This window comes from Onychostruthus taczanowskii, unplaced genomic scaffold (genome assembly GCF_017590055.1).
Source record: "Onychostruthus taczanowskii isolate IOZ18803 unplaced genomic scaffold, ASM1759005v1 scaffold38, whole genome shotgun sequence".
Taxonomy (NCBI): domain Eukaryota; kingdom Metazoa; phylum Chordata; class Aves; order Passeriformes; family Passeridae; genus Onychostruthus; species Onychostruthus taczanowskii.
This window is the reverse complement of record NW_024501237.1, coordinates 14387714-14531892: the sequence shown is the minus strand read 5'-3', so window position 1 is coordinate 14531892 and position 144179 is coordinate 14387714. Positions and strand designations below refer to the sequence as shown.

Sequence of the window (144179 nt, the reverse complement as noted above, 5' to 3'; positions counted from 1 at the left end):
TAATTTGCTATTGAAAACCACCAGTATCAAACTGTCAGAGTCAAGAAATGGCTTTAATTATTTCCTCCCTGGAGCAGTAATAGCCATTACATGAGCACTGCCAAAGCTGGAATGCGTTTGTGTGGGTGATTTCTTAGCACATGGAGTGCAGGCAGCTTTACCTGCACTTGCCAGCCCTTTGCTCTCTCCTTGTGGAAGAAGATTGCTTCAGTCAGGGCCAGATCATCTGGAGACCACCATGAGCTTTGCTCCTTTTCCCTGGCCACCAAAGACTAACATTGTTTTTCCGCTTCATTAAGTCCTGAAAATAGAAGATAAATCAGACAGAAAGCCCTTGGAACTAAGGATAAGAGGAAAAAATCTTCTCTGGGAGGGAATTAAACAAAAATACCAGAAGCTATGGGAAATTTGATGAGAAATTGTACTGAGAAAGAAGGTGAGGTCAGCAGGGCTACTGCAGGATCTCCTCCTCACTCTGCATAAGCACTGCCTGGGCTCTCCCTTCTTGCAGCATTGGGCACAAATAAAACTATAGTCAAAACCACACAGCTTAAAAAAATATATTAAAATTCAGGAGCAGGTCAAAATATTTTTACTGTTTTCCAGCAATTTCAACATTATTCTCTCTCCTTCATCAAATAGATCCAAACCTCAGAAAAATTAAAAACTGCTGTTAATGTGAACATTTCCACAGGAGCCTGCAAGGGGTTTTGGCTTGTGCTTCAAAAGAACTAAAACCCCTCCAAAATAACTTTTGGGCTAGGATGTTTTATTCCTCATTCCCATGCTGTATTGATTTGGGAAGACAGTCTAACCTCCGTACCTCCAAAAGCTGTCTTGTCTCTGAAGTGGGATAAGGTTCTTCTCCCTAAATAATTTGAGGACTTTTTGTGCCTCTGACAGAGAAGTGCTGAAGCTAAGTTTTCCTGAAGTCTGGGGGAGTTTGTCTCCTAGAAGAGCAAGAAACAGCGAGGGTGTTCCTGCAATATCCATGTGCTTGGCCAGCAAGGAGCTGCTGTTCCTTTGAAGTGCTCACTTTTGTGGATATTTGGGCATATGGAGACAGGGTGTGTTTTCCCACATGGAGCAACCTTTCCTTCTGCTGACTGCACAGCCCAGCCCAATGTCACAAGTGTGGCATCGATGCTCTCGAGGTTGTTCCAGCAGAAAGAAGTAAAACATGGCTTATAAAAAAAGAAGGAACACAATAAGGAAAACCAGTCTAATGAAATGTACTAGAAATAATTGCCAGTTTAAAAGCTTTAAAGCCATTAAGAGCTCACCTTTAAGTTGTGAGCATGTTTGCTATTAATTTACCTAATGTTTTTAAGTACTAGCAAGGAAGAGGTCAAGAATGTTTTAACTACATACGGATTTTCCTAGAATTGTTTTTAATTTCCTTCCTTTTTAGGTCAGCAATAAAATTTAAAAATCTGGGGGGAAGAAAAAGAGAAACAGTCCCTACCTTAAAACATGCAGCTCAGAAGGGAGGAAAAATGGGATTTCTTTCCATCCCAGTGAAGTCAAGACTACCAGGGTTTGCTGAGTTTGAGAGTCACTGAGGTATTTTTTCAACCAAACTTGTGCAGTGAATATTTCTGCGAGGTGATCACTTCTAATTGCTGCTGCTGGTATCACAGCACAGCAGAGATAGCCAACACCATCTGTCAGCAGCACAGGCTGACTGACCATCAATGAAAGAGATTCCAATACTGCTCGATAGAGGCTGAAGATCAACAGCTATCAAAGTTCTGCTGTTCTCCCTCCATGACAGCCAAGAGTATAAATAATAATGAGTTCTGAAAAGCTCCCTGGTGTCTGCATGGGCAGGAGCTGTTCTGAGTGCAACAGGCACTTCTTGTGTGTGGCACATCTTAACCACGAAATTGATACCTACAAACAGAGTCTGGTGTCATCAACATCCAGCTCACAGCTGAGACTATTTTGGAGTTTTGTTAAGAATGACAAGATTTGATGAATGGAGATTAATGATTAAAATGCTTCAGCCTTTCTAAGTCCTCACACAATGTGATGGCAAATAAGTCTTCAAAGAGATTTATTTTTGTTCCTAGCAGCTGGATATCTAGAGCCTGCCGTTCCTGAGGGAGTCCCAGAGACCCACTTGATGATGGGAGTGTTTCACAGCTGTAAGAGGCTCGGATTGTTAAACAATGACTCGAGCTGGAACATATTTTAGTGACTAGACTCTGCAAGCCCTGAGGTCTCTAATTGCCTGCAGGCAGCCTGCTATCACTGCAAACCTGGAGCTCCCATCTTGTAACATGAGGCACTGAAAGCCTGTCTTGAACATGGAATTCAATTACAAGGAAATTATTCCAGGAAAAAACCCAACAAGAACACACATTTCTACCCCATTTTTCTGCTGTCAGAGGGGCAGGTGGGCTGGCGGCTCGTTGACATCAGGAAGACGGATCCTTATTTCCACTTCCACAGGAAAGCCGCTGTGAAAATTAATTGTTTTCCTTACCTACAGACAACACATATTTACAAGGCAATTACTCCATTACAAACACTTCAATTTTGAATTTGAATGGAAATTAAACTTGGACAATGCCAGAGGAACATTTGGGAAGTCACAATGACAGAAGCAAAGCTTTTGTAAAGCACATTATAAGCTGCGTTTAAAAATCACTTTGAAACACTCATCAAAGATTTAATTACGGGCTCTGTAGTGATCTGTATTACCAGGCCTTGATTATTTCTGCAAAATATGCTACATTAACTTACACATGATGGAAATGGAGATTTAAATAGCTTTAAAGTATTATAATTAAAATTAAATCACCATAAACAAAATTAATGAACAACATTTTCTGGTTCATAGCCCTAGTTTTAGGGAATTTGTTCACTAGCTGATTAGAATGCCTAAAGTGGTAATTTTCTATCATGGAATCAAAATCTAACTATGCAAAATTCCAGTACAACCTTGAAATTAAAAAAAAGAAAAAAACCAACAACTTACAATCTATTTTACTTTGACATAAAATAAACACATCAATAATGATTTTTAGGAGGCAAAAAAAAAATCCTCACTAAATCTGGCATCCTTCTAAAATTTCTAAAAATTATTTAAGACAGTTTCCTAGATTTCTCTTTTGATGTGGTTTTAATTCTGTAGCAAGATATTCTGGGGGATATTGTTCACCTTAAATGCATTTGCCTTAAAAAACCTAATTTTATTCCTGTTTCAGGTGGTGACAAAAGTACAATTAATCTACAAAAGAAATAGCTAAAATTCCCCTTGAAAATTCATCTTTTTTAGAATGTCACATCTAATTGCCATATGATAAAACCTGGTGTGACACTTTAGGTCAAGGTGAAACAGCATTTTGTATGACAATAATGAAAAATTATTCCCCTGTTTTGACATGTTTTAGTGCTATGCATGTTTTTGGTTAGTTATTTTAACTGAGCATTGTGCTGTCTGGCCTCAGTCCCATACAGCAAGTTGTCACAAAATGATTCAAGTTCTACTTTGACTTTTTTCCTTCCCCAGAAATACAGAATATTTGGGATGTCTGACTGACTGTACAAAGAATAATTTGCTTGTGCAGTGCCAGCAATTTCCAAGCATCCATCTAATTTTCAAGGCAGAACTATTCAATGGTTTTGGATTTTAAAAATGCCAATAGTGACAATTTTGAAGCCATTAGGCCTGTACCATTGTGCTAGAAATCACACTGCTGGCAGTGTGCATGTTCACTGAGGGAATATGGAGAAACTTCAGCTCTGAGGGCAGGTGAAATCAATGTATTAATAATTACCTGAACAAAATAACAGAGAATAAAAAAGTTTTTCCTATGAAAGAGGGAAGATACTTCAAATGAAACCCACTCATTAAAAATGCTACTGCTCATTTCCATGGAATAAGTGGAATACCTCATAGCACTCTGCACTTGAAACATATTTACAATAAAGGGATATGCCAGGAGTGAAAATGACTGATCTCATTTCTTCAGTGATGATGCTGAACCAAGGTTTCTCCCTAAAAATATCTTAAATTGCTCAGAAAAAATATCACACTTACATCTTTTCTGCAGTAATCTGGCACAGTTCTTTCCTGTGTATTTCTTGATAGAAAAGTCAGGGAACCTCTCTTCCTAGCTGGGAGTGAAGCTGTCACCTTCTCAAGGGACCAGCACACAAGGCTGCTCAAAATGATCATCCTTCCTCTGCAAGACCTCAACTTCCATAAGAACAAAAACCAAGAAAAATCTCATCCATCTGGGGATGAAGAAATGGGGGAGCTTTTTTTCCCCCTATTACTGACTTATTACTGCCAGTTCCAGCAATTGCTGGCCTTCAGGTGGCTTTTCCCCTCAAGTGTTTAAGTACAAATAGATGTAGATAATGAAGGATTTAATTACCACCTGAAGCTCTTACAGGATCAGGTCTGGAGGGAAGTAGATTACAGTGTGTCCTCAGCTGCGGAACAAGAGACAGGTGCAGGCTAAAAAAAAAAGGCCTGTTCTAATCACTCCTCTTCAATGCAGCTGGTTTACCAAGAGCACAGAGGTTTTTTGGGACCATGCTTGGAAAATGGGAATTTTCATCTCTTTGCTCTTAACGTACTGTGCAGAAAGGTCACTTGTTCTGGCAGTGGCTAATGTGTGACATCTGAGCAGCTCCTTAGCAGGGTAAATTGCTGCAGTTCAGAGGTATAAATAGCCCCAGCAGCACTCACCAGCCAAGGAGCTGCTCAAAAACGCTTCTGATTAATTTCCTGTTACCGGGTTGGTCTTCCAAAGCCTCTAGAGAACTTCCTGGCAGCGCAGTGAAACCCCATTTGCAGAGTGGCATTTCCACAGTTTTGCTTTTGATTGCCAAGCCAACACTTGATGCCTCCTATTGATCACATTCCCCCACCTCTGCTGGCGGCCTTGGCAGGGAGCCGCCTCAGGAACCTTCCCGGTGCAATCTCGACTGGCCCCATGCACATGAGCTGTGGCTTTCATGCCTCCTGTCCACCATCTGCTCATTTCTCCCCCTGTGTCTGTCCATCCACGGAGTCCTGTTCATGTGTGGAAGGACTTTGTGCCCTTCTTCCTCTGGTACCTAGGGCTGGAGGATATAAATATCCTTCACTTCCGAGTGTACACGTGTGGCTCTTAAAGAATTTCTTATTCAGCAGCATTTGAGTGACCAACAAACACTGATTAAAATCCCCTGTTCAAGTGGAGCATTTTTTGGTAATTTGGCTTCAATACCGTTGTAGCACACATGGCATTTACAGTCACAAGATTCATTCACTAAAAGCAGTTGCAGAAAGAGGTATTTGAGCAGCAGAATGCAAAATTCACATGGCAAACCTCGGAGTAGGGTCTTTTTCTACAAGGTTGTAATATCAAGGTTATGAGCTCCATTCTTCTGACAACAACATGAGTTCTGATGAAGTGTAAGTAAACTCACTGAAGGTCCTGATGGAGAATTCCTGCTGTCCTCAGGACAGGCCAGTGCCAGCAAGCAATGTAGTTCCTGTATCCATGTGTACAGCTGAGACTTTACTTTGAGCTAGGAAAAATGGAAGCAGCTGGAAGGCAGAGGGAAAGAAGATTCTTTTAGGGCTCTTCTCCTGAGTCCCAGTGACCAGGATGGCCAGTGGAGGTAGGCCAGGAGCAGGACCCTGAGTGGGTGGTATAGGCACAGTCCTTGCCACCCCTCTGCTTCCTGGCTGTCAGTTCAGCATCAGTGCCCCAGAAAACCAAGTGGCAGAGACATTGTAAGAGGGCAAAAAGGAAAAGACAGCATTTATGTCTGATTTTGGGCCACAAAGTGATAGTGTGGAGATGGAAAAGCATTCACGTCCCAACCTGTCCATACTCCATCTGTTTGCAACAAGATACTCAGTCCCTGTGTAAAGCAGAGGGAAAAGGGATGGGTTTATTTTTTTATTACACACTCATGTAGATTTTGAAAGGAGGAAACCAAGCAAGCCAAAATTAAATATAATTTTCTCTTTTTCCCCATAGACTCAGTCTGGATGGGTGCCAAACCACATTTTGGAGGGGTGAGAAAGGCCCAACATCTGCTTCTGGTGTAACTGTTTGTATCTTCACTCTAAGAAAATTAGGTTTGAAATAATCTCAAATTGTCTGACACCTGTATCCTATTAGAAGTGACACATGGAAACACCTTCAGTGTACTGAATTTAGCACCATGTCAACAGTTTCAAGTGAACAGGGAAAAAAAAAAGGTAAAACTCATTGCTTCCCACTTTCTGCTGGAGCAGACCTTGTGTCATTGCACAGGATCTTACTGCAAGCTGGATCCATAAACGTAATGGGGTTTGAAGCAGTAATTATAATATGGTTTGTATCCCTGGCTGTAGCTGGAATTAAACTCAGCAAGGCACCTCAAGGTGACTGGAGGATTTTGAGCTCAGTGCAGGGACACCTGTGGGCTGGGTGCCAGCCAGCACATAGGACATGGATACAGAGCAATTCCAGGGACATTTCTTCCTGCAGCTCAGGTTTGGCATCTTGCAGCTTACAAGACTAGCAAGCAGGGATTGATTTTAACTCTCTTCCCAAGCCTACGTAACCTCCTGCTTGCAAATTCCTCTTTCAGGAACAGATCTGGTGACCTTTTCCCAGATAACACACTGACAGTAAGATCCAAGTTATTCTGAGAAGGACATTTGTTAAAATTCATAAAATTTTATGACTGCTATAAAATTTATACTACCTAAAAATACACTATCCATTACAAAGACAAATGTCTTCCCATTTATTTTTAAACATGTTCCTTGGAGAACTTTGAATCTTTTTGTTTTGAGAGACTGTTTTCCATGTTATTCTGGGAGAAAAGGAAACTGTTTACTTTCTAAATAGTATTATTTTTCAGCAAATCTACATCTTCAAGGAGCAATATCTAGAGTCAAGAACACAGGACACACCGCATTTCAACATGAATTATGGCATGCTAATAAAAAATATGTTAAAAATAGAAAAATAGCAATCATGGAAAGACAGACAAATAACACTGAACTATTTTTTTAACTGAGTGTGTGCAAGACTCTGTAACAGGAAAAAGTGTCAAGTACAATTTAGGCTCATTTTTTGCCCCAGGACAAGCCAAATGCACTTTCTGGATGATCTGGAACTAGTGACACTAAACAAAGGATAATATACAATATTTTACACGCACCCAGAGCTGAAAAAGACCAGAGAAAACCTGGGGAGGTTAAATTTATTCTAAGGGCACTTCACAGAAATTTCAAGCCTACTTAGATTTGTTAATAATAGGAGCTGAGTCCCTTCTAATTTATTGGTTTAACATGATATACACTGCTAAGGTCAAAGTCTCCTAAAATGTTTTAAGATCTGTTATTGACCATTTTCTTACCTCATTCATGAAAGCTGCCTTATGGCTTCCTTCATAGATGGCCCCAGTGCATGGAAATACAGACATCAACACTTTCAGATTTATGTAAATGTTATTCAGTTCATCTTCTGAAAAATTCGTTGGCCTGGAAAAATAAAAAGGTAGTTCACTCAATATTTTCAGTGGAAAATGTTTATGACAATATGATTATGGAGAAAAATGCAAGCAGACCAAAGTATAATAATATATAAATGGACATTTTCAATGCTATTGATATGGGTTTTTTTCTTCTAATTTGTTCAGGAAGGCTCAAATGAAGGCAACCAATTCTATTCACTAACTCAGTAAACTTGTGGTGTCGCTCAGAGCAATGTGAGTTTGAATTCCAATTGAGCTGAAATTTCAAGAGTGGTTCCTGGAATTCCTTTGGAGAATAAGCATGTCTGAGTAGGGCTGTGCTCTGCCAGCCAAGCTCGTGCTTGGTTTCCACAGAATAAATTCAGTGTACATTTATCTGGCAGAAGTTACTCAGCCATTTTGAGCAATTTGACCGCAATGTGTTATCACCAGCAGAGATTCTTCTCCACTGAATAAGCAAATGCAACTTTTTTTCTGAGAAAATGTGGTTTTGTTGCTCTCAAACACAATTTGAGGAAGGATCACTCATATGCTGACAATATGGCTAAACATTGATGTTGGTGTAATTTGGATAGCAGTCCCATAACATACTGCATCTATCAAACAATTACCTTGTCACTAGCTCTTTAAAGTCCAGAAATATGGAAGTGCACAAGCATTTGTTGATCCATGTCATTCCCCACACCGATAACTTGCAGCTGGAAACCAACAGCTTAATTTCTACCTTTTTGGGCCACAAGACGTTCTGAGAATTCAGTGTACACAGGAAATTCAGACTTCTGAAAGTGTTTCTTGGCTGATCCCCTGGGCTTCCGGTAGATTTTTATTGCACTCTAACCCAGGGATTGCATCTCTAAACCTATAATGCTGAAGTTATTCTGAATTTGGTTATTGGTTTCTGCTAAAACAGGACTGAACTTCAGCACATATTTTTCCTGACACAGAATGGCTGGTTTTATACTATGATTACCTACAAAGTCTTCATCATTCTCACCACAATAAAGTAATTAAAGAGATGAGAAAGAGAAATCCATTGATGACATGAAACTTATTCCTTCACTTCTTTCCTTTTTAAAATGACAACTGTTTGGAACAAGGATCCCACTCCTCAGTAACCTAAAAGCAGCCAGTGTTAACTTGTCATTCTAGCAGGAACAGTTACAGCCAACATATTAGGAACCTAATGTCATATTAGGAACATAATGTCATTTGCTCTATTATGGTGTGTTTGGACAGGAACCGTGAAGTTGCCATTTTTCACAGCTTTTCAGGATTTATGAAGAAAACCCCCACAATTTTACTGTTTTCATTACCACAACCTTTTTCTAGTGACTTGCCCAGATTTGCTAACAGAAATAACAACACCCCCTGAAGTCTGCCATCTTATTTTTCCAAGAGTGCAAAGGAACACAGACAGGAGGCTGTGTCAGCCCAAACAAGACCAGGCGTTTCAAACATTGCAGTGGTCTCACTAAATTGAATTTAGACATGCTCTCAAACGCCATCAGTTACAAACTGCTCCAGAGCCATCCCTGCCTGCAGCAGCCTATTGGATTATACCTGGAGATAAGGAACGGACATTATCAGTGGCTTGGCCAAGTGCTGCTGGTGCAGTGCTCAAGGTCAATCCCAAGCCCACCTCTGCACGTGCTGGGTGATGAACGGCCGTGCTCAGTCGTGCTGATGGGCCCATCCTTCTCGCAGGCAGTGACCAACGCTGAGCAGCTGGCAGCAAGGCTGCTTCATCTTCCCACTTCTCGGGGGGGGGGAAGAACAGAAAAAGCCCACTATTAGAAAAAGATTTATCAGCAAACGTAGCAGAGCCATACTTGACCTCCATATCTTCACTTGTTTCCCAAAGGCAGCACATGTAAAATATTTCCTGTCTTTCATGTCACTGGCTGGAATGCATCATGAAGTCCAAATTTGCAACCTGCTGTCTGTTTTAGTCATTAGGCATGATTTTCTTTGTCTCTTGATATGAACTGCAGCCAACTGTTCACTGTTGTAATAATGCACAATTTCTTCAGTATTCCCCCTTCTCCTGGACAAATAAACAAAAAATCCCAGCCAGGCTAAAAGCTGCAGTTCAGTCATTGGCCGAGGCTGCTGTGTCTTACAGTACCTTATTCCCACATCAGCACACTCCACTCTGCTCTAGCTCACCAAAACATTAGTCACAGTAGCCTCCACCGTTATTCAGGGGCTAACATTCAAAGGTTAATTAACAACAATTAAAAGTAGCTATTAGGCTTCAAACAAGCTTATCTGAAGACATGAAAGATGGAGTTTACTGGCTGCAGCTTGGTTGTACATTCACTCATCTGTCTGTAACATCCAAGCATTGTGAACTATTATTTTTTAAATGATATCCACTCTGCAGAGACATACCCCAGGTTATGAAACTACTGTATTATCTTTGCCAGCTGTGTATCTTGGAATAATGTCCTCAAAACAGTTACTCGTTATTTCAACCTCTGACCACCTTCAAAATCAACTGAAGACAATTTTTAAGGACATTAAAATATACATTGCCTGTAAAATAAAGGTCTGGTTATGCTTTGATGGCCACAAGTACTGGTACACAAGTACTGGTTATGTCTTTGCTCCACTCATTTTATATACAGATATATTTAGTAAATGTGTTCAAAATGAAAGAAACTCCTGACTGTATCTATACCAAGCCTTCTACAGGAAAGAAAAGAAGAACTACAATAGGTGCACAAGACGAACAGATACCTGATTTGAAAACCAGATGAGAGGGATCTCACACTCACAAAAAGTGACCTGTGAGGCTGCTCTGCCACTCCAACAATAAAAGTTTACTCCATGAGGAGCAAAATCAGTAGAACTTGATTTCCTGCCCATTTGTGTCCCCTAAGTCTCCTTCCAGTGCCCTAAGCCATCTGCTCTCCATGGGAATGAGTGGACACCTGCAGCGGTCAGTGTGGAGCTGGAGCCGTGGGCTGGCCCAGCAGCTGCTGTCACGCCCAAGAGGTAACTGATGGGTTCTGCTGGTGTGTCAGCGTGGGCACCAACAGGAATCCTTTCCTTCCATCCAGCTCCCAGTGCTCCTAGCCATCACAGGCAATTAAGGTGATTAAATCCATCTCAGTTGAAATTGCTGAGCCCTTTCCAAGTTTATGAAGGGAAGATTGCCAGCCAAAGTGAGGTCAGACCACAGCAGGCTGCCCTGGTAGGTTACGAGCAGACCATTCCTCTCATTCAGCACAAATACCCAAACCCTCACAATGAGAAAGAAGTAAAACAGCCTTTGACTGTGTCTCACAAACAGTTCAGCAGCTGCTTTTTAAATTATAAGACATTTTGATTATTTTTTTGGTATAAGAATTCCATATCACTGCAAGCAAGTTGAAAAGATCTGAAGGCCAACTCATACATTCATCTCCAAATGCAATTGAGCTATTTATTCATGTCCCTCCTCTGAATGAAAACTCAGAAACAGGCTTTGTCGTTCTCAATGGTTTGGAATTTCAAGATAGAAAACTGATAGATTCTCTGCCAATTTTCTCCTTGTTCACTTAAAAATGTTGGTCTGAAGGAAGGGAAAACACTGAATTCAGTTCTTTGACAACAGCAGCCTCACTCTTTCCCTTTTAGGAAAAGCTGCAGGATCCCAGACATGAGTCACCTCTTTGGAAGAAAAGGATGGAATATTAGAAATATTTTTGCCAAGGGGCTTCACCAAGAGGTGGGAGACTCGAATGAAAAGTGTCTGCATAGCCATGCCATGCATCTCCCAGGCTCACTATTTCCAGCCTTTGCCTGACCATACCCATTTACTTTGGAAGCTGTGAGCTCAGGTGGAGTAGGGAGGCTCAGGCAATTTGTACCTTTGTGCTCTCAGATGCAGACCACACTGTGCAGTTCAGACCCTCAGCTCTAGATCGTGGACTGAGAGCCTAAACCATTAAGTCAGGAATTACTTTCCTTATAGCTTGAAGTAATTAGTTGACTTTCATTACCTGTTTTAGTTCTGGATTGTCTCATTAAACAGATCCTAAAAAGAGCACTTTGGGGAAGCTTCCATAGTGAGAATTACAAACAGCTTTCAAGCAAGAAGATCCTTGCTAAGGAGGCATTTTCCTTTACTTCAGTCCATTAAATATGTCTGAAAGCAGACAACAGAAGAATAAGATCTGCCTGACTGACAGACAAGGAAGGCCATCTTACTACCAAAAATTATTTACCTACCTAATGGCTCATGGAAACTTGTGCTCCTACCAGTCACAGGAGTTAGTTTTACAGCTTTATGTGTGGTTAATAAAGCCCAAAGAACCCCCATATCTTTAGACTATATGGCAAACCATTATCATAGACAGAGATGCAACTACAAACTATTTATTGTGGAGCCAAAGTAATGCCTATTTTCCATAAATTGAATAACTCATACCAATTACTCAGTGCCCACAGATTACAGCCAATTTGATAAAGGAAAAAGTACTTTCTGTTTTCATCACTGAGAGAAATATAACTGGGCTGAGGGGCAAACTAGACTGGCACATTAAAAATCCCTGTTAGGAAAAGCACTACTGGCCTGATTGCACCTCCCATGGGATTCAGTCAAGTGCCTGTAACCATGAGATTGGCACTGCTTAAATTCACAGCTTTCCAGAAGGATGAAGCTCGCTCCCTATTCATCTTTGCCACCATCTGAAGAATTAAGAGAGTGGATGGTGATGAAGAGCACATCAATCATGTTTATTGTGACAACCATGACTGTTATAAAACAGACACTCCTACAGCACATGCTAACCTCCTCCATCCTTTTTCTTTCTTTATTAAAAACTTGTTGAACATTCAGTTCAGGTCCCCTGGGACAGATGCCTAGAAAAGTGCTGACTGCAGGAACAAACCCATTTCAGGAGTTGCCCACAACACATTATTTGCAGGTATGGGTCTAGGTGTATTGCTGCTCTCACTGCTGCACTCAGGCAGTTGTTTCTCAAATGATGGCTTTGAACAGTCTTCAGGAACAACCAGCTATGTAGAAACACAGCTAACAGAGACACATATATTTGATTTAACTCAATATTTGATTCATCTGAATCTTTATCCTTTATGGTGGAATGGCTGAGCAGAGGGAGCAATTGGGAAATTTCTGAACCAAGGTCAGCTCAAGCACTGTCAATATGAAATTACTGTCAAAGTTTACATTCAAAGTTTTCAAATGGGCTAAGGAAACAACACAGAAGAAATGCCTGTGGGCTGAAAAAATTGAGAAGGCTTCAAACTAGATAGATTGAACGGACACACAAACTCTTGTCCTGAAAACAACTTCTTCCTGGACACTAGAGGTGTTAACAACCTTTGTTCAAGCAGACAACAGTGGAAGAATGGTTGTAGCTGCCCCTTACCTGCCCTAGATAAAAATGTACCCTAGCTTGATTTGTTTCCCATGCTCAAAAGCTGCACTGGGAAAGAACAGGACAATCTTGCTAAAAAATACAAGTGAAAATACAGTTTTCATGAAGTCTTCATGAAAAAAAGTCTTCATGAAACAAGGACTCACCAGTAAACACTTTAGATGTACCTTGCCACTGAGGAAACTGGAGAGGACTGTGTTTGACAGACCGTGGGGAAGAAATGAAGTTTCTAGGCAAAACAACCCAAGAAAAATGAGTCTCTAGACATTACACCCAAGTTATTCTCCCTTGTGTAGAGACAGAGAATCAGAGGCCTAAAGTAAATATTTAAGTCATCTGATCCATATGCTATAGCCACAACTCATTAGATATCTGCTAATTACAGCTTTGAAAGATGCCATGGAGTGACACAAGGCAGACCTAGATGTATTTAGTTAGTTTTACAACTGAGGAGCGTAACAAACCCTTGGATTCTTTCCGACAGTCAACAGCTCCAACAAAGAGCTCTCCATTAATTGCAACCACATCTTGTCTATTTTTATGTATGAGAAACACTACAGTCCTTATAAAAACCATAAAACAGCCATTGTCATTAAGGGATGCTATTAATCAAGGCCTTCCTCTTCTCAGCTCCCTTGACTAGCTCTCAGCCCACTGGTTTTTAACTAAAAGCAGTGTGGCCATGTGCAGCTCTTGCAGAAAGCTCAGGATTTTGATTTCAGTGCAGGAAACACTCAGCTGTGATCCCTCTTGCAAAGGGGAGGTCCTGAAGTGTTTGCAGCCATTCTCAGCAATGTTAATGACAAAAAGAATCAATCTGACCAAAAGGATTGAAAATACCCCCTTGGTTCTGAAAGTACCTTTCATACTTTACTTCCCTCCTCCACTTCTGGAAAATCAGTGCAGCAAGCAGAAGAGAAGCTGAATTCTTTTGGCACTATCCCAAACAGGTTATTTCTGGGATTCTAGAATACTTCAACATACACAAGATTAAGAAAAGCTTTCCAAGGGTTAAGGTTAAGGGTGCCTAATGAAGCTGAAGGGTTGTCATTATGTAAGGACAATTTAGACAAGCCTCTGTTAGGAATATAAGTGTAAAGATTCTTCTTTGGGGCTCAAGCATAGATGAAACGATACCCTAAGATATTCTGGCTGTTTCTGAATGCTCTACAACTCAGAAGCACCCCCCTTCCAAGCTGCCACCCTGTATTTTAACAGCCTTCTATATAATTTTTTAACTCCTTTACAATTCTCCCAGAAGCTCTGCACAGTCATACTTGCAAGCCCTGAAGAAGACTGAAAACTCAGTTACTTAGTTGTAACAAAAGCAAAAAGAAAATAAAAACCCCAAACCCCAAATGGGATTGTTATCTCATCAAGAAGTAAAAAATGAGGCAGAAGACACACATGATAAAAGAAGATACCAGAGCCCCAACAGTAAAAATTACGAGTTACAAGAGCAATATAAATCCAATCCTGTTAGCAGGTTGGCAGAAACCTGACATTTCCAATTCTCCATAAAGCTGTTACACACATCTACTGAACTACAAAATTAAGACTAGTTCTGCCAGTTTGAGTCATGGCCAATCCAGGCAAGTTGCAAAGCCGACCTCTTTTTGAGTCCATGTTAGACACCTCCACTCTGCAGCAACTAATTTAGTGCTGCAACAGATAAGATTTGAAGAATTACTCTGAAACATTTCTCAAGGTGTCTAGAAAACACTTAAGCATTGGAGGATAACTTTGGAGTGCCTTAACTTCTTTTTTCCCCCCTCCTGACAAATAAAATAGAAACTTTTCAGATTCACTGCTTCAGGCTCCTAGTTTGAGATGTGCTTCTGAGCATTGTTATTGGCAGCCCACAGCCAGGTCACCAGTTATCAGACACACAGAGAAGAGAGCCACAAGGGACCCTGGGTAGTCCTTTCCCCTGCCCAAAAGTTCCAGCACACAGGAAGAGAATGGCTGAGTAGGGCAAGCCAGCAATAGCATGGTTCATCCATGTGGTTTTATGGGGCAGTTAACTTTTATTACCTGGTAATTACTGAGGAAGGCTTCAGACAAGCTGACTCTACAGCCCACATGGCAGCAGACTTGTGTGGGCAGTCAGCTCACAAAAATCATGCTGCAAGACTAATGTTTCAGAGGGGAAAGTCAGTCCATTAGGAAAGCCAAGTTCAAGAAGACAAGTTTAGCCATATTTCAATAGTACCAGAAAAGAATTATAAATACCAACTCTTAAGTAAAAAAAAAAAAAGGCAGCTGAAGAATAGGAGGAAGTTACAAGGTACAACAACAAAAAGTATGAAATATCTTAAAAATAAAAAAGGCTGGAGGGCAAGGATCAGATGACAAAAAAGTGTTTGTGAATAGAAAGGCAAAGAGTTTTAAACTTGAAGTGGGCAAGCTAAGCTCCATGCTGCAGAGAAGACACTTGTTTATGGCATCACCCCTGAAGTGGGTACAACAAGGAGGAATGAAGAAGAGTGAAGAGAAGATCTTAGGAGAGGTAAAAAAGAATAAATACTGAACATGCTCATTTTTCAAAGAAGAAGCACCACAATCCAGGGGTACAATGGCTGTTGCTTTAAAGCAGTAGGTATCATTACCAAAGAAGTCACCTGATATTTCCTCCTCCTTGACTGTTCCCTGCTGTGGTACTATTTCTTCACACAGTTAGTACGTGTGAGCAGAGCACATCAATACTTGTAAAATCAGTGCATTCTTCTCTGTAGAGGCACTAAATGTTTGTGAAATGAGCATTTTGGTGAATCTCAGGCTGCTTTCTCTGAGCTAATACCAGTTAACAGGTTTTGATCCTCTGTACCTGTTTTAAACTTTGTTTAAATCTTAAACCCAAAAAGATACCAAACAATCCTGAACCATGTGATAAACATATGCCAGAGTCATATAATTTCCAATCTCTTCTGTTCATTCTTTGCAATAAAAAGCAAAAATTACAGTTGATTTACTGTGCAGTCAAACATTGGGAGAATACAGGAACATGTGGGATCAGTTTAGGTCAGGATCAAAACCCCATAATTTAGCTGAGAGCAGCTTCCAAACTAAGCTCATATTTTTTCAGACTATATTTATAGCGCAGTTACTATGTGCCAGTACATCATTAAATGTCCTAAGAGCTAAACCCACCCTATTCTTTATGGGGAGGGATTTTTCCCCTTAAGTCAGAAATACCCATTCCATTGGAATTCTGAAGGAACCAGCAGCATTCACAGCATTCTGCCCTCATCCATCTCCAGCCCTGATGGCTGCTAAGCTGTCTGCAGCCTTTTCTTGTTGCTGGTAAGAGCTCACAGTCTCCTGTTCTCACTTCCTAACGTGCACTTGGCCTGGTTAGAACCATTGCTCCCCGGGCCAGTTTGAATTGGGAAGTAGAGCTGGCAAAAAAGCAGAAGAGATTTGGGATGAATATGAGTGTCTACCAGCAGCACATCAGCCTCGAGGATGCTGTAGAGAAGAGGGAGGGATAAGTTACAAAGGCAGAAAAAAACCCCAAACCAACAAAAAACCAAAACAACAAAAACAAAAAACCAAAATAACCCCCCCAAAAAACAAAAGACCCAAAAAGTTCAGAAGCTGAGCAATGCAGCCCTCAACATTCATGCTGTTGTCCAGTCCACTGCCCAGAATTCTGGATGAGGGGAGAGAGGACTGACTCCCATTTCCACCACTACATTTGTGATACAGAGCTCTCTGGGGGGCTGCTCTGCCTGCATGGCACAGATAATGATGCAATTGTCAAACATTCTGCTTCCTGCTCTGTGTGCTCAGCCACACCGTCCGGGTTCAAAGCCTGATTATTTCCGACCCTGCTGCATTAAAGCTGCAAACTGAGAGGAACATTGTGCAGGAGACAAATTGGCCATGCATCAGAGATCTCTGTTTAATGCTCTTACTAGAGGAATGGTGTGTTTTGATGAATGTTCAGAGCTGAAAACTTCACCTTATCACACAGAAGTTGCTGTCTGCAGGGAGAGGCATGGGGAGAGTAATGCTGCCTGGAAAAGCAGCCAGCTGACTCTGTATCTCTCCCAAACAACACTGGGACATGCTGAGCTCAGGAAGCAGTGGGAGAAGAGGAAAATCATGTCCCAGACTAAATCAAGAGTCACTCTGCTTTGCAGTCTACAGCTGCTACAACATCCTCAAACACAAAACACCATCTGAAAAATGAACTATTGCAAGTCTTTATTTTCTTTTTTCCCGCCTTTTTTCTTTCTTTCCTTTTCTCACTTGAATGTGTGCAGAAGATACTGTCTGAGTATTAAATGTTGTTCTAAGAAAAAAATGAGAGCGCAAGCAATAAATACTCTGGGATTTATGGAGCCAGTGCCCATACAGTGGCAGGAAACTCTGACAGGTTGCTGTAAGCATTCATGAAATGGTCTCTAACATCTGACTGGAAAGTACTGCAATATTCAGTGGGATGGACTAAAAGGCAGCCAACATGGCAAACATCTTGGGTGTTTCTACGTCAATAATTACCTTTTATCAAACTTTAACTAGTGATGTCAAAATATTTTTAGCTTGTAGTCATGAAATGGGCAACAAACACACAAGTTTGCTCCTTCACACTAACATGTGAGGTTAAGCACTCATCTGTTTCCAAATCGTGTTTAAAATTTAAAAAAAATAATCATAACCCCAAAACCCAAAACAAGACAACACAGCAACACCCCCCCCCCCCCCCCCCCCCAAAAAAAAAACCTCACACAACCTTTTCATCACTGTCCAGGTTGTTGAAACACGTCAGCTTGCACATAAATTATGGTTTTTCAGGACTTCTTATCTCTGATATTTCTCATGACATAGTGCCTCCAACATAGACCTGCAAGGTAAAGCACAGTTTTAAGCATGAATAACAAAACTGAGCCTTCCATCAACACGGACATGTTGACAGGAGGAAGAAGGCTTCAACACACAGATAATACTTGGCTGAAAACAAGTTCAGATTGCTGCAACACAGACAGCAAGGGGACAGCAATATTTTGGCTTCACAGAAACAAAAGAGAAATACGGACTAGATTTTCAGCTTCACTTTCAAACTCTGACTTCAGAACCAATTAAAAAATATGATTAAAATTATTTTGTGAAGACAACCAAACCTGAAGTCAAGCTCAACCCTCTCAGCTGATACTGATTAAAAGGGGCTGTACAGATCTTCTGATAGCACAGAAGTGACATTCTTAGTCTTAGTGACATTCATGATGTCAGCAGGTACTTTTGTGAAAGTGGCTTTTCAACCTGAGCATTGAGAACACCAATAAATTAAATAAACTAAGTCTGCCAGTGATCCTATAGCACCTTCTTTTTCTTTTTATTAAACCAGTCAGAAAGGCAAAAAAAAAAAAAAAAATCAAACCCAGAAATCTACCATTTCGCTACTGAGCTATAATACATTAAAACACAGATATGAGTGAACAACATCAGGCTGCTGGGAAAAATGGAAAACCGTTGTGAGAAGAATAACCAAGTGTCATCTGTAGAACACATGGAGCAACGCTCATGCTTGGCTCATTGGGGGGAAGCAGAGGGCTCAGCTGTGGGCACCACCATCCCCGGAGGATGTGGGCAGAACACAAAAATCCTGGAGAACAGGGACAAGGACAATGAGGGGCCTATCAGAGAAGACTTAAGGTTGCTTGTGTTGAGGAGCAGAACCCTAGCCCCAGTCCCCTTTGTGGCAGTCCTGCAACATGTGAGGAGCAGCTGGGAGGAAGGAAGGGTTTCCTTCACACCCCCAGTCTCTGGACAGCATTAAGCTCTCTGAAGAGTGTTAGAGACAAGATTGAAACAAGCACCCCTGCTGTGACTTTCAGTGTAGAAGGGATTATAAATTTGTGCAAGACAATTTGGCTAATTTCTGAGAAGTTCACAATGATCTTGCTGTGTGTGCTTGCTCTAAGTTTTCTTACCCCACTGCCAGAGTGAGAGTTCTCAGCTCTTCCACCTGGTGTCCACCTGGGCCTTCCTTCCAAACTGCTCCACTTGGCTCTTCCTCCTTTCTGTTTACTGTTACTGGCTCATCAGTGGTTTGCCTTTCTCCTGAGCCTTCCCTTCTGGAAGCTGGAAAATGTGCTGGGTTCTCCTTGCTGACACAGAAACACTTCCCTTGGAGCAGATAAAGAAACGGAAGTAAACCGGCAGTTTCCACAGCCTGACGAGATTGCACAGATGATGTGCTGCAAATTAAACAAACAATTCCGTTAAAATAAGTGGTAGAAACTGAAAGTACTGGAAAGGACAACAGTGCTATTTTAAAATAACTATTTAATTTTTTTAAATAACAATTTTGTACAGCAACAGTGAAATGCAAACTTAAAATGCTTCCAAGAACCACTATTCATTTGAGGCAGCAGCATTCCCATTAGAAATTTTAAGCAGAGGGAGTGGGTATGGAGAGAAAGAGAAAAGTCTTTTTCAGAATCATGTGTTGATAAACCCAAAAATAGAAACATTTTCCAAACAAATTTTCTACGTGCAAGTATCCCAGTTTCCCAGCAACTCTGTTGGTGACTTAATGTTAACTTTGTGGGAAAGCAGCTCTAGACAAGAAGCTAAGAGCTTTTTGGAGTCTACTCATAACCCTACATTTGCATTTGATAAATTGCTTCATTGTAATAGCAACTCCCCTTCAACATGATTAATTCTTCTTGTTTTACACAAAAAAACATTTGTTTAAAATGCTAATCTTTCAGCATTTTCTCTATCATTGCATCCGAAGTTCTGTCAAAATGTTTCAAAACTTCCAGAAAATTATTTAAGGTATTTTCCTCAACTAAAACTTGCATGGGCTAAATTTCTCTACATTTTATATAAACTGGCATTAATTTTTATAGCATGGTTTTAATAGTTTTAAAACAAAATGCATAATTATCTAGATAATTATTTAAAGCTAAAAGAAAGTGAGTTGTAACACTGTGGTAACCGTAACAAGAAATACAAAATTTTGCCTGGTGTTTTCAATTAATATTCCAGATATTTTTGTCAATTCCCCAACTGCATTCACAATTTCTTGAAAGAATGGCATAGGATCCAAGTTTCTTCTAATTTATGCAGTCATAATTTTTTTTTACATAATGGAGTTATTCATACCAACATGAACAGGACCACACTCTGAGCAACTGGATCTTAAAAGTATTTCAACCTAGCTAATGCCAAGGTGGGCGTTTCTTTAGCACTTTTTAACAGAAATTCATCCAGGCAATTCCTCTGCCACAGTTTCAGCAGCAGCAAAGAGCTCCCCCAGCACACTCTGAGCTACCCAGGCAAGCAAGGTGAGCAATCAAGTGCAGATCTGGTTTCTGCCAGCATCCAACAAAGTTTTTACCATGGCATTCCTCGTGATGGCCGCAACAGAGCCAAGCCCCAGGGTATCTAACAAAGAGTGGCCTCCTGTCCCCTCCTGGGCAGACCCACCCAAGCAGCTCCTTGGGAACTGGTACACAGCAAGGACCCTCCACCTGCAGTTTGACAAACACCAAGCATGTGCTTCATCCTCTACATTCATTTCTACTTAAAATTCAGCTTTTTCCCAAATAGTCTGTAAAATTTTTCTCCACTTAACCTCAAATTGCCTTTCTCCCCTGCTCATAACTTAAGCTGAAATGAAAAAAAATAAGCTTGTCTTGTCTTGGAGCGTCAAGAAGTAAAACTAGCTTCAAAACAACTGCAAAACGGCAGAAGTGGGTTGCACTGGGACTTCTAATGTCCTGTGAATTACACTGGTGCTTAATTAAATTACCTTGCTGAGCCTGGGCCTGAATTAATGTAAGACACACTCCTCAGTGTTTATTTGGCTTGGGTAATTAAAGGAAGTAACAAAATGAGGTTTTAGAGCTAATGTAAATGAAAGTTTCAGTAATTAAGTATTTCTTCACTCAAGCACCTGGCATAGCCTGTTTGGTGCGTAGATTGAATACAGGAATAGGTGAACAAAATTCTTCTGCTGCAGTTCTCTGCTACAGAAACCAAATGGGGCAATTCTTAAGAACCAATCCTTCCTCATCCTCATCCATTTGTAAAGTATTTCCTTTCAAGCCACTAAATGACTTTTTGTGTCTCTTTTGTACCCCCTGGTTCTGGGTTCCATTGGAAGCCACCAAGTGGGAGCATGAGTTATTTAGTTATTTACTTTAAGCCTGGAAAAACGAGGTAGACTTTGAAAAGGCTGGTGTCTTCTTGAGAAGTGGATGAAATTTCACACTGGTTCTTACCGAAACCAATTCGCATATCCCAGGCCTTTCCTCTCCCTACCCCATCTCTCCCCCACCAACATAATTTGCCAATTTATGCTTTAGATCTGGTATAATAACTCCAACTCCCTAAAGACCCTGAACCCATTTCCACTCTGTAACACGAGGGCAACTCCCCCCAGGGCTGTGAAATGGCATTAGGGTAGTGGAGAATATGCTTTACAGTATTAACATGAATTAAATTGGAATTGAAAATAAAGACCCCTGAACAGAGTTTCTTTTTGCAGCACTAATAAAATCTGCATTCTTGGCAGCGGCACCCAAAATCTGGCTGGTGCACTGAAAATAGAAACCCTTCCTCTGGCTGGTGTCGCCCCTTTCCTTCCCAGGGCTGCCAAGAACCACAGGTCGCTGCTGGAGGGGAACACCCATCAAGGTCTCTCTTAGTTTGGGGTCCCACCAGAATGAGTATTAGCTCAGGGATACCAATTCATCTGCCAGTGCCCTCAGCTGATGGAAGAAATGGATTTGAACAGGAATGAGTGAATGGGGGGGGAAAAAAAATCTCATAAAGTTTTGAAGTTGTCAAAGGTTTTGTTTTGATGTGGAGTTCAAGGCTCCCATAAACCTTTCTGCAAGTTTAAATGAAACAGAAAATGTGATAAACTAGACTCCGTGCTTTGCTGGAATAACCAAAATCTATAGACCACACTCATTTTTACTGAAGGAGACTGAGACAGTGTAGTAGCTTTCCTACAGTGAGTTCTTATTGATGTTTCTTTGTTGTCACTTGCATTTGTCATCCACTGTATACATGTAATCCTGAAATCCATCTTTTTTCAATGGCATCTCTTATGTTATTCTAGTGAGACACCTGTGAGGATTCCTATAATGACCAGCTACATACAGCAGCTCTCTGTCTCCCAGAGGACACAAAGAGGAATGATAAGCCATTCAAAGGGAGCCTTGAAACTCTGCAGCAGTGAGTCCTGAGAAGGAAAATGTACCTGATGATTTGAAGGGCTTCTCTTAAGTTTCCTGCAACATGGCATCAGCCTTCAGATGATCTGCTGGGAGCTCATCAGGCCCCCATGTGCATCATTACTCACAGTACTACACTGTTATGGTCTTCCTACAGCCAGCACAGGCAATGCCAGTAAATAAACTATGGAAGCCAAATCAGTATTCCTTCAAGATCTAGGAGAAATATTTCCTCAGAGGGATCATTGTCTACTGTACCTCACCATTACAAAAGTTTCATTGGAAAAAACACAGATGTTGAAGAGAAAATTAAAAACAAAAAAAGGAGACTCCAGGGCTATTTCATCTGGATTGCTGTTTCTGGTATTCTGCTGTCAAGTCTCCTGTCACTATCTGGAAACTTTTTAGAATCATTACAGTGATCTAACACCTTTTGCTAAACTTGAACTCTCTTCAGCCTGCAAACAACTCTGTACAGCCAGACCTGCCTTGTTTCTTCCTGTCCCAAGGAAAATTTACTGAATACCTGGCTGTTCAATCTCATGGATATCCCCAGTGTCCAAAGCCCTACCATGCATAATACCTTAGTCTCCCAAACTAGCAAGTGTTGTATTCCATTTTATTTAAATGGTATGCTCTGTCTCACCCCTCCGAAATGTATGGTATATTCTAAGCCTGTGGTCCTGCCCTGAACCCTCCTGTATCTGCAATCCCATTGGCCCAATGTGATTCCGCGCCCACTTCAATTCCCCTCTTAAGCTGTGCTAGGGGATCAGTCTGGCTCTTGGCCCTTCCTCTCTCTCAGCCTCTTCCCCTCCTCTTGCCCCTTCCCTCCCCTAGGCTCCCCCTCCTTCCCGCTTCCCCCCTTTTTCCTCAGTAGCCATGCTGTTCCCGGGGTTGGGACCCCAAATAAACCTTCATCTGCTCAGCACCCTCAGAAGCCGTGTGGAGTCTCCTTGCCTGCCTGCTGCTGCCAGCCAGCTCACAGCCTAGGGGGCCCTCTGGGGACATCCCCGGGGTGCCCCACCCCAAAACGAACCGCAACAAGCAAGTAGATCCAGTCAGGAATAAACCCACCCAGCTGAGCGGTCCATTTTTAACTCCTTTGTTCAGGTAACACAACAAGGTTAGCCACCTGTCACCTTTCTAAATGACAAATATATTGTGCTACAGACAGGAAAAGTGCACCATTTCTTACATCAGTGGATTTTCACCCCAGCCCTCTCCATCTCCCTCTTTAGGACATCAGCCTATTAACTGACAAAGAACACTTCAGAACAACCAGAACAGCCTCATGTCAGAAGAATGTTTTTGTTGCAAATAATGTCAGAGATTTCTGTAAACAAAACATTGCAAAGGACCACCCATAGGTGTGATCAGCTACTTCTTTTTTACCCAGTACTTTATCAGTGTCTGTCCAGATCCCTCCCAAGTGCTCCAGCTATTGCCATTCTCAACTGCACACTGAGAAATGAGTGCAGGAAATGGACTTAGCTGAGGCCACATAACATTTATCTTAATACTAGTCTGCTAGATTACCATGTTTATTTAAAGTGGCATCATAGCCTGCAGTTGGGAAAAAAAACCCAAAAACCCATTGTAGGGATTTCCTGGTGCTTTTGACTTCTCAGTGCTTTCACCCAGTGATTTTGATTTCTCATCAGCAAATAAAAAGATGAAACACTGTTCCATGTGGTACTCTCTTCAGTGCCAAAATGTGTGCAGTGTACTGGAGGGTTAACTCATCACCTACTTCCCTTAGAAAATTAGTAGGCTGACCAATAATCCTTACTATTTGGAGGGTTTAGCAATATATAAATGGCATTATTTGCAAATATCTGTTTAGTTCATGCAGTTGTTGAGATATTTTTATATTTGCTACCCACTTCAAACATGTGAGTTATTCTCATACTTCAATCAGGAAGTAGCTGGTCTGATCAGTATAAAAACTTTCACTCCACATGTACTGGAGAAAACACGTTCTTGTCCAAGAAAATAAGCTGCTTGAGGTCAGGATCACAGGACTGTATCCAGGAATTATTACCTGAACCCAAGAACACTAAACTTGACTACTTGCTATGAGACGCTGAGTTTTACAAATTAACATGGGTCATGATCTGCCAAAGCCTTAATAAACTGCATTTGTATATATTATAAATTTCTTTCAGAGTCTTGTGGAAAAAATTACTTTTCCTGCAAAAAAAAAAAAAAAAAAAATCTCTAAAATACAAACTTTTAGTGAATCATATTTGCCAGCTGCATGAAAGCCCACCAAGGATATTAATCTAACCACAGAAATACACTTTTGAAGATCAATATCCTAACAAATCTCACATCAGAAAAATAAACCAATCCACCTAAAAGTTGTGGATTTTGCTTTGAAATCCATTCCGCTGATCTGCCATGTTCATTTCTCTGAATAAGCTTCAGTGTGCACACAGCTTTTTTGCAAGTCAGAGAAAAATGGCACAGTCATACAGAAAAATGTTCCCCAAAGGCTCCCTTGTTGTGTGTAGGAGCATTAATAATGAATTATCTCTACTGGTGGCATTTCAACATGACACACCCCAGTGTCACTCTTTGGTTTCCTGGGAATTTTTGCTTTGTTTTTATAGCCACATAACCTCTCTGTAGCACCACAATATCAGTTAATCACATGCAGAAAAAAAAAGAAAAATCATCTTTTTCTCCACTGCTACAGCATGCAGCATAGTGGAGGGATAATTAACTCACAACTCTCCCTATTTCCCTTGGAAAATTATTATGCTGGCCAATAAACCTTACAGTTATGAGGCTTTTATGAACTTACAAACCCTGCAGTAATTTCAAGTGCATGTGCGGTTTGTTCAGCTGTTTGAACATTTCTCACCTCAGTCACCCTTTCTCCCCGTGAACTCACACCCCAGAAATGCTTTGCATCAATGAAAAAGAACTGTGTGATTGAAAGTGTATGAGATTCCTGCACATTCACTCCTTCCATGACTAATTAGAGGGTTTGGGGATTTTCTTCCTTTTCTAAGTGGAGCTATGCTGCCAGAAGCTGAGAACGGAGGAGTCTGGTGCTTAACACACTCTGGATTTATTATCTGATCTTCAGGTGAACCACTTAAGTCCCTAGTGGTCTAATTTTACCAACTGTAAAACACAAGTAACAGTCATCACCTACCTTTAGGTGCCTTTGGACATTCCAGGGAAAACACCATCTCAAGGCCATGGGGATGTGCCAAACTTGTTGTACTGTGGGATCAACTTCTTCCTCCAACTTTCCACAGAAGTTCTTGCCATTAGGAAAGCAGAGAATGCAGAACATGCAGAAAACCCTACCTTATTTCATCCCATTAAAAAGGCTTAGAAGAGAAATAAACTACATATAGCATTTTCCAAAACACTGCACCAATTTCAGTAAAGACCATGTAGAACAGTAAAAAATGAATAAGTTTGAATAAATATTTCTAAATAAAGAAAAACTTTATGTTGTTCCATACAACAGCTTGTGCCAATTTATCCCTCTCCACCAGAAAATACCTGAGAAAACTGGAGATCATGGGCATCTGGAGATCATGGGCATCCTCAGAACAAGTGAGAGCTGCAAGGCATCATCCTGTGATTTTTCTGAACGGCATTTCCTTCTTGGGCTGCTGATGGGATCCCCTTGGACACAGAGTCAATATGAATGTCCTGGAAAATGTTTTCATTTCATGAATGATTTCCTTAACCAGTGTGAATGTGATACTTGACTCTTTCAGTACTGTGAATAGCTGAGAAAAATGCATCTTCAACAAAGCAGAAATGACATGAAATTAATTCTCACTGACACGTGGGTATTCCTGAACCTCAGAACACACACCAGTCACCAGTACATTTGGGGACTTGAAAACTTCTGCAATGCCAACTGAAAAAATCCAGCTGCATCACTTACCTGGTATTTAATGCAAAGAAACACACTTGCTAGGTCTTTTCCCTGGCAGTTACTCCAGGCAAGAGATTTTTGTTCTTTATTTTTCATATCAGAATTAAAAAAAAAAAAAAAAGGAACCAAACAAAGAAGAACCTTAAAATACTACCTTCTCCAGTAGATACTTGCCATCATTGTTCCCTTTTGAATAGGGAGATGCACTTCACTTTGGCAAAGCACTTTAAGAGATTCTAAGTCATTGCAAACACCAATCACAGGAAGGAAATTAAGCTCTCTTCAGCTTTGCACACCTATATTCCGGTGCATACAAAAATCACAGAGCACACCTCAATGTATTTTCTGAATACTTGGCAATAATGCATTAAACATAATCATGGCTGCATGTTGGCTCTTTGTTCCTCTACTCAGAGGTGGAAGATTACATCTTTCATCTTCTGAAGTTTGTAGACTTTTTTCCTGTAAGTATACACATTAGGAGGTTTGCAGAGGGTAAAGTCAACAAACTGTGCCCAGCAGCTGGAACCCAGAGCAGAGGAACCAGTTCCTGTTGGGGCTGAGTCTCCAGCTCCAGATTAGTCACCAAGAACACTGAGCCCTCAGACAGAGGCGCTTTGTTCTCATCCCAAAAATCTCAACGCACCCAGGGAAGCTCAGCTCGCAGAGGCCTCATCACAGAGTTCTGCAGTCGTGTTTAGGGCTTTGTTTAAAGCTGGGAAATTCATGATGACCTGAAGTGCTATGTGCCAGCATTCTTCTCTCAGTGCTCAGCTAGGCTGACTCTCAATGCTCAGAGCAGTCCAGCTTGCTGAGATTTAGAGGCCTGGGACACAACTTTATTTACAGTGCACATCAGATAAGCGCTTGTGTTGGTGATCATCCCTATAAAAGCTTTTTATATGCATATAAAATAGATTAACTCCCCACACCATGGGTTGCCTTGAACATTTCCTGATCTCTATTTACATTTCTTTGGCCTGGTGAAGAGCAAGTCAGCACAACATAGAAAGGTCCTTATTTATACACCACAAAATGCATACCTTTGGGAGAAGGGATACTAAAGTTCACATACTTACTCAAGGAAAGCAGTGTTGGGTATTGCTGCTCCCAGGTCTGTTTTTTACCTGGTTTTCCATTAGAACAAGACTTTATCATGTCAGCTTAAAACATTACAGTCTGTGAAAATCATCCCCTTCACTAGAAGAAGACATCCAAATTAATTAAGCAGACAAAAGAAAAATTTTATATGAGACTATTTAGAAATTCACACCATGAGAAGCAGTTTAATTTACTGCTCTCAAATGTGAGAAAAATTGAAGGCTCTGACTTGAAAAAGGTTACGTACTCTTCACGCTCTACAAGCATGGCTGAATTTGCTTTATCTGACACTTACAGAAAGGATGATAACATTCTCTCCTCCACACAGAAAGATGTCATCTTCATAGCAGACTAACTCTGTGTCCTCACACTTGAAGATCTCTAGTCCATGACTGGGACTCTGTCCTGATCAAGCAGTTAACTTAAGCAAACTTGTCACCTTGGAAGGCAGGGCCATAGCACAGTGCAGTCCCTTCCACACAAAATGTCTTTTCTCCAGCTCCTTGCCTCATTTGAAGTCCAACCTGAACACCATATGAAAGTTGAGCTTTCAGAGCCAGGAGGAAGCAATTAAAAGATGTATCCAGCACACGAATGCTTCCAGGAAAAAAAATGAATGCTCTGCAGCAATCCCTCACCTCTTTAAGAACAAGAATGTAGAGTTTACCCAACAATAAAAGTTTAATGGAGGTTGTTTTACATTGTGTCAGAGTGAGCCCCACACTGATCATCTGCTGTACTGAAATTCAAGACATTTAGATGCTCACCACTGACCTGCAAGACAGAGACCAAAGTCATACCTGGAACAACACCTTGATACTGGGTTTTTATGAGGGCTATGCAGCAGAGCAATGCACAGCATGCACACTTTTCAGGGAGGTGGGGAAGCTTTGCAACCCAAAAGCTCCTTATGGCACTAAATGGGATCAGCTTACAACACTAAAGACCTCACAGTCAGCAGGAGCTGAGTGTGCCCTAAAAGAGACCTCAAGGCAGATTTCAGCGCTTGCTACAGATCATCCTGTCTGTTCCAGCACAACACAAACACACCAAAGCAGAGCTGGGTGTCCCCAGAACAGCACCTGGGCAAGATCAGAGGATGCCAATGGATGTTGCCAATGGATGTGCTGCTCCTGCAGTCCCAGCAGAAGGGTGTGCCAGGGACAGACAGTGTGTGCGAAGCAATGTCTGCAGCAAAGGGGCTTCCAACCAGAGCACCTTGGCTGTGCTGCAACAGAGTAATTTGGTACTTTCCCACATGGTCAGCCAGCTCTTCTGGCCAGCAGGACAGAGATGCAGCAGAAATATACTCCTTTCAAAGGATTACTCCTGGCTCTGGAGAGGTTTGTAATTTTTGGCAGCCTCAGGACAGGCTGTGCAAAGGGAAAAGGAACCTCTCTGCTCCCTCTCCCACACTGCAGCCACGCAAGGCCCAGCCATAACGTAGCTCTTAATAAAAAAGCACAGATGTGCCCTGTAGGCACTTAAAAGACTAAGAAAAAAAAAAAAGAAACAAAATGTTCCTGTGTGTTTCATAAATTGGTGTATAAGCATAAGGCAACCTACTATCCTAGATAGAAAATGAAATATCTTAAAAAGTATTGAATCCTTGGTGAATTTTCTCAGTGGATCGGCATGAAGCTATTTAGCCCAGATGTTTCCATAATTCTGATGCATTAGGAGCAGCACAGCACCGTGGCCAAGTGTTAACACAGTGAACTGTAATGTAAAACATGTAAAGATCCTGGCTTCCAGAGTTATTGGAAGTTTTCACTCTAACCACTCTGCTTCCTTAAGCAGCTCTATTTTCTTTACAATATGCACTTTTATTTTAATGCACATGGAAGAAGAACTAAAGCATTCCCCTCTCTCCCATCAAAACCTAATTCTGTGTGTTCTCTGGAAGAACATAGAGAGGCCAACGAGAGATTGACACGGAGTCTTTTAGAAATGGGAATCTCACCTCTGAACAGCAAATCTCACACTCCAGGCAAAAGCAGGGCCAGCAAGGCACAGCTGGGTACCACATGAGCAGGTGAAGAAGTGATGGTGAGATTTCTGATGACAACCTGGTGTCCAAAAGACAGACTGTCTCACTGCGAGGCTCTCGTTTGCATCTGTAATGGATTTAGGGATTTGTAGAGGTAGTTTTAAAGATATCCAAGCAGGTGCAATGTGTATGTTGGAATGGCCTCACTGAGTGTAGGAGCAATAATGGGAATATGAAGCAGCACAAAGAAAGGTAACAGCATGTGCCTAGAAGAATCTGAGATAAAGAGTGCAAGAAATAAACTGGCAGTCTCTACAGAAGAACAATGCAATGGAATACCTTGCATTGACAGTTCATTTGGAAAAAACTTTGTCACTATACTTAATTATTCAGAAGAGTTTAAAATAGTTCAGGGATTCATGATCTACCTGACATGAAGGGAGCTGAGAGTTTTGCAATTCTTCAAGACCTTGTTATCTTAAAAGCATAAAACACAGCCTAAATTAATGAAAATTAGCTCCTGCTATAGCCCCAAACCTGCAGTCTCTGATTTCTTGTGAGTACTTGCTGGAATAGACCTCACACTCAGACAGAAAACCAGGTGTGAGAGGTGGAGTAAACTTCCATTTCTTGGAACAAAAAATGCCAAAACTTCATTTAGGCCTGGAGTTTCTCATGCATTTTTAAGGCAAACAAATGTGACTTGGATTTAGGCTCTACAGAGCACAGTGGAGCAGTCCACCATGGAGTATCACCCTGACCACTCACTCACTGATTTTCCTCCAGAGCTAAGTAGGCCATGAAGGTCTTGTTTCACTTCTACACAGTAAAAGCTTAGTAACCAAATTTTCTGTATGCTACTGTCAACTGTTCTGCCTTTTCTCCCCCACCCTATGGCTACACAGCAACATGTCCTTCAACTGTATTTCCCAGGATAACCAATTCACATTACTGGCTGCTATTTTGATGTAAAAATATTACAGGAAGACAAACCTGTAGTTCAAAAAGAGTTTGTAACGCCATGGCAGGTGAGAGAATTTGTCCTCCCCTGTAACAGAGCTTAATCCCAAACCTTCTCTTATTCCTGTCTGATTTAAACCATTCAGTTCCTTTTTAGTTGGATACAGTCCCTGATAGCTGTTGGACAAAAGCTGATGACATCCATAACTGCCCGATAGCTCTCCTCTCTTTAATAGCCACAGAATTATCATCTAGGCATGGAAAAAGTCAAACATCAGCTTGTACAAGATTCTTCTACATAGTTTCTAAATTAGTGCTCTGCAATTTAACTTGTACAAGATTCTTCTACATAGTTTCTAAATCAGTGCTCTGCAATTTAAAAGCTAATTCTCCTATCATTCTCCTATCAAGCTATTCTCCTATCTCCATTTCATCCTTATCTGTTTGCCAGCTCAGAGGTTAAATGAAGCAAATATCATGTTACATTACTTTAAATTTGGAAAAGGAAAACATATGGAGTGCTGAAAAAAAGAGGTGTAGTCCTTAGATATCAAACTATGAAAGTACTGTAAAATAACCATTGTCATGTTAAAATAAATACTTGAACACAAAACTCCCAGATAACTAATGACCAGAACACTGTAACAATTACTTAATTCTAGAACATTTTTTTTAAAACTGTGATGAAATATTCAGACTAAAGAGAGCACTATTTATTCATTTGCACATTTGCCTTGGGTTTAACTCACTTCCATCTCTATCACTCTTCCTGTCTGAGCTTTAAGAAAGAAAAGCATTTTTTTTCTCCATTTCAAGTACAATCCTGAATAGTGAAGTAACAGCTTAAAAAATTCAATTACTACTCACTGAGATTCTGCAAATGCTGGTGTCTCAATTCTCCTTTTCCATGGGATTACTAACAAGACCATTATCTGTCTCTCTCCAAATAACAGACAGTAAAGGACCCCATAAAATTCATCACTTAGATTATCCAGTTTTTAAACTTCATTTTGTAGAATTACTCCTTTCCTGTATAATTTTCAGTGATGTTTAACTAGCTACCAAATGGCTCACATTGTCCACTTCGCTTAACTACCTTCAATTTTTTCCCAAAATCTAATTGTTCCAGCAAAAATTTCCTGACATATAACCCAAACTTCGCTTTTTCTGTGTGTTTCTGTGTGAAATGGGGGCCCAGAATAAATATTGCATTTCTAAGTAAATACAGTGACAAAAACACAGCAAAACACCTGCAGAGGAGAGACAGGAGGCTCCAACAGCTGAGCTGAGAGAAGCTACTTCACCAATATTTAATAGAATGTGTCACCCAAAAACACCAGGAAAGAAATAATTTATCACAACTCCTATACTCTGTCCATAATCAGGACCAAAACCTTCAATATTCTGTCATAAAAAGGAACAAAAACTTAGCGTGACTCAAACACATCTACATTATCTGGAGGATTTCAAGATCCTGTTTTGTTGATCAGCAAGCCTGTCGACTGGCTAGTCCATAAATTCTCATTATTTTCACTCTTAAACACAGGATATCCCTGGGTTTGGTGCTTTCCGAAAGGAGTTTTCTCTTTACTTGGTTATAAGAGCAGAAATGTTCTACTCAGTTGTTGTCCATTTTTGTCTATGGCATTTCTTGCTTTGCTCACGAAAAACCAAGTAAGAAAAGACAAGAGTAATTTTGTAATGAAGGAAAGACTCCCCAGAGCATGGAATGTCATTTATTACTGTAAAACATGGGACATGGGAATGTCATTTATTACTGTAAAAACTGCAGGTCCCCAGTTTCAGTGCAGAGGTTTAGGTGCAGTTGGTCCTGTCTCAAGTGGGATCAGCTCTGGTTCTAGTTTAATGATTCCATTATACTTCTTCAACAACATTTACCTTTTTTTGACATGAGGGACTGCAGCACTGATATCCAGAGATGAAGACTGGTGCCCATCAGATGTTGCTGGGGATATCTTTCCACAAACCTATCAATCTGTCTTTGCCACTCTGAGGACTTAGAGTATCACTTCCTATTTGGCAAGACAACATTAGCATTCGTTATATCCATTTACACCAGCAACAGCCATTTTTGAGAGACTTCAGGATCAGTTTCTGATGGATTAGCTGTAATATTAGATCAGATGAAGAATGTTTAAAGTTTAAAAGCATTATTCCAATTTGGTCTTGCAATACATTGTTAAGAATACATTGTTGCAATAATTCCTCCCAAATTCCATTAGGGCTGTGGGTTATAAAATAATTGTAATTAGAAGTGGGGCTGTATGCCAGAGGTGCTCTCTCTCTCTCAGACAGAACAGCAGAGAAGGCTGATTTCATACACCGGGCTCTACTCCTGACAAATCCACGCCTGTCACAGAAGTTTTGTACAGTGATGGACGGACTCACACAACAATGCAGCCAAACACCAAGTTATGATTCTTCATATCTGACATGCCTTCATTTCCTCCTCCTTAGCCCTGCACCCTCAGGGATTCTACAGATCCACCAGGAGATTTCTCACCTGGAATAGAAAACCCAGGGCCTCTACCTACAAATACTATTTATTGGCTGAACTTCTGTAAAACTTCTGGGGGTGGTTGCTTGCATTCCACCCCTAATCTCTTCTTCATACCCTTACTCAGTCCTAGCTACTGTGTCACTGCTTTTCCCAGCTTTCCAAAATGCCTTTCTTGCAGTCCCACAAAAACACATGAGATGTAAGAAGAACAAGCTGCTCTCCTTGCTCAGCATTTGATTGTGTCCCTTCCCCATTCAAATCCACCTGCCAGATGCTCATCTGCTACCACATAAAATTTGTCCCACATCAAAACTTCTTTCCCCTACCATTTATCCCAACTGTCAAGATTTGCACTGGACTATCCCTCCCAATCCATCACCCTGTCCATCTGTTTGTCACACTGCTCTACAACCACCCCATGTGTCTTTCCCCACATAGAGCTCATGCCAGACACACAGACAAGTGTTTTTTACAGACACTTTCAAAGTCCTGTGACAAGCAATGACTATAATGGGCTTGTACCCATCCTCTAAGGCTTTTTTTAATTAAAGGACAGAATACACTTTAAGATGTGCAACTGCTCTCCATATGGAAGCCATTCCTTTAGATACCACTCTCCTGGCAGGAAAGCACTGAAGCCCAGACGACTTGCAGCTTTTCCAGGCAAAGAGGCACCTAAGACACCAAAAGGATGCACAAGGCAGAGGGAAAGCTCCAGAACAGACACAAAACAGCTTATTTCCCATTCAATAAATGTCAATATTGTACTTCTTAGATAGGAGCAGCCTCTCACACCTCCTGAAGAAAAATACTAAACCAACCAAAACCCCAAACACTGCATTTCTGATATGAAAATATCTGCTATAAGACACTCCTTTGTTCTTGATTAGGGTTTCCTGAGCTACAAACTGGGCTGCCCCTCCAAAGCCCCTCCTCAAGCTGTTCATGGTGTGCTTGCTGCAGCAGGCTGTCATTCTGGTAGAAAGAAATTCATTCCTGCTGGTAATGCACACAATCACCAGTCTAAAAGGTGACCACACTTAGCTACTCATGCAAAATAAAGCAACGAGACAATTATGACCTCACTTACCCCAGGATATAAAATGTGAAGACTGGAGAATGGTCTTTCTAGCTCTCTGGCCTCCAAGACTAGAAATATTTTGCTCTGTGACCTCTCCAGGTTTTCACCCTTTCAAAGCACATGCTTGAATTTCCTAGAACACAGCAGATCTGAAACAACAATAAAGCATTTTTTCTCCTTGTTGCAAACACGCCTGAAGTAATAACCAGTGGAAGTAAACTATCCCTACTGAACCATTTCTGAATGCACATATCTCAAATGTAGCCTTTAGCACACTGAGAATTACACAACTGAAAATTCTAAGTCAGCTTTTAAAGGAATGAATGATGTGGAGTTAATAACAGTCAGCAAACAAAACAGAAAATGCAGAACAAGCTACTGTACTGAAGCTGTTGCTTTCATAGTACATAAAAGAACTCTTTTTCTAATGTAAACACCACTGGCACAAAACATCTATGTTGTAGTGCCAGAGGAAAACAAAATTCAGTGGCCTGTCTACAAAACCAACCTTGTCATTAAAGTTGTCCTTAACTGTAGGGTCAAACAAAAATGTAGTTCTTCAGTTCATTGTGAGGACTGAGGCAGCAAAGGTGGAAAAAAGAAACCAAGTTCCTTTGTATTATGCAACAAGTGCTGCCTGTGGTTAAGGAGGTGACACTGAGCCAGATGAACAGCTGCTACAGGCTGAGACCAAGACTGCAGATCCCAGAAATCAGTGGAGGTTACAGGTATGCAGCATCCTGACAAAAACTGTGTTTTTCAAGCCATCAAGCACAAGAAAGTTTCCAAAGCATTTCAATAGTTCCAAGCACATGAAAGCAAAATGTGTCATGTGTTTTACTCTGCAGGAAAACTTGTATTTGAAACAATGGACTCTTGGGGATCCCTTGTAAGAGCTGTCTAAGGGCAGATCCAAAGACCTGTCACATGACTAAAACCAACACAATCTGCTGTTCCCAAGGCTGATACAACACTGGTCATCTCTTTTGACTCAAGTGCTCATATCTTTCAAATATATGCAGATTATACTCATATACAACTGTATGGGAAATAGTTGCTAGACACAAACTGTCTTCATAATCAGTTTGCTCAGTCTCTACATAATTTTTGGTTTTGTCCCCAAAATTGCAGAACTGCAGAAAATTTCAAAGCAATTCTGAAAAATAAAAATTTAAAAAGCTTAAGAAATAGCCATAAGCTTTCATCTAGAGGAAGCCCCAACACACAGGGCTTCCTCCTTTTGTGGCATAAAACTTCACTTGCAGCTCCTCTACAGCAATTACACCTGAAAAGCACAACACAGGATGTGGCACAGCTATAATCAAAAGAGTTAATTCCATCTGCAAGTCATTAGGTACTTTGATTTTCAAACAACATTATCTTTATCAAGAAACCAGCCATTCCATTGCAAGAGCCACCAAACACCCATTATTAATTGCAAAGAATTATATTATCAAGGCCTTGTTTAAAGCTGACCCCAGTCAGGCCAGTGCAATGTTCTGCTTTGTTTGCCCACACCATGTCTGCAAATCTGCTCTAAGCCTAATCTCCACAAGCTCCATGAGTCTGTGCCCAAAGCAAACAATAAGTTTTGTATCTATTTATAAAGCATAATAAAGAATCCAGAAAACAATTTGCTACTCACTCCTTAACAAACAACAACCCTTTCTGTCCTCAGTATCCTGACACAACTTTATAAACACCCCTTTCTTTCTGAGGGTGACCAAAACCAATGCCCTGAGGGCCCAGAGATAATGTCAGAGAAGAGGTGAATAACGGGAAGACTTTCTTCTGTACCATTTCTACCACATCATTTATGAGGGTTTTTTTTTAATTAATCAGCTGTGTTTGACTAGAGTAACAAAATATTAACTAAATTAACGGTAAGTCCCTGGCTCAACTCATGTGATGTGTTTCCTTTTGTCCATAAGAAAATTTTAATGTAGCACCATTCAGGTTAATTTCTAAGATGTCTCTCTTCTTCCTTCATTCCATATGTTCTGGCAGTCAAACCCTAGGGACTCTCAACACTAGAAGTTTCACAACATTTCAGGACAGCTGTGGTTGTAAAAATAGATATTTTTCATCATACCATAATAGGTGTAAGAAAGTTCATCTGACATAATCTTTCACCAGAAAACATGACAATAGGTCACATGAACAAGAAAGTGAGATCCTTGCCACATGCTCTGTAAAGCCCAATAAGCACAACATGAGTACAGCCAGCCAGAGAAGCATGGGCAGTGTGAGTGCAGCTATCAATTATTTAAGGAAAATCTGCCTGGAGACAGCCATGCCAAGCACCTGAATCCACTTTAATGGTGGAAGGGAACACATATGCTTGGGGACTTCACATCCTTTCTGAGGAACACTCACTTATGATACAAGAACAGAGAGCAGACTCTGAGCAAGACTGCAGTAAGTGCTGGGATTTGGGGGAGCTCAGCCTGCTGTGGGTTAGCATTGCACAAGCTCTATATTCACTCATATTCTGTATTTATTGATGCACAGATGAAAAGGCAGGAGGTTCAAGTGATCTGGCATAAATGAAGGTTTCCATATCACAGCTGCTTGCTTTGGTAGTACTTACATGAAAAGGCCTAATGAAAAGCTAAGTGAATAATGTTGCACACTGGAAAAAGGATTCCTTTTGACAAAGTGATTAACTAGAGAGCCTCCACCAGCGCTCCCTGGATGCATTCCCAGGAAAGCCTCTTGTGTTCCTGCTATTCTTCATCCTAGATAAATAAATGAACACAAAACATTACTCAAACATGGAGAAAGTTGTATTCAGCAATTGATAGGATGTGTTTTGATAATAGTGTACTCAGTTTTTAAAATACACATATCAGCATTTACAGAGAGAGCACTATTTCTCATGCTGTGTTTACTCTCAGCTTAACAGAGCATTTCAAAGTCATACCGTTGTGAAAAGCAGATTAATATATGATACTGCAGAAAACCTTACTTTTAAAGTACTTTTTTTCCCTCTATCAATATTCCTTCATAATAACTTGTGAAGTTTAGGAAAAACAGTTTAATTACAAGCAACCATAGTTTGAAAATATTCAAATCAACTCACACTTTGGTGCTTTTATAGGATATAAACCTCTTTTTTCCAGGAGGTATTATATGTGTTACCTGGAAGCACAAGTTGTGTCAACATTTGATCCAAAACGCAATCTACATCCATCAGAAGAAAAGGAAACCACAGAGCCCCCCCAAGAAATTGCAATTACAAAAACTTGTAGGCTGTAAAAGCTGCACAAGATGAAAGTGGGGGAGGGATTGAGACAGAGAAAAAGGATTTAATGGGAAATGAAGGAGAAAAGACTACAGAAAAGAAGAAGAAAGGAGTAAACACTTAGATGAAAAGAAAGCTCTGGCGGTTTACAAGCAGAAAAACTTCCAGGAGAGATGCAGAAAATTTGGCACCAGAATTTGAAACAAAAGCCCCAGTGGGACTGAGACTGGGAGGAAAGGCAAAGAGAGAGGGAGAGATGAGCTGTAGTTGGCTGGCCACGAAACAAAGACCTGCCCAGCCACATGTGTTGTCATGGCTAGCAGGCAATGCAGATAAATACAACTCCCAGTTTGCGGCATGAAAGCATCTGCAGTTCTTACAGAAGAACCTAAATTAAGTTAGGAGGTTCTAATTCTGATCATATCTCTAATTTTAGAGCTGGAACAATGGTTTTGGTCCTTTTGATGCTCTTAGTCTGGTGCAATTGTTGTTGTGCTGTCTCACCACCTCTTGCTCCTGTGTGCATCACTGGTATGGCCAGGCAGATGCAGAGTTTCCACTTGTGCCACCAACACATTTGGCATTGGAACTGAACACTGGAAGTGAAGATGCCTGCCTACACTGAGTGAACTAGTGGGTACTTTGTCATGCCAAAATGCTCAACAAGTTAGTACGCAATGGGCTCTCAGAAGTGGCAAGGGAAAAGGTGGACAGAGCTGGGATTTGGGTTCCTTTACCAGAAAATTCAAACATTCAAACCCCAAGAGCTCGTAAAGTACCTAAGAGTGATGAAGCTGAATGGCCAGGGATAAATCTGTGGGATTGTGGTGCCAGCCAGCTTCATATGGTCCTGCACAGGTATGCTGAGCTATCTAAGGTGTGCAGAGCTGCAGGCAGCCAGTCTTCCTAAACACAGGTGCCAGGTTTGTTCCTGTTACCACTCCCTCCTCTTGCTGGCGTTTCTGTTCTGCTGCTGACAGTGTGCTCAAAGCAACATCACTCTAAAATGGGCTTTTCCTGCAGTTTATGGGCAGTGCTGAGGGTGTTTTTGATGAGCATTTTGCTCTGTGGCTTAGACAATGATGCCACGTGTTGTGTGGATGCCTGGGAGGATTTGACTCCCGTGTAGTTCAGCGGCCTTTCCTTCCATGATCTCAGGACATGCTGTTTCTCCCTGCCCCAGCAAAATGGTGGCAATTACATCTCCCTGTTGTGTTTAGGTTGCTGAAGCTCATAAAAACATGGCTGCGTTATAAACAGAACATTCCTGTAACTTCACCAGAAATAATTGTTTTCTTCCTGGCTCCTCTTCAGAGCTCAGTGGTTAACAGGGCCAGGCTGCCTCTTCCGAACACAGGAGATATTACCAGAGCTCCTGGCCAAGCAGCACAAGAACTTCTGCCCAATGTGAATCAAGAAACAGCATCTTTTGCAAAGGAGAGTGAAAGAAACATGATTGTAAAGTCTTACTTGGCTCTTTTCAGTTGAGCTGACAAGCTGTTGTAGGCTGAGTGACTGTAGGCTGAACAAGTTGGCAGGAAAAGAAGAGTGTTTTCCAAGCTGGACTCTGTAGCCAGGGCTGATGGGTAGCATAACAGACTGTATAGCCTCCAGGCAGAATAAAATCCATAAAATGAAAAAACCACAACAAACCACAGCATGCAGTCATCAAATCTATTCATATTTTCAGGACTGGCTGCATAATCAAAGGAAAATTACTTCATTGGGCTCACAGCCCAATAACAAGCTGGAAAGGGTGAGACGCTATTTCTTGGATTTAATTGAAGGCAATCAGGATGACATCTCTAACGCCATAAAACTGATATTCCTCAAACAGTTCATGATGACTTTTTTGTTTACTGTAATCCTGAAAATGTCACAACACAAAGGAAATCTAGAAAACAAATGATGCTGCCGTCACACAGAACCTACATGTTCAAACAGGAATAATTTCCCCAACTTCAAACATAGCCAACACTTTTTATTGGTAAAATTATTTTCCAGTCCACAATGTTTGTCCTGGTTCAACAGGCATCTGTGTTTTAAGCTACATACCCCTTTCATCTCATGACTATTATTAAAGTTTTAATGAATTTGGGTGTTTAGACCACACTTTGACTTCTTGGCTGAGGCAATACCAAATATACTCCTTATGAATGCCTACTGTCTTTCTCCCTGCTTGGCTCACCCTTGGAAGAACAAAGGCACAAAGGCAGAGAGAAGGTGCCAAGTAGTTTCTCCAGTCGGGGAAGTATATCCCACCATTCCTGGGAGATGTCTGTCTGCCTTGTTCTTGAGAAGAAGAATCTTGAGAAGGAAGATGCACCACCACTTTGAACAGCTGGCTGTTTTGGAAGATCAGCTCTTTCTGACATCCAAATGTCTTTTCCTTGCAAACTAGTTCTTGCCCTACCCCTAGGGGACATGGAGAATCAGTCTGTACCATCCTTCTTATATCCAGCTTTATCAAAAGAGAAATGTCAGACTAGCCTTTATAAAACAACTCAAAATCCTCCAGTTTTTCTAAACTCCTTACTGCCCTTTTTCTGAGAACTTCTCTCCATTTGTTTACCTCAAATCTTCCAAAATTGTATCAGGCCTGACTCAGTTGTTGGATACAATCATTAGCTGACTGCTTCAGCTCCTCTTTCAAGTGTTGCACATGTCATCAAACTCTGATGTATGCCTAAATTAGCTACCTATTCTTAAAGCTCTTTTTCAGTATTTAGCTAGAAGTCTAAATTATTGGTTGTCAAAATGAAATTTAAGGATTTAATTATTTGCATGGTGCCAGATCAAATGTATTAAAATTAATGTTCACAACATGTAGAAGTTCTTAACATTCGATGCTGGGACCAACACCAAACTGCTAAACAGCACAAAAAATCTTGTTATTATCTCTTAATGAGAACCACTGATTATTTTTTACATTTCATTTGACAGTCTTCATCTTAATTAATTCTACATGGCAAAGTGAAATTACTCTGGTTAATGAGGATCATTCTGGCTCCGAAATACACTTATTAAATGAAATTAAAGCATGGTGCTAATCAGGAGAATGAGCATGTGTTGCCAACCAAACAGACAAACCCTGACAATGAGATAATGACAGGTACGGTGACAGACACAAAGCACTGCTATTTAAAGAGAGTAAAAGGCTTTGAGCTTCCCTAAGAGAAAGAGCAACTCAGATGTCAATCTCCGCAACCTTCAGGAAGATCTTTTGCTTTTTAAATTGTGTTTGGTTTCAGTCTCAAAAAGAAGGCAAACACCTGTATTGCAAAGGGACTAAAGACTGGTAAAGCAGTGGACTGCCAAGCTGTACCAGAGCACAGGCCTCTGTTAAGGCACAGTGAGAGCAGTTTTCCAGTAATGCCCACTAATGTTTCCCAAGTTTTGGCACATTCATCCAGCAAGTTACTTCAAAACAAGTAAAAAAGTCCAGATTCAACACCATCTTCCAAGTGACTTTCACTAAACTGGGATATATTTGTTAGATCTTGAGTCAAGGCAGTCCTGTGTATGTGTGTTATGGGAATAACCTGGCATAGGTAAGTGGAGCCAGCAAAGCTTGCATGTTGATGTGATGACAATTTCTGAATTAGCTTCAAAAGCTTCAAAAGCTTTGTTTTGCTCAATGACAAGTGAGATGATTAACAGCAGAACTATTTGCTTTCATTTGCATAGAACACATGGTTCCCTGGCTGAAAGGATAATTTTTCCTGGCAAACCTCTGACACAAGAAAGAGCTGAAGACAAGACCTGGCAGTATGAATGTGTATAAGGATGTAGGCTGACAGAGGAACTTTGCTCTGAGCAACAGAGACTTCTGGCCAAGGCAGAGATCTCTTCTGTGGGTCTGAGGAGAGGGAAGATTTATTTCTGTGTTTGCGTGTCCTGGGTGGCTTGGAGCTGAGCCATTGCTGGGGTGATTATGCAGCCTGTCTGCAGTCACTGTCCTCTGCCATTTTGGAAAACACATTTTTAGACAGATACAGGGATGTTCAAGAACTCTAATGGCTTCAATTCATTTCTCACACAGCTTTTCAAAGATGAGACAGGAACACAAGCAAAGTGCCATGACATGCTGTGGATTAAACTCCTGAATATATTATTTACTACTTCTGCATAGCAATTACTCAGAGGTTTTGCAGGGAGAGGAAGAAAACTCTACTTATGTTTCAGAGAAATTAAGTCCTATGCTTCTCCAAATACACAAGAGGAAGATCACCCAAATGTTTTGCTCTCTGAAGTAACCCCCTTCCTGACATTTCTTCTTTTGCTGGGCTGTCCCAGGGCATAATTAAACCCAGATCTCATCTTCCAAGGACAATCACAGGCCATATGATAGAAAATAAAGTAGCTGAGGAACTAAAACAGTTGTTTGCAACATATTATTGTTTAGATCCTTGAAGCTTTACTACTGGTATTTTGAGGAATGCACTGAAATACAGAATAATAAAGTGTATTAATTTGTATTAATCTCTTCCTACTCTGAAGAGATGGGAGTCTAAAATAAGCCACATACATGAAGAAAAAAGGTGCAGGCAGACTCTTCTATTATTTAAATTTGCATTCAGCTCGGGAGTCTCTTTTGCAGAATAATTTACACCTGTATTTTGCACCAGTGTGAGCCAGCACTCTTGGGTCTACAGCTGAAATTCAGAGAGGAAGTGTAAATACAGACACATTAACTACTTGTTTAGGCAGTTCAGATACTTGACTAATTGTGCTGATATCTACACTAGCAGTTCTGCACAGGAATAAATCATGTCTTGTCATTCTATGAGTGCATTTGTATTTGTAGGAGCCACTTGGCTGTAAAAGTATAAGTTTAATTATCTTTTGGGTTTTTTGTAGCATGACAGATAATATAAAAAGAACATATTCCAACACAGGTATAACTTTCAATTAGTTTTTCCAGCTTATTTTATCTCTTAACAATTAGCACTGAATTGCATTTGTCATTTTCCAGAATGGAATCACTTTATACAGACAAGCACTGAAAAACTTGGTATTTTAAATAGATTACTTTTGGTGTAGGACTGTCTGGACTCAGAATATAATGGCGTTTTTATTACTATTGCCACATTTATTTTCAAAACTAAAACTTTAGCATCCAGTTTTTAGAAAGCTTATCTGTTTTCATCTAACAGTGGTGCAGGGGCGTTTTGTCACACTGTAGTGTACATTTCAGGAGCTCACACCCATCCTGTTACCATTCAATGATGAGCATGGCTCACTCTGCCATTTCTGAATACAATTAAGTGCATTTTGAACCGAGGGAGTGCCAACATACCTTAAGAGCGGTCTTCTCTGACTTCTAATCCATATATACGTTGATTTTTATTGCTGTCTTAACCTCCCCTCCTCTCCAGTTTCTAAATTCAACAACTAAGAGAGATGATTGTAACATTCAAGATAAAAAGAGGGTGTAGATATGCAATGTATCATCTTGGTATTTAGTGTAACATGTACTTTACAAGAGCTGCAATTATACCCAACACTGACTTACTCTGCCACTCTGCTAAGCTGTTCAATAAATACAGTGTTCCACACAACCAGCACTCCTTGGAGATGTATTATTGGAGCAGATTCTTTTCCCTCAGCAGTGTCTTCGAAAACTAAATATAGATGCCTAAAATGAAACCTAGTCATGAATTGCAAGTGTAACACAAACCAGCATTAAAGCCAGTGAGAGTTCTGGGCATTCAAGAATGAAGGATACTTATGAAAACCATCACAGACAAGAGTCACATTACTAATTAGCAACTGGCCAAAATAAACAGGTATCAAGGATATTGTGCAGATAAAATAAGAATCCTTACTCAAAATGCCTACCTAACTTTTTCCTGAATTCTTCAAGTCCAGTTGACCAATAATTTCTATGCTCATTCTGATTCTTTCTTGCACAACTAGTAAATGTGAGGTATTTTCCAAGCTTCTAGGTAGATGGATCTACTTCTCCTTTTCAGAAAGAGAAAGAGAACAGCTATAGATCAGCTGGATGAAGCTCTGCAGGGACTTTGCATGGTGGCCTGTCCCAAAACTCCCCTAAGCTGTCCTCCTCTGCCAGCTCTACGTGCAGATGAAAGAGGCAGCTAGACAACCTGCCAGAAGGACTTCAGTTCAACAGCAGGATTAACTCTCACAAGGTCCCAACATTAATTTTTTTATTGCTTTTTTTTCAATGTCATCTCTTCTATGTTCACCTCTGCCTTGTATTCTTAAGAGCAGACGACCCTTGCCTATCATTAAGGGGATTAGGTCTTGCATCCTCCCACACCTCTGTGGGCACAGCAGGCTCTTTGTGGCCTGGAAGGCTGAGAATCCTGTTCTCCAACCAATGCCTGCTCTCAGATAACATTAAAGTAGTATAACTACTTATAATGCAAAGTTAAACCTCTCCTTTCCAATCGTTCACTCTAGGGAAGAAAAGGGAGGTGGAAATTGCAAATCTTAATTCACCTCCATGTTAAACCTAAGTCCTCTCCAACAGTTCACTTCCACCTTTTCACAACACTTTTCACACCATTCCTCTCCACACAAGCCCATACTTCTCTTGACTTCGTTTACCCCTGGGAATCTTTCAGGAGATGGAATGGGTGCCAAAACATTGTAACCCACATCCCTTTCTCTCAGGAGCAGAGAAACAATGATGCTCTGGAGTTAGGGCTAAACATGCAAGGACACAAAGACCTCCTGCGCTGCTGTCACTGGTGGGGCAGCTCTGGCAGCGCAGTTTGGATGAGCTGCTATGCCAAGAAGCCTCTTTTATACCTTTTAAAGGCCATTATGAAACTGCCTAAGGTGCAGGAGACCAGCAAAAGACCCAGAGTACCTTTCACATGCAAATGTAAGAATAGGAAAAGCTACAGCTGGAGGCAAAGAGTCAGACTGAAATGCAAGTGCCAAACCCTGGCAATAGAGCCAAAAGCAGTGTATGCCTGGCTCAAAGCACCCAAACTGAAGCTTTCTTGGCCAAGAGATAATCAGTCCTGGGAAGACAACATGGAACTGTTTTAAAGTCAAAAGAAGAATCCTTTTGCAACACTGCTATCTTGTCAAGAAAACTGCTGTGGTATGGAAGATGGATCATATGAAAGATGGACAACAGCCCAGAGACAGTGTATGGACTTCCAAGATTTTACCATAACACACTGGTCTTTGCTAAATGGAGGAGGAAACATGCCAGCAAAAATAGTTCTTCCTCCCAAGATGAGACCAATCACACTCACTTTGTTCCAGGCCAACAGCTTCTGGTTTCCCCCAGGGCTGGGGAGGTCACTGCCTCTTACAAACACTTTTCCTCACGGTATGCTCATCCAAGTTTCTGGCCAGAAGAGCACTGTGGCAGGTAATTCCAAGTCTGACCCTGAGTGGGTTTTGGCATGCAATCCATCAATCAATCCATCCAGTGTGATGCTTTTGTCCTGGTGGGCAAACCCTATAAAGCTGTGATCCTCACTTCTGGCAGTTTTCATCATCTTTTTGCACCAGTGCCACGGTCAGATTCAGTGTCACAGCCTCGGTTTAAACACCACTTATTTATACATATCCTGCGGTTTCTCCAGGCAAGATTAGGCACATATAATCCTTATTCAAAACAGGAGCTGCACTAAATATTACACTATTTAGAACATAAATGTGAAGTAAGTATGCCTTAGGTTACTGTGGTACAGCATATAGCCCAATTAGACACACATGGAGTACTACATTCTTTTAAACTCCTAATTTTTTTTTAATGTATTTTCAGGATATTGCAGTTACTAAACAAGCTAGCTAAAGAACTGACTTGAGAACTGACTTGAGAACATTTGGATCTGGACATCTACTACACACATTACATTGCACTCTCTTCTAGTTAAGAATATGCAACAGTTGATGTAAATCAACAAAGCTTCCTTGATTTCAGTGCAGCGGTGCCAATTCATAATGTCCAAGGATTTAGCTGTACTCTTCCAGCTAAAAAACAAAATTTTATCCAAATTGTCCAAATACACTTTTGACTCACATTTAAGAAAGAAGAAAAGAGACAGACATGTTTTGATGAGACTAATCAAAAAGAGGTACCTCCTCCTTTCCCACAAATGCACTGACAACCCTCCAAGTCCCACCTTTCTCTTCAAGGACTAACGTGGAATAACCTCATCCTACTTGCAGAGCATTCCTCTCTCTCTTCAGATCACTCCCTCACCTCAAATATTTCCTTTTGATGCCTCAGGACACACAAGAACTTAGGAAAGGGGTCTGTCACCTGTGACCTTTAAAATGAACTTACTCAGAAAGATGGAAAAAAACCCATCAGGCAGCAAAAACCTTGTAGGGAATTCGGTGTAAGAAGGAAAACAGGTACTTACCAGTGCTCAATGTCCTTGCTTCACAGGCAGAGCTGTGTGCAGGTGAACAGGAATTCTGCTTCCAAGTCATATGGGAGGTCTCAGTCTTCCCTGCCTGCTGGGATCCTGTAATAAAAACTTCTGTCACCCTTAAACACATTTCTGACTGCCGACTTCTGTTACTCACAAGATTGTGAGAAGAGATGGACTGCTGAGGATGGAGAAGACAAGATCCTTCTCTGCCATGCCCAAAATACAGTATTTGTGCATTTGACACATACATACTACCTCTATCACTTTGTCAACACAAAAACCAAAAAAGGTGATTAAGAATAAGTCTGTCTTCAGTTGTAATCTCAACACAAGAGTCTTAGTGCTGCGTTGAGCACCTGGTAATGTTTTCTCTGTGCTACCAAGCAGACAAATAACAGATCACATAGCCAAGAGATATTTTCTGGTTTCTTTCTTGAAAAAAAGAAGCATATAACAAAATGAACTTGCAAAAGAACACTTATTTTCTCTTGCTTCACTTTAATTAGATTACCTTATTTGGGGTTTAAATACTTAGCTAAACCATAATATACTGTATCCACCAGCTACAGGTTTTTGCTGTAGACTGTAAATGGCACATTTAAATGTTATTAGCATGCAAACTAAATTACTTTTAGAAAGAACTGGCTCCACAGATGCTGTGTTTTCATTTTTATATATAGATACCAATACAGAGTTTTAATTCCTCTGCTTTCTTGTAGCTAGTAAACAAACAAAAACTTTCTGATGTTTCTTTTCCTTCATCTTGTTGGGGGAAAAACAAAAAAGCACAACAAAAACCATCAAACACTCCAAACTGTTATGTTACTTCCACACTTCAAGCTCAGGCTATTAAATTAACAATAATTTTTTAGCTAATTACCACTTCCATTAATGGGAATCCCATCACTGGTATCAATGAACTATGAATCAGGCAATGAAGCCAGTTTTCACATTTGCTACAAAGTTTGAATTAATTAAAAGTTGATTAATGCTGCATAGAAAGACGCTCAAACCAGATCTTAATACTTACACTGAACACAAACAATGGGAAATATGAGATACGCAATAGTTCCACTTTTAGCTTGCCAACTGAATTCTGTATTAAGAAAAAATATTATTATTCAACATCTAAAACAACTGGAAGTGAGATCAGAGTCAAATCCAGAATTTGCTGGAGAAAATACAGAAAACTTGAGGGAAAAACCCAGAGTCTTCAGACTTGTTTTTCTCTTGAAAACACTGCCAGATGAGAGAGTTTCATCAATCCTGCAACACAGCCTGACACGTTAATTAACAGTTATGAGGATAAGAAGTATTAATTTACTGTCCCTGCACTTTCAGTGGCAAACAGAAAAAATTTATCTATAATATCCCCTAAAAACTGAGAGCCTGCTTTCCCTATTTTTTCCACTCTTGGAACAAGTGCAAAGAAAATTCCCAAAAAAAGCAACTCACCAAATAGAAAAAGCACACTCCATTCAAGTGTCTTGAGCATTTCACTGTCTACAGTCATTTGAAGACCGAATCCTGAGCTGCACTTGAAGGGAGGAAAAAGAAAGATCTTGAAAAGTAATTTGCCTTACCAAACTCCATCTCAAGATCTGCAAACACACAGCTGTCCCTGACTCAAGTCAACACTGTACATAAACCTGACAGTGTTCTCTGCCCCTGAGCCTTAAAAATACGTATTCCTCCGAAGACAAAGATGACTTATTTCTCAAAAAAGTTATTTCAACTGCAAGCAAACTTACCTGCTGAATCATGCCAATCCTTAGTCTGAAGTAAAGAAATATAACCTGATTTCTGTTCTCATTCAGAGGCAAGATTTACAAAACATCATGTTGTTGGCTTATCAGGGTGCTTTTCACTGATTACACTTCTTTTTAGCTAACTTCAAACCACTGTGAGCAAAAGAGAAAACAATGGCTGACAACCAAAGCACAGACAGACTTTTTTAAATCCTAAGCTTAAACTTAAATTTGGAGTTTTGGGCAGATCATTTTGACACAGATTCTATTTTCCATGATATTTTCAGTCAATTTCTCCAGCTTCCCACCACATATACATAAATCAGACACACACTTTCTTAATTATTGCAGGGAGTGGCATTATAAATCTCTGCTTTTCCCAAGATCTACAACCTCATAAAATTAGAATAATGTGCATCATCTCTCTTGCATAGCTTCTGGCATATCATTTTCACCCTCCTTCCAGCATAATTGAATACTCCGTGGGATATTCGTAGTAATAGTCATCAGTCTCTCTAATGAAAGAAGTCTGGAAAAAATATGGCAGTTTAACTATCAGATGCCATTTCATAAAAATAAATGTTAATGTTTTCCAAGTACATATGACGTTCTTAATATTGTTAAACTTGGGATCTGTTGGTGAAAGCATTTGTATATGGAGCCATCAGGACTGGAGCGAAAACTATTTGGAGAGAAAATAGGAGTAATTTACAGTGAATTTTGTGACATTTCCCTATCACCAACATACCAATATAAGGAACAGCATGGACAAGGGCTGCTCTCAGGTGAGTTACCCGTGCCCCTTTTTATTGCCTAATAAACCTACACTGTAACTCTATAAGCATAACCTCTAAATACCAGGCGGTATTTAATTACACAAGCAACCCCACTGATTTTAGTCATATTTAACAGGGGTAAGAGTCTATTCCTCACAGACAAAATTTAGAAATCTGGAAGTTAACTTGCTTTTCTGTTTTAGTTCCTAGTTACCAAACATTTTATTGATTTGTTAATTGCCTTCCCACAACAAGTGCAGGTGCATTCTGTTCAAATTCCTATCTCAGAGCTGCTATCAGCTGAGTTTAAGTTTCTATTTCAGTACAAACTACTCTTTCTACAGAGTTGCTTCTATTACAGAAACCATAGAAAAAAGGCTGCTTACCAAATGTGGTAATAAGCACTGAAGATAAATCTTGGGCGTTGAGATAAACACAGTGTAATATAAGTTTGATTGAAATTGACTGGAGATGCTACCACTCAGAATTACTCTAAATTCAGCAGAGTAATTCAGTCTTGACCAAAAGAACAAAGAAACAAAAGAAACTCTTTGCATAGTAGTTACTGACTTCTGTGAGGTCAGTTCTAACAAATGTGCTCCTGGGAGAGTAAAGCACCACAACATACACAGCTCTAAAATTTCCAAAACCCAGATCGAAGACATGCTTTAGAAATACAATGCCAGCAAAACTGTTCCCTTGAAGAACTCAGCTTTGATTTTCACCAAATTTCTTATTACTCTAGAAGCCTCTCTTCTTACCTGCCTACATTGAGTGTAGCTACCAGCATGTTCACTGCCCAGTGTATTTGATCAGCAGATCGCCAAGCTCAGCAGAGATGCAGTAGAAATTAAGGTAACAGGACACTGATTTTTTCCAAGAGCTTCTCCATGACAAATATGGTATTTAATAAAATTATTCTACTGCCCAACCTGGAATTTTATGCTCCCTCTGAGCATGACATATCTTGCACCTATGAAGTCAATCAAATGCCAATGTTATTTTTGCTTTTATTACCCAGGGCCAGTAGAGCAGTTTCAGTAAAAATAATTTATACCAACTGTTTCCAGTTAATGGAAATTCAAAGTCTTCAGACAGTGTTTTTTATTTCTGGTGCTTGAATTCTCAAAGAAATAGTGAAGTATAATTGATACCATATGCTTTTTATTGTTTTCCACATGAAAGAATCACGATTTCCAGTGGATCATCAAATTCTGCTGTGGCACTGTGCCAAATCATCAAACACCAAGGTCACATGTGATGAAGGTACAGTGCTCAAAGCAGGAATAGCATGTATCATATCTTGGAATTGAAGGTTTATTTCAGTTTGTCTGAGTATACCCAGACAAGAAATGTTCAGGGGTTTTCTGCAGTCTACAAAGCATCTCCTTGTAAATTACGGGCACAAGCCCAAGAAAATGTGCAAATATTCATCACCAAACAACAGGATTACAAAACACTATCAGTTCAAATGGTACATGACAGTAGAGCCAAGCCAGTGTTTCAGACACTTCAGAAATGTTAATAACCATCAAATCTGAAATTAACTGCACCGACTATACTTCAGGAATATTCACTGACGTAGAAAAGTAGTCCCTTTGTCTCACAGCTGTGCCCGCAGAAGCATCATGTTTGCTGATTGTTTTGAGTATTAATTTAATCTGCTTTACTTGTCTGCTTCAAGAAATCACAGCTAAAAGGCTATTTTTAGAAAATCCTGCAAATCTTTCTGCTTTGGAAAAAAAAAAACCCCACTTTTCACTTCGCCTGTGAGTCCACAGCAGCCTGAATAACTGGATCTTTTTATCATTTTCAACAGATGTTGTGATACTACTTCCCACCTTTACTTCTGCTGTATCATTTCAAGATGAGAACTTCTGGAAGGAGAACATCACTTTCATGATATGTATCTTACACAATGGAGAAATTAGACACACATCCAGGAGCTACAATTCCAGCAGCACAGGACAATCAAAAACCAAGGTGTGAGACTACCCAAAAAGCCGTAGCAGTGGCTTTTAGACTGGATAAGGCTTCAAAAAACAGGAGACAGCTTCCTTTCTCTCAAAGTTTGTTCTTCACATCATAAAAGGAACAATATAACACAGGGAATGACCAAGCATCAGGAAAACATGTGGAGTTATAAAGTCTGAACTGCTTACAGGGGTATTGCACCTGCATTTGTCATCAGCACAGCAACTTCACTTTTTTGTGTCATATCAAAGCCACTTCTAAAATAATGCACATATCACCAAAAGAATTCACCAAAGGCTGCAGAACCAAAAGTTCCATGTAACAATTCATGATGCCAGTAATACCAAAAGACGTTGAATTGGCATATTTTATCCAATGGTAGGACTTTTGTAGAGAAACACGAACCCAGGCAGATTTTCTCTCTCTACTTCTCAGGCAGGAAATTTAATTTTTCACCTTCTGGAAAGGTTTCAGTTGCAAAGACTTTTGAAGGAACATAATGACAGTACAACCTAAATTGATGGTTTTAAAGAGAGGAAATACTAAATTTATGGCAGGGACTATGCTATAATCCAATATCTCGGCCTTTGTTAGAGGCAGAACAAACACGGCCCCAGGGCTTGAATGACTCTGGGCACAATCTGAGAATCCGTCACCATGACTCCTCCAGGTCACAGATGAATTGATGGAAAAAGCAACCCTCCCTAAAACATGAGCAGGCAAAGAACTCCAAGAAAGAGTCATCTCAGTTCTTTCTGCAAAAAAATACAAAATGGCAATCTTGCTGCTTTAAAGTTTTCCCTATTTTTTGCCTTTCTGCACTCTCTTTTTCATATATAATTTAGCCATGAAGTTAATTTCTGAAAACATCACAAGGAGTTTCTGGAATCTGCTGGCAGAATAGAGGTAGCTCAGGATAGAACAAGGCCCTCAACATTTTCCACAACAAAATAAAAACCTAAACACCTTAGAAACATTACTGTTTCCTTTCCCATGATTGTCAAGGCAGGAAAGAGAATGCTTCATTTTTTCTTGAGGGAGGAAAAAACCTTCCAGACATTCTCATTCTGATGAAAGAATCAGAGATTTATCCTCCTGTCATCTTTACAGAGCAGTATCTGTTGTAAGATGAAGTGCAAAAATAGCAGTAGTATGCATATGAGATGCAAATCAAATTTTTACCTATAAAATATGTACGAATATAAATTGAGTGCTAATACCTACCTGCTAAGGTTTTACACTCAAGAGGACATTTTATATTTGTCTACTTTTTAAATTAGTTATGAGTGCAGTATTACCCTTGCAGCTATCATATTTTTCTTCCCATTTATTTCCTTTTTTCTTTGTTGTTGTTTTTAAATTACACATTCCTGGGTGTCTGCCTAAGGGAATTTGGACATTCTCAAAGAATGGGGGATGCTTAGGTCTGTCTCAGCAAGGGGAAATAAGATGTGGTTTTGCTGGAAATGCCTTTAGAGAAAAATAAAAGGATTGGGGAGAAATCTGAAGTATTAAAACCCATGTAAGTCCAGCTCTCTGTTGTGAATTGAGCAGCAGTTTACAGGCAGTTTTGGTCTGTGTCTTGCCCTCATTTTCTGAAATAATTTGTATTTATGTTAAACACATACCAACTTCACCCTGTAAAAATGTTTAAACCTCTCACAAATGAGCTTCTGTGTAAATACTGTTGGATAAACAATACTCAAAGAAGTCGAGACACTGTAACAAATAATTTGAGCTGATGGCTACAGCCAATAAATGCTTTTGCCAGAGGCAAATGAATTAATAACCTTGCTGTTGCACTGTACCATCTCTAATGCAAAATGCTCATCTTTACTATTTATTTAGACACATGCAATGAGACATCAAGCCATGGTTTCTGTAAAACCCCTGGAGGAAGCTTATAGAGCCAGCACGTCGGGGTCTGGGGTTTGGCTCTGATGTTGTATTCTTGTACGTGTTTCCAGCTCTACATACGCAAGATATGAAGCAAAACAGCTCAATTCTCCAGCAGAAATTTTGCTACTTGGCTTGAGAGATAGCAAGGCACTCATTAGTTTACTGTTACTCCTGTATCCTGCCTCCTTGAAAAGTTTATTTGAGGAAGGCACTAACAGCCATATGTGCTGATGATGAGTACATTCCACTCCTTCAGGTGTACTCTGATGATTTACTATGCTAAATGTACTTTCAAGCTATAGGTGTTATAGCATTTGTTTCCATATATTGTTAAGTATGTCCCACAGATTGTATTCCCTCTTGTAGCACAGAACCCATCTGGAAATGCTTCCAGTTATATACAGTTCCTATTTCTTTGTTGAATATATTCAACAGAATGGCCAAGACAAATGGGAGGAAGCACAAACTTTTAAAAATAAACAAATGGAGTGCAAGACAGTTCTCAGCTTTGCACCATTTCAACCCCGGCTACACAACTGAATTAACAACCTTTTTGCCAGATATCTGAGGAATCTCTGCCTGTTCACTTACTCCTGTTTACAGTGGACTATTTAACAGGCTATCAGTTCTGTGGAAAGGGCAATGCAATCTTACCTTGTTACGGCTGCATGCCCACCGTGGTCAACTCCTTTCTTTGTGCTCCTTTGCAGCCTGTAACAGCTCTGGACTTCAGGGCCAACAGCACAAATGCAATTATCCCATCTCTCCAGTTACTTCACACTCTCCTGTGAGAATATTCTGAGCCATCTGCTGTCAGCACCATAGGCCTGCAGTCCCTGGAAGCATGTAAATTAGCTCTGGGTCAAAGAACACAAAGATCTCTTTTCCCAAATGCTGGTCACAATGTGGCCTTGCAAGTCACAGCTCTCACTGTCCCATCTCAAACACAGTCCCTGCCCACACCTCATCATAAGAGCCAGGAGCTGCATGGTTCTAAGATATTAGGTATTTTACTTTAACTTCTTTTCACCATGGATCAGCACAGATAATGAGTGAAGGTACTGTCCATTTTTAAAAGGTGTGTTTTTCCCTGCTGAACTCTGCTTTAGTACTTGAACACAATTAAGCACAGGGAAGAGACAGCCCATGTGAGCATGAAGGAATGATTCCCTGAGACTGTCACCACTGTTAACAGACGGAGCAGAACTGTCACCAAAGCAAGTGAGACTTAAATCCCAGCTGGGAACTCAGGAATTCCCCAAACTCCCTCATCCAGGAGACAGATGATGAACTAGTTCCCCACTTGCCAACTTAGCCACACTGTGGGGAAGACAATCCTGTGACAGCTTTTGCATTAAAACAGCTCCAAGCTTCAGACACATACAACCGGCTTACTAAGTGTCATCAAGGACCTAAAGCTGCGACTAGAGGTGGTCAGAGGTGGATTTTGGATTTATTTCATTTTTTTCTGAAAAAGGTAGTATTTCACTGCCATAGAGGCTAACGTAAAAAGACCCAGGTGCCAGAGCATGCTTTGTTGACTTTAGTAAGCAGTGGACCAGTTTGGGACTTTGGAACACTGCCCTGTGACAAGGGTCTTGCATTCTTCTTCAGAAACCCTCTGCTTAGCTTAGGGCAATGTAGATTGTAGACGAAAAATAAATCAAAATGCCACAGTTCTCTCTGGAATAAGACAGGATTAGAAAATTACACTAGAATACCAACAGAGAAGATCAAATTCAATTTTGGCATCCAGAGCCAAACTCTGCAACACTAGCAGAGTTTTTGGCTCTCTTTCAGCTTATTTAGACAGTAGCACTTACTCTGCAATTACATTTTTCAGTATGGCAAAGTAGTTATTATCTCTCCCTCTTTTATTCACATTTGTCACAGCAACTTGCAGTCAAGCACAGAAACATTATACAAGATAGATGTGACTGAGCAAATCTGAAACTCAGTATCACTTTTTCTTCCCTTTCAAGACAGCAGATAAAGACAAAAAATGTTCCTGGAAGATTAACTTGATTAATAAAAACATCTGCAGGCTCAATGCAGAAAAAAAGCAAAACTCTTCCTTTGATCCTTTTACTAGGAACTGTATCACTACAGACCGATAAATACCCCATTTTTCTAACAAAGTAACATGAAGGAAACAGCTGAGATATGCATAGTTATGCATGCAGAGAACCTAGTAAAAACTCAGATAATCCAGAAATGTAATATTCTGTTAATGAGGAACTATGACTGATAAATACTGATGATGCTGGAAAGCTGTAGGAGAAATGTTTCAACACTGGCACTGTCCAAGCCAATTAGAAAACTCATCTGGTTACACTAATCGCCAAAATAGGAAACCGTATCAGGGATTTCCAGCTAACAGCTTTCCTAGCTGAAACTGAAAAGGTAGCAAAAGCTCAGGGCTGTCAGACTGCACCACAGATTTGCATCCATGTACAGGAAGGTCAAAGGGGTTTCTAAGTCGGGTGCTAAAAGCATTGTTCAAGGAATAATGCAGTTAATGTCTGAGCTCTGATCATCTGAATGCTCTTCAGAATCCTCTCACAGGTTTGCACAAAACCACTGAACAGTCCTTAAAACATCTTGTAGCAGTTCTCCAACAAATGATGCCTGGGACTGACAGCATCCATAAAGCTTGAAATACAGTGCCCTGGTAGAAGAGGTGGACATAAATTCTGTCCCTTTCAGCAAAGCCATGAGTGCCTCAAGGATGTCTGCTTCCTCTCCTTTTAACTTCCCCATGGAGACAGGCACTACTTATACATACTATGTCCATATTCTGTTTTATGCTACAGATAAAATACTGCTAATGTGATCTTCAGGTAAGCAGAACAGCTACAACCAATGTCATAGCTAACATGACATGATTGAGAGGAATCATAAATATGTTTTCAGGGTTTTTCTGTACCTTATCTGTTCTAGTTCACTTTGGTGAACTTTCTTCATTCATATATTGTATAAACTACACCAATATTTTTCAATCATGCATGATGCTGATTAAGCATATGGTGGACTAAATCATAGCAAAAGATGCAGGGTTATAATAGGATAATGACAAGAGAGTACTGAAATCAAGAATACTTGTAGACAGGTAACAAACCAGAGTAATTTTCACCTGTTTTTTGCAGATCGGTGTCTGTGTTCTCAACATATATTTTATATTTTACCCTTTTTTTCCCTTTTCCCTCCATTCTTGCAACACCAATTGCCAAGCAATGCTTTTGATCAGCAGACACCAGTAACTACATTTCTCCACGTGGAATTCCTGCACATACATTTCCTTAGCAGTTCCTGACAAGCTGCCTGTGCACCAAGTATTTCATTTCAACCGTTCCACCTGCTGTGTACAAAATTACCAACAACAACAATTTTTAAAAGATATTATTATTACTACCCAACCTCAACCTCCATTACAGCCAGGAGAGTCTCCCTGATGTCTTTCATAGGAACTGGCTCTGGCCAAGAGAGCACTTTTGAAAATCCCCTCCTCAGCAACAGGAGGGAAGCACAAGCCACCATAATCACATTAAGAAAGATCAGAAACACGTAAGCAGTCTGTTAGCCAAGTCTTTTCCAAATTAAGATCCCCATCCAGCAAAAATGATAGAGAGACTGACCTCTGCCCCATGTGGCGATGATCACCACCAGTGAGGGCAGCATCTCTAAATAAATCCTTATGCACCCTCCACAAAGACTGCACAAGGCAGTGCACAGAACAAAAAGGAGCCACAACAGCACTTTAATCCATATTCTTCCAGGAATATATTCTCTTTGGTTTGAAAACATGCACATCTTCTTTACCTTCTCATTACTTGCTCTCAGATCATCGAACAAGACAAAGTTATTAAATCTGCAGATGAACTCTTATAATAAGAATTTAGCATTATGACAGAAAGAAACATTCCTGCTATTGCCTGTTTTTCTGCTAATTGTTCCTGTTTTCATTTTTTTTCTGGCAAAAAAGTAGGATTCACACAAACAGTGGAAACCATTCTCCAAACAGCACAATATTCCATTAGAAAAGCAAGGCTTCCTAAGTGGTGATAATGTACAACAGAGCACGGGAGTCACTGCTGTAAGCTGCTGCTGCGGAATTGCTTGGAAAATGTTTCTTTTCCTCTGGCAGGCTGTGTTCGTGCTGTGAGCTGAACAACCAAGTTTGAATTGGGAATTCTGCCCGCAGCAAAGGCACGTATCACACAAAGGAATACATAAAACCTCAGTTTTTCTGTCCAAAAACAAACCTCATCAGGAAACTTTCTTTCAACCTTTGCACAGAGTGCAAGGGCTCACTGTGGGCAGCACTCAGTTGTGTAAACAGGGGGGTGCAGTGGCATTTTGGCTGCCCCGGGCCATGTCTCCTTGTCTCCATGAGGCTGACAAATGAGCCAGGACCTCGTGCCCTTCTAGGCAAATGCAGGCCCAAGGGAGTTGTCCTGCGGCATCTTCCAGAGCACAGCAGGGATAAATGCTCAGGAAACCAAATCCCACCCACAGTGCACATCTTGCCAGTATCAGGGTCTGTAGTGTCGGGTCTGTTACAAGAAATTCATCTTCTTTGCTGGCTGGTTTTTGTTATGGGATCAATCTGACCAGAGCAGGTACAAAGAGATGAAGGAGAAAAACAGACAGAGAATATGGACTGAAGTGTAGAGTCCTGAAATATCCAGACAGGGATCCTGAGGCAAAAGCAATCCTGCCAGGAAGGCTCTCCTTCCCAGGCAACTGCTCCACCTATTGTAATTCACATTTGCATCTACTTTCTACCTTACCTTGCAGCATGGAGCAGCATCTGAGTGTGACAACAGCTGTACAGTGATAACAGGTGGTGATAACCCCACACATTTCCTTCAAGATACTATGGGAAACGAAGTTTTCACTGCCTGGCCCACACTACTCATGGAAGAATGTGCAAGAGTAAGGAGGACAGCTGGGTGGGGAAGATCTGCTTCTGATTAGAGGGGAGGAATATTGTGCACTTTGCATGAAGGCTCCAAGACCAGAAATCATCCTATGCCAATGCTGGCATATGCCTCTGAATTTTAATCTTACTGACTCCACAGCCACCTAATTCCCGCTGATGTACTTAGGGGCAGCTGATGCTCTGCTCTCCTAACACATGTTCTATTACAGCAACACTCAGCCATTTTGGAGACACTGTGCTCTTCCTGCACTTGGAAAAAAGTCATTCCGTGGACACAAAGAATTTCTCTCTTTGCTCCTTCCAAAGGCAGAGAACAACACTCATGTCTTGAAGATGTCTTGAAGATATCAAAAGACTTAGTTCCTGAGTTAGTTCAGAATGATTTTCTAAGAGCTCACCACAGCTGATAGTCAAAATAAATCAAATTACAAACAATAAATCAAATTGCAAACAATATTGTAACAAAGATCTTCAGTTAAACTGCCACTTGCATCTGAGAAAGCAGGCATTACACATCTATATACCATAAATTCCCAAAAGTTTTCCATTGCTGCTTTGCAGTGGAAGCTCCATTAAACTTAGGAACTTAGACAGAGCCATAAATCCAGCAGTGAGGTGCAATTAAACACCTCCCAGTGTAAGCCATGAGTTTTACACTCATTTTGCAGCAGTATAAAACAGTTATGTCCAGCACAGGCAAGCAATGAATCAGTCGTTCTGTGCTGCACTGGCACTCAGACAACAGGAGCTATCCGAGAGTCAATGGAATCTCATTTCATTTTGGGGAGAGGATAATGTTTTGTCCCCCCTCCAAGGAAATCCCAGAGGGATTTATGTTCTAGATTGGACTCCAAAGCAAACACCCAAAGCGATGATGCACTGAATTACCTTCAAATCTGAAAACCACAGCAGTTTAAACTGCACAGCCTGTTCCCGGTTTAAGGTCTGAGCAGTAGGATTGCTAACTCAGGCCAAGAGCTGGGCTTTGATCCTCCAGGGATCACTGCCAGTTTATCTACACAGTACTGAGTTGCATGTTATGGCTGTTCCAAGCCAGAGCAAACTCAGAGGTCTTTGCAATCCTTTTCCAGTTACTTTTGTCCCAACTTTGAGTGCAGGCCTATAAAGAAACCCAAGCAGGGGTGAATGTCATCAAGCAGCAAGGCTCAATGGGTAGGCAGTCTGCTTTCTTCAAGAGAAGAGATGACAAACTCAGAGCATGCTGATCTCTAGTAGTGTTAACTAATGTAGAATGACTTTGTGCATTTTAATGTAACTGCAAATGGCATCAGAACTCTTGCATGCAACTCCTGATACCATTCAGGAGGAAAACAACAGAAAAATTCTGAATGATATTCCAAACATGGTTTCATTAAATGCCTACCACCACATGCACAAATGCAATAAATCTGATAAAGGAAGTAAACCAGAAAGTAAACTACATCCAGTTATTTATGCAACTGTGCCATTAATACCTAATCTCAAGTCTGGACCCACTTTCAGAGGCTCAAGTTGAGTATGTTGATTCCAAGAGGCTGATGTTTGAGGCTACAGCCAGAAAAAGAGAGACATTACCAGCTCCACATCCTTGTCTGGGCGGAAGGCATGTGAGAGCTTTGATGTGGATGCAGACTACACGCTGCTCAATCTCATGTCAGGGTTCCAGTTTTCTTTGCTTCTGGCTTTACATGCAACACATGTTCAGTTGTTAGAGGTTTTCTGTGTATTACCTCACTGTAACAAGTGACCTCATGAACTTGCACCGCTAATTCAAAAGGATTAGTGACATTTGCTCGACATTTCTTTGAACTTACTTCTCCTAAAGGATGGGCTGTTGAACAGAAGTACATCCTCCTGCAAAAATAATAGAAAATAGGTTTTGGTATCTGTTAAAAACATGTGTATCAGCAGGAAGCCTCCTGTTACAAGAGAGAATTACTTCTGATAACGCACGGAACTTTGATCAAACCCTTTTTCTCTGTTGAAATACATTGACCCCTATTGTCTTATGCAGTTCCAGTGGCTGAGCAGCTTCAGCTTCAATTACTGCAGCGTGGCTTTGACAGATCACAGAATCAAGTAGCCACAGTAAATTATTCAGAGTTCTAGATCATAGCTGTTTCCAAAGTATTCCCACTGAACTTCAGGATTTAGGGTATTTAGCAGTCTACAAACAAGATTTTTTTTTGTATTTTAAAGAAAAATCTACCTTTAATTAGAAGATAAACAAACCATGCTGCCTTTTTTGTTTTAGATTTCTGATATGTTACTTCCCACTGCAGCAATCATCTAATATTTTGCTTTCTTGTCCAGATATGGAAACAGAAAACTAAGAGAATGAACTGAGGAGCAGACAAAAAGCAAACAAAACAGAAAGTGCAGCACAAAACCAATGTCTCTTTTTAACCTGGAGATTGTCCCATCTGATTGTTAAGACAGTCTTTGCTGTAATGTCAGAAACAGAAGTTCATAAAGAAGGGGTCCTTCCTTTGCTCCTTTGGGATTCAGAGGCTTGGGTTATAAAATCAGCTTTTCCACGGATAAACAACCACAAAACACACATTAAAGGAAGTGATGAACCTGCCTCCCTTTTTCTCTCTCCTCAGAGTGGCACATCCCAAACTGTAACCAACTTTTTTATTCCAGGCCATTACTCTGCAAAATAGGACAACCAGAGGGCAAAGCTCAGTCCATATAATGCCTATGCTAGAAAAGCTAAAAAAAAAAAAAAAAAAACAAACCAGAAAATGTACATTCACCAAGCACATGCTGTGCTTTATACAATTGTTCTTGGTTTCCAGCTCTTGTTTCTCTCTTCTTGAACTACAGAGAAGACCACTTGTCTTATTATGTGTGTAGAGCCCTTAGCTCAGCTGCCAAGGACCTCCAGGCTTTACTGAAATGTAGAAGACAAATAAGATAATGGAACACACACACTCAGGGTCAATCTCAGCAAATCTGTAGATCAAGTATCTTCCTTGAAACAATCAGTCCTTTAAAAGAAGCATGCAGCTTTCACCTATTTGCTGAGTTTTGTAACATTTGTTTTATATATAGAAAGATGGGTGGTGGTGGTGTGAAAATTAACTAAGTGTCGTGTCACTCCAAGAATCTGACACAAAACAATACAATACACTGTTATCCTATAAATCTAACCCAGGCTGGAACCTAGCCAGTGCTGCACCAGTTGAAATACAGTTTGCATATTGTCACATATTTTAAATCTAAGGGTAACAATATATATCAAAAGCAGATTGTTCTCATATGGGGAAAATAAAATAAAGGAAAAAAATAATTATAAAAACATCACCAGATCCCAAGTTAAACCAAATCCAAATAATAATCTCTAGGCAACCATTAATTATGTGGTGTCCTCAGTCAATTGAAAAGCCACTGCTGCATCTGTGGCTTGGGGGACAGGGATGGGAGAGATGGGGCAGCTCTATTGATCAAATAAGCCACAATACTTACTGCAAATTTAATACTACATAGTTTACTTGAGCAGATATTAGAGGCTGAGAGTGTTGCTTTAGCCCTGTGGTATACAGCAGTTATACCATTGTCAAGTGCTTTCTCACCACCTACCCTGAGGTCCTGCTGGCACAAAATACCCCAGGGCCAAGCCATGTCTGAAAGGATTCAGATCTTCTGCATCTCTCACTCACCCACTGAAGGGTCACCAAACTAAAGAACATCTCTACTGAAGATGATAGGGTGATTAATTTTAATGATAACACAAGAAACTCTAATGAATGTGTGCCCTGCAATTCTGTTCAGTTCATAAGAAATTTAAAGCTTCCATCTGCACACTATTTACTGAAACAAGACAGCACAGCACCCTCCCTTCCTCTTTAGCTAATAACACGAAACACAAATCATAGTGTGGCTGTTCCATCCATCAATAATTCACATGTAGGGCAATATCAATCTGCTGAGTGATGCTGGGCAATCTTTTTTGGGTCAGCAATGTCTGTGTCCCTTCTGCTGGGCCACAGAAACAGATCTCCTGCTAATAAAAAGTCAACATAAGTCTCTTGAACATAAGTCTCCATGAATATGTTAGTTTGCACACCATCCATAGCAAGGGCTGAGAGTTTCATTTTGTGGTTCAGTTTTCTAAATTCAATTTTTACCTGGATGCAATTTCCTTCAAAAACTTTCTAACAAGATAAACTTCCTCAAGAAATCTCAGTTTAAAAAGAGCAGAGGACTTTTAAAACAGTTAACAAACATTTCACACGTTGATCAAATCACTCACAATCCTCAGGGGAATTTAACACTTGAAAAATGGCAGAACTTACAAGAAATAGCTGCAGAGTTTCCTGACTGGCTGCGTGCTCCTGAAATCTTGCTGAGTTTTGCAACTTTTGCCTTTCTACAGTGAGATAAAACTGAAGAACACCATTGAAGGGAGAGGAGTTTGTCTTGAATGTACTGGCATTGAAACTATAGTTTGATAAAAATATCAAGCAAGTTCTGTAAATGATTATGTTCCCATTTGTTTACCAAAATGAGTTTGCCTACCACAAGATGTGACTTACTGCTTTGATCTTTCCAGATACCAATTGGCAAGCAAATTTCCAACTTACATGCCTGACTGCACAAGGAAGATGGGATTTAGAATCACCCACAAGCCCCAGAGCAGAGCACTCATCCCCTTCTCCACTCCGAAACACAAATGGTGCCACATGACTTATGTGGAACTCAGTGTTTGGATTTTTAACATCAGATTAACACACTGAGAAAGGCAACCACAAATACCAGCCCTAAACAGAATACATTCAGCTTCCCAGATATTCCTTCAGAGGACACAGAAGTCAAATTACTCAAAAAGCTACTCACTGTAGACTTTTCACTGGGATCTAGTTAAAATGTAAACAACCAATGGAAATTTAGTTTGTTTTTCCTCTTCCTGTGTTATGCAACGTCCTCAAGTTACACAAGGCTGTTTTTTCAGCTGGATCACAACATGGTAGCACATTTGCAGACCAGTGCTGATGTTTCATTAATGATCTCCATAACAAGAAGACCATTGTTGTCTTTTATGTAAATGCTGGCCAAGTTACAATCACATTAAAATTTACTACATTCTTTTGGATGGCCCAGTATCAGAGAGCAGGTCGTGGTTCCTACCACTAAGGACACTCCAACAATGTACAGGCTATTTTGGGTGTGTGCCTGGTGATTAAAAAAGCCGCATAGTTAATGAAGTCTGCCAGCAAAAGAGGAAATCTCAGTTGTTCATGTCAAAACAAGAAGAGAACTTGGTTTGTTAGGTGACATTCAAACTACTCTGTATAAAAAAAAACCATTTTGTGCAGCTGAAACTCTTCCCAGTCAAAGAGTCTGATCTAACAGCTGACTCAGAAGAGTTTCAAATTCTAACTTTGCCACAAACTTCAGAGCATGGCCAGGCTAATTCATTATTGCAGTCATCATTTATCAACCACAAACCAGAAATACTATTTACCTTCATTTCTCTTAACTATTTATCTAAACTGTAAGATCACTAGTTAGGAATAACTAACTAGTTACACTAGAAAGTGACACAGCATCCCAGGCTGTGAGAAACAACAAGCACAAGACCATAATGCACACATCAAATAAAATTGTAATTCTTAGAGTAACATTTTCAATCGGCCACTGAGGTTTTATTTCACAAATCTCTCAAAAAATACATTTTCCCAAATGAAAATATTTTAGCATAGTAAAGAACTATTATCATACTAAGAAAAAAAAAAATTCACATTTTATGCAGAATCACAGTTTTAGGTACAAACTAGAAAGAAAATGCTGACAACATAGGTAACACCCAAACACTATTCCAAGCTGAAAACAGGGTTTTCAGACCAATTATTTTATTACAGTTTATGGACTAACTTTACCAAACAGAAAAACGTGCACAAAAATCCACCCAATGACTCCCTCAAATGCAGACTCTGACACCCAGACAAGCACCATTTATGTAAACTGGAGATGCTTTAGGGAAAATTCAGCACAAGACAGAATCAATAAAGTATCAGTAATAAGCAACTAAAAGTAGCAGTAATAAGCAATTAAGTTTGGTCTTGTGTTTTGGGGTTTTTTTTTATTTTGTTTTGGGTTTCTTTGGTGGTATTTTGTTTTTTGGGTTTTTTGTTTGCTTGTTTGTTTTTTGGTTTTTTTTTGAGGAAAACAACTACAAAAAAACCACAACCTTACTAACCTTCAATAAATTTTCCACAGAGATTGCCACACAGCAGGCTCCTCTTGGCTGGGTAAAGTGGGCAGCAGGGAAGCAATTCCAGAGGGATATGACACATTCTCATTCAACACAATGTCTTCTCTCACCAACACTTGTGGGTGTCATTTGGCTCCTTCTTTCAGAAATACTGAAATACTGGATAACTGCAAGTGTAGTAAGGAACCAAGTATCCTGGTATTTGTCTTCCCAGTTCCTGCTTGGATACAAATCACAAGCAGCCAGTCTCAAATGCTCTTCTGAATGAACCTAACTATGCTGGCTGACCTCTATGCAGGCAGCTCTGAAAAGGTTAGAAAAAAGTGACTGAAACTCCCCCTAACTGAGCAGCTCAGTAAAATAGGTATATTTTACTGCAGGTGATAGTAACAGCTACATCACATCAAAGTTAAAAATACATTGCAGGTTGTGTCAAATGCACCAGAACACAGCTTTTCTAGGGATCTTGAACTCTGCATAATTACTTATGTTAGAAAAAAATCCATTCCTGCTTCTACCACTTGCAGATGCATTTTACTAGGTCCCATTTTATCTTAGAAATCCACAGCAGTGCACAGCCACTGCAGGGAGAGCTTGAGCAGGAATCAAGATCTGGCAGGTGCCTATGGAGAAAGGCTGTGGAAACACTGGGACAAGTAGGGGTTCAAACTGTGAAATCAGCAGGGCATACACCACTCATTTTGCACATTTGTTGTTCTGCAAGTGGATGGATGCATCTTTCCAGATTTCTTGGAGAAAGATCTAAACACAGAGAAAGATGAACAGGAAAGGAAAGGTTGAGAAGGTGACCTGGAACAGCAACAATAACATGAAGGGAAAAGGCAAAGAGGGGGAAAAAAAGCTAAGAGGGAAAACAGATTTTGTATCAGACCTAATGTACTCCAAGAATTCTACTAAAATAAAAGATTCAGGGAAATTGAGAACACAATGGTAAATATATTCCAAGGAAACACTTCTGACATTTGCCAGGACTTTTGCAATGGCTAAAACTCCATTTTCCTCTATTTCACATGAAAAAACACATCAGCTTAGATGAAAGTATAGCTCATTCTGCATCTCATTTGCCATCCACCTAGCCTCTGAGATATTCTCTCCTGAGTTTATACACCCTACCCTGCAAAGCCCCACATTTTAACTACTTCTGCCAGAGAACAATAACATTCTTGCAGAATGCTGCTAGCACACTCTCACCAGTTATTCCAGCAACACCACAGCAACAAGAGTGCTGTGAGGAAACAATTCAGCCTCCTCAAACAGGGCAAATTTGTGTTCAGAAAACAAATATGGCTAAATGAAAGTATGAAAAAGATCTGTCATTTGTGGCCACAGAGGAAGTGCAGTTCTTGGCTAGGAAGATATAAATTGCCAGAGCCACTGCGACGGATTCTAGTGAAAGGAAACACATGATCCGTTAGCAGCTCTTCTCTGTTCCCCTCCTCACTTCTACACTTAGTTAGCTATTCTGTTCTGCCACTGAATTACTACAGAGGTTTGGGCACATCAGATGTAACCAGCTTGGCTCACAGAGACCGTAAGTTTCTGCAGCTCGTGTTTCACTCCATGCAAGATGCCAATGCTTGGATTATTAGCAAACAGGGCAGTTAACTGCCTTGTGCTTTAGTTCCCCAGTCCAGAAAGCAGGAGCAATTAACCTCCTCCTTTTCTCAGATGGGGACACCTGTTCTTCTGCAGCAGTGGAGAGGTGAGAAAGCAAGACAAGGAAACAGAGGACTTCTTCAGGAGTAACAGGGATGTGAAACTACCTGAGCCAGCCCGATAATTACAAGGAAATGGCAGCAGATCTAAATCACGACTGGGTGGGAGGTGGCCCTACCCACAATTGTGACAGTCCTACCAGGTTCTGCTTAGCAGCTCTTTTTGCTGTAACAATATTATTGCACCAAAGTGAAATATTTTGGCCTCATTCCAATAATAACCAAGGCAGGCAATTGTTCTGGAAGAAAAGTTTGCTCAATGTGATGGAAGCAGCCACTGCCTACTGGAGAGAAAATTCAGCAGAAATCTCTTTGTTCTGGTATTCTGGACAGAGCCTGGACTTCCCGCCTGGCTGTCAAGAAAAGGCATACTCTGCAAGCAGGACCTTAGCAGCAGACAGTGGTTTGAATATCTGTTGCCTTGGTCTGGCACACTGCCTGTTAAAACAATTACACATTTTCTTACAGCCATAAGACTTTCTGGCTTTCCTCTAAGTCAGATAAATTCACCTAAAACAAAGCACAGAGTGCAAATCAGATTTAGTCAGAGCACACAGATTTTATTACTGGAATCTACTGGGCATCTTAGAAACCCTAACACTCCAGCCTAGGAGTGTAACATAAATAATGAAAACATTTTGACAGTGAGACTGTCAAGCAGAAAACCTATCAGAACACCTCTAAGTACTCAAATACACTTTAGGTGTATGTGCATAAGCCCTTTGGCAGCCAATACAGTGAAAAGAAAACATCAATAGTTGCATAAGCAGAATGCAGACAAGACTTAGCCAGATAATGCTCCAACGAGACTCTGACTTCCTGGCTTGTCACTGACACTGTCACCCTATAAAGCAACACTGGGCAGCAATTAAGGAAGGGCAGTTATTCACCACTAACTCAGGAAAGGAAAAGAAATGAATGAGCTTTCCCAGGCTGCAGTAGTTCCAGATTGTCTCTCAAAGGGCTGCATCAATTACTGTCACTTATTTGTCAGCAGCGTGCAGTGATTAATTGGCGAGCTCCACATTTTTGCGTGCCTTACGTCAGACACGGCTCTGCTGCCCCATCTGTTCTTACTGGTGCTAGAGACCAGAACGTTCCACACCACGGACCTTGTCAAGGCTGTATTAATGTCTCACAATGGACCCAAGCTAAAACAACTTAAAACCCTACAGATTACCTAAATGTGCTGAAAACAGAGATGTAAAGCAAAGTGACTGAAAGATTTAGTAGAACTGAAAGCTGAGATGCAAAAAACAGCAACAGGCTATGTTTCTTCAGCAAAATGAGAAATTTCATATTGGCAGAATAAGGGAATTTGTTGTCAGTATTAAAATGTGTGGAAAAGTTTTTATCACTAATTCAGAATAAATAGCACTTTACAAAAACCCCCAAAATATTTACAAAGTAAGTTGTTATTTAGCAAGGACATCAAAAACAGCCTCAAACTTCTCACATCCTTCACTTCCTATTTATCAATAAGGCCTCTGCCTTATTTTCTAAAAATCGTGTGCATTCTATGGACTTTCAAAGAAGTCTAACATGCATTTAAATGGTTCCTTGGAGTCTTAGCAAACACATACACACATGTATGTGCCAGGTAGGGAATAAATAATTCCATACACATACTAAAGCACAGAACAGCAGGATAGTATTAGGTAACACACAAACTTATGGTTATAACTACAACAAAGAATTAATTATCAAAATATCATTTATCATTTATGTGATCATTTTCATATGTAGAGATGGATGTGCTTTGAAATTGTATTTCAATACGTGTCACAGCACGACAACAGCAATTTCCTGGGTCCAAGAGGTGTGGTCTATGTGATCTCTGCCAAAGAAATTGCATAAATTTCCTTCAGTGCCTTTATCTCTCTCAGTTTCTATCAGTTGTTTCACTATTTCTAACAGCACCACCTTCACCCAAGTGACCTCTAAAGCCTCCGCTGCAATTCTGAAACACCAAAGTGAACACAGAGAAAACAACAAAAACACAGAGATTACAAACCAGGTCTATGTGAGGTAGCATACGGCACATTAAAGCTCAGTAATCATCCAGAAATGAATTTTCATACACTTTGAATATTTTTACTACTTTCTCAAAATCAAATGGAAAATAAAATTTCTAGAACATCATGCAAAGTATTCAAATGTAACACAGAGGAATGATGTTAATACAGGGGAACACTCATGCCAAAATACAGCTGGCCATGCTTCTGTGATGGCTCTAACCATGACTCCACAGTGGCTATCACAGCATCAGCACTATCAGTAGGACAGGCTCGGACAGCTCCTCATCCCATGCATTGTGCAGAACAGAACAAAACCTGCCTGTGAGATCTGCCCTTCATCTGGGATTTACTGGTCCTAGAAGGCAGGTCCCCACCTTTGTGGTGCAAAGCTTGTCTCTATCTCCCAGGTGCCATCAGCACCTTGGACAGTGAGAAACCAGCAACTATTTCCAATTTCTGCTCAAGAACTCACTTTTCACACTTATTTTTCAATTCCTGACATTGGCCCCATAGTGTACATTTCTCCTTTCTTGTCCTTTGCCTGTTATCCTTTATAACATATAATCTCAGAGGGTCTCTAAAATATTTTGTCTTGACACAATGATACTGCCTGATAGGTCATTCATTTTACATTAGCTGAGTTTCTCTGTTGCACACCATTAACATCAAACACCACCTCCCCTTCTATTTCTGTAGCATAATTCAAAGCTGCATTGGCTTAAAAACATTAACAACATTCTGCATTATTTATTATTTTCTACCTTGCAGGCTCACCTACCCTAATCCTCTTGGATGCATTCAGCACAGGAGTGATCCTTGGCCTTTAACTTTAAAGCAATTTACTACTACTGCACACACAGCAATTTCTAAGATAGAAATTATAGGTGGGATTGGAAAAGCGTTATGTTGTAGAAGGCTCTTGCCTGTCTACCTTATGACATTAGAAAAAGTTCCCAAAGCTTTGACAGTATCAGTGGCAGTTCATATGCCTTGTCATTATCTTTCAATTCGTGGTTCCCTGAGACAGACTTGACGAGCAATTGTGTGACAGTAGGGGGTGAGAAATGACAACAAGTGCTCGACAAATATGGTTCAAAAACAGAACAAAAGAACTTCCCAAACTACAGAGTAGGCAGAACAATTCTTTCAGTCAAATAATGCGTTCAGAAGAAATGCAGATGAATCCTAGAACACATACACCCCTTTCTATTCTAGATAATGCAAATTAGTCACCAGATCACCACAAAGACTTGTTGTCTGAAAACCTTGATAATTTAAATCTACAGTATTTAATGCATATAAAATCCACAAGAGGGCAGACACAGAGGTAAACTGAAGACACACCAAGACAGCAGATCAAAAGAAGCCTCGAAACCCTGCCCGGTGTTCTGAAATGTGTGGCTGGGTTTGTCTTGGTTCTGTGGTTTAAGAAGAATTTGACCATTTGACAGGGGGAATTTTATTAATAATGCATTTAGACTCCTAATTACCTTTACTTAAAAACATAACCTTGCCATATGCTGAAAATATGAATCCTGTTAACCAGGTTCAGGCAATTCTTCATTTGTTCTGAAACTGGCTTTGGTTCCACAGATAATTATAAAGACCACATGATTTGCCTTGTTCAGTCATTATTAAAAATTAGTTCACATTCACAGTGTACATGGTTTGATCTGTGTATGTGCATGCATGCTACACATGCAAACTTTTTAACTTCAATACACTGCTTGTGCCTACTGTAAACAGTGAACTCCATAACCACACTCTGGCACACGAATTTACTGTAATAATTTCTTCTTCCAACATGAGTATAAATCAACTTCCCAAAGCAAAGTTATGCAAGTACAAGATGAGAACAAGAAAACATTCTTCATTTTCTCAGAGGATGTATTGCCAAAATCTACAGCAGCTGTGGATTCACCTAAGGTAAGTCTGAAGTGAAACACAGACCCAAGGATTCATCTGTGACCTATTTTGCTTGGTTTCTAGAAAATATTGTTCTTTACGTCTGGGGCTTCTCAAAACATGGCATGAGGAACACCAAGCAGAAAAAGAGAAGGTGAAAGCAGTTTATCCAGCCAGAACCTGCTTTCAGAAAAAGCAAATGCAAATGTCGCAGCCACTCTGAGTGCACAGCAAATATGCAGCTCCAGATTCTTTCAGAGTAAGCAGATCCAGAAGTTGTTTTTATATTTCTAAATATACCTTTAGAAGCAAAACATGTACGTGTTTATCCTCTACTGACAGTTCACAGAGACGTGAACTGTGGCTAACATGGACAACATGACAGTAGCCCATATCCTGAGCAGACCTTGCCATACTCTAATTTAGGAAACAGCAGAGCTAATCATAGGAAATTTGTAATTACAGAATTAGGTACTGACTGGGTTTTTGTATTCACAAGGGAAGCTATCAGCAGTTATGAAATAAGTCTGCTAGGGAACACACAGCCCACAGTGGTTGGGCATTCTTAGATTTAATAAATTTATTCACCTGACTAAAAACTTGACACTTGATCAGTACCATGCTCAAGAGTAGCAGTTTACAATCACAACTAAGGGCTCCAAAACTGTCTACTAAATTTCTGTTTCTGGAAAAATCTTGCCTTGTAACATTTAATACAACTCAGAAAATATAACTTTGTCCACCATCCACACTGAGCAATCACATGGCTGGTAGCTGTTAGCCTGAAATCTAAGTAGGACGATTCTTTGTATGACTTGTCAATTCAAAAAAAGATGAATTAGACAATTGCAGCTGAAGGGATAAATAATTCCTAGTGCCACTGAAATATACCGCAGGGAGGTACCATTCTGCTACAAAGCAAAGGCACTAATTTACACCAGGGAAAATAATATTTTTTTTTTCTTTTACTTCTAATAGGCTATTAGCTGTTTAAGTTTAAAAAGAAATCATTAAACTTGCTTACCAATCAGCAATTTGTTTCTCTGAGAACAGCTGAATTTTAACCCCATTTTCCACCCCTACAGTGACTGGCTGAGTCATGTCCAGTTTTGTGGTGGCTTTCTACAGACTGATATTTAGAACAAGGAAAACAAACAACAAGCAAAGAAAGTTCAAATCATTGATATCACAGCTTTTTCTGCTCCAATTCTCATCTGAATTCTACATTCAACCCTTACTATAATTGCTAGGCTAATGAAAAGTATCAAAACAAGGAGAAGAATCACTGCTTCCAGCCACCTTTGCTGCACTGTAAAGATGTGGGCAGAAGAATTTACAGAAGGTTTGGTTTAGTATACCTGGCCTCATTTGTAGCTCCAACAGAACTGATCTGAGAGTCTTTTTCTATATTGAAGAGCTAAGCCCAGCCCTGTCATCCCACACAAGTATTTTGGACATGGATGAGGAAATGGTTTAGAAAGGGATAACCTCACCTTCCTGGCTTACCAACAACTGCCCTTACTGCAGATGAACTTTGCACTGCACTCATTTGAGGAAAACTTTTGGGTCAGATTACTCAAAACTGCAGAATTTTCTCTCAGACATACAGAGTGAGTTTAGCAAACAAAAATATAGTAAGAGATGTAAGAGATTTTAAGAAGGTGTTTTTACATGGCTCAAGGCTGTTCAAATCACAAGGAAGGACAGGAAAGTTCAGGATAGGCCTTGGCACCCTCTGCCCAGAATAACCCAGTAATACAACAACCTTCTCCTTCTGCAAAAGCTAAACAGTAGAAAATGTCCTCTGCATAAGCTGTCAGTGTCACCTGGCAAGACTGAGTTACAAGCTAAACTCTCTGCTCAATACCAGAAGGGGAGGTAGCAACCTGTCCTGGCTGAAACAGCAAACTCCCATAAACACAAAAAATGTGCATCTTGTAAAGATTAGTGCATCTTGTAAAGATTAGTGTACTCTTAATTTAATAATTCATCCTCCTCCTGCATTTTCTAGATAGAATCTGATTAAATAGCTATTTTCATCCATGGTTTTATTATTCTAAGTTTTTAATAATTTTGTTCTGAATTATAAAGGAAAAAAACAAAGTGAGATCTGTAATCACAATTTTTTTCTTCCATGCCCAAAAGGGCTTTTATTATTTCATCTCAGCAGAGCTAATCCCCCCTTTACCTACTATGGAACTGAACAAATTGCACACAGATGCAGAAGGCAATGTAGTGACCAAACCCTCCAAGTTGTATTACAGTATAACTGAGCTATGTTAAAAAGTCAGACAAAAGGACTTGAATGCTTTAAAACATTTAGAACAAGACGTCATTTCGTGAAACGACTTTGATGCTTCTTGTCCTACTAAGTGGATTTATAATCTATCTTGTATTGGCAGATCAAGTTTGTTAAAGAACATTTTAAAGTCTGAGGCACGACATAGAGAATGATTACAACATTAGTAACAAATGATCACAACAATTAGTACCAAACCTGGACAATGCTGCAGTGGAGGTTTCTCCTCCAACAGCAACCTTACCTGTTGTAGCACTTCCTCCCAGTTTTGTTTGAACAGCTGGTAAGAGCTGGTAAACTGGAAATGAACTTGTGGATTTAAGGGCTTATAGTCTTTTCCCTGTAGGATAACCAAAAAACCTCCTGAATCCACAAACCCAAAACAACTTTTATTATTGGTTTCTTTTTGCTGAATGCCCTTCTCAGAGAAAAACAGAAATGAAAACAACCTCTCTCTGATTACTGTTCAGCCAAGAACATGCTGCTTCACCCACACAACAATGGGTGCAACAATGCAACAAATGGAATTAGAAAATTGACAACCATTTATTCCCAGTTCACTATGTGGTATGTTGACCTGATGCTGCTGCTGTACAAACATGCTGAGACACTTCCATTGCTTCAGAGATTTGAAAGATAATGGCTATGAACACATGATCAATGATAGTTGAAGAACAGCTGATCATATCTGTTCATGATGCAAGATGTCTTATGGGAAATTTATATACAACAACATAACTTTGTAATAAAAGGTTGCAATTTTGTCTCGTTGCTCTAAATTTCTTTGAACAAAGTATAAAATTTAAACGGGGACATTTTCTGGCTGAATTTATACAGAACCAAGTTCCTGCTTATCAGGACATCCTGCTAACGAAAATCTGACCTACGTAACACTTTTGGTGAAAGCCTTGTGGGCTCACACCATTTCAAAAACCTATGTGGCAACTCTTACTATTTTTGTCTTTGTTAAATTGAACAATAATTTTTAAACCCAAGTTTCCTCGGAATAGTTGTTGGAAAGACCTCGTGGCTTCACACAGTAACACCAGGAGTCAAATATTAAGTGGCTTTGTTTTTCTTTTTCCATTTTACTACCTAGATTTTTCTGAGGTACCAGGCCCAGGTACAGTGCAGTGATGGACATCCAGGAATGTTCTCCTGCCTACCTCAGCTGGAGTCAATGCAGACCAATGGACCATCAAGTCTCTCCTGCACTTGTGACACAGGCTGGTGGTTCCCTCCTCACTGGAGGGTGATGACAGCTTGGATATCGTGGCCAGCTCTGATCCTCTGCTGCTGTAAGGTGAGAGGCAGCTGATGTTGGCAAACTCCAAGACATTGCTGCTAGTCGAGCATAACAAACAGGAATCAGGGAAAGTGAGCAGCAAACCCTTTGCAAACACTGAGCTCTGCCAGTTCACCGCCTCTGCCCACAGCATCGCAGGGAGTCAGGAACAGCTTACAAAAGAAGGGGATGGGAGATAAAAGGGACTAAATAGGCAACAACTATTAAATAAAAATACTGGCCACCCCAGGTTGAAATGTTCAATTAATAATTTTCCAGGTAAAGAAAATTTTATCTGTGACAACTCTTCAGTTGTGACTTAAATTACTCAAATTTCTCCAATCCTTTTGATGTACCACAGAACATACAGCTGTCAGAATTCATGATGAAGAACACAACTTCTGAGCTCACACTAGCCTAAAAAACACCAATAAACAGATTTCAAATCTCTGAAGAAAATCCCAACACTTCAGTGCAGTAAGTATGCAACTGAACTGAAAATCTTTTACTGTACCCTGACCACACCCTGACAGCAGCACACTGAGCTCCTCCACTCAACGTGGTGCTTCAGAGGGACTGTTATGCTACCTTTTAAACTGCAAAATGAAAATAAACAAAGAGTCAGGTGTCTTGGAAGAATAAAAGCACTGGTACTTATTGACACAAATGCAGAGAACTAAAGGCTGCAACTTAAAGCAACACAAAATGCCCAGCAGAGGTTAACTTGCACTATCCCCTCCTTTATCTGATTTCTACTTAGGACTTGATAATTTAAATTAAAGAATGCATGAAGTCCTTCACAGGAATACACAGAGATGAGAAATCTAACATTAGAAAATTAAAAGATATTTATCATCTTATTGATTTGTATCATCTTTCGGCCACACAGCTGATCAGAATGAAAAGCAAAAGGAATGAAAAGCAAAAAGCACTAGTGAGAGTGCTGCTGTTCCTAACATCAGAGATGGAGCTCTCTCCAAGAGGAGCCAATGATAATGGAAAAATTAGAACAAATGGAATGGTATCTGCAGAAAATTACAGTATGTGGGGAAAAAGTCACAACCTTCTAAAATTGCAGTGACTACACATTTACAGGAATATCTCTAGATTTTCATATTATTCTGCAAGGCACCACTTACTAAGAAAAAGTCCGTATTTTATTAAATTATGATTAATGAACAAACATACAAACACAACACTAAAAAAATTACAATTACCTTTAGACCAACAGGTTTCACTTTACCACTTCTCAAAATCAGGTGAAGGAAACATTCTCTATTTTCTCCAGGTAATACCAAGTGGAACACTGTCAACAGAAAATTTTACTCAAAGAAGGGTTTGCTGGTTTGCTTTTTTTTTTCCTCTTTGTTTTGATTTCCTTTTTTTTTTTTTTTAAGAAAGCTACAATCAAATAAAAATATGTAGCATACTGTTAAGTCTGCCTTGCATATAAAATCATTTACACAGTTCATGAATCCAGTAATGGGAAACGTATTACCTCTGACTGGAAGAAACTCAGGCCCCCATGGAATGAACAGGGCAGCTCTTACTGGGGGAAGACCTGGAACTGCCAAGCCAGGTGCTGGCTCTATAGCAGCTCAGGTCAGCAGCCATTTTAGCCCAAAGGGAAAGTTCCCTATCTGGAGGGCAAGATGAAAAAGACGCTCACCTGGAGCTGGGCTTCAGCCTCCTGCATCTGCTTCTTGTGTTTGCCAGGAAGGTTTGAATTCCCTCATTGATCCTGTCAATCCCTTGTTCTGTTGATACCATTAACAAGATCAAAGCTTCAGCTGCTTAACTGCTGTTGCTGATCACATACAGCAAGAATAATCCTTATATATTGTAAATTACCTAGAAAAAATTTTTAAAAACAACATTCTCCTCTCTACTTTGTGACTTTCACGCCTAGCTATTCTTCTCAAAAGCAGATATTAAACCTAAACATGTAGCAACTTTGCAGTACAGATTTCTGGCAAAAATCCTATGCAAAACATGTAATATGTTAAATTAACCTCTTTTTTTTTTCCCCCAAAAGGATTTTCTTCTTTGTATTTTAACAGACTTGTCCTTCAAAAACTCCTTAGAAAATCTTCACTTTTGGTTTTCTGTTTTGACTTTTTTTTTAGTATTTTATTTTCCTTCTACTGTTCTTTTTGACTGAGTTTTACGGACCAAATTGAAGAAAGAAAAATATAAATGGTTGAAAAATAAACAATTGGAAGCTTGGTTTTTCTGTAACTCAATTCTTTTCATTGATGTCAAAAAGGCAACAACAACAAAGTTACCAACCCCAGACAAGTCAAAAAAGTCACCAATCTAATTCTCCTTGGAGATACTTAAGAACATCTAGCTAAAAAACCATCACACAATTCAGTACATGATACTGGTTGCTTTTGCTATCTGACACTTAAATCTATAATCTTTTTATAGTAGCCACCAGTAAATTCAAGTTTTTGGACCTAGAAATAAACTGTTCTGATAAATTGTAATAAAATCTCTGCAAACGAGGATAGGAAATATTCTTTACTCAACTTTATAAAGCTTATTTCGACTACATTTGTCTTAGACACTTGGAATATACTTGATTTATGTGAACAAATGATTTGCGGAATGAAACTGGCAAAGTCTCCAAGTTTCTCCTACTTCTCAGGAAGCAAATAGGGTATGAAGGCTTAGGATGCTTTTACACATAGGAGGTTGCCACAAATGAAAGAATTATGAATAATTACACTTCTCCAAAATTTGAAGGTACTCTATACAGATGTCCCAGTTCATTTTGCAAAACACTGACAGGTCCAAAATGAATCTGAACAGTTTGCTAATGCCAGAGCCTTAATATTAACTGCTGATAACTCAGGAATTCCACATGCAATCAGCCTCTGAAGTTACAGTTTTACTGTCCTTGTAGATAAGAATTTATTGGTTATCTGGCTGTACAAAAGGGCCTGTGGGAACTCTTTTGAAGAGTCTTCTGCAGCAAACAACTCACTCTGATAACATGAAGAATTTGATTGTTACTTGGTTTTAAAGCAGTATTTTTCCCAGTACTTATGAACAGTACTAAGAAAAAATAAAAAAAAGGAAAAAGGCATTTAAGTGATATGAAGAAATCCAGGGCATCTGATTCAGCAGGAAGAAACACTGTGGGAACCAGCTATTCACCAGGAAAGCAAACACATGCAAACTCAATAATTCTAGCTGCTCAAGCCACTCTGTTCAGATGTCTTTCCACTTGCCTTGCCAGCCACAGTGATGAGTATGAATATAGTACTTAAAACTAAATTGCTCAAAATTTTCACTTCAGTCTTGTTTCGCGTAACCAGATGAAATAAATCCTCCTCAATCTCATACAGGAATACTGAACACTGACAGATTTCCACAGTTCTCTACCCACACATTCTGGCATCTCAAGAATCAATTCAAGTTAATGAGTTTCATACAGTAACGAGAAAGCTGCAAATAAAATGAGACAAAATTGTGTTACAACAAAATGCAGAATTACAATATGAATAAAGCAAGCCTGGATACAATCAGCAGTCAATTAGAATGACAAATTCTGTGTGGTTTCAAATTAAATAATTTTAATGCAGCCTTGTAGGTTAGATACAGAAATACAGTTGCAGACAGCCAAGAGTTTGGTTGCAAGTGTCCAGGATTTCCAGGCACTGCTACTAATAACTAAGTTTCTAAGGATGTCAATAACAAAGAAAACTCTGCTTAAAGCTTCTTTGTTTAAATGAGGACAAAATTTTTCCAAAGTTCTTGTATCTTAATTTTTTTTATTTTCAAGCTGGTTTACATCAGAATGCCTTTTGGGTTTTTTTTCCTACTAACATATTTACAATAAAATTGGGAAAAATAATATGTGAAGCCATTACAGTTATTTCTCCTGACTGTGCATACTGGCCAGGCGGAAAGCCTGGAGTTTGTATGCGTACAAATGCACCACTTTGGATCCACCTTTCTCACTGAGGGCATATCTAGCTGTCAGTTTCTCCATGGACATTTTCCATGTGCACTTTGAGGTAGTCATTCCTTGTAAACTTCTTGTGGCAGAGCTGGCACTCCGCCATGGGGCGGTTGGGATTGTGAGTCAGCTTGTGTCGGATCAGCATCTTCTTCAGGCTGAAGGACAGGTCACAAACCTGAGGCAATGAAGACAAGACAAAGACAAACAAAGTAATAAAATTTCAAGCATGTATAACACTCCCAAGATTACATCACTGAGGCCACAGCCACACCTACCTGCACTACTTAATAAATGAGCTGGTCTTTGGAAGAAAAATGCCTTCAGAGAGCACCTGAAAGATTTTTACACTGCCTGGCATCTTTTTATGTTGTATACTAGGAGTGGTACCACAGGCACAAGGATGCTGTCTAAAAAAGACTCAATCTTCAAAATACCAACACCTTGAGGTGTCCTGGTAACATTGTGGTGCTTTGTTCAAGTTTTGATGCAGCTAAAATTGTGACAAAACTTCACAAGCATCCATCAGTTAAAATGAAGTATTTCCTTCCTGACCTCCAGAATGACACCTGCAGCTTCCAAAATAATCAGTTCCAATTGCTAAGTTACAAGGAGAGAGGAGTGAGAATGAAGAGGTTCTGAAGATTACAAGAAATGTTAATTACTGATGTAAAGGAAACCTCTTTGTTCTAGCCTTTCTCTGCCTGGAGAAGAAAATGGCAGACATCTGGTAAATGAAGGTGCAATTCCTTTGCATTATTATCTGGTGTGCTGCTCTCCTTCCTCCACTGTACTCCAGGCAGTCCAGTTCATTCTGCCATTTGAAGAGATGGTCCAAGGCATGAGGGACTCTGCCCATACTAAAGCCATTCCTTTATAAAAACTCTCGTACTGAAGTTAAAATGAAAACCACAAAATGTTGACAGAACAAGTTCAGCAAAGGAAAGTTAGAATTAAAAGTTAAGGCAAGACACCAACTCAAGTGAAACTATGCAGTTATAATGTCACACTCACCTCCCGCACAAGGAAACATTCTAACACGAATTTGACAGGAAAATTAAGAAAAAAAAATAAAAGGAAGCAGCTGCTGATTTGACAAATGAAATAGACAAGAGTCATATAATTACACAAGAATGAACATCCATAGGCTTGCACTCTTAAAACTCCATGTTCATTCCAGACAATATCTCTTTCTTGCAGAAAAAACTCAAGGAATCCAGGACAATCCCTCTGGACAAAAACAAAGCTTAAAATTTATATTGGCACCCAACTACTGCAAATGCTGAATGGTGACTGATTCCTTTTGAAACCATAACAACAAGAGCTGACGTTCTAAGTAGATGATCTTGACCTCCAGCATATGGAGGATTTTATGCCAGTTAAGGCTAAACCATTAAATGACCATAAAATGGCAATGGCCAGAGGCAAGTTTTGTATCCAAAATAATTTCTCCCCAGACTGTGTGTGCTGCTACACTAGAACATGTTTGACTTTATGACATGACATAATGCTGAAGACCTTCATACAGCAACTGCAGCTCTCCAGCCTTTCCCCAGTGAATGATCTCTGAATCAACCTCTTTGAGACCCAAGCAACAGCCACCCCTTTGTTACTGACAGTGAACCTCAATTACAGCACCCACTGGTCAGCTCTGAGCACTGCTTTTGCCAAACCCAGGTTTCTGTTTCCCCTCCACAGAGCACACAAGGGGAACCCATAACATTTATCTAATCACAGCCACAAATCCCAGTGTGTTGAAAGTGTCACACACTCCTAAATACTCCATGTTTCTTGAGAGCCAGGAGGCCAATCAGGGATATACACACAAACAAGATGCATTGGTGTTCTGTGTATCATATACACACCTCTTCATTTCTAAAATAAACAGCTTGTAACACAGCCTCAAAGTACATTTATTTCATTTATTCTGCTCATGTGACCAGTGTAATGTGTCCTTTTGTTCCTCCAAGGCTCTAGCACATTGTGCTATCTTCCTTCTTCAAAAAGAACATGGAATGCACAGGATTATTAAAGGTATGGCACATCCTGTGCCGTTCTTATGCAGAAAAGTTTTGGGCATTTTTTTTAAGAGTTTGCTTTGTATATCAATTTTGTAAGCAAGACTGATATTTTATAGATTTACAACCAGTCTTGCTAATGTGCACTTGAGCTCTAATCAATCTCTTCAAAATGATCAAAGTTTTGGTCAGGTAGGGAGGATTGACATTTGAAAGAAAGTGTAAGTTCAACCAGAGGCAGAGTGGAAGGAAATACTGTACTGGAAAGAAACCAGGACAGGCGGTACTTGACCTTTCTGCCCCCCAAAAATAATCAATTGTCTCTGAGAAACTGAAGTTCAATTGGCCTTCCAGTAAAAAACAGGCTGGTCTGAAGAGGACAGGCAACTAATTTTCTATGAAAAATTGCATTTCTATTTCCATATTTCAGTTATTTTCACTTTTCTAGGTGACATGTATTAGAACTGCCATCTTAAAATGGGAATATTCAATTTCCACTATGATCTGCGGGATGTGAGAGCTTTGAGACATTAAGGTCTGAAAATGCTTTTGCTCACTGATAAGACACAGGAATAGACACATAAATAAACTGTAGCACCTTCTTCAAAGAGAGCACAAGGATTAGTTTCACATGTAACTCAATCCTGCACTGTAATGACTGTTCCATGTACCTGAGAGAGAGAGAGACAGGAAGAGAAGACATGATTTTTATTTGTCATTGTGGAAAAAAAAATATATATTTAAAGCAAAAACACAGACTAAAAGAATTGGTATGTGGTATTCCAGAGATAAGAATTTGGGGAAGTTGTCATAAATTACCACTCACGTCATTATGTGAAAAATAATGAGAGCATCTACAGCTATCTTGAGCGGAATAAAAAATTGTAGGTGAAAATACTCGAGTGTGAAAAGGAAATTTAGTATTGGGTAGCTCATAATAAATGTCTCCCATAGGGACATTTTTCAGTAATTGTCCACTACTGCTTTTCCTGTAACTTCTACATAAACATCTGGAATCATGCAATGTGCAAGACAGCTCTGGAGGAATGGGCTGCTCTGGGTGACATTTACTGTGTCTCCAGCATGTGCAGAACAGGAACCCAGGTGAAATGAGGAGAAATGACTGAAAACATCAATTTTAACCCTCTCTAAGTGTGCATTAAGCAACAGACCATGGTGGGTGACTGAAGCATGCAGAAATGAACAGTGGAGGCAAGTGCTGTTATGTCCAAACCCAAAAGATCAGCAGCCTCTGGCAGTGTGCAGCCAGCAAAAAGCTCCTTCTGAAGAGTGATTTTGGTGAAACAAGGCAGAAACTTGAAGTACAAAAAATACCACCAGTAACTGAAGGTACACTCTGAAGAATTCTCAAGGACCACGACTAGACACAGATTACAGCTGTTTCTAGCTATGGTTTGGGAAAGTACAGCTCTACTTGATTCATGAGGAAAACTGAGGGAAAAGCTGAAACAGGGAAGTATGCTTTCACACAGCTCCTATTTCTAATTAAAGCAAGGAAAAAGAATAAAATACAACCACCATACCAAGTCAGTCTGCAAAAGCACACTCTGAATTCAAAAGCAGTGAATCTTGGATCCACATGTGAGAAAAACTGCATTTACACTGCAAGCTGGCCAAGAGCTGATAAACAGTATAACAATCTGAAAGCTGAAAAAGTTATTGACAATGAATTGGAGTTAGAGAAATCCTCAAGGTAATATCCAGAGCCAGGCTGAGATTACCCCAAAAGAATACAGCACATCTCCTAAGTTGTAGATGTCAGCAAAATATCTTAGTTGAACTTTTTCATTAAATTAATATCTTTTATTCTCAATGAAATGACATCAGATCATTCACTGAAAACCAGAACAGTTAACAGACCCTTGAAACTTTCCTGCCAAGCTGTTATTCTAATTTTGCACCTAATTATATAAATTTCTGAGCAAATTTACAGCTGCTCAGACTGAGCCATCAAGGATGTAATTGAGAGCTGGCACTCCCCTGTGACTACCTCATGAAGAGTCACTATCACAAAACAAAACACCTACACTAATTCTACACCCATTCTGATGCCTTCCTCTAAATCCTTGAGCAACAATTTTTGCATTCAATAGTTCTAAAAGACATTATTCCCCAACAGTTTCTGCACATTCAGCCTTCCCACCTACCTCCCAAAAGCTGAGAGATGTTGCATACAAGGGGAGCAGGATGCATGAAGGGTACCTGACAGTGATCTATAAACTGTCACAGGATATGCTGCATTTCAGCCCTGCGAGCGTGCACAGCATCCCAGATCTCCTCACTGAGCAACAAGAGGCTGTGAGCAAATGTTGAAAATATCAGACCAGATTCCACCAGAAACAGGCAATTCTGAATTCATATTTGTGTCACTCAGCATCAGAAGCATTGAGATTCCATGTAATAAATCCCTTTTCCTACACAAGCTAATCTCCAACTATTAACCTGTCATACAATTCATACAGGAACCCAAGCAGAATGAAATTGTAAATGGTAACATCCAAATTGCATTACTAATGGTGAAAATAACTCTTATGGGATCCAAAACCATAAAATGAACGGGTGTGCGTGGCTCTTGCCAAGCAAAGAGGGCACATGAAATACCCTGAATGGCCTTTCATTCCTTGGGCAATCCAAGCCCATGTGAAGTGTAACCATGTCACAAGCACTAAGTCCAAGGCCACAATATCCCTGCAATTAAATCCTGCTGCTGCACTGAGGCTGAGAAGGTGAAGGGAAAGGAAGAGAGGAACTCACATCACACTGGAAGGGCTTCTCCCCGGTGTGGGTCCTCATGTGCTCGTCCAGGCCTCGCTTCTGACTGAAAGCCTTGTTACACTCCGAGCACTGGTACGGCTTTTCCTGCACGCAATGACAACAGCGAGTGAAAGTGAGTCAACACAGAGCCCAGGTCATTAAAGGAGTGGAATTCCATGCTGGATGGTGCAAGTTTTATTTTCTCTCCAAGGTATTACAGTCAGTGAAAACAACAGAAAACGACTTTCAAATGATTAAGTGAAAGCTGGGAAAGCTGTGGCCTGACAGTTTCCACTTCAGCACCCACTTATGAATTAATTATCCATTCCAGTCTTTCAAACCCAGCCATTTGGGGAGTCTGCTTTTTGTCACGTGAAAGGTACAGAAACATAAAATTCCTCGTTCTTTCCTTTATCCCCCAGAAATGCTTAAAGCACACAGACAAGTAAGATTATCTACGAAAACTTCAAGTTTGTTTGGAGGTTTCCAAGCACAGGAAGAGGTAAGGGGAGGAAGACGATGTACAAGGAAAGTTTGTGGTAGCAAAAAAACTTACTTTGAAAAGTGGTGACAGAAGGTTAATCACATACTCATTGCAGAATCTCAAAAGAAGTGCAGATGGCAACCAAACCATCTGTATTTTTATTAGAACTATTGGTTAGCAGCTACTGTAAAACATGATGTTAGAAAAGTTGCAATTTCACTGACCTGAAACAAATAATTAGAGATAAATAAGGAAACACACTTATTCAAAGATTTTTTTCTTTGATGTTGTTCCTTCATATAGAAACTTTTATAGGAGTAATTCCTCCTTGATTCCACTAAAGCTACAGAAAAACTGTATAGAAATCAACAATAAATCAATCAAATGCAAGAATTAACATTATGGCAATGCACATGGCCTCATTAAAATTTTCATGTTCTAGAGGCACCCTTATTTTTGCACCAGCTAGACTTCCTTCACTCTCGTTCTACTTTTTTCTGTGGTCTCTAATTCTGTACTTCTTAAGCTCTGAAGAAAGGTATTTTAAGAAAAGTAAATGCTTTTTACTAAATCAAATTGAAAGCAATGACTATAAATCCATAGGCAAAAAAAGCAGCTAGATCTATGAATTAACAAATAAAAGGCAATAATCAAGTTATTTGGGGAGATGATGTGGGATCCAAGTACAAGTGAGACAGAACAATTCAGGCATTAAACAAAGAGAATGAGCTGTCTGGTTATTGATTTCGTACTCTCAGTCTCTGGGAACCATCATGTCTCCATATATTGCTGAATCCTGCCAGGAATTCACCAGCATTCACCATACACCTAACATAGTGCACAATCAATTAGTGCAGGGTATGTCCCAGTTTCTCTTTAGGGCAGATCCACAGACCTCAGGGGGGCAAAGATGAAATTCTTTGATTTTGCAGTCTCCTTCCACCAAGTTTCCTAGAAAAGGCAGTGTTACTTCCATGATTCTTCAGTAGACAGCAAAACATAACAAATTACCTAAAAAAGATCTGATCTGTGAAAAAAAAATTTATCATCTGGATCAAAAAGTCCATGTCACAAGGAACTTTGCTGACCTGACTAAAGACTTCATGGAGCAGGGTCTGCATTTTTAAGGGAAATGTACGAATAAGCCATGTGAAAAGCAGGTTTCTGCAACAACCCTTTAATTGGTTTTGCATTGTGGTTAACACAAATCATATTTCTGTGCGTTCTCCAAAAGCAGTCTTTCTGTGTGGAGGTTGTTCCCCAGAAAGTGCAAAGTGAAGTATACGATGTGCACATCTTGAACACCTACAAAAGCATTCACTACTGCGCACTGCGCCAGGCGGACTCACTCCCTTTTTACTGTCTCGGTCTTCAGCTATCTGAAGAATTGACTTGATAATGACCAGGTCAATCATTCCAGTGCTAAATGGATTTCAGGATTCCAATTTGGACAAAGAGCCATTTTAAACTCTGGGAAGCTGGAGTCACAAACCTGGGTTGTATTATCTTCCCCCAGGTTATGTCTGGCTGTTGTATATTTTATATTTGCATTATTCTCTGTGGCAAAAATGGTGTATCTAACATCCCCTTGGCATTTGTATTGAAATTCACATCTGTAGTGCATGAAACACATCCAAAGCTGTCTTTGATCTAATTTTAGATCCCTTCCATCTGTATATTCCAGTGACTTGAGCAGACATGACTGATTCACACCAGCCTCCTCTCTCCTGAGTGGAGGCTCCCTCCATTGACATCTGTGTCTGTTTCAGGAAAACCAGTAGTGCTATCCAGAGCAAAACTTGGCCCTCAGTTTATCTCCAGAGAAAAACACTTTTTTGTTGTTGTTTTTGAAGAAAACATCATCCTCACCAACCAGTTTCTTCAAAACAAAACATTCTGTGCTTTTCCTTTTCTCTCTGCTCCTTCTCCCCCTCGTGTCAAATTTCCATTGCATAATGGTTGGAGAAAGCAACACTTGCAACATGGAAAATGTGATGTTTGTTTGGCACAATCATGACTGCTTTAAATGTGAGCAGAGGAAAAAAAAAAAGATAAAAACCACAGCAACAGGTCTGAAAAAGCTAATGCCACCACCAAAGGACAAAAGGGGCCAACACTGAGATAAGAAAAAAGCTGGACAAATTTATAACATAAAGAAAAGGGAAAAACCTGCTAACTATCAACAAAACAGGAGCTCATAGGGAAGATAATCCAAATCTGACTTCAGAGGAGTTAGCAAGTGCTGGTACTATAAATCTGCCCTCTGCTGAAGAAGCATCTGCCAGGCCATGGCTGTGGCGGCAGCCAAGCTGAAGGGTTGCATGTGTTTTCTTTTGTTGACCATCTAAATGAGGAAGGGAGCAGGGAGACCAAGAGAGACAGGACATGGCTGATACTGCAGTGATTTAATATCTCAGTTTTAAGCATGCCAGGCATGAATAGAAATATGTAGATCAGAATTTACAATCATCCTGCCTCTGAACAAGAAAAGGCCAAGCAGAGCCCAATGGTACTCTGGAAGGTGCTTTGCTGTAAGACTGACACATGCTGACCTAAAAGTTCCCATTTCTGGTGGGTTTGACCATTAAAACTGAGAGAAATGATACATTTTAAAAACCATGTCAAATAAAACAGGGCCTGCAGTACACACTCCTGTGTCTGTGGATGGCCGAATCACAAATCACACCTTGAATCCTAAGCAAGTTGTGCTTTGCACTAGAAAGACCTCACTCAGAACATGACAAATCTCAAATACATTTGGTGCACCTTGAACAGCTTGACACAAAGGGTGCACAGAGTGTCCTGCAAGCACAGCAGACAGAATTACTCAAATGCAGAATATTTGAACTGCTAGCTGCTGCTGCAGTTGCCTGTATGTCCCTTAAGAAATATAAATACATTATGTACAGTAAATTAGCACTTGTGCTCTGTAAACCCAGTAATACTGGTTACACAGGTGAAATGTGAATGACTTTGGTAGGAGTCTCTCCAGCTTGCTTTCTAAATCTGAATTTAGAACCATTTCATCAGCTCAATAGTTACAGCAAGACAAGCATAATTTAAACAACATTATTATTACCACCAAATAAACATATCTCAAGATTAAAATAAGAGTTAAGAACGCAACTACCAACTTGATGGGCCTGTATTTTCAACATGCTGAACACTGAACCTTGAGAGAAGTGCAGAGAAAAAAGGAAAAGCTTATCAGGTCTTGTATTACATGTAAATATTTACACTTGTGATATGAATGTGAAAACTGACAGGAATAATGGTGATGCTACAGGGCACACAAAAAAAATTTAAAATAAATAATCCTTTTCTTTCCATTATTCTAAAACAAAGCCTTCCTCTGCTCACAGAAAAAAATCTTAAAATGTCTATTCATGAGATACTGATACAGTAACACCATCTGCTTTTAAAAGGCGTTTTACATGAAAATTTTGAAAATATCATTATTACTGTTACTAAATATAATTTATATGCTTGCATTATCACCTGAACAGAGGGTTAATAAAAAAAACTGTTTTGAAAAAACATCAGGCAAATGGAAAAATGTGGCCTAGAATAAACAAACATGACCAGCCAGACAACAGTAAAATACTCCAGTCATGTCTGAAGCTACCAGGAGCTCGTTACCCTCAAAGAGAAATCTGGAAATCCTTCAGCTTTGCCAACTTGAAAATGTGGGAAATCTGTTTACACTTAAAATCACAGATAACCCAAGTTGATGGACTCCAGTTTTGCATCTAAGTGTGAAAAAAATTCAAGAACTAACAAGATTCTCTCTTAGAATTAGAAAGTTTCTGCAGGTTTCAGCAAGTGGCTGACCCAGAGACAGAGGCCTATTTAAACTACTAACATAACATGGACACTGGAAGACAAAGGGTGATGAGAATTTACAATAATAGTAGGGATTTGAAACTTATAATATTAAGCCTCAATTAAAAATCACTTTACAAGAACATGCTGAAAAGTAAAATCCTTTGAAAAATATTTCCAACAATTAGAGCAGGCCAAAAAATTTTCCTGTTAAAACAACTGTGAAATAATTCTGGCAGATTTAAACAAAATGTGACTTTTATTCAAAATGACGAATGTTTTTTTTAGAACAGGTCTCAATTAATGTAGTTTTAGGAGTATTTAAAAAACAACCTTTTTTGCAATAAAATTTGTAATTAAAACAAAAGCATGAATCTTCTCCGAAATGCCTGCCAGAAAAAAGGGCATTTCTTAAAAACATCCAGTATATGCAATTCATTTGGCTTTACCATAACATTAAATTCCTATTTTTCATGGCAGTCCTGCCTATTTGCTGCCCATAAATTGAAAAGTTCTCATTTCTTTGCAACTTTTTGAACTGCTGAGGTAATTATTTCTGGCCCTAAAATTTAGAAAAGGAAGGTTTATTTAATCAGCATTGATGAAAATTCAATAGATGTTCACCTGCTCCTGGAAAATAACAGTATCAATATAGAAAAAGTACATTTTCACTCTGCCAGGAAGGGATGATCATCAGTCAAGATTACATAAAAAGTGTGAAAATATAGGTGCAGTGGGATTCAAACCTTCCACATTCTATGTGCAAACACAGATTCCAGAAGCAAGGAAACCACAGCCCTGGCAAAGTCATCATCCTCAGGCAGATGTTTGGGAACTCACCCCTATCTCACCAACAGGGAAATAGAGATAAAATCCAAGATGGAAAAACCCCTCCAAATTCAATCAACACATCATATTATTTCATTACTCACTGTCATGTGCCCAGAATTCTGTATTTAGTACACAAAGGAATCTTTTTTTTGACAATAGCATTCTACGGTGCTTCTAAAACGCACAACACTTTCTCAAACTTTAAGCTCAAATATTACCTGGGAAACACAGAAGTGAAATTATGTCAATATTCTCCTTGCATTATTTCTCATTTACTACTATTTTAATACTCCTCTGGATTAAAAAAGAGGGGGCAGTGTAAAGTTCCAAATGAGTGCCTTGGAAAGCCTGTTTAAGTCAGGACCTCTTTTTGTTCAGGGAACAAAAACAGTCAGCAAGAGTCCTCTACAGGAGACTGCCTCACTTCCACACACACCATGATTTATCCCTATTCCCATGAAATCCATAAATAAAACGCGAAATTATTCCAAGGTTGGTTAATTTCCACACATATTGTGGTTTAAATGTATTTAAATATTAATGTATTTTAAAATAGTAGGCACTTATGCATGAAACAAAAATTATACATTTAAATTACTCTAATTTTTAAATTACCTCAGAAATGTACTTCATTTAAGCACAGGCTGGCAGCTTCCACCCACCAGAGCTCAGATTTTTAAAGAAGCTATAAAAATTAAATATATCTATTTTATGTAAATATGAAATATTCAAATCAAGTTATGAAAAGCCATTTTCAAATAGCTTTGACTCTTTCTGTTTTCCATCACTGAATCCAACTGTAATAAAATCACCATTCACAGCAGTAATGAAAACATCAATTCAACATGACAACAACTCTGGGCACCTATCAATGGCCACATTTCCAAGCATTAGCAATTCTATTGCTACAACATAGAATAATTTTTCCACATGTTTAAGCTTAAACATTGCAATGTCCAGTCAGGCACTGAATAAAGCCTTAGGAAAAAGCTGAAGTTTTCTACAGTGTGAGGGCTGGAAATGTGCATGTAACTCCCTCATAGCTGATATGGTCTGTAAACTCATTTCATCAACAACTTCACTAAGTTCCTCATTTATGTTTTCCTAGGCTGCTATATTTCTCCTTAAGGAAAAAAACACAAACCCATCAAACCATAAAGCAAACACATTTACTTTCATAGAAACAAATCCGTACTCAGGTGACACTTTAATATCAGGTGGGTGGTGTTTTCTCCCTGCCCTGGCCAGCAGGGGTTTGGCCTTACCTTCTCTGCTTACTCCAGAGCTGGAGCTGACACCTGTGGCCACCCAGGCTGTGCTCACTTTAGCAGCTGCCAGACCTTAATCAACTTTCTACAATGATTTTTCCAGCAGCCTTCCCTGATCCCTAGCATCAGGTCTGGCATTTAAGCCCACTGGTAAAATACAATGAGATTTAATCTCTACTGTCTTTGGTGAATGGTACAGTATTATTTTTAAGCCACGTCACAAACTTTCTGGCCAATAGACCAGATTGTTTTTTCAAGATATTTATGAATAAAAAATAATTTATCATTGCAGAAGGGTGCTATGATTGTGTCCACATAGCTAGGCTCAGCTGATACAAAAATACCTTCATGATTTACACATTTAGCTACTTACTCTTTCAACAATGATTTTGCACGCAAGAACAAATTTCAAATAAAATTTGTGTGTAGGAAAGGGTAAAAAAAGAGAAAGCAAACAACCCTACAGCATTTTAAAAAGTCAAAACATGGGATGACTGAAAAGAGAAATTTCAAGTGTGACTTCCTGGTTTTTCTTGTTCTTAGAACTGACAGTGGGACCCAAACCTTTGGCAAACACAGTGCATTTTTTATTTCCTAATCTTCAGTTCATCTTTGTTTAAACAGCCTAGGAACACAGAACAAGTCCTGTTCTTTCATAGTGCATTGTGCTCAGGGGTCTCAAACTCTTTCTGCACAGGTTTCTTTCTTCCCTGGAGAAGTCCTTACACGGTGCAGTTAGAACACATCTCCTTCAGAGTCAGGACTCAGATCATGAGCCCTCACTTCAGGAAAGACACACATGAACAGCTCAGCAGCTGTTTTCTCTGCTGAAGGGGGGTTGCTTTAGTTCCTGTACCCTGCATTCCTGACAAGCATCAACCTACTACTAAGATTCAATAAATCTTCTCATTCTTGCCAAGACACAAATGGTGTCGTCCCCATTTACCTCTCAGTATTGTTGCTCCCACACTTCCTTTTCCTCCCTTTCCAATTCCCTTCACCACTCTGCTCTTCCACATCAGCTAAAATACATATTTATTCCATTGTACCTGCACTAATATTTACTCACCTGAACAATAAAATAACAATAGCTTATTATCCTGTGCTACTTCATGGATAATATTCTGCAGAACAGACTCAGGCATAATTCTGTCTTCTGGCTTGAAAATCCATGGAAGTCAATAATAAACTTTGTTTTCTCTTCTCTTGTTTTTGTTAATAATTTCAACCCATTTTTTTCCTCCTCCTCCTAAGATGACCTTTGATTTTTTAGCTGTCCAGTTCTACTTAAATATTAAACAAGGTCATTGTGAGGAAGAGGAGAAGTTGGGACACACAAGAATATAGCAACAGGCTTTAATTTAGAAATTACTATTAATGTAAATGTTATCAGTAGTGATTCTTGTTACTTCAAAGTAAAAAAAATATTTACATGGAGATAAATGAATATGTATGAGACTCACTGTCAAGTTTTGGGATAGGAGCAGCATCACCACAAAAAGAACCAAAATCTAATCAAGTCTAAAAAACCATGTTTGGCCTGCACATTTTAATCCTACAGTGTAGCTGTGGGGATTACCAGCACCTTCCCACATCAAAATAAAAAAACCTGAAATGTGACCTTTCAAATGTAGATGATCAGCACATCTCAAGTACATGGAAACACTTAGATCACATTTGGTGTGCACTGAGTTCTTTGTACCTCTAAGGATGGTATTTGACCTCCATGGTACAGTAGAATATTTCCTGAGACATTTTAAAACAAATTTTATTATGTTCTTAGCGCTACACAAAACCTGTCTAATTACAGTGTCTACATATATTAAAAAGAAATATCCACTCCTTAAAATTTATTTTCCTAACTCTTCCCTTTCCTATCAGCTAAAAAATGCTTAGAAGAAAACATCACTTTGTGTAAATCACTGTAGACTCTAAAAGCCTAATACTATTAATTTTCCTTTATTTTTCTTCTACAGAGGCTGGGGAGTGTTTGTTGGTTTTACTCAAACTCTATGAAAAATCAGGAAAAAAACCAGGATTTGGCACTGTTTCAGAGCTTGTTTACCCCTCATAGTCATGCAGAACTTTGATGGGTCATGACACTTCTCCTGGTGCAAACACAGTTAAGAGGGGACAGTAACAATAGAGAAGAATTTATAGCACGTCTTAAAGTGATTTAACAGCTGGAAAAAAAAAGGAGAAATAACTAACAACATAGGACTAGCCTGTTCCCAGTGAACTACCAAGAGTATTGCACAAACTACTCATTACTTGCATAGTTTGGGGTACAAAAGCTACAACTTTATCTAGGACCTCAGTTAATATGCTCAAGACCCACACAGAACAATAGAAACAGTTTTTAATTTTACTTATTTAAAAAGCAATTCTGTGTGCCCACTTGCACATGGAGACTACTAAGTTAAACGTCACCTTTCCTATTTCCCAGTAGATGCAGAATTTTCTTGGTTTGGCCCCAATGTTGCACTCATCTTTGTGAGCTGTAACAGCTCCCAGTTAAATAAAAGTTATATAAAAATTGTCATCAGTTAATAAAGTACAGCCTCTAGAAAATCTCATAGTGACTGGACTTTACAGGCACAGTAAGAATCAAAGCACTGGGTATTGAAGTTTCAGTCACAGTGAAGCCTTTACAGAGCTGTTTACTCAGTAAACAACATTAATTTATATCTATAAATAACCACGGGTTAAATGAAGAGGTTAGTACAGCTATTATTTCAACATAAAAGAAATCAAACACAGAAAAAATAGAAGGTAATGGAGTTCTAATTAGAATTCGCAAGTTAATGACTTGAATCTTTTCCTCTTATTTTGATAGGCATAAAATACCTTGGTTGGCAGAGCCTAATCTCTACACAAACAGCAACTAATTACTTTTCACCACACGAGTCACAGACAATCCTCAAGCAAGCACAAAAACTCCTCCTTGTGTGGGACTTACCCTGGTGTGGGTGCGAATGTGCATCTTCAAGCCATCGTTCTTGCTGAAAGCCTTGTCACAGTAGGGACACTGGTAAGGACGCTCACCTGAGAACAAGAGAAGCATCAGGACCCAGAAATGTGCCCTCAGAGGATGAAGGCCTTGCAGCACAGCTATTCGTCAAACTGAACTGCTTTTCTCTTCCAAGAGCAGATTTAAACTTTAGAAAAATTGCAAATAATCCTGCCTGAGTGGGATGGAGTGCTGGATCAAAATATTTCTCTTTGCTGACTGATTTTGCACTACAATACATGAATACACACAGAAAGCCTTGGGGGAAATAAAACCAAAAAGAAAACACCTAATGCCCTTGCTCAAACCACATTGTACAGTGATTTACACATGGCCACTTTTATGGTTAGGCATTAACTGCTCCCAAATATTTTTCTATTTCACATCTGGTCGCTATTAGAGGCCTCTGGGTGTCAGAATCCCAATGGAATATAAAATCTGCTCTTTTATAATGCTGGATCTGTGTTAGAAGCTGGTTAATCAAAAGTTTCTGCAATATTTGTGTCCCAATTTATGACTGAAATAGAAGCAGAACAATCTTAGCATCTCCCTTGCAGCATCCCATATCTGAAAGGTATTTGCTTAATGCTCCATTACACCAGTGTCATTTGACATTGATTTTCCCAAACTCACATTAGTGTCATGTGGATACTGAGCTGTTCAGAGACAACCAGTAAAGAGTTTCTGAGCACCATCATTTGGAAGAAATATACTTGAATTTTTAACTCTTTAGGCAATGCACTGGAATCTGAGTGTACTGCCTCCTGTTCCTGTATAGAACACTTTAAAAGCAAAGATCAGGCTGTTTCCATTGGAAAACAAAGTAGAAAAAATTAAGATAGAAAATTTTCTGTTAACAAAATTGATTTTGTTCTACACAACCATAATGCTGAAGGTGTCTTTTCAAATAAAAGTTTGTCACAAGTTAAGCAAAGCCTGTTTTATAAAGTCAATGCACAGCTTTCTGCTCACAAAGGTATTTCTGCATGTATAGACTTAACACAGAACAAATGTCAAGCACTTATTAACACTCAATCTTCTAAAATAGGCAGGCAAGATTAACTCCATTTAACAGTTTAAAAAAACCCAAACCAGACTATTTCACTGATATCCCAAAGATTGACAATGAGCCACTGCTGGACATGAAATCTTCATTTCCACACGCTGGGTAGAGATTCAAGGGCACCTGAGGTGAGATAATTATTTAGGAAAGAGGATGGCCACCCTCCTCTATTTTGTAGACAGATTATTTTTTCTTTTTTTCTTTTACTTCTGGATAGATAACTGTGAATAACAGCACAAGATTGGCCAGCAAGGCACTTGTAAACACAAATATTTTTCTCCGTTGAGTTCTGCCATCTCTCAGAAAGCTCAACTGTGTGAATTGGGGGTTTGGGGTTCTTTTTAGGATGATGACAACAATCTCTGTGTTAGAGCTGTGTTTTCACTGAGCAGTTTGATATATGATCCTCTCTCTCCTGACCCTCGATGCCTTTAATTCATGCCCCCGAAATTCAAACACTCCAACAGTTGTCAGTACTCAAATATTGAATTAATTCAGCTGACATTTTTATGTCTGGGGGCTTTTGAATGGAGAATTTAAAGCTTTCAGCAGTTTGTAAGCAGATGAGCAATGACAGGTAGGAGTTGCACCCTCCTCCCTCTCTCCCCCACCCTCATCTCTCTTTAAAGAGAAAGACTTTTGCCTTCAAAGGATGGGCTTGAGTTTGCCTGAAACAGATTAACAGTGTCCCTCTGAAATCAACCACGGACACCGTGGTGCTTGATGAGGAAAGCCCTAGGAGCTTTCAGCAGATGCCAGCAGAGGGCAACAATGACTCCACATCAACGTGTCACACCTGAAAAAGTCGGGCTTGGAGCTGCTGTTATAAACTGTCCACTGTAAAAAATCTTCACTGCTCCAAAAATCAAGTTTACTGCCTAACACAGAGTGCCAGCTATGACTTGACATTCAAACTAGGAACCATCTTGTTTTTCTACATTATAGAAATTTCACGTGCACTTGTGTCAATAATTTCCAGTAAAACCACTTAAAAGATGTTCCCAAGTAATTTTACTGTTGCTCTTATTTTTTGTTATTTTCTTTCACCTTTGGAGTCTGCATGCTTAGAATTTATTCAAGTGCCCTTAACACTTACACAAGCATCTACCCTGAGCATAAACATCATTTAAACCTGTAACTTATCTTCCTTCTGTCTCAAAAGGTTTTAGGATTTTACAAAATTAACAATGGGCCACTTAAAACACATCTGTGCTAGCAACAACCAAGTTTCTTAGTATAAATTTCTTACTAACTGCTCTCTGGAAAGGGCCTCTGCTGCCTGTCTCAGAAGTGAGTAAACTGCCCTCTAACAATGCATCTTTTTTGCTATTTACTGTCTCAGGAGCCCAGGTAACTAACTTAGATTAAATATCTGATCTTGTGGACAGCAGATCTGGCAAGATTATTACAACTCCACTTTATTACCTTCTCTATCTCTACTAAAAATTAACTTCCTTGCTTCTGAGCCAGCCTAGGCAAAAATTATTCATGCTACCAGTCAGTTTCTCATCAGAATGATTCCACATTCAAGGAGAGCACTGGGAAGCAGGTGTTCCCCAAGAGAAGTCTTACACACTCTGTCCCACTCAAAGTCCTGTAAGATAAACAGGAACAGTTTAACTTCCTCTTATCCTGTGATAAGCAGATGGAACACGATGGCAACAAAGGAAAAGACAGATTTGAAAGAATGAATGCTAGAAATATTCCTCTCACACGTGAAGGCTTGCTGAAGGGCAACATTTCATAGAAAACTACTGCCAGTGTCCACAAAGGAGAGGGGCTTGTGCATGCACAGAGTTTAGAATTGTCCCTGAAACCAAGTGGAGAGCAAGGACCATGTGATACAGTCTCCTGGGAAAGTGACATTATCCATCAGGGCTCTCACATCCATCTACAGCCAGACAAGGACTATCAAAATCCCATTAGAAACATTGCAGTAATAAACTCCAGGTTCTGCACAAGAAATTGTGGAGATTTCCAGAGGCAAAACTCCTCTGATCAGAAAATGAATGGATCTCTAAAAAGGAGTTTAAGAGCAAAAGTTACTAAGAAAGGCAAATTAAATACCTGGCAAGTCATGAACCTCTATTTCTTTTGTCTTCACAAGAAGGAGTTAATAGGAATTGAAGTGAAAGAAAGATTTCCCCTAGATAAACTACAATTTCTTCTTGGATTTGCTGCTAGAAGAACATTTATGAGATGGTGTCAATTTGTGGTAACACCAGACTAAGACTGGGGTGCACTTTAGATAAAGTCAATGCCAATTAACAACTATGCCATTTACACTCTGCATTTTTATATAAACACATTTTAATATACAGTTATATATAATAAACATAGAAGTATTTTATGTTTGAGTGTTTTTAAAATCTGTTTTCTAAACAAAACTATTGCTTTCATTAAAATGACAGAATAGTCAAGCAAGTCAAATGCAACAAATGTTAAGTTAAACCCTGAGTAACAGCTGACTGTCATGTCCCCGCTGTTCCAGAACAAACTGCTCAACACATTAATGGCACTTCTGTACAAATAACCCCAAATAAATAATCCTGGGATAAATTGCAGTGGATTTAGCATAATTCAAAGTCTAGACATTCTACTTCCAGATTTTGTATGAACAAAAAATCAGAGCTTTTAACATAATAAAAATAAATTTAACCTTAATACAAGGATTATGAAAAACAATTCCATGATTGAAAAACATATGAGATTTTGATCTGAAACCACGTCATGATGGAACTAACATCTTTTTTTCTCCTCTCCATCTCCAGCTTGAAATCTAGTGGACAATACCTAGTGGACCTTAATGTAGCTTAGCAAGTTAAATACCAGATTCTCCCATTCCGGTTGGACTCAGGACAGCTTCCCATGAGACATCTGCAATCAGAGGTGCTCTAAGGCAGCATTTACTGAGTTTAGCACATAGATCTCCCAAACTCAGACACAAAACAATTAAGAAGCAAATCCATATATACATTAGTTTTTGAAGACTTCAATGTTTCAGTGGCTACAGCTAGACAATTAATAAGGACTTTGAGACAGTTAATCAAACTGGTCATATGCATTGCTATTTTCACACTCTATTTTGCATTCCCTGTAGTCAGCTGAGCCACAAAAATAAAACTGTTTCTCAAGTAGGTGGAAACCTGATTAGAACCACTAACATTAGCAATTATTTCAGAACAACGACCTCAAATCAGATTAAGTAAAAACGTACTTTACAGGAGAAATGCATTCCCATCCAATGAAAAAAAAAAAAAACAACAACCAAAAAAGGAAACATCCAGCTGCGAAATAGTCCTGATCTGAATAGTCCTGATCTGAAGAGCAAACCAAAGTAACAGTCTCACTACCCTTTCAAACCACACTCAGGCATTAATTCTATTTCATCTGTGAAATTTGCATTCCTGTTTACTGTGCCTGTTCCCCTGCAGCTTGCTTAGACACCCAAATACAATTCTCAGGTATTCATGTTAGTTTCAAGCAGGATTCCCTGCTTGGGTTTGTTTAATACACTTTTTAATACGTCTCTGCTCAGTTGGGGTATTCAGCATCAATGGTTTTGGTCGGCATTCACGGACATCAGAAAAAGACCTACAACAAACTGCACTGAACATCAGATCATGTGCAGCATATGCAGCATCAGGGAATTCCTCTCTTCAGTTTTCTTTATAAAAATGAATAAATATAATTACAGCAATGTAGTCCCTCAAATTGTTCCACAGACTATTTCCCATGTTCTAGATATAGCTCCCTTTGAGATGGTGAGCTACTAATTTTTGGGATTAGAAGATTGTTTCTTAAGTAAAAAATTGTTATGTTTTTCTGTAGAAATATATATATGTGCATTATTTCAAAATACCAGCTTTCAGAACAGTTATATCAAACTATAATCCTTTTTAAAGTCCTCACTCAAGCCTGGGGCAGGCGAGAGGGTTAGAAGAGAGCCTCCACCATTGCCCAACTGCAGTGGAATGAGCACAGTTCACCTGAAGAGGAATTTGGAGGCCATCTGGATCACACATTTAACACTCCTTACCAGATGATCCACAGGGCAGCCCAGAATGGGAATTTCAAGGGGGCTTTTTTAGTCTGGGGTGATGACAGCATTCAACAGCAAGTAAGGATGGGCAAAAGGTTAACGGATGTAACAAAATTATAATCTGTGACATCTGCTTTAGAACACTGCTCAGAGAGGGCACCTGACAGCTTCACACATTTATCCTCAGCTGCTCTTGCCCTTAAACAGTGTTCCCATTCAATTAAAAACTTTGTGTCCCTAACTGAACGTTATTCAGTTAATGCACTATGCAAATATGTACACACAAACACAAATAAAACTAAAATACACAGATCTGAATTTCTCCCACATGGAAGGGGACTTCATTAGGAACCAAAATTAAATTAAACAGGAATTCAGTGAACCCAGTGATTCCAACAGAACTTCAATTAGAAAATGCCAGAAACCAATCACTGAGGAAAGATGAAAAATTCACAAGTCAAGAAAATATTGAGTACATTTCACCACTTTGGTGTTGCAGTCCTGTGAGAAAACCAACACTTCTTTAAAATAATGAACTTCCTGTCATGTAGAGGTGGCAATTTTCTACATCCTGAGTAGCATCTTCAAAACCATTTAATACCCTGCATCTCTCAGGCATTTCTGTAATTTTGACCAGGGATTCCAGGGAGGGAAAAGAACGGAAGAGCAATCAAGACGCTTGGCCAACTGCAACAGTGAGCTGATTTCCTTATGACATCAGGACTAGTCTTAACCCGGACTAGACAATAAAAAGTGATCTGGCCTGTGCAAAATCCTGGCCTGCCTCCTTTCCAGCCACTAAACACTCAAAATTTAGCACTTGAGAAGGTACAGAAGTCCCCACACAGGAACAGCTCTCTCATGCCAAGAGCTAAGTAACTTTGTGATCTGAAAGATAAAATACTTGAGGACATAAGCTGAGACAAGACCCAGAAACACCAAAAGCACAGGTAATTTTATACTCATCGTGGGCCAGATAAGGAAAGGGATAGGTATGACTGCTCTGAAAACAGTCCTGTGCTCTGAGAAACACTCCTCAGGTATGGGGCAATTAGAGACATTTCTTACTTCGTTTTAACCAACATCCAAATCTGGCAGACTCTGAAGACAAGAGATTAAATGCCTCTGTTTTTTCAGGTGGTTTGTTTCCTCACTGATGATGAATAACTCTAAGTTTGTGTATTTGTGAATGCTTTCTAACCAAACTCCAACACTCATTTTCCAGGCACCAGGGAGAACTAGAATTGGTTTCATGTAAATCAACTATATGCATTTCCCATCCACTAAAAACAGTCACATATTTCATAAGAAAAAACCTCAAAACCTATTCTATCAAAATAAGGGAAAACCAGAAGGCTTGAAACATTTTTTTCTGTTACTTATCTTTTTCTAAGTATTTAGCCATGTTTTAATTTTTGAGGTATAGAAGTGGTATTTTCACAGCTGAGGTGGTTGGTTTTCTGCAAAGTTTAGAGTTTATTCAAAGAATTCAGATTATTTCTAGTTAAGACAAATAAAAAGTTTGCCCTATCTGGTCCATCAAAATTATCATTAATTAATTGAGATATTGGCTATTTGCCACTAAATGAATCATAAAGACTAGTAAAAACCCCTACAAAATAAGAAGACTATCTGAATCCATGCAGTAAAGCGTGAACTACCATTGTTACTTACTTACAGCCTCTCATCAGTTCTACAGTGCTATCAAGATTTTAAGTAATGTTAAGTAATAAATAAAACACTTGAAAGAATAAGCTAGTTCTATTCTTTGCAGCTATCAGTGGAATTAAACAATCTGATTTCTCTATGAATGGAAAATGCAACATTATTACTTCAGTGAACCCAATGGTCAACTAAGTCTTTTAAAGAAATCCATTAATCCATCAGTAACTCATTTGACCTAAAGAGGTCTCATTCAAATAATCTACCCCTCAAAAGAACATTTCCTCATTCATGGGTACAGACAACAAGAAGCTGACAGCTGCATGAAACTTAACAGGTATTTCTAAAGATTTAGCTGTTGTCTGGAGATGAACAAGACAATGATGTATAAACTGTAAGGTTTAGAAATGCAGAATCCTTACCTCTGAGGCCTTCTGCAAGCCCCTTTTTAAACTGGGTAGATAAAAGAGGGATCATTTATAAGTTATTCATAGGAAGAACCTATCTGTAGACATTTGCAAGCTGTTCACTGACTAGATACAGATACCTTCTCTCACATACTTCATTGGCATATGAGAGGAAGTTCCTTCAAGCATGCCTTTTATCTTTTTTTCCTATGTAAGAAAATATAATTTACATGTAAGGTAATTTAGCAGAAGATCTGCTGGAATGAGGATCCTGGCTGTACATTATTAGGTACATGAGCAAACAGTTGCTTGTTTAGCTATTAAATCTTTGGTGATATATTTTATACCATAATAAATAAAATTTATCCCATACTTGAACTCATTACTTCCTTCAACTACTTTGAAGTCTTCTGTGTTCACAGATGACTGAACTACTGTTGAAAACCAAAGACCTTTATTATTATAACTCCACCACTAATATCTTGCTTGCCTGTGAATTTTGTCTTAGTGCAAAATTTGAACTTAAGACACCTATATAGCTGGGACTTAAGTAGGATTGTAAATATGCTCAAAAGCTTAGTTAGGTTGTAGAAATGGGACTACAATTGCAAAATTAGATGCATAATATCACGCTTTTAGTGCAGGAGGCATTTCAAGAAGGCAATCAGCACCTCAAGTTCTGTATTTTTAAAAGCTTATAAAACAATCTCTTCTTACATAAATTGAAAAATATCATGCTAGCATAAAGGATATAGAAGTCTGTGATCCAAATGCTTTTTGCTGTTTTAATGTAATTTCGTGGTATTATCTTTTACTCATCCACATGGAAGTATATTTGAAAATAACCTTCTCAACTCATGCTTAAAAAACAAACCCGCTTTTTGCACCTAGCAGAGCATGTAACATGTAAGAAAGACACAATAAGTCATGGCTTTCAAATTACATAGAATTTAAAAACTCATCTTTTCAGAGAACATTTAGGACAGATGTAAATTATCTTACTGGTTTATTATCAGCACTTGGACTAATTGTGATGGTGAAAGCAAAATAAGATTATATTTTAATCCATATTTGCACATCATTTTCTGCAAGACATTTATGGTCATTAGTTGTTCCTCGTCAGTCTTTAAGTATCAGTAGGGAAAGAAGAGTGTAGAAAAGACAGAATTGCAGTTAAATCCCTTAATTCTACTAACTCTAAAAGAAATTTACCTGTAAATATAAACCACTTCAGAACAACTTTCATTGTTGCACAGCTTGATGTGCTACATCCCAAGGATGGAAGGGATTAGGACACAACTAATTAGGAAGGCAACAGTATAAACAGCAGAGCGATAAAATGTGTGTGTCTTTATACCCAGATCACACAGGCACAAACAAATCCATACACATGCCCCCCAGCAATTAACACCTTTAAACAGATATGCATAAGGCAACCGAGAAGCTGCACAAACTGCAGCCAGAAACTGCTAACACTGAAAGTTGCTTAAAACTTCAGGGAAGCAATTAACCTCCCAGCCCCCGGGTTTCCAGCCCATGGAGCAGACCATAGGATTTCTTTTACAATTTATGAACAAGCCAAGGAATTTATATAACAGTCAAAGGATTCTTTTGCTGAATTAACCCCAGCTCCCTGTGACCCTAAGAAGTCATAAACCAACAGGATACAGGAGAGGGAGAATGTGCTCTAGTGTTTCAGCTGACCTGCAGAGCGCTGTCTGTGTCATGCCAAGGCTGAAACCCAGATGATGAATTACAGAGCAACACTCTAGGTTCACAGGCAAACATCACCCCCTTCCCTCTGTACATGCACATGCAGACATGTTCACTCACCCCAAACCAGCTCAGTTGCTGCAAAAGGCCAAGTGCTGTTTGGGCTCATTTACAGAGCCTTACTCCAACACAGAAAAGGGAAGAAAATTGCTTATCCAGGAAGCATGCATGTCTGTGTGGAACAACATTTAAGAGCACACACTGCATATTAAATAAAAGACGAAACCCCACTAAGCTTCTCTTTTGTACATGGACTATTAAGCATATCAAAAATACCATTCCAAAGCAGAACCAAACCCTAGAACCTCAGCTTTTGTAAAGAATAACTTCATAGATATAAGGAGGAAAAAAAAGTGATGTACAACTCTCTTTAAAATAAACTCTACCTGAATTTGTTCTGTAAATACAGAACAAAACCTCTCACACACAGCAGACAGTAACACAAAGTCTACCTGACCACAAAAAGCAAATGGGATAATACAAATGTCTGGACACAGACCTCAAATCTCATCACCTATGATCACTAAGACAGGAGGTCTTTGCAATATTTACATTTATGGTGGACTGCTTAGTTGCACCAAAAGCTCAAGGCTTAGTCAGAAGGATGAATCATCTCCTGAAAACAGACAGTGGCTGCTTGTTTCACTTCTAGCTCAGAATGAAAAGTGATACTCTGCAGTCTGACCAAAGAGAAAAAGGATGGCATAGTTTTGAAATGACTAATTCAAATCTAAAGAATTCAACAGATACCAATACCATAAAGTATTAATCACTGCAACATTTAGAAACCAAACATTCATCTCTGAATAAAGTAAGTTTGTGGCTCCACTATTTGATGAACTGAAAATTTCCTACTGCTCAGAAATTCCCTGAGAAGTTGTCAAGGATTTTCACATTGTAGGGAACTTACGAGTACTCAACCTTCTTTTACCCTGTTTGCAGATGACCTGCATTTCCTTCAGCAGCTCCCCTTACGTTGTTTGGGAATGATGCAAGGTATTCCTCAGAAAGCCATGTTCCCTCAGGCTCACTGAACACTGGACAACTTCCTCTCATGATCATTGTGCTTGCATTACAACCAAGAATAACATGGCTGAAGCCTTCAGGTACAGCACCAAACAAAACCGCCTCTCCAGATTTGCAACAAGAATCCAACTATGCCATTTTCTCACTCAACCTTACATTAGGCATTTTGCCATGTAATAAAAATATTCTTTTTAAATCTGAAGTCACAACTTAGGAGCATCCCCCCCCCATTATTCATCAGGATAATCAAAAATTGGCCAGGAACCGTAACAGAGTAACAAAAACAACCATGAAAACCTATTTTGGTTAATTCTCACAGTAATGGATGCAAACCACCAAAAATGTAACTGACACTGTGTTAGCAGCAAGACTGGAAGAGGAACAAATCAGAGTTTATTTATCAGGTCATTATAAATGAATTTAGCAAGGCATTTTTCCTGAATTAGCAACTGTACAATGACCGCTTCTAGCTTCTTAGGTAAAAAAAAAAAAAAAAGGCCTTGAAAGTTTCCCTCCTGCACCATTATTCATTCATAAATTGCTTCCACAGTCCATATTGCTGTAATTCCAATCTGTATCATCTCATGGCAAGGCAGTTTCTCCCCCCTGCACTTAATTTACAAAGGTACTAGAAATCTTCCGTGCCTTTCTGCTTCAAGTAAGTTCAAAATGTCACAGCCTCCTATTTACAATAGGATACAAATTTTGCAGGGCTCTGTACTCAGGGTTAGAGGTCCCTGGTGTGTGGTTTCACAAAACTCACGTTAGTCCAACTCCTTTTCCTTTAGGAAAGCCTGCTTGAGAGAGCTGAAATCTAACTGGTAGCAGCACACATGTGAAAAGCATTTTTACTTGGACATCTCCAGAGCATTTTCCCAAGAGCCATCTGCACTACGACCTTGGAAAACTGGGACTTTCTGCTCTATGGAAACTGATGGGTAACATCAGCAAGCAGCATACAGAAATTACTGTCATCTCCCTGCAAGCCAAACTGGGTTATGCAGAGGGAAGAAAATGTCATGCCAAAGGCAAATCTACACCATTTTACGTAGTAAACACATTATCACAAAGAAACCTCTTTCAGGCACCTGATGCCACTTAGTTGAATGGAAGTGTAAACTTGCAAAATGAAACCTGACAACAGTTTTTATATATTAAGCAGGTAAAATGTCTGACAAAGATGCTGTGTTAAGCCTACCTGTAAATTTGCCTGTTTGTAGATAGATAAATTGTGGACATAGAGATACCTTGTTACAGATTTAGAAAATCTTCTCTGTTCATCATAATAAATACCTGTATGGCTTCGAATATGAACTCTCAGTGTTCCATTGCTTGCAAACTTCTGTCCACAATACGGGCAAATCTTCTCTTTTTCTCCTGTGTGAGTCTACATGGGGAGGGGAAGGACAAGAATGACTGTTCAGCATTAAATAAAAAAGTGAAATATGGAAAATTTAATTGTATTGACATTGACTGCTATTACCTCTGTTATGTATTTTACCATCATACCAGGCAAAGATTCTAAGTAGCTCTAGATGTTAAAGAATTGATCACAGAAAGAATATTGTAACTATCACCAGCACTAAATCACTGAGTTCGTCTTTTGAAATCAAGCTTTTAGGGCTGGAGAGCCTCACTGATATAAGAAGAACTATGTCAAAATAGAAAAAAAAACATATTACAAACTCTCCCATCCAACCTGTGTAGTCAACAGCAAGATGACCCTGAAATCAATTTCACACAAGGTCACCACCACTTTTCATACTGTACTTTCAAACACACAACTCTGAACTGAAGATGTATCAATCTATTGAATTACTTTTCCTTATAACTGTGTCTGTTCTTATAGTGGAGAATTTCTGATGACTTCATTTAGAAGTGTTAATTTAAATGAGATAGGAAAGATAACACATTCAATTGTAAGAGCAGCTGACTATTTTGGTTTCCAGCTAGCACATGACCCTCTTCAGATAGGGAAAGGAATTCTTATGCTGATGAAAAGACACCGTAATGACACAAAATTCTTCATTACATCATAAAAAAACCCTTTCTCACTTAGCACATTTTATGCTGCAGCTGAAGCAAGAGTAAATGAGATCTCATTTCAGTACTGGATAGACTTGCACTGTTTTCATTCCCTGTCATTAAAGATATGAATGCTAAACGCCTCTTGATCAGGATATAGTTATTTGGAAATCACTTGTATCTCCACCAGCAACATTGGGATATACCAGACAGACAGCTACTAATCAATTCCAAACACCCAAATACCAAAAGGATTTCTGGGAGCAATACAGTACAACTACAAGGCTCACAAACACAGCCAGTCCTAGTCTGACAGGAGCACAAAGCAAAAGCAATTCTGATTTTACACGAATGTACGAAGCACATACTATATGGCAAGCAATAAATGCATGATGTTTTTAAAGAAATTCTCACAATCTGAATTAGGTGGCAGCACCTTAACTAACTTTTCTCAGCTGACTTTTCTTGATTCAATTATTTTCTTTGCATTTCTTCCCCGTAACATCAATTTACCTCAGGCCAAACTAGTGAGCAAGCCTCCTCCTAAAGTTTACCCCAATTCCATGGCAGAGTTGGTGGAAAGGATGGCGTAAGAGTAGTGCAGCCAGGCCCATCCTCCCACACACATGATGCTGGAGCACCTATGCTGAATTTATACACAAGCACCAGCTGTAGATTCTGCTGGGCACCAATAACCCTGCTACTGCAATCAGCATTTTAGGGTAAGGACAATCACAGCCTTCTACTGAAAAGCCAGAAAGGCAGAAGCAGCTGGGGATTCTACATTGAATGACAACCTTAAGGACACAAAAGAAATGATCAGTTGATTCTACTCACTTTCTTATGGCTCTTCAGGACTGAGGGTGTCACAAAAGCTTTGTCACACAGGTCACACTTGTATTTCTTATGTCCATCATGTACAACTTGAATATGAACATTTAATGTGTCTTTTCTTTTGAAAGTGGCATCACAGTGATCACACTTGAAGGTCCTCTCACCTAACAAAGAGAAAAACAGATCTTCCTGAGCTACCACTCTCTAAAAAAGTCACAGTGTATGTTTTTAGAGAAACCTTCAGGAAAACGTACAATTTAGCACACCGTGAATTACATATTTTGGATATTCTGGAAATGCTTATTCATCAGAATACACACTACTGAACAGGTTTTTAACATTTTCCTCCATAATTTTTAATATTTAACATTGGGAAAAACATTTATAACATCCAATGCTTTAAAAAATTGCAGAAGCTTTAAAATAAAATCATAAAAGAACAAACTGAACATGCCAATGCAATAATTCATCTAACAGAAACACTGTTATGCAGGATTAAAAAAGGAAAGATTTGTGGTTTTTTTAGTTATGCCAGTGTGAATATTCCCAAAACAAAGTACTGTCTTCCAAGCTACAAAGATTTTAGATCACGAGCATTTTCTAAAATTTACACTGTTGATTTTCAAAGGATTGAATGATAGTCTAGGGCTCTGCAAGTACTAAAGATGGAGAAAATTCTACCAAAAATAAATCATAACACAGTCAACAAAAAAAAAAAAAGGACAGAATGCTAAGAAAAGTTACTCATAGCGAAAATGGCCACAGCATTTCTCTGAGCTGCTCCACTTCTGTGCCAGAGGCAGCAAACATGAGCCTGGGCTGGCACAGGAGAGACAATCTCAGTGGCAAGCTCTAAACTGGATTACCTACAAGAGCTGAGCAAGTCACCAACTTATCTCTCTTTCCATTTGTCCTTTCTTAAACCTTTCTTAAAATGGAGGCAACACTATCACACCTAATGCAGAAATCAATTTCTTGCCATCAGACCTCAAATCATTGCTGGATTTTCTACAGCACATTTGGATTTGCATTTAAGTGCATCTGAAGGCAAGGTTTGAATTTGGCTCTGAATTTTTTAACTCGCTGGGTACAGAGTTGAGTCCTAGTATCAATTTAACACAGCAAGTTGTATATTGGAGCAAGGTGCCACATGTTTGTTTTTGTCAGTCACATATGAGAATGGAGAAAGCTGTTTTGCCTTTGACTTTGCACTTACTATTATGGATTAACAGATGTCTTTGTAGAGAGAAGGGGGTTCGGAACAGGGCTTTGCATTCCTCACACTGGAACGGTCTCTCTTCAGAATGGGTCTGTGGATGAAAGACAACGTGTCAGAGGAAAGGCTCGTGGAAATCCATCAGCTGTCATTGCAGTAACTACAGCTCATTTTCTAGTTGGGACTCAGGAGGGGTTATCACAACTGGAAGCATCAGGGGATGAAGAATTAAAATAATCATTCTGCCATTATTCAGGATCCTGAAAGCCAGCGCAGCAGCTACTCTGTAACTTGTCCCTGTCCTCACAAGTGTCAAATGAGGTGTGCATATAAACAGAAACACAGAATAACCAATGGAAAAAACTACAAGCTCAGCTGCATTGCTTCAGCTGCACTAACACTGGCCTGGAATACTTATTAATATGAATAAATCCTTTGAAGTTGAACACACACAAACCCCTTTCTTTTCATTAAAGTTTTAAGGTAAAACAAATCTGATGTTCAAGACAGCACCTAAAATTTGGCAAAGAAAATTCCTCTAATCGTGAGACTACTTTTATATATATAGCTTCTTTTATTTAAAAAAAACCCAAACAACAACAAACACCATTAAAAAACCAAAGCCACGGAGGCAACAGTACCGAGATTTTTGTTGGCTGTAGAAAAATTAATTGTAGCTGAAGAACAGCCTCAAAGCTATGAATAAAATAAAAAGCTAAGCTTAGATGAATCTCCCAGACCGCAGAGTTGATGAAGGAAATTTCTTTTCTGAAGAAAAGAAAATCTTGGGAAACATCCAGCTTTATTTTACTTTTATAAATTCCAAAGCACTTTCCCTGCTTCCTAGTGTTTTTAACAGCTGTCCCACTGTAGATAATAAGTTGTACTGATTAATTTACTATCTACCCAATTCGTACTATTTTTTGCAAAGGAAAGCAGGTTTTCAAAGAATCAGCTTCCAAATCTTTTATTAGCTCACAAGGACCTTATTACAAACTGGAGTGCCCAGAGGAAAAGAGGATGGATAGTAAGTGTTTTATAATATGCAGGAAATTAGGTAAATGAGTTAATCTGCTAGACTAAGGGCAAATATTAGCATGGAACATATTTATATAATCTATTTCTGCTATCCAGAATCCACACAACTGTTATTCCACCCCTTCAACTGGGGGGAAAAAAGGGGGCTGTGGGGAGACAGCAAAATTCTTGAGAGGTTGGCTGAGGTCCTTGAACCCAGTTTGATTTTAACACCAATGGCCTCTCACAGCACCAAAACCTGAGTGTCCTGCAGTGGTATAAGGAGGGCTTGGGCTCAAAATCAATTCCTTGACCTCAGCCTAAGTCACTGAAAGCAAAAAGGCTGCTGGAAGACCGTCACTGGTGTGTAATACATCTCATGTTCCTTGAAATCTGCTGCATGGTCCAGCCCAGACACTGCAGGGTCCCACCACAGCTGGCATTAGCTGACACCCTGGCTCAGCCCCTCAGCAGTGAGGCCAAGGATTGACAGGACATGAAGAGACTGAACTGCCTTCTCACCTCAACAGGGGGTTCCTCCAGAACAGGCTTGGGACACATGGACGAGACACTGTGGGGAAGCTCGCAGTGCTGCTGCCTGTGCTGTACCTGTTCTGTGGATAAATAGAAGGGTTCAGTCTCCAGAGCTGTCAATCTGGCACCTGTTTCACGAGCACAAAAGTCATGCTGCTAATTTAAAAAATGCCCTGGTTTGGAACACTCACTACGTGAATGACAGTTCTGAAGAGCACAGTGATTTGTACACAACTCCTCCTTAGCACCTCCTTTATACTCTCCTCACCTTTTGATCAAAATACACAGATTGAGCTGCACATCTTAACTTCCCTACAAAGAAAATCACCTAACTAGGCATACCCATATGCAAAGGTACACAGATCATCCCAGCAACTGAGGATAGGCTCTTATGCAGCATTTCATGGCAGCCTTTCCTTTCCACAGCATCTGTGGAGGCTTAAGCCCAGCCCAAGGCTACTTATTCCCAACAGATAAACTGATGGAATACAGTTGTTTCAAATCATTATGCTTCCCAGGACCAAACAAGCCTGGATTAGCCATAAACCCTTTAAAATCCTGCGTCTGATGACCTATTTCTGCCGACTGCCAGGTCCTCGTATTTTGTTCCCTGAACTCATCATCTGTACATAGCAACAAAGGAGCAGATGGAGCAAAAACATCTCCTGTATGGAGGTAATCTGCATCATATGGCTCAGAACATGCAACCTCATCCAGTCTAACCTGCATGAAAGGTGACTACTTTTGTCTCCTCATTTCAGATACTGCCCTCTTGCCTTGTCACAGAAATGGAACTGTATTTAAGTCACATCATTTAAGATCATTCAAGTCACAGCCTGAGCTCTCAGAGGATATCTGAGCTGTTTCCATATCCCAGAACACTTCCTAGCCTTGACACCCCCAAGTAAGTGGCAAAGCCAGCTTGCACATGCACCTATGAGCAGCACCTGTTTGCAGGAGCAGCAGATCACAGAGGAACCACAGTTCCTGCCTCAGTTGTGCAGCTCTAAGAGCATAACAAGTGCTAAATTAAGGTTCACCTCCCAGTGCTCCACTGAACAGAGCAGATACTGCTCCATTCTATCTCCTAGTGAAATGTGAGGAACTAATCTCCTTCTGCACTTTTGAAATGACCCAACAGACACCCACATCTGAAAGATGTTTAAAAACACATGCTGTGGGAGCCATTTTCATTCTGAGACTTCCAGCATGAAATCAGGTTAAAAAAACCCCACACAGGAATTACAGAAACAAAAGTAAAAAGTTTCCATCTAAAACACAAACCAAGAATTCAAAGGCACAAAATGTATCTGTACTCTCTTATACATAAAAAGGATGTAAGCCTGCTGTAAAATCCAAAGGTTTTTTAAGCATGTTGCTATCAAACTTAAAGGTATGTTTTCTGTTCAATGCTGTTGATTTAAGTGGTTTTAACTCCTATACCCATCATCCCTACTGCAGGTATCTAAGCTCCCTGCTACTAGCCCAGTAACCTACTCCTGAAACTCAGAAAAGGACCCTGAAATTATTTAGAGTTCAATTATCTTCCTCCAAAAGAAAATAAACCTATAAAATAAACCTAGGAAGACATCTTACAGGAAACAGACATCTAAAAATAATTTTAAAAAATCTAAGCTGAAGAAATACATAGAAGTATAACACACAATAAAGTTTTACATTTACACTGTTCCTGGATCAGCATTCCTGTGAACAACCAGGAGAATCACTGTCCTCTTTCCCTAGGCATAGCCTTACCAAAATTATGGCGCTCAAAACTATTTTGACCTCCCAAACCACCACATCCTTGAGTTGTATGGTACAACTGGCTTTTGTGCACACACATCCAGACTCCCCTCGGCTGCCTGCTGCCTCTCCTCCTGTTGTTTGCTCAGTGTGTGAGGAGAGAGGTGTGTCTGAAAAAGCAACTCAGGCCATCCATGTCAGTCTCCTGTCTCTCGTGTTCGCCTCCTCACTCAGCAAGTGAATTTAGAGACCTACATGTGGATGGGTGAACAGTCACAGCTGTTTGGGTAATCTTTATGCAAACACAGGAACAAGTTTCTCTCAATATTGAGCAGAGTTGATTTACAGCCAGTACTAGGTGCAAACAGGTCCAGGAAACCAGCATTCCAAAATGCTTTAAGGAATTCCGTCAAAATTTGGTACCCACTAAAGCTGTCTAAATTTTAATATTTTTCCCATTAAGTAGAACCTCTAATCCTTGTTTATGCTGGTGGTATTGCTGCTTTAAACACAGAATTGGGTCAAAGTGTTTACTGTTTCATACTTAATCCTGAAGTCCATTTTCAACCCAAACTCCTTACCAGTCATCAACAGCTAGCTAACATCAGGAAACATGCAAAAAGTATTCATTTAAAATACAGAACTATCTTTCTAAGTAACATTTTATACATTTTTCTTAGAATATATCCAATCTGCAAGGTTCTGTCCAATTTTTTTAAAGTCTAGACCATAAAATATAACATATGGGAGATAATCTTGTCCTTCAGCAGGCTGCTGCATGCTTTCTTGTTTTAGACAGTCATCACCATTTCATCCTGTGAGAGGCATTATTACTGCTCTTACATGATTTATGGCTGCAAGTGCAAGAGATGGTGCAAAGATCCTGTGCCAAATTCCCAGATGGAATATAACGTGAGCCACACGGCGAAAGACTTGGAGGTATGGCTATATCAGGGTTGGGGTTTTTTTCCTTTTTTTTTTTTTTCAGTCTTGTAATTCTGAAACAGCAGTCCTGGATAGAGCCTTGCCATTAGGAAAGTAAACCCAGGTTAAAACTAATGACAGGCATTACAGAAATTAAGCCAAGCAGATTTGAGCTTCAACACAGGCAGAACATCCCTTTGTGAGTCTATTTTTCAGGTAACGTTTCTTCTGATGTTGTTTTAATATGTGAACACTGCACCAAGTTCAAATTTAGTGCAGTTTGAAAGCATCTGCTGCTAAGTCCAACAATGACTGCAAGAGGACTACACACAGTTTTATTCAATTACACTATTAAAAAAAAGTATTTGAAGACATCTTTAAATCAGTGACATTAACTTGGTAACTAGTACTTAAAAAAAAAAAAAAAAAAAAAAAAACACAACCAAAGCAAAGCAAAAAAATTAAAACAAAACAAAAAAGTCAAAATGGGATTTACTTGATGCTTTTAACCAAGCAACTGTGCTTTACTTCTCCTTATTTAACTTTTTTTGTTTACTAGAATTGGTTCAGCCTTTTGAAATTTTGGATATAACAAAGAACACTAAAACTACATTCTCCAATACTTTAATCCCATGTTTATCAGCATGGCAGAGCTTAACGATGAACCACTTAAAAGAAAAAAAAAATCTGCAAATCTGAGGCTGGCAGAACCTGCAAACAACAACAGCAGAGTGCTTTACCTTCTTGTGATTCTTGTAAACATTTCTGTGGGCAAATCCCTTTCCACAAAGCTTGCATTTATAAGGTTTATCTTCACTGTGTATTATTTTGTGTGCAGTCACTTGATCAAGTCGTTTGAAGGACTTATTGCAAACCTCGCAGGTGTAGGGGCGTTTTTCTGCAGAAAATGAGTGGGGGACATTTAATCTCCTGTTTATACAGGGGGAGAAGATGAAAGCCAGAGACAGTCATCTCCTCAGAGAGATTTCTGCAATTAAGTCAACCCAATTAAGATTAAACCAATTAGAAAGACACCTAATGCCCTTTATGTTAGACAGTTAAGTCACTTCACAAAAGATGAGCCATGGTGTATCTCAAGAAATTGGCACATTCTTTGCAATACTCATTGCTAAAACTAAACTCTGATTAATTAGCTTAAATCAAAAGAGAATGACTTCAAAGAGGAAAATTGTGTTTCCAGATTACAAATGTGAAAGAGGCCATGACAGTTTAAATGTTTTAAAACTTAATTAACAATATACATATTAGCTTCCAAACCCAGAAGTTCCTATGCAAAAAGCCTTTATGCTTCAACTGGTGACTGCAACTTAACTGCACTAATGCTCATCCAAAAGTGTCAAAAGAAAGCCAGGAGCCTCTGAGATACAGATTGTATTACAAGAAATGAGCTTTTGCTGTGGACTGATACCAAGAAAACAGTTCAACTCTAAGCCTGTGCAGCTGTAAAAATGTGCATTTGTTTAAATGCTAATGCATTTGACAGAACAATGTTTGTGTTTCCATTGTGTTGCTTGATGTTCCTAATCACTGGTGAGGGACACAGAAAATGCTGGATTTGCAGTGAACAGAAATCCTGGCAGAGCCACCTCGTGCCACACTGCCAAACCCAAAGATGGGACACTCCCTGCTCACAGTGGACTCGTGCTGGCACAAGGGAACCTTTGGGGGTAGTCTGTGGATGGTGTGGCCTGTGAGCTGCTCTCCTCTGACCAGAAGCTGTGAGCCCACTAACACAGATAAACTACACAGATAAACAGGAAATCACAGTGTGTAGCACAGACCACTGACACACTCAGCTCCCAGCCTCTTCTCCTCAGCAGAAAACTTCAGGCACTGGTTTTTCACCTCTTCTCTAAGCCATGTAGCAGCCTTTTGGCCCACCCCAGCTCGCTGACCTCATCTACTCCAGCTAGCAGGGCATAATAGCTTGACACAAAGCAGCAGTAGGAAGAAAACTACACCACTTCACTCAGAAATTTGGAAGGCTTGGAAAAGCTAGCTCAGTTTCCTTGGAGCCTGAGATTGGCTTGTCCAACTCAGACAACACACATTTCCTTAAACCTTCCATAAGAAACTAACTCAGGTAAAACTCCACACACACAGGATACATATCCACACACACAGAGCTCTGTGTCATTTGTGTACATTACCTGAATGAGTTATCATATGGCGCTTCAGCTGGTTCGCCGAAATGAATTTCTTGTCACAGTCTTGACACTCAAAGATCTCATGGACCTGCAAAATGTTTTATGATAATTAAATGTGTGTCTAAAACAAGATCATACCTCTTACACAGACATAAATTCTCTAACAGAATGCAGCTACTTATTAGCCAGTAGCTATACTAATACTCCAGAATATTCTGTGATTTCACCCTTGCTTGTCCCTTGCTGTAAACACATCATCTCCCACAAAGTAAAAATTCATAACTGCCAACAAAAAAAGATCATTACAACTACACTGTAAGTTTGTATAACCTGTGTTTCTATCTATCATATCCATTTAAAATATCAATATTAGGAAAACATTAAAAAACCAAATGCAGACTAACTTGTCAGGACATTTTCTTCTAGCCAAGACACATGTAAAAATAACACAGAAACCACTTCATAGCTTCTGTCAGAATTTTAAAAAACAAGTCCTATCACACTCTTGCAGGATTGTTTCTCTTAAAAGCTTTTAGAGGCCAGACAGTGGAAAGGCAGCATTGTCTCAAACTATAAATGCAGTATTTTCAACATCACAGCACATTACAGCACTTAGGACTAAATGCCGGAAAAACAGGAGGCAGTTGAGAGCAACTTCTGGTAAATAAAAAATAATGGTTGCCCAGTAGAATAAAACACTTTTCAGTGTTAAACAAAAAGGTCAGAAATTAACCCAAAAGAGATGCTTGGAACTGGCAGGTAAAAAAAAGGGGTCAGGGGTTGGAAAGCAGAGAAGATTTTTAAGTGTGACTCTACTCAGGCCAATTTTGCAGTAAGTCCAGCACTACAAAGTTTAAAAAGTTCAGAGACTCAAGGGCTCTTCATACACACTCACAAACCCTGACCAAAGTAGGATCTTGATGGTGGAGGTATGACTGACACCAAAGAAGGCTTCAAGCACCAGCACTTTACTGTTCTTCAGCCCAACCTTTTATCCCCTGATGCTGATGCCCTGCCCCTGTGTGCCTTCTGCTCCCTTTGGTGGCTGGTCAGTGCCCCTGGGCACTCCATGGCTCATTGCTGTCAGTGCTGCTCCCTGCTCCTCACAGCTGTGCCCACTGGGGATGAGGCTCAGCCCTATTCCCAATCACCACAAACCCTGTGCCTACAGGATCTACCTTGGTTTGGTCCCTTGGCAGACAGCACTACCACTGAATGGAACTGTACAGGGCCATGTAAGAAATCTGCTGAGAAATCCAGAAAGGCACCAGTACAAACCAGTCTTACCACTAACACACAAAACCTGCAATTCCAAATCCAAAAAAGCCTGACTGCCCTACACTTTAAGGTATCTTTCATCTTCTTTCTTAAAAGAAGAATGAACTGCATTACCATGAACACATGTGCTTACAGTAAGAGTCAGAAGCTCAGCCACAAAGAGGGAGACTCCCCCAGCCCACCTACAAACCCTGGAAGTGCAGCACTGTCAACTCTGACTGGGAAAAGAAGCCAGCAGCCCTGGGATTTGTTGGAATGTATCTTCCCTTTCCATTACAAAACAGCAGAGCATCAGTGGGGAGGCCTGGCAGACTGTGCTACTCACAAGTACCTGCTCACTTTGAAATTTGACTTCCTGTGAACAATTCAAATCCAAAACATGAGATCCTTATATTGAAAGGAGTCATTTAGGAGGAATACGCACCAGTGAAGATTAACAGTCCCCTCACTTTCCTCCTCTTTATTATCACTGTTGAGTGATTGAACTTTGCATTTTACTCAAACTTCAGAACTCAGTATCAGAATACAGTTAGACAGTTAAGGCATAAGCAGTGCACAAGACACATGAAGCTAAAAATGAGTTTAAATTTGACATGAAAGCTACAGATGTGAATGACCATGTCTTCAGAAAGTAAACACATATCAAGCCCCTACAGCCACCCTTTTTTACCTCCTTTCTTTGTCTTTGTCAGATTTTTCTGTTGTTTGGGCTTGTTCTCTGTTACATTTCACCTTTTTATTCTCCCCTTTTATTTCTTTACATTGAAATGGGTGGGGGGGAAAAATCTGTCTTTTTCTCCTGGTTTTACCTATTATTTTCATACTGTTTTCATACTGGTTTTATGGCCTGTACAAATGTTTTTGCCAATGCTGATGATCCTGCCCCACTTCCTACAAAAGGAAATTAATTCAAGCAAACAGTGTGAGTACTACTATGTGCAATCTCCTTCACTATCTGATACAGTTGTGAAGGTCTGAAATACCCATTTTCTGCATGTATTAAAAGAAAAGCCAATCAAGAGCAAAGACAGTTTTATGCACAAAATCTTCATGGTGATTCTTAAGGTACGTGCTCAACTGGTAACATCAATCATACTGAGAAACCTGTGTGTCACAATGTCTGCCCAGAACTACAGCTACTGAAGCAGAACAAACATTTAATAAAATGGACACTCTAACCAGAGTATTTTGCATTTTAAAGGCCTGATGTGCAAGACCCGTGCCAATGTGTAAAACTTGTAATAACATGTGGCAAGGAACACCACTATAAGAAAATATAGCCCTATTAGTATGCCCTGTACTTCTTGTCTAACACAAGCAAGGAGAAAAACAAATTTAAAAGGAGGGGCCCCACCATTTCCTTTGCAACAACATATTTTAATTGATATCATTTATATCCTCAATGGATTCAGGTTATAACCAGGGTATTATAAAAGACTTACAGTTAATCTGATAAACAGTACAATGCAGCTTTTTGCAAAAACAGGTTCTCCTGGGTTTTAGTGATTTATCAAATTAATCTTGCAGGGACTTCCTCTGGGTATAATGGATTCAGAATCTCATATTCATGATCCATCTGTATTTCTACATGAACACCCTTATTTCAATAGATGTTTTTCAACTGTTAACCCCTCCTGTTCTGGTTGTAAAAGATTATGTGCATAAAAAAAAGTCATTCAAATTTGGGTTTGAGGAAGATTTTTTTTTTTTACTACTGCATAACCATAATAGAAGTAACTCCCCTAAGAGGTATTTCAAAAATCAGTAAAAAATGACTGTGTTTTGTAGAAAAACTGAAGGCTCATGAACCTATTTTATGGTCTGTATGTATGCCATGGTTACATAACACAGTGTTTAGGAACACTGAAGAACAGCAAGCAATTCTGACTTAATGCTGGAGTAACATATTAGCATTTGGGAAGAGATACATGAAAACTTTAGGGGGATATTTGGCTTGAGTATGTGACTACGTAAGTAAATACCCGCACTAAACCAGGTTGGCTTTGTAATCATGAAAGAGATCACCCAAAGGCTTGCATAGCAGCTTTCAAGCAACGTGAGCAGCACAGCCTCACAACTCAGGGAAGTCAGTGCCTGCTGTGAGTCAGCCTTCATCTCACTGACCTTTCGATGCTCCTGGAGATTTGCTGCTGAGGAACATTTCTTATTGCACACTGAACACATCAGCTTCTTCCTAGAATTTCCTGAAACAGAAACAAAATACCACCAACATCTTAAAGAGGAAGTGCTAAGAAAGAACCTAAAAATTTCCACTGAGCCCGTGACATTTCACAGGTCATTTGACTGACATAAGATTTTTACATTTTTATCCCATCTTCAAAGTGTTCCGTATCAGGAGTTCTCTGTGGGTGTCCAACAAACTAGTCACTGGTGGAATGTAAATTAAGGAAACCAGAACAATAAAGAAAAAAACATTCAAATAGATGTTATCATACACCACCAATCCCACATGAAGAGCACAGTTCACAACTGAGAACAGCTCACTTGGCAACTGAACAGTTCATTTCATCCAGAAATCAATACAGGAGTTAGTGCAGCAACAAAAAAAAAAAATCTCAAACTTAATTCAAACCATTTCCTATTTTTGTTTATTTAGAAATTATTAAGCATCCTACTATATAAAATATCATTAATTGTCTTTAACGAAACAAAACAGGGAAATCATATTAGCATCAGATCATGAATTCAAATCTTGTCTAAAATGCAAATTATAAAACAAGCTGTAGGTTAGCCACCAGACATTTTCCTTCCTTTATCACAGCTGCTTTAAAAAGTCACAGAACACTTAACTGAGTTCATCTATTACTTACCTTTAGAGATTCTTTTAGTTTCCCACAAAGCCACCATAAACCTAATTATTTGTTTATAATTTAAGACGTCTATGCAAGATAGTTCCTAGCTTAGGTAAAACACATCCATACTACATTGAACAGCAGAAACATTATAAAAATAAAAACTTATAAAACTTATGACAAGTATTTATATACACAAATAGACACATAATGCAGGAATACACTTAATCCTTCATTGTGGAATTCATATACCACTGCATAACTGACAAAAACTAAGCCTAAACATAACAGTGCTCAGAGATGAAAAAAAAAATTACTGATACCAAAAAAGTAGGTAATTTCTCCAAGAATAATTACAGAAAATTTTCTCTACACTGCAAGAGTTTGGAAGCAGAAAGAGACTGAAAATCTTAAAAAACATATTAGTGCTGTCACCATCAACTGGAGACTGTTTTCTGTGCACTCTGGAATTCTGCTGTCCCCACCACATAATGGTATTCCTTTGACATGGAGAGTGGGCACACAGAGAGTGCAGAATGCCAGCACTGGGACCTGTGTTGTGGACCTGAGAGTAGTATTTCCCCTTTCATGAGAAGAGAGTGAAGTTTGAGTGAAAACTACTCACAGCACTCAGATATGAAAACACTAGGGCCTAAGAGGACCAGTGGATGGTCTGATCTGGCTTCCTGCACAACAGATGCTACAGGATTTTATGCAACCCTGATCAAGCTTAACGGTTTGATTAGGCAAAGAAAAGACATCCATTGTGTCCTGAAAATAGAAAAAAAATCAAGAACTCACCATTTCCTGTAACAGTGTGTGCCAGCGGTTGATTTTCCTCACTCCTGAAACACTTGGCTTCATCTACTCTTTGCCTAGTTTGAACTTCTTAAGATTCCTATTCCATTTTCTGCAGGAGACTAATGATTCATGTGGCCTACAGTAACTTCTCCAGGAGGGGAGCAGGAATAGTAACTCTTGCAATTATGTTATTTCTTAATTTTCTATTTGATACAAATGAATCCATTAAAAAAGACACCAAAGACAATGCTTACTCTGATTGGCAAATTTAAGGCTAGGAACATGTCACAGGGAATTTTTTCTGAAGGAACATTAAACTCTTACCACTGTGAACATTTTCTTTGTGTTTTTTCAGGGCATCCTTGCTCTTGAACCTCTTCCCACAGCTATCTGCCTTGCATATGAACCTGGCATCCCCTCTGCACGCCTCCTTGTGCTGCTCATAACTAAATGGGATAACAAAGAGAGACAAAAAAAAACCCCGAACACATCAGGCAGTGTCTCCAGAAAACAGAGCTGTAGCAAGTACTCAGAGCTGAACACATGCTGCACTGCAGAGTTCCAAGGCCACCTCATGCGTTACTTACAGCAGAGAGGAATGAAAGCATTTGAGTCCTTGCCCTGTTAGGATTCCCAAACACTACCAAGCTTTTGGAAAGCTAACATGCAAAGGAGGCCAGCAAGGACATGACAGCAGTCCTGTAACTTGGACACAAAACCTCGATTCTGAGCTGAAGGCAGTATTGCAAACAGAGCACTGGAAACTTCTTGAGGAGTCTCCCGGGCTGATATTCTCTGTGCACTGAAGGACACTAAGAGACAAAAAAAAGGAAAAAAAGGAAGTAAGGGCAACATTCTGCAACTTAAACAGACTTGCAGTAACTATAAACTATATATACCTTTACAAAAAGCAGGTTAACAATCTGTAACTAAATGTATAATAAGAAGTAACACATTTATCTAGTTGTAAGAAAATACATACAGAAACAATAAAAGAAAACCAGTTATATATCTGTGCAGAAGCATAATTCTAAGATATACGACTTTAGTGATAAAACTGCATATTTATACTCTCAAGGACAATAAAGACGTGTTCTTAAATCTCACATCTTTCATGTTTCTATTTTGTTTTTCCATCACCCAAATATTTAATTCAGGGAACATGAAGCATTGCTTTTCTTGGTTTTTTTTTTGTTTGTTTTTTTTTCCTTAAATCTTACTTTAATTCTGTACCAGCATTGACAGCTTGAAAATTACACCTCCTAAACTACTAAATATTCCACTGATGGAGACCAGTAATACTGCACCAAACTGCTGCTCTGTCTGGTCTCCACTGTATGATTTTAACACATAAAAAACTGTCAATATTTTTCCAATTCCCATTGAATTCTACAACAAATATGAGAAATTAAGATATTAAAAGATTAAAGCAGAGGGTTAGGGTATAAATACAGATGCATAAAACTTAAAGCTTAGCTTGTGATTAGGTCAAGAGAAACAAAAGTTTGAATTAAATTGATTTAAATGATCCCTGAAAAACACTCCAGTTTCTACTCACTGTCTTTGCAGAGCTTGTTTAACAGGGAATTTCTTTCCACAATTTCGGCACTTAAATTCCTTTTCCTCACTGGGTTTTTGGTGCAAAGTCTGCAGATGCTCAGCTAGGATCTCCTGGCTGGCAAAACTGGATTCACAGTTTGGGCATGCATGGTCCTGTTTACAGGTGAGAGGATCTGCATAATTGGAAGCAAAACCAATGTAAAGGAGTAACAGGTAACATTAAGAGAGACTCTCTGCCAGAAACAGATTATGCAAAATGGTGGCATGAAACTCACGAAAAATAATGTCTCTGAAGAGATTATATACAGCCTATCTTAAGTGGATTACCATCAACATTACTGAAAATGGATGGAAAGTGTTAAGATGGGTGTGACTTAGACTGTTGGCCCAAATTAGTCATTCAACTCAATCAGAACCTCAGTGCAATTAGTCATTCATGAATTCATCTTGATCTTTGATAAAGATGCTGAGAATTCCCCAAACAGCTCAGCTCACCTTTCTTTTCCTACACACCTTAGGATTGGCTGAATAGCTCTATGGAAGGTTTATTTCTCTCCCACCTAAGTGCGAAAGAAATTACCCTCTTGGAGCAAAAGCTCAGCATTCATAAGCTTGTGTGTCAGGTGAAACAAATTCTGTCTTTAGTTCAAAAATTAATGGTTACTGTTTAAAGCTCCCTCATTCACTCAGTAATTCACAAGACTTGCTGTTCCTTATAAGGCAAAGAAGCTCAACTCCAACCCAAAAAAAGAGATAAAAATAATGCAAGAATTCAGGTTCAACCCCAGGGACCTTCCAGTTCCCCAGTCCTACACTGTTAGTATTCTTTTTCTTCATCACCACTTTTAAGCTCCCAAGTTACCCTATAATTTACATATTGCTCACCTGCAATTTTTTCACCAGCTGGTTGAACTTCTTTATTGCTGGCACTGTCTTCATCTTCCTGGATAACAGTTACTTCCTCCTCCTCCTCCTCCTCTTCTTCCATGTCACTGTCCAAGTACCCAATCAGAAGTTCTGTGTCTGTTTCAATATCTTCCACAGCCAGATAGAAAATATTTTCCCCCTCCTGTTGCAAACAGCAAGGAGAGACAATAAATAATTATGTCAGAAAAACAAAAATCTAGACAAGTATGAGACCCTAAACTAATATTATCCCTCAACCATGGAAGGGTTGGCTTCACTCCTCAGGAAGCACAATGCTACAACAGCCTTGCTGAAGACTTCTTTCCCAGTGTGGCTGCATGGATAGGGTGCGTTTGTATTCTGCTATTTTGGGAATATTCCCCTGCCTCACCTGTGAGGCTTTTCTACTATTCCCTGAGCTTAGACCAAGGTGGAGATGACATTAAAGTCTTCTCCTGCCACACTCTACTTGACAAGAACTTCAGGGTTTGAAAATGAAATATTTCAGTATTAGAAAAATAGCAAAATTTAGATAACCAACACAGCTTCATCTCTCTCCCCAGCTGACTGCAGGAATTCTAACACAGCTTTCAGCAGCATGTTTACATGATGTTATTTTCTCTTTCTCTCTCTCCTTAAGATTCCCAGCCTTCTCCAACCAGGGCTTACACCCCTGGTCAGTTATCTTCATTATCAAATTAGCAGGCACATCTGGAAAATGCACTTTAAACCCTGTGCTGGTTTAAATCAGTATGGATCCACAAAACGCCAAAGGATCCAGCCCGCATTCTGCATGACAGCACAAACTACGTAGCGATAAACTCCAAAAGCTTCTTGATAATGCCTGGACAAGCTTCCAAATAGCTACATAAGCTAACAACTTTGGGCTTTGACAATACTTAATTATTTAATAATATTTAAATATTTAATAATTATTAAAGGCTAGCACTATGGGGTGTGGGGAGGAATCTGTACATCTGTCCCCTAAACTGATACTCTCTAAGACAGAGATACCTTTTTTCTTTCCCTATGTGAACCAACTGCTTTAGGTACTGCCCAAAGCACTGAAGGAGACTCATTTCTATGCAATGAAGACTCCCAGTTCCACCATAAATTTTAAAGCTTATCTGAATAACACTCAGAAAAGTTAAGAGAAGCTTCTTTGCCCTGCTTCTATTCATACATTTTGTAACAAGCTTCCTTGAGCAAGGAAAAGATAATGATTTTTAATTTTTGTAATACACTAAGATTAATTTAAACTGTCAACAGGGATGTAGTATTCCCTGAACTGCAGAAGGTCTGTTATATTTTACACAAGATACTGTCAAACAGGACTGAAACCTGCTTAATTCAGTAGACTGGAGAGAGCTGCTACTTTGAAGGATGCAGCACTTTGCTATCCTTATCTCAACAGCAGCATTGGAAAAAAAAATTATGATTTTTTTTTTTCTCAAGATCTATTCTGCAGTCCAGATATCTACCAGCACACCAACCTAACCTCTGTACACGTCTACAAGTTACTGGGTTTCATATGTCTCTGTCAAGTTGCAGAAACCTTTAATTTAGTACAGTCTAAAGTCAAAACAAATCCTCTTGACACAAGGAAAAGTAGGTGGTCTTTCTACACTCAGTCTCCACACAGGATAAAACCACTGGGTAAACCTCTAATACGTCACTGTTTAGGACAACCTTGTTCTAAACGCAAGACAACCCCATGAAGGGAAGCACATCTCTGTTACAAGATTAACAAAAATAATAATGGAAAAAAAAATTAAAATTTTTTAAGTATTTTGAAAATTTGGAAATAAAAAGAAAAAAAGAAAAAGTAATGTACCCCAAGCAAAAATAAAGCCCCAAGTACTAGGAGCTGTCAATATTTGAGTGCTCTGGGTTACATTTGCATTAGAAAGAAATTAGCTTTGGTGTCAGCCCAATCTAAACTCATTTCTCGTCCAAGGTTAATTTGTTTGGCTTTTCCATCCAAACAAACGCTAATAGCCAGGTATTCAGAGCATCAGTTAATCAAGATCTACCCACTAGCTGTAGCAGCTCCTCAAGGCAGCATTTTGAGTGAAAGCGATGGAAGCTCTCCAGAAACCATAAAAGAATGTACATTTCTCTCCCCCAAGCAGCAGCACCTGTATGAATCACATTAATCTACGTGCATGCAGACACAGTAAACAGCCTTTTAAATTATTTTAATAACCTCCCCCATGTTTCTAAGAACGCATCTGCAGCCATTCCACCTGCCCATGTGCTTAGACCATGCTGGCTGTTTTTCTAACACTCATCGGCAGCAAACCACAATGGTCCTTGGGAGAAAACTCCAAGTGCTTGCTCATCATGGTGGCACCACAATCTCCCTTCATGTTATTCCTGGTTTATTATTCAATTATGTTTTTCTCACCTCTGCCTTCACTTTTACACTATAAGCCACACAGACCTGCTCAGCAAATACAGTTTTCCAGTTCCAACAGCCCTGGCTATCTCCTTTTTGGTCCACTACAGCTACCTCTTCCATGCAGCCTCTTGGCTTTTCCATACAGTTACACACCTTCGTATCTGCTTTGTAAGAGGGAACACAGGACCACTGACAGCCCATCACACTTCAATCCAAAAGCATAAAACACTTATGTCATCACTCCTGAAAGCTGGAAACACAGGAGGAGGAAGCAGCACAGTCTTGTGTTACTGGAGGGAGTGTAGGGCTTTTCCACCCTTCAGAGCCTCAACAGCTGGCTCCAACCCAGCCTTCCTAATCCTTACCCCCTTGGCCTCTGTGCCCACAGAGTGTTACCTGATTTCCCTCTGTATCTGATTCCCTGGCAGCAAACCAGCTCTTCAGCCTACCTGTTCTGCCAGTTCTCCCTGGCTACCTCTCCAAACGAGCACACTGCCTTTCCCAGTCTTTCCCTGCAGCTCCAGGATGTCAAGTTTGGCAGAGGTAAAACCAACACAGGCAATGTCTGAGGGCAGAAACTGCAACCCAGGAAATGCGTGGAGATGATTTTACACACCCCCACACAGAGCCCAGAATTCAGATTATACCTCACCTGAAGTACAGCATCTGAACCACACACACACAAAAGATCCAGAAGCCTCAGCTCTCTCTCCTGATCTATTCCTATGGAGTTATATTGCATGGCAAGGCAGAAAACCTCTGAGACACAAATGTGACACTGAACAGAACACAAGGCTGAACTACTACAGCAATTCTGGCATTTCTCCATACTCAGGTTTTTCAGTAATAGCTCCCAATGAAGGCTAGAATATTTTTCCATCTGAATATTATGGATTAGGATAGGCTTTAAGGTCCTAAAAAACCGTGTGAGATAATTTAGCAAATTTTTATTCATTTCTATCATTTTCTTTATAAAGAAAGCCACTGGCATGCACTGGATATTCCATTAAAACTTCTATTCAGAAGTGCAGGTCATTTACTGGAAAGATAATCATGAACATTAATTGTTCCCACTGCTCTCTCTTGTGAGCCTTACTTTGCCTTTGCTAACAATGACTGTGCACTGATGAGGTGCTAATCACACCTCCTGCATGAGAGCTGTTCACATCTGCTACCACAAGGAGGACAACAAATTTCATCAGAAACGAACTTCTGTTTTCCTGGCACAGAAAAAACAAATTTTTTTTGTCCAGCCTCAAAATAAACTATAATTCTTTTGTCAGGGACACACAGGCTAATCCTTGGGGAAGAAAGTCATCTCATGATGAAAAAGCAGAACAGTCATTTTAAGAAATGCTGATAAATAATTCTCCTTTTCCTGATTGTTTACCAGTTTGGATTACATCAGCAAATACCTTAAGTTAGCCTGAAACAACCTCTTGTCAAGTATACATTTTGAGAAAAAAAATTCAGAGTCATGTAATTCTTTTTTATGTGGGAGTGGAAATTAATTTACTGTGAAACTGGGCTGTTAAAAAAGAAAAGCAGATAGCTAATTTCCTTAATAATCACCAAAAGAACAAAAGCTGGAACTGGAAAGGTATCCCTGTCTCTGTTGTATCCTGTAAAGTCACAGAACACTTCCAAAAATGAGCAATTAAACAGAGTAAGACTCTTCAGCTCGAGCGAAGAGCTGTCAAATCAAAGTGAAAGGACATAACAGAATTCCATAAAATCAAAGATGGCACAGAAAAGTAAAGCAACTATTCACTGTTACACCAGAACTAGGAAATCAAGTGAAATTAAGGAGAGTCTAGAAGAAAACCAAAAGCATATTTCAACATAATTAAAGCACTGGAACTCATTACCACAGAGTGCTGCAAATGACAACTATAAAAAAATAAGCTGGATAAATCCAGATCAACAGCAAAGACAAAAAAATTATCTTTTTTTATTAATTTATCCTCAGGCACTATATGATCACCCTATCAGATAATTAGATTGTGCCATTTTCTGTTTTCTACTTAAATATTTTCAGCACTGTGCCTCCTTTCAAGCCTGTCACACTTTCATAATTAATTATATAATATATTATCTATATTATATTATATTACTAATTTTATTGAACAATCATATAAAATGCATGATTCTGCTTTACACACAAGTAATGCATCCCTAAGTTTGGCAGGAAACACACACAGGTCTCTAAATAATTAGTGCTTAAACCTTCCAAATAGCATCAGATTCCAAGGACTTTTCTGGTCTTTCATCCTACCACTCTTATTTGTGGTATTACCTTAAGCAGAAGAGTTCTCTTCTAAAAAGAAAGCAAGAAAAAGAAAAGCAGTTCTCTCCTTACCTCAGATCTTGCAACTTTATTACAAGACATGAAGGCCAAAGAGGAAATCAAATTAGTAAATCAGTAACAGGAAGCAAATGGTAGGAATCCACCAAATCTACCTGGATAGCTGCCAGGTTCTTCTGTTCCTGGGATGGAGCCTCATGGACAAAGCGCAGCCAGTTCGAATGGCGTGGGTTGCTGGCATCCAGGATATAAAGGACCTCGCCTTTGCTCCCACGAACCTGAAACATTAAAAAAAAAATCCCCGAGCAAAATTAAAATTAAAAATCCAAATATGTCAAGGTTTTCTCTACTCAGTGAAAAACACTCTTGAAAAAAAGAATTGGGCACACAAGATACATTCATCTCCCTATCTAGACCTTTTGGCTACCATTACAGATCCATATAATTCGTACAATTTCTACAATTTTGACAGAATTCCAGCTTACTTTGACAAAAGGAAGATAAAAGAAATAAAAACTTAATATTAACTAAGTCATTCTTCCCCCTCAAAACACAAAGACATACTGCTGTAAAAATACATCTGTCACTGCCAAAAAACCCCATTTGTTTCATTTTAAACAATAGATCAGTCGAATCTCCACTGATCCAGACAACAGAGAGCCATGAAAAAAGGTCATACAGCCACACTATTATTCCATGTGATTTATTTATATAAGGAATGGATTTTATTTTCCATCTGTCAACAAGAAGTATCCAGGACAGGTATTTCCTAAGAGCTAGGGAATTTGGCTATGTAAGATCAAAATTAGATTGTCTTCGTGGCTTTGTATATAAATTGCTCACATTCTTGCTATATTTGTTTCTAATAGAATGCAATATCATATTTCTTCAGTATGACTGCTTCAATTACCTAAACATTTAGGGTATCATTAAAAAGACAAAAACTGTATTCCATTACAATAATAGCTGGTGACAGCACGTTGTTCTCAGATTAAGCAAAAAAAGAATTACTGTAGTTCTGCAAACAAATAAGGATCTTCAAAACTCATTACGGCTCTGCTGAAGGAAAAAGGACACATCATGAAAAGTGCCAACATTCGAACTTTAAAAGCTCTGACTTTCCAACACATGGATTAACCACAGTGAAAAGTGTCAAACCTACACACTGAAATGCATCTGGAAACAATATCATCTGACACTAAGCACTAATGGTTTCCCAGAGAAGCCCCGGATGCCCCAACCCTGGGAGTGCTCAAGGCCAGATGGGATGGGGCCCTGAGCAACCTGATCTAATGAGTGGCATCCCTGTCCCTGGCAGGGGGGCTGGAACTGGATGGTCTTTAGGGTGCTTTCCAACCCAAACTATTCCGTGATACTGTAATAATCACCCAATTCTACAGAGGCTTTGTGCTTTAGCTACCAAAGCAAAAGTTACAGGAGCCCACCATGTAGATCCTATAAAGGCTTCCATCAGATCTTGAGTTGGAATGAGAAGCAATCCAGGCCCTATTATAAAACTATAGATTACACTACCTAACTTTTCATTGATTTTTCTTTATTTGCTTGATCCTTAAATTATATAATTAAATTTGCTTCAGTGATACACAGTCATCTCAGTTATGCTTTCAGAGTCTCTGCCAATCCACAAAGAGATGCCAAACACGAAGCAGAGCTTTAACACATAAGGAAATTAGCGATAAAGGAATATGATAAATCCCTTAAAAACATTCTGTATTTTCCACTGCTTTTTTCACCTCATAAAGAAATAATGCTGCATTGAATACACACATGTGAGCATGAGAAGTTAAGAAAAAGTGCAAAAACACTGTACTTTATGTGGACTAGACTGGTGACATGAATCAGTCCTTTCCTGGTTCCATGAACAGAAGGTTCCTAAATGAACTGATGGCAGCGGATGAACTGATGGCAGCGGATCTCAAACCTAGCACTTAAAACCAACACTAAAATGCATACACATATCCACATTATGTACCTCAAACTGAGGTGCTCAAGAACTATCTTGAGAATCAGCACAAAAGGCGTCACTGAACAGATTCAGTCAAATGTCTTCAATGTAAGATGAAACATGTGACATTGACTGTTACCACAGTGAGGTTCCACCTCAAAGCCAATCACGACAATTTGAATGGTGCCACATCAACAAGCACCAGAAGAATTCAGGAACAGAGGAGTTCAGGAAAAGATGTGTCCCTGGTCAATGTATAAGCTCCCCATATGAAATCCTACACAGGCCTAAATAACACCTAAGCTGCTTTCTGGAAGCAATTTCCTACATGTTATGAATAAAAAGTTATCTATTTTTTGTTTAAGGTTACAGAGCTAAAACCGGTGGGACCGGTTGCTGTTAAATTAGCTTCATTGTTAAGAGTTCTTCTTTAATTGCCCGTTAATGGTTGGTGATTTAGCCATTGTCCTCCCGATGCTTGCCCGGGAGCTACACCTGGACACGCAGCCCAGGAGGATAGGAGTGGCCTGAGACCACGTATGCAAATGAGAAATGCACCGCTCCAAAATTTTCCCGTTTTCTTGGAAAACCCCTAAAAACAACGAACCAGTATAGAATTAGGGGACCCTAGGTGATGTCTAAGGATGGGCGTGAAGTCCAGTGCCTGCTTGGATCCTTTTTGCTTCTCACCCTGACCTCAAAGGATGTTCACTAAGGAGGGGACCCGAAGTGTTGCACTGAAAAACAGGAATCTGCCAATCTCCCGTGAGGACGCAGTCCCCAGCTCTGCCTGCAGACCAGCGGACAGAGCTGCATCACCCTCCTCCTCCGTGCCACTCTTGGGGACAGCGGCGGCGTGGGCGCGACCCGTCGATTTCTCCCCACCTGAGCTGAATCTCTTTAATAAAGGCATTAAAAAGGAGAAAGATCTCCTGCCCTTTTTATTACACTAAACATTTCTAAATCCAAAAATGTATGTTCATCAAACAATCAGGTAGAGAAAAGTACTGGCTTCTGCATTGCTTCTTTTTGGATTAGCTGAAAATATGATCTTTATTGCTGTAGCATAAAACAGATAGATGTAATACTCCTGCATCCTGAGTTCAGACTATCACAGAGCTCACTGCAGAGTAGAAAGTCACTTTTTAACATTGCTGGAGATATTTTAATAACTCCAGCAAAAGAAACCTGAGGCAGCAACTGCTGATTCGCTTGCTCAGTAAGAAGCCTGGGACAGAGACAGCATGTGACATTTTCCTTCAGCCAAAACACACAACAAGTTTTCCATGGTAATGAAGCTCCTTCTGGTGCCTGACATTATCTGACCCTGCCAGGGACAGAAGGGTACAGACAGCTCACTCCTAGACTCCTGCAATCATTCTGCAGAGCTTTCACGAGCAGGGCTGAACTTCGCCTTCCCTGGAATGAAACCCAAATCTCCCTAAGCAAACTGTGTGTGATCTTCTACAGTAAGTTCAGACTGGAACACCAACACCTGAGCCTAGCAGCACATGCTTTCTAGCATCTTAAACACATCCCATAACTGAAGATGGGAGGTCCACACTCTCAACTACTTTCAAGAGTAGATCCTTCTTGTCACCAAAAGCAAAAGATCAGTAATGGGCCTGCTCTATAATTAAATATATAAAAGTCACTATCATTAATACAAAGTCATACATTTAACATGGAAAAAGATGACTAAAGCAAGTTTTAACAGAGTTGATTACAACAATATTAGTAACTGCTCTGGACACCTATCTATCCCATTTGAGAATAATTGAAATAACTAAAATTGAAATTCTGGGATATAAGACTTGCAGCTGAGATAGCACACCAATTTCTTATTTGTGTAAAAGCCCAGATCATTTAAGAAATGAGAAAAACAAAAGCATTTCTGAAAAGTAAACAAAGATTCAGCCAAAAACATTTAAAAGCAAACAGTTTTCAATGTAAACAGCATATGAAGAACAATCACCGTGAAGGTAGTTGACACACAGAAAAATTAAAGACTATGTTGTTCAGAATTAGATTTATAGTATTATATTCACCTTAACAGCAAACACAGAATTCATCTAATTAATATTTATTTCATCATGAATCAATGGACATCATTTGAGTTAATGTCTTGTGTGTGAGAGCCTTCCTATGCCAGAAGCACATTTTATAGGCAAGATATCAAAGAAAGACGAAAAAAACCAAAAAAATACGAAAGCCAGCAAAACATACCAAGCTTAATGTGCTTGACTTCTTATACCCCAATCCTAAACACCACAGCTCTGATCTGAAGCTGGCTGCAGCCAATAGCAGATTTTCTGTTGCTTTCACTAGTTTTCAGGCAGGCTTATTTAACTGAAAACAACTGTCACAGCAAAAGTGATGCAAGTTAAGCAGTAGAAATGTAAGTTCATTTCATTTTCTTATATAAATAAACACAAACATTGGCTTCCATTGAAAGACTGTTTTCTGATCTCTTTGGTTTTACTGTAACAATGAAGAAAACATGATCCTGGCAGATAGACAGAAACCCAACCTGAAATATGTAACATTCAGCATTACACGGCGTATTATGTTCCATCCAGCCCTGACCAACATTTCTTCATGGTATGTCAGAGTATTTGAAGAAGGACCAAATCTTTCCAGCGCTCCCTGTTTCAACATTTGCCAAAGTCATCACCAGAAGTATATGCTTGCCACAATCCAGTAGGAGTGAAATTAATTCCCCTCTCTCGGTTAAGGATAATGAAGAAAAGGAACTGAACATACATGAATGAACTGATATCTTCCCTTCACAAAGGCGCATCTGAGCCTCCAGAGCAAAAATGTCTGTGAACTTCTAACCTGAAGATTATTTCCTGCTTGCCTTTAAGCACTTGCTTCTCCCAGCAAATAGACACAGTTCAAAGCTGCTATGCCAAGTTTACTAATACACACAAAGAAGTATTTCATCAAGGTGTAACAACAAAGCTCTCAATTCATCACCAACAACAAGCTGTGTCCTTCACCAGCACATTTAGGGAGCTGGGGGATAACACAGAGGTGTTTTCTTAACAAAAAGAAAGAGAAAGCACAAAGCCATTTGGACCTCTTCTTGGCTTTTTACTATCACTCTTAACTAAATGGTTACCACACGTTTGTTTGAGGGTTTTTATCCTTTCACGACACTCATAAATAAAACATTTCAGCTTGTAGCTCTTTACAAAGATAACAGCAAGATCAAGGATGCTTCCCACCCACTGCAATCTTCCACTTCCCAGGAATCTGTTGAATGAACAAGTATAAGCCTTTGATTTCTTCACAACTGTACATGTTATAGACAGAGTAATGACATTCTGCTATATTTAATTTAATTAAAAACTCTAACATCTTCAGAATTTTAGTGAACAAAATCACTGGGCTCAATAAATGTTCTGGGTGCCACATTTTCCCTGAGACCCAAAGAAAACACAATGCGTGCAATTCCGTCTCAACGTGATGCCTTAAAGATGCCAACTCACAATGCTGGTCTTGGAGAAAAAGGAATGGCTTGATCAAAATAGACCACATCACAGAGCACTACTCTGCACAACCAGAAATGCATGTGGCAAACTTCCTCACAGCAAAATATTCCATAAAATTGAAGCCTGGATCCCAGGCATCACATGCCAAGGAAAGAAATGTTGCACTAATGCCCATTTTTTTCCTTGACTCACAGAAAGCCTCTACTGCTTGAGACTTCTTTCTGAAGGTGTTCTCTCTGAAAACATCATTTTTTTACTGCCATCAGACTGTGAAGTCAGGCTTTAGTGTGACTCCCACCAACAGCCTTCAAATTAGTTATTTTTAATATCTTTGGTACAGCTGACTACACACAAACTTGGCCAGTTTCTGTGCGTGCTTCCCACAGGCTCTGGAATAACCATCTACTTGGGCTGTTCAAGTCTTACTTTCTGCATTCCTGGTCTCAATTTTCAACTTCAGACTACTCCCAGCATGATTTAAATTATATTATAAAGCTCACGTTCAGATCAACTTCAGTAAACATGAACAACTTGGGTTAAAACACTGAGGAAGTCATAAAATTTGGTATGCAGGAATCTTTTCAAGGCTCTCAAAACTAGGTTACAGTAAGATATTATGAAATTATTTTAAAACAGCTCATAAAAACCTCATTTTCTGATTTGCTGTCAACGGGGTCACATTAGTGTCACCAATAAATAAATGTATTTGCCTTTTCTTTCCTGTCGTGCAGAAACAGATAAATGCATTTAAGTATGAGCAATGAAGAATCTGGAAAATCATAAAGCTTTCCAACAAACCTAAAGGGCTTCTCATTGCTGTAATCCACCCACTGTCTTTTCCGAAAACCTTGTTCTAGCACAAGCATTTAACTGATTTAAAACAACCTGCAGAAACGTCAGGAAGAGCCAAGTGAGCCAGGGCACATTAACATGTGCTGTACTCAGCAAACATCTGTAATAAAAGCACACTGTATTGCTCTGGTTTCAGCTGGGAACAACGAGATGAAACTGGTTGCTCTGAGTACCTGACCGAAAAAGGGAAAGGGAACAAATGGTCCACATCTCTTGTTTGGGAAGGGGCATTTGGGCAACACCCCTAGATTGAAATAGACAAAAGAAAGGGAAAGGGAGAAAACAGAGCTTCACAGGCTGGAGTTAGCACTCACCTAGGAATATTTCACCACTCACAATATTTATACTGAGTTTGAGTAAAAAGAAATGGGCTTTTAACGTTCTCTCACTCATCATTCTAGTGTATGGAATCTATCTGTAGCCCTGCTAAGGCTGTGTCAATGCTCTGCTCACTTCATAAGCTGCTCAGTGACGTTAATGCCAGAGATTTTTTCAAATAAACATGTATTTTGTGGTAAATGCACTGATAGTGCTTCAAGTCAAGATGTCAAACATAAGGTTTTTTTGTACCATGCAGTAAACAGTCCTTCCACCTCTAACCACAGAAAGGTAAAAAAGAAATCTGAGTCTTCACCTCAGTGTAAAAGAGGACTAAACGTGCATTCAACAGAAACTGCTTGACTGAGGAGAAAAGAAGTAAAAAAAGAAAAAAATTCTGCTGAAAGAGCCACAGCAGTAAATAAAGATTATAAAGACAGAACAGAGGCACCAAAAAGAAGGCATTTTTAACAAGTTGGAAATTTTGTTATTGCCAGTATTTTTTAGCCAGCGTAATTTCCTCAACTGGTGAACTCAGATTTTACTTCAGGCACACACGGGTACAACAGGAGCTAGGATGGATTATGCACCTAATCACAAGAACTAGTGCATAAACTGCTGTTTCTGCCTAATGCATAAAAAACAACAAGTTGCCCACAGCACCAGGCTTTCATTTTGCTAAAGACCTCACACCTACCCATTGCATTAAAATCTGCTAAAATTTTAAAACTTCACGTATATAGTTTGCCAAATCTCAACACAAGTGTCACACCAGGAAATGGTTCATATTACAGCAGAAGGAAGCCATAAGCTGGTACCTGTTCATCAGTGTGAATCAGTATCTCTGTAACTTACAATCCACTTCCCAATTCAAATTATTTTGATTTTTCACAGGGTTATTATATTTGTATTTGGCTTGACATGATGTTTTTTCACACTTCATTGATTACAAACCATAATTGGCTTTTTCTTTAGCTTTAAAGAAGTCAACCCTCCTCCACCCAGGCAGCATAATTTAAAAGCACTAAATCTCACTACAGGATCTTTAAGCTATGAAACAAAATAGAAAGGATTTGTTACAGTAAAACTTAATTCTGAGAACACTTTGTGCGAGGTGCCAGGACGTCATTTTACTCACTTCCCACATGAGTCTGCAGTCTGTGTTCTCATCCAGTTCCTGTGGCATTCGCTTCTCCCCTGCAAAGGGGCCAAACTTTTCACCCTAAGGAATAATTATAAAAGAAAAAGAATCAGTAGGGGGAAAAAAGAAAAAGGCAAGTCAACCACCAAACTCCAGCAGAGGAGTAATTTTTAGCCTCAAACAGAAAAGGAGAGTTTTCCTTTATTGTCCTACTTTATTGGCAAGAAGGTGCACATCTTTGAGGGTTCAAGTTGAAGCTCATTTCCATTCTTCTCATACTTTGAACAATCTCATAAAACCATACCTACCTTCTGCACGCTTATTTCTCCTTTGGGAAGCAGGATTTTTCTTTATCTTAAATCAGGCTGAAATTTACAAGTCAAATTTCGTACATTTCTTACAAAATTTTCAGGAAGCACCTTGCAACAGGCATCCAACTAAAACAAAGAACTTGGCATGCACCAAGTTTACATTAGATTTATTTGCCAGATTATTTGCAATGCTACTTTTTGAAGTGCCACAAATCAAAAGACTGAATAACTGAGGGCTTGATCATACAGAGAGATTTGTGTAAAATTGTAAGGGAGTATGCACGTGCTTACGAATTAATTTGAGCCTTCATAAACAAAATTAAAATGTTCTACCACCTGCTAGTCATAACACCCGCTGTGAAAGCATCCATTGATATGTTCTTCCAAAAGTATTTGGCATCAGGGGTTTTTTCCGGCACAGACGTCACAGGAGCAGCAGGGCAAGGTAATTAAATAGGACTTTCTTCTTCCACAGGCCAAACTTCCCCCACACTCACTGCCTTGTCCCTGTTTGCAGGGACAGGCCCTAAAACCTGCAATGTCGGATGCTGAGTTCCTTCAGGCAGCATTCTGACCCAAAAGCACTTATCCTTTCAAGCATTAGAGATTTTAAGTGTATATTGAAAAGCAACTTTGGTGTTTCTTTCAAAAACAACAGTATTTTGGTTTAAAAAAAAAAAAGTATTGATCTTGTCCACTTATCCCTTCCTCCAGGCACATTCCATATTCCCAGCAATAGCTTGCTATGTGCTTTCCTTCTTGCTTAGTTTTTACAGATTGCCTACAGGTAGAGTACAGAGAAAAAAGTGGAATGGAAAACATCCAGGACTGTTCCTCTTGAAAACAGGAAATCAAATTTTTTTTAGAAAAAACAAAATTTGTACTTAAAATTAAACCTGAAGTGGTAATAAACAAAGGACAAGGAAACTGACATTGCAGAATGAGGCAATAGAACTGAGGGACAAATTTTTAAATGTGCGCAAAGGACATTTCACTACAAGGAACAGCAAAGCAGAAGGTAAAAACACAAGAACAGCAGAAGTCAGCAACTGGAGCCCAGAGCAACAAAGGGTTCAGACAGGGGCAGTGACAGTAAAAACTGGCACTCTGCAGCTTCATGTCCTTACTTCTCACTGATTTCCGTACCACCCTTCATCATTCTTCCGATAAATCATGTCAGAGTTCCTCCCCTGCCAGTTTTTCAAATCCTGGGATTCAATACTCAGGCTGAATTTCCTCCTTCTCTTACCTCATCGGCAAGGAAGGTGAAAACAGGTAAATACAGCCCTATGTGTACAGCACCCTCAGTGTTAATTTCACCCATTGCTGAAGCACAGGAACAGCTCAGAACAGCAAACCCTCCACACCATTCCCACCTCAGTACTCCAAACCAGGAAATCCCTACTGCAATACTCAAGTACTCAAGACTTCTGGAAGCTCAGAACACCTGCAAAAGCAACATGTCCACCTCTGAACACAGAGCAAACATAACATAAGCTGCAGGTGATGCAGATTCTAAGCACTTTTTATGACTTCTCAAATTTGGGGGGGAACCAAAACCTGATGTCTTGGTCCATGGGGATAAGTGCAATTATTTGTTTAACCTTTCATGTTTCGCCTTTCAGACCATTTTCTTCATACATATATATATATGTATATATATAAACACATACACACAAACACACATCATTTCTGGTTAATAAACATGTTGTTATATGCCAACATACATTAATCAAAAACACACTCTAGACTTCAACTTCCCCTTTGCTCAACAAAAGCGAAGCATACAACACAATCTGAAGGCAGAGAAATGATTCAGTATAGAAAAGCACATTTTTCCAGAAAAAGCTATTTTCAACAGTTGCTTTCAAAAAAGCAGCAGTGACTAATCTTCCAATTGCAGCAAAACACTGAGAAGTGCAATGGCTCTCTGATGATTACACCGAGAGCCTCACAATGTGGGTGCTCTGCAGCCTGAGGACAGCTCATGGAAAACAGCAGGTACATGGGAATCACAGCTTTGTTAAGGCAACAAAGCAAAAAGTTTGCACCTTTTATGATTACAAACAAAATCTTGAAAGCCCCACACACCTGAAGGTGCACAAGCAGATGGTAGGCAGCAGCAGTTCAGAATGTATTATTACCAAAACTTTGCTAATGGCAGAATTTTCAGAGGCCTCCGCAACACTTGGAGAGCTGGTACTGCAATTTCTGATTATAAGATCATCCAATTTTTTTTTTACTTTCAGTTCAGAAAACTACAATTGTGTGACAGCAACAGAGAGAAAACAGTGCAGTATTTCCTAGTCAGCAACTTAGGTCTAACTTCACAATAAAGTGTCAAATTCAACACCTCCTCCCAATCCCAAAACTCCATGGAATTAATTTAACAGCTATAAACTACTCTTAATCACAGCCACAAAGTGTGGTACTTCTGCCTCATTACTAGACAGGGGAACAAGTTAAGAGCACTTCAGGTGTGAATTTCCTTTCCATGGAAAAGAGTAACATGGAGTCTTGCTGTGTCCAGTGTACCACCTGTGTTATTTACACACCCACCCTTCTCCCAAGAGACAACACAGGACTTAGGTCCCCAGAAAATTTTAGGAGTATGTTTCAATAAACCACAGAGCAACTCAAGAGTTGGTTCCTCTGCCTGTTCTTCAGAGCAGGGCTTTGCACACCACAGCTGTCTGTGCTACCAGCACAGAGGACTCGGTGCCAAAGGACAGGTCTGTAACAAACACTGTCACCAGACACTCTTAATAAAAACAGATCCTACTGCAGATGCCTCTGCCTTCTGCAGTCCACATGAAGTACACACCGCACTTGCAACACTTCTTCTAGGTGCTTGCACCGCTCTGACCTCACACTCTTTGCCTGTATGAAGTTCTTAAGTAAGGTGGAATAATTCAGGCAAGAAAACGCTGTATTTATCCCAGCATGCAGCTCTAATGGGTCAGTTGTCAACAGAGCAAAGGACAGAAGCTCAGACCCCAGCTCTGAACTGGGGACACTGATTCCCATGAGTTTCACTCTATTTCAGAGTCCAGAGATTAACAAATGCTAAGAGTGTACAAACTTCCTTGCTGCGTGAACCCAAAAAGTTTTGAAATGAAACTTCAGAATATAAGCAGAAAAGTTTTAAAGAATTAAACCAAACGAAATAAAAGTAAGTGTTCCCTTCTGGTCCCCCTAACACTCAGGGACACCTTAAAAATGTGAGTGAGTCTAAGTTCTGTTGATGAAACCAGTGAAAAATTAGGACTAAAATCAGAGCCAGAACGAGGACAAAGATGGAAGGCAAAACGTACAAAACACAGAAAAGTGTACACTAATGACGGGTTCGTAGATTTGGTGTTCCTTTATGTGTCCTAACAAGCCACCTGGACTACGTCAGTTGGCATTTCACATGATCAAGATACTTTCAATTATGAAGTGTGAAGAGGCATCACCTGGTTGGAGTACGAGACTCGGTTCAGCTGAAAGACATCGTTCAGGGGCCCGGCTTTATTACGCCGAAAAAAGGAATTAAACCACGGTCCCGCCGAGCCCCGAGAGCCGTGAGGGAGGTGAGGGGAGCCCGAGAGCTCCGGGCGGCCCCCCCGGCCCTCAGAGCGGGACCTCAGGGAGGCGGTCCCGCCGGGGGAGCTCTGCCCTCAAAACTGTGCCAGACGCACAAACCAAGTTAAAAAAAAAAAAAAATTAATAAATAAAACACAAAATGTGGAAAATAAAATTCCTCAGAGCAAACCCTCCGCCGGCCCCCGCGCCCCTTCCCGCCTGAGGCGGCAGCGCCCCGGGAGGAGGGAGCGGGCGGGCGGTGCCTCCCGTGAGCAGAGGGAGCCCGGGCGGGCACAGCGCGGCTCAGGCGAACTTGGAGCGGGGCAGAGGGGCGGGAGAGCCGCCCAACTCCCCGGTGATACGTGGCAGCCGCTCCCCGCCGGGCCGGGCCAGGCCGTTCCCCCGCCATCACCCACCTTCTTCACTCTGCGGGCCGTGTAGAGCCCCATCCCGTCCTGCACCCGGGACGACTTCAGGGCGAACCTATCCGGCACGTACATGCCCAGCATTTTTGCACCGAACTCGGGGCCCGCCGCCTGCTACCGGGGGAGAAGGAAGAGGCTTACGGGGGGGACTTCCATCCCACCGGGAGCGGCGAGCGGGAGTCCGGGGGAGGGGGGCAGGAAGAGGGGCTGGATGCGGGGGCTCTCCCGGCTCCTGAGGGGCGGCGCCGTGAGGGGACGGAGGCGACGGAGGCGACCCGTGGGGGGATGGACGGTCCGTGAGGGTTTGTCCCCCGCCCCGGGCTCGTCCCACCGCTTCTTTCCGTGTTCCGCCAGTGAGTGAAGGCAGCTTCGCTGCGAAACCGAGTAATCCTTCGCTTTCGGGGGTTGGTTTTGAGGGAGCGCGGATCTAGAGGCAGAAATTGGGCATCCTTGCGAGCACGCAAACATGAAGCGTTGTGTCTAAAAAAAATAAATATTTTGAATATTCTTACGAAACAGCCAGCAAAGGCATGGTTTTCTGACTAAAAGTACACACAATGTAGTCGAACAGGGAGGAAAAGTTCGACTTTAACAGGTTGCTCACATCACACCAGTACTCTTTCACAAAACTACAATATACATTATAAATATGCATTATACATATGCACACATTGACCTTCTAGGAAGTGGAATAGCTTTCTTGGGGATTTTTGGGGTTTTCATTGACGCCATACTCATTGCTGCGCTCTAAACTGAAGTGGTGGTGTAGCTAGAAAAGGGATTTGTAATCATATCTGATTAAGGAATTAAAAATAAGTATGGAGGCATGTGAGGCAAGCAGAAGGAAAAGGAAGAAAAGGAAAAAAAAAAACTATTTATAGACATATTTTAAAATTGTGCTGCTAATAGTAATAATTAAACCACTGGAGCGTAACAACCTCTTTTCTCTCTGCCTCTTTTTATGTTAAAAGATGTATAAACAGTAGAAGTTAAATATTAAAAGCTCATAGTTTTCCAGCAAAGTGTTAGAAAAGTTCTGTGTCGATGTCGTTTGGAAGGAATGAAACAAATATCCTGAATTTTAGTTACCACATGCCAGGGAACAAATCATCATGAAAGTGCTTTGGATCAGTTGGATTCCTGCCCAGCCATAGGTGGACATTGGGGTAAAAATTAAATTTAAAAAATCAGGTCTAGCTGAACATGAAACTCCCTCTGATTATTTTTTGTTCCCTTATCTACTTGCACACAATGGCCTTTTGTATTTAGCATCTGCAGTGTCGCAGTTTAGCTATCATAAAGCCTTACAAGAAAAAAAATCTTGAAAAGGTGATGTACATTTCCACCAACACGCATGTTTATACAGAGAAATTTATATAATACTGCATGATATTCAATATATGAGCAAATGCTCTGGTAAATTTCATGAGGCCCGTAATTTGACAAGAAAAAAGGAGGAAAGGCTCCAATAACATGGTTGAAAGAATAATTTGAGGAATGAAAATGCACCAGACCCACAGATTTCACACCTTGACTGATAGCCTGGACACTGACTACTAATTTAGTAACAAAAATGGTGCATCTAAATCTGTATAAGTAAGAATTCTTCCATCTCAAAAACAAATCAATTGAACTGAGAGGAAATAAGTTGCCTGGGGCAATGGCTTCAGTTTTACAACTGAGAGCAAATTTTAACTATTCTTTTAATTGACATCTAGCTCTAAAGCTTTCCCATTCATAATTGAACATACTTAATACTTTTAGAGACCAGAACACTTCCTTGATTGGATGCCAGTCTTTCTTAATATACATCAGATTAAACTGCTGACATCATTTTCCCTGTCTCTGACCTTTTCCAAAGGTCATGAATATTCTAAAATGATTTTACACTTCATGAAGGCCTCAGTATTTTTCTCTTCAGAAGAGAAAACAAAAATCCACTGGTGGGGGGGTGGGGGGGGGTCTTCATTTTGAACCTTAAAAGATTCCTTCTATGGGAAGTTAAAGGTGATATTACAGTTTGGACGCATTTGTGTCTTGGTTTTAAGCTCTTTCAGTACACAAGAACAACTGTTTTACTTTGTAAATTTCAGCCATTGTTATTCCAATATGGAATGCCGTCACCTGTGTCTTACTCTGTTTAAGCAAATTAGAAAAAAGTGCTGTAGCACTGGACAAAACTGTCACCAGTCTTTCCTTTCATGGTGTATTGGTGGTGTGACATTGATCACAAATTCACAACTGCCTGTCCACCTGTAGCAAAATACCCTTTTTTCCCATTTAATCAGCGATTTACCTTACAGCTGGGACTCACTTGCAGTGCAGCACATAGGGACTGAACACGTTGGCCCTCTGTTTCTGTATTGCTCTATACACCACGCCAAGGAGAAACAGAAGGGAATCCAGCAGCCTTCAGATTTGAAACCTTACGCTGTCAAAATTAATTTACGTCACTTCCTTGGAAAAGGAACAAGGTAATTTCAGATGGAGGCTCTTACGTAGTCATGAAAGCTGCTGTGCCCCACATGGAATTCCATGTCAGGAATCCACCTGTGGTGACAAACAAAATAATTGCAAGAGTTTTTGTCTGGAGTTACAGTACTTGTTGTTGCAACACCATAGCAGAGGCACGGTATGTTAGGCCCTCAACTCGAGGAACAGCTAATTAAGTGTCATACTTAATATTTCACATTCTAACAAACAAAACTATCCAAGACCAAAATGCTCTTCAAGATGCCAGAAGTGAACATGCCAGCCCCTGAAGCGTCCAGCAGCTTAGAAGGAAAATGTGTTCTCCAAGAAAAAAGGGTGGCTTTTCTCTGCTAATCCCTTGTTTAGATGGTGTAGTATCATCTCCAAAACTTTTCAGGGACTTGACATTTCTATCATCCCTCCTCCTGGTCTGCAGGCAGTTGGACTGAAATCTGAGGCTAATGACTTTTTCATGCTTTCAAGAGTTCTTTGCATGGAGCAGTATTAAAATATTACCTTCTGCAGCATCCCTAGCAATGCCAGAATTAGATTCTGGCAGCTGACACACCTGAGCCAGGGTGTTATTCATGCTAATGGCTCCTCCTTCCCAGTTTGAGCTGGTCCACAAAACATTTCTGCACTGCAGTTTAACCAAGTTTGCAGGTATGTTTTGAAAACTTCCTTCCTGAATCTATGAATCTCCTCTCCAACCCCATCCACTTCCTCTTACCCTGGTGTGATCAGGAGCAGCTCTTTTAAAGCAAATCTTTGTCTTATCTGGATTGTACCTCACGTGCAGGACATGTACAGTATTGTCAGACTGTTCCTTCCTAGCTCATGTGTACCTGCACGTTTCAGGTGTGCAAATAACACCTAGCTTTGACCAGGAATGCAAAGGTTTCAGGCAGGTGTTTCCCTGGAATTTGCCAAGCCCCTTTCTCTGCCTAGGTACAAAGTCCTGAACTTCATTTGGGACCATTGTTCTTTTTTCATGGTGACTTCCCAGACCTTCCCCTCTGCAGTGCCTGGGCCAGCATGGAAATGGGGTTTGCACTGACTCATTTTGCACTGAAGGTTTCCAGGAGAGAAAGGTTCCAGCTCACCTCAAGGCAGAGTGTGAGTGAAAGATGGGAACAGGAATAGCATAAAGATCTCTCAGGGATTGTTTTTTTTTTTTTTCCTTTCCTTAGTTGCGCAGAGCTCCACTTAAAAAAAAAATAAAAAAAACCACTACCTGACCTTGGTAAGAGCTGTGTACACTTCAGAGCTTGCCCTGCTTTGGGGACAGTGGCACCCTTGCCACCAGTAATCACCAGGCACAGGGACTCCAAAGTACCTGGAACAAATTGTGTTGACATGGAGTCAACTGAAACCGTATGTCAAACTACCCACTCAGAATTCAATATCTTTCATGTGAAACAATCTACTTTCTGAAACAATTAAATGTGGCTGTTTAAAATATGACAAAAAGTTCCATCTACTCAGTGTCTCAGGGTCTTTTCCAGCTCTAACAGTGTTTGTTTTGTCTGTGTTTTTTGGTGCTCTGAAAAGCTTAAGTTGTTCTTTGCCTAATGCACTTTCATTTGCTGAGCAAAATTCCTTTCAGAGCTATTTTTAAGGATTGCCTTTTTTTTTTTCTTCCCTGTGGTGTGGTTTTTTTTTTTCCTGTGGTGTTTTTTTTTCCCTACACTGATTCTTTTGAAGCTTTTTGAATTCAGCAAACATTGCAGCAAACAAATTATTTCCCTACCAAAATCTCTCTTCTAATCAGTGTACAGTTGGCTTTTTGGGTTTTCTGTAAACTAATACAGAATCCTTGTGTTGTGATATTCAAGGTCATGAAAAGCTGTGAATTATAAGATTAGTTTTAAACTTGTCTCATTCTTGGCTTACATGCACAGAGTAGTTGCTGTCAGAGTATCTCTCTCAGGTATTTGATGTCCTAGAAGCTCATGCCAGGATTTCAGAATTAAAATTTTTCTCCTTCCCCTTTGAATATACTAAAAATTCAGACATGCATTTGTACTTACATTCTCCAGCTGATAGCATATTAAGTGTCCACTTCAGTTGTTTGAGAGGTTTTGAAACTAGGGTTAAAAAAAAAGACAAAATTTTGAGTAAGTAGGAGATTAAGCTAGTAATTAAGGTTTCATAATATTGGACCTAAAAGGAGCACAATATAATGGGACTGTAGTAGATTTTTTTTTCTTTTGCTGTCTCCCATGAAAACTTCACATGAGTGATACAGGAAAGAAATCTAAAAAGCAAGTAGAGAATGGTTAAAAATACTTACTGTAAAACATTTAGTGTACATCATCTCCATTAATTGCTTCAGAGACAGCAAGTGACAGAAACACTTCATGCAGTAGCACATGAACTGGACCACATCCTTACACATCCCAGAAGTGGCTTCCTCAGCTCAGGAATATCTTATTTCAGCTTGAGAGTGACTTCCCTAATTGATGCCACCCCCCCTGTTTTTCCTGTCAGCCCCTTCAGGATCAACTCAGCCTTTCCTTCATTAATGGAAAGTGACTTCCCAGATCCAGCCTCTCCCTGGTGAGCTACTTCCTTCAGTCCTAACCATTCCCATACATGCCCTGGTGCATAAGGGTTATACCTTCCCAATTCCCATTACAGCCTGCTCTGGAGCTGATCCTGTGCTCCTTCTGGGAGCAAGCAGCCTTAAACTTGCCTGCTTCCTCTTCTACTTGCTACCTAATCATGAGAGGGATCTTCGTGGAACAAGAGGTTCATCACCAAGCTAATTCCCACGCTGTGCTCTCCATTTTTATTTGCTGAAAAAACATGGGAATTAGGCTCCCTTTCACTACCTGCTCTGTGCCGGTCATTTAACTCATCGTGTTTGGCAGTCCAACCATACAAGAAGTTCTTTCTGAAACCTTGAAAGGGCTTTAATGCTGTGAAGTATTTTTTCCACCATTCCTCAACAGGACATGAAGCTGGAACACCACGTTGGGTTTTCCTGTAGCAGGAAGACAGCTGACTACTATGAACTCACAGTGGTTTGCTGATATTATTTTAGCAGATGGATGACAACTCTCATGACTGACCTCTGCCTTTCATGTCTGCCAGGTGGTGTTGGATATTCCTATTTTCACTTCTCCATGCATCTCCACTACATGGAATATTGTTAAGCTGCTTGACAGAATGTTTTCAAATCCTTGGAGAATGGCTACATACACAGAAGGTATTTCTCAGAACTGCCAGCTATGGAAAATTCATTTTGCCATTCTGAGCACACATTTTCACCATCTGTGCTGTCCTTCGCTCAGAGACTTGTCTCAGGTCATCTTTCACATAATTTTTATGCACTTTGGCCTCACTGTCTTCTTCCCATTCTCAGAAGAACAGCATTTGAGTCACTCTCTTTTCAACAGGGTGAGTGTCCACTACCTTCTTATCTTTCAGAAGTCAGCTGTGCCTGACCCACCAGTGGAGGGCTTAAATCCCCCAGTTCTCCACACTACAGATGTGTTCATTTCTTCCTGCTCTGTGAGCTGGAGCAACTTAATTCCCCTGCTCAGGAAACCTGGTCCCAGAAGAGCACAGTTTGCTTTAAGGCCTACAAAAGCCCAAACCATTAGGGCTGAGCACAGTAGATTTGAAATGCAAGGGGAATTCCCACTATCACCAGGAATCTGTGAGCTGGGATATTGTTTGTAATGCTTTTGGATTTGTTTTTATTTGCTGGTTTTAGTTATTTTTAGAACAGCTGAAATCAACACACCATGTATTTTGATATCCATGTCCTAAGAGGCAATAACACACACCAAAGTGAGAGCTACTGGCTTAAGAATGGGCAACAGCTATGCTGAACATACCTTAGTGCTTTCCTTGGTTCTCACTCTCCTGCCTGCCCTCCACTGAAGTCACTTTCTCAGTTAACAACATGTTCCCACAGAAAACACTTCCCTTCCAGTGCTGTAAGAAATTCCTCTGGAAGAATAGGAAGTTCTAACTGCTTTAACATAGGCATAGAGAACTTAGACACTTAAATTGCTCTGTGGCTCTTTGCTCCACTCCATACAAATACATGTTCTGTTCTGAGAAAGAGAAATATTAATAAAAGTACATATTCTGTTCTGAATATGAAAATTTTAAACAAATCTGGGAGTTTTCCACCTAGAGGCCTCAGTAGAACTAGATTCAATAATACTTTTGGGCATGAGCTGCTTTATAAAGCTTAAGGGCTTGCATAATCAGGGGCACCACATGCACATTTCGAATGAACTGAGCCTAACATAAACCAACCAACAAAAAAATTCAAACCACCACCATTTGTCAGGAATTAAGTTCTCATTAAACTGTGCAGGATGAGTGTTTGAAAAAGGCTTTTCTGTTAAATGCTTCCATTTAAAAACTCTCATCCTCATTATATTCCATCTGACACCAGGGGTACTCAGCAGCTCTGTACCAAACATCAATATGTCAGACTAGACTCTAAAAAAATATAAGAATCATCAAGTATGATGACTCTGGCTCAGATGATTTGTAGATATTGTTGCCAAGGTCTGCAAGGATCAACTGTAAATTTATTTATACAGTACTTAGAAAAACAAACAATAAAGGAAAAATGAAGAAAACCAAAGCTATTTCCAAGATTGTGTTCTTACAAATACTTCATAGTCAAGTTACTCAGTTTTGAAAGCAATCGGAGGATTGAAGTCAGAAATGTGATTTTTCTTTATTCCCTTCATTATTATGTTTTCGAAATAAAGACAAAAATTAGAAATGTGTCTTTCCTTACAAGCAACAATAGCATGATTCAAATAAGTTCCCTCTTTCAGACAGAGTCTTCTATTTAAACGTCACAGGTCTACTCAGCTTCACAAAGTAGAGATGTCTGGAGACTGAAGTAACTGGAGAGAGGATCTCACATGTTCCCCTGTATGCAGCTACCTTCACTGTTCATTAAGAGCAGCAGCTGATTCAAGCCCTTGATACACCTGCACTTTGGGGCAGAAGTTGATTTTGAGAGCAGATTAAAGTCACAGGGAGTTCTGTAAGTATCTGAAATTAGAGTAGGACCAGTGGAAGAATGTTTGTGTCTATATGCACAGAGCAATCATTAGATTAATAAGAGTGTGAGTGTACTCTGAAAAGCAGGCTTTTTGAGGAACAGCAATAGCTACAAAAGACATCTGTAAGATGCCTGTCACTTCCTTTCTGAAGTATTCACCCTTGGTTAACAAAACCCACAGCTCCTCGGACTGAAGCTGCAGCTGGTTCTGCTTTTCCCTGTGCCAAGCCTGCCTGTCCAAATGCTTCCCCTTAGCTGCAGTGAGTGCTCCTCTCTGGCATTTCAGAGAGCACAATGGCACCCCCCTGGGCCGGGCTGCAGCCAGTTTGGGTTGGAGATTGTTTGTGGGACGCCGTTCTATTTGCCACACAATAGGGTTTCTGTTCCTCCCTTGGCTCCATTGTGTCCAATCACACGGGATTTTTTTTAAGTTATGTTTTAAGTTATAGCCTCTCAGGCACCCTGAGGCATCTGGACACTGGGTGCACCATAAATTTGAAGTTATTACTCCTCAGGATTGCCGTAAATGAGTTAGTCATCTTTTCTCATAAGGCAGCAAGGGAACAGGCTGAAAGTACAGGGCAGCTGCATCTTATTTAAAAGTGTGTCTTTCAAGAGATACAAGACATTAACATGCCCTTTTGGAAATTATATGAAAGTCTGCCCAAACGGTAATAAGTCATCACAGAAAGTCTGGAACAAGCCCTGTCTGCAGTCGAAGAGCAGCCACGGTTAGTCCCTGTACAACGTGCCTGTGCCCAACCTGCAGCCTAGCACACTTCCCTGGTCTGTCACTGGGGTTGAAAAGCATTAACCTGCATGGAGTCACAGCATACATCACAGCTGACATGCTTGTGCCTGAAGCATGCCTGAGCAAAGTTATCCTTACAGCACCAAGGGAGCCCGGGGAGGACACAGTGGATGCAGAACACTCAATTGTGCATTTCTGGTAAGATCCTGCCTGTCTAACCAGTGAATTTTTGAACCCACTACCAACCTGGTCCTCCCATAGGCAAATCCATACACACAGAGCACCCAGCAGAAAACAGAAGCAGAGTCTCCATTTCCCTTCTCCTTTTATATAGCGAGAAACCATTTTTTGGCACTTTGGAGTTGCTGAATTCCATTATTTGTGCAATAGTTCTTGACACTACATTACTTCTATTTAGTTTACAAACTGCAATAAGAGTTATTGGGCTACATACAGCACACTTTAATTCTGGTAAAACACCGTAAATTCTGGTAAAACACCATTGGCAGTAGTTTGATTTTACTTTGTTTCACCTCTCTACAGACTTGGAGGCTATGAGCATTACCATTACTCCTAATGAAATTCTGAGGGTTGGAGAATATTTATAATAACCTAACACTGAATTGTGATAAAAGACATAGGAAAAAGATACAACAATCTAAAAAGCTTGTAACAAAACATTAAATAGAAATGGTTGAACATTTGTCCATCGCATGTATTTTATTTTTGCTTAGTTGAACACAATTAATCTCTAATGCTCTTGAGTTGGCTTTTGAAAATTTATTAATAGACACTGTTATGAGAGATTAAAGTCACATAATGACCCCTGATTTAAGAGCCAGATGGTTATTGGATCTGATAGGTCCCACTATTGAAAGCTGTTAGAAAGAAGTGAAAATTTAAAAGGCTTCAATACACACACACAGAAAAAAAAATATGAATATTTTCTTTATAAAAATCTACTGTTTTATGAGGTCTAGGAAGGAACAGCTACTGATTTTGGTATCATCCCATATGTTTTTTTGTCCATCCCTTCAGCTTATAGTATTTGTCTAATAGGATAACTCATCCAAAACCCCCATCATCATATAAATGGAGACATTTATCCATTTCAAATG

The 144179-nt window shown here is 39.7% G+C and overlaps 1 protein-coding gene across 3 annotated transcripts; it reads right to left on the bottom strand.

Moving 5' to 3' along the window:
- Positions 1–75759: 75759 nt before the first annotated feature.
- Positions 75760–135012, bottom strand: PRDM5 (PR/SET domain 5). Of its 3 annotated transcripts, none has more exons than XM_041412118.1 (16): positions 134786–135012; positions 130492–130575; positions 122876–122998; positions 117994–118177; positions 117107–117281; positions 116268–116360; positions 115873–115994; positions 114059–114138; positions 110660–110744; positions 109229–109386; positions 104271–104364; positions 103058–103218; positions 101489–101582; positions 90172–90257; positions 80808–80912; positions 75760–76192 (listed from the first exon to the last, which is right to left on the bottom strand). In XM_041412118.1, exons 1-16 carry the CDS (start codon positions 134876–134878, stop codon positions 76028–76030), a joined length of 1902 nt encoding a protein of 633 aa, XP_041268052.1. In that variant the 5' UTR covers positions 134879–135012; the 3' UTR covers positions 75760–76027. The 3 variants fall into 3 exon arrangements, with proteins under 3 accessions (XP_041268052.1, XP_041268053.1, XP_041268054.1); XM_041412119.1 differs by lacking the exon at positions 109229–109386 and adding an exon at positions 105810–105901 and having other exon boundaries at positions 134786–134973; XM_041412120.1 differs by lacking the exon at positions 134786–135012 and adding an exon at positions 130803–130942.
- Positions 135013–144179: the final 9167 nt, after the last annotated feature.

Excerpts from the sequence above, each read along its gene's own strand:
- PRDM5 (XM_041412118.1), bottom strand. The coding sequence starts at position 134,878 with ATGCTGGGCATGTACGTGCCGGATAGGTTCGCCCTGAAGTCGTCCCGG. Across the intron at positions 130,576-134,785 it reads CGGCCCGCAGAGTGAAGAAG|GGTGAAAAGTTTGGCCCCTT; the intron begins GTGGGTGATGGC and ends ATTATTCCTTAG. Across the intron at positions 115,995-116,267 it reads GCCTTCAGCTCAGAATCGAG|TTATGAGCAGCACAAGGAGG; the intron begins GTTTTGTGTCCA and ends TATCCCATTTAG.